Source organism: Loxodonta africana, chromosome 18 (genome assembly GCF_030014295.1).
Source record: "Loxodonta africana isolate mLoxAfr1 chromosome 18, mLoxAfr1.hap2, whole genome shotgun sequence".
Lineage (NCBI taxonomy): Eukaryota > Metazoa > Chordata > Mammalia > Proboscidea > Elephantidae > Loxodonta > Loxodonta africana.
In genome coordinates this window covers 16,837,101-16,938,526 of record NC_087359.1, presented here as the reverse complement: position 1 = coordinate 16,938,526, position 101,426 = coordinate 16,837,101, and the positions used below count along the sequence as shown (strand labels likewise).

At 48.2% G+C, this 101,426-nt stretch overlaps 4 protein-coding genes and 1 long non-coding RNA gene across 11 annotated transcripts; 2 read left to right on the top strand and 3 right to left on the bottom strand.

The window, feature by feature from the left end:
- Positions 1-7,255: 7,255 nt before the first annotated feature.
- Positions 7,256-51,623, bottom strand: SRP68 (signal recognition particle 68). 2 transcript variants are annotated; one of them, XM_003417249.4, is made up of 16 exons: positions 51,446-51,623; positions 49,887-49,953; positions 39,999-40,112; positions 38,024-38,219; positions 37,168-37,250; positions 36,220-36,329; positions 35,721-35,803; positions 31,640-31,780; positions 15,371-15,469; positions 14,238-14,302; positions 12,917-13,073; positions 12,286-12,380; positions 11,279-11,408; positions 9,640-9,715; positions 8,868-8,920; positions 7,256-8,388 (listed from the first exon to the last, which is right to left on the bottom strand). In XM_003417249.4, the coding sequence occupies exons 1-16, from the start codon at positions 51,606-51,608 to the stop codon at positions 8,161-8,163; spliced, it is 1,860 nt and encodes a 619-aa protein (XP_003417297.1). In that variant the 5' UTR covers positions 51,609-51,623; the 3' UTR covers positions 7,256-8,160. The 2 variants fall into 2 exon arrangements, with proteins under 2 accessions (XP_003417297.1, XP_064126784.1); XM_064270714.1 differs by lacking the exon at positions 49,887-49,953 and having other exon boundaries at positions 51,591-51,611.
- Positions 42,886-49,880, bottom strand: LOC135228072 (uncharacterized). Its single transcript, XR_010318294.1, has 2 exons — positions 48,255-49,880; positions 42,886-47,570 (listed from the first exon to the last, which is right to left on the bottom strand). It is a non-coding gene; the product is annotated as an uncharacterized LOC135228072 (long non-coding RNA).
- A 10,704-nt stretch (positions 51,624-62,327) lies between the features above and the next one.
- On the top strand, positions 62,328-64,943 carry GALR2 (galanin receptor 2). The gene is given in 4 exon segments (XM_064270712.1): positions 62,328-62,414; positions 62,416-62,693; position 63,169; positions 64,166-64,943. Coding segments are annotated over 4 exon segments (1,122 nt in total). The 3' UTR covers positions 64,922-64,943.
- A 693-nt stretch (positions 64,944-65,636) lies between these two features.
- On the top strand, positions 65,637-69,791 carry ZACN (zinc activated ion channel). Its single transcript, XM_064270713.1, has 8 exons — positions 65,637-66,503; positions 66,646-66,690; positions 66,828-66,934; positions 67,122-67,291; positions 68,091-68,215; positions 68,311-68,521; positions 68,675-68,831; positions 69,317-69,791. Exons 1-8 carry the CDS (start codon positions 66,207-66,209, stop codon positions 69,570-69,572), a joined length of 1,368 nt encoding a protein of 455 aa, XP_064126783.1. The 5' UTR covers positions 65,637-66,206; the 3' UTR covers positions 69,573-69,791.
- Positions 69,792-70,484: 693 nt separating this feature from the next.
- EXOC7 (exocyst complex component 7) lies at positions 70,485-91,292 on the bottom strand. 6 transcript variants are annotated; one of them, XM_010596941.3, is made up of 20 exons: positions 91,151-91,292; positions 90,875-90,940; positions 87,611-87,795; positions 87,316-87,421; positions 85,121-85,343; positions 82,199-82,366; positions 79,214-79,306; positions 78,266-78,334; positions 77,204-77,415; positions 76,570-76,722; positions 76,164-76,262; positions 75,051-75,113; positions 74,658-74,724; positions 73,107-73,172; positions 72,731-72,851; positions 72,407-72,502; positions 71,358-71,421; positions 71,136-71,177; positions 70,895-71,028; positions 70,485-70,656 (listed from the first exon to the last, which is right to left on the bottom strand). In XM_010596941.3, exons 1-20 carry the CDS (start codon positions 91,208-91,210, stop codon positions 70,554-70,556), a joined length of 2,190 nt encoding a protein of 729 aa, XP_010595243.1. In that variant the 5' UTR covers positions 91,211-91,292; the 3' UTR covers positions 70,485-70,553. The 6 variants fall into 6 exon arrangements, with proteins under 6 accessions (XP_010595243.1, XP_003417296.1, XP_010595239.1 ...); XM_003417248.4 differs by having other exon boundaries at positions 77,204-77,349; positions 91,151-91,291; XM_010596937.3 differs by lacking the exon at positions 79,214-79,306 and having other exon boundaries at positions 91,151-91,291.
- Positions 91,293-101,426: the final 10,134 nt, after the last annotated feature.

Below are 101,426 nucleotides of genomic sequence, written 5' to 3'. Positions count from 1 at the left end.
CTCCCAGCGGATCCACTGCCCACTCTGCTGCCTCCCCATGTCCCAGAGGGGACAAAATGTCCAGGTGAGGCCCTGCTGAGCTAGCAGAGGGCTGAGGGTGGAAGGCAGCGAGGAGGCTGTGACCTGGAACATTCAAGCTTTGCCTCCTGGAAATAAATGAGCACTGTAGGGGCCCTCACACACCCCAGAGATTAGGGCTGATTGATTCACTGGAGGAAAAACAAGAGCTGAATTCCTGGCGTGACTTTCCAATGCTGAGATGAATCAGGCCTGGCTACCCAGACAAGGCTGGCTGGCATGCCTGGATTTCCGGGCAGCTGGTCACTGCGGGCCAGTGGCTACCCCCGTTCACAGAGCAGTGCCCTGGCCTCAAGAATAAAATACAGGAGAAAGGACAGGAACGAAGAAAGAGGCCTGGTTATCTTCTTGCTTCATCTTCGGCCTCTCACTCTTTGGAGAAGCATCTAGGAAGAGGTAGGATATTAAACAAGTGAGGAAAACAGTCATTCAGCTGGAAGGCCAGGATGGGGCTGATGCTGTCCACATGTAGCCATGAGGCCCACATGGCTGCGAGCACTTAAAACGTGGCTAGTCTGAGTCGAGATGGGCCATAACTCATGGAAAACACACCCATTTTGAGGACTTTGGATGAGAAAAAGAATGTAAGCGATCTTACTAATTTTTTTATATTGATTACATGTTGAAATGCTATTTTGGATATGCTGAGTTAAATAAAAACTTTTTTAATTAATTTCATCTTTTTTTTACCTTTTTAATGTGCTTATAGAAAATTGACAGGTTACAGCTTGACTTGCATCTGTGGCTAGCACTGTATTTCTCTGACCTTGAAGCTCTCCAGGGCTCCCCAACTTTTGGCCTTCCCAGGCCTCGGCCCTGCCCTGTCTCCCCCCTTCGATGAGGCAGGTGGCCCAGGACCTGGCTTCTTGTCCTGCCCAAGACCTTGGTGAGCCTTTTCCCCTGCCTGGCCCTTTCTTCCTCATCTGTGGATTGAGAGGTATGAGATTCAGTGGTCCCCAAGGCTCCTTCCAACTCTGTGCCAGCTGTGATGTTAGGTGGCAACTTGGAAAAGGTGTCAGGGCTCAAGTCCCTAGGTGCCCACTCTCTGTTCCTGCTCTGAGGGGTCCTGTGGGCCAGGGGCACCCTCCTTCCTTCCGGAGCAGATGGTGGCAACTGCCGACTTTGCCCTGGGAGCCATAAGCTGCGAGGCTCCCATATGCTCCCTGATTGAGCCTGCCCCGGCAGGAAACTGCTGTTTGTACAAAAGCTCTCCAGCAGACCCTTGGAGCCAAGGCTAATAACCTCTCTGCCTGTGCACTTCCTGCGTCTGAGGGCTGATGGGGAGGGGAACTACAGGGTTCCTCAGGCGTCAGGAAGGCAGGGGCTGCGCCTCAGGAATTCTCTGGCTGCACGTCTGCCCAGCGGCCCTAGTAAGAAGAGAGGTGAAGGCCTACCCAGAGAGAGCTGGAAGGGGCCGCAGCTTGGAAAGAAAAAATGTTCTGGCTTAATCTTTTTGGGCTTTCCACATGGAGGGCTCAGAGGTAGCAACTCAAAAAAAAGAAAGAAAGAAAATCCTGCCTATACCATATGCTAGATAGCAAGAATCTGGCCTAGAAGGGCAGGCCCAAGGTTGTCTGTGGCTCTGTTCCTCCCTAGGCATGAGTGATGAGCGCCTTTCTCGAGCCTTGGGCGCCGGCCAGCCAGCCAGCTGGCCACAGTTCATCATAGGGCAGTACCAGCGCAGTCTGTGCTTCCCAGCCCCAGCAGCTGCCATTGCACCAGCCAGCCATGCTTGCATTCCAGAAGTCTTTAGCCCACTCACTCTCACTGGGAAGTGCTGGGCCTCCAGGCCTCCCCATGTTGCCCAGGGGCTCTGGGCCTCCCTGACACCTTTCAGACAAACGGCCAGAGGCCTAAATGCTTGGTCTGGGAACCTGGGGCCTGTTATGGAGAAATTCAGGTCTGACCAGAGCTGTGATGGAGTGAATCGCAGGGTAAACAGCCCCGGCAGCAGGGGTGGGGTGGGGGGGGTGGTTAGTGGCACTAAGCTGCTCACTCGCCTGACAGAGAAAAAGGCTCATAAAGACAAAGAACAAACTAACAGCAGTCTGTCCCTGAGGGCAGGGCTGCCTAACAGTCGTCATTGCCAGGAAACTGGACAGTGGCAGGACTGCACTGCCAAACACACATGGCAGCTCGTGAGCCTCACTGTCGTCCCGGTGATATCGCCAAGACTGAACAGGGTGCAGCCCAGGGAAGGGGGAGAGGCATTGGGACCTGCGGGGGGAGAGGAGCCCCCCGAAGTCTCTGCTCCGTTTGCCCCAGCTTCTCGCTGTACAGCAGGCCAAACTCGCTGGGTCCTGGGCCAGGCTCTCCCTGGAGAATCTCCTCTGCCAAGGGCTGCAGTAGCCCTGGTGGTGCCGTGGTTAAGAGCTCAGCTGCTAACCAAAAGGTCAGCAGTTCAAATCCAACAGCCACTCCTTTGAAACCCTATTGGCTAGTTCTACTCTGTCATATAGGGTCATTAAGAGTTGGAATCAGCTCGATGGCAACAGGTTTAGTTTAGGGTTGCACTAGAGGGGCCCTTGTGGTGCAGTGATTAAGTGCTCAGCTGCTAACCAAAAGGTTTGTAATTGGAACCCACCCGCTGCTGCACGGGAGAAAGATGTGGCAGTCTGCTTCTGTAAAGACTAAACCAAAACCAAACCCAGTGCGGTCGAGTCGCTCCCGACTCATAGCGACCCTATAGGACAGGGTAGAACTGCCCCATAGAGTTTCCAAGCAGCGCCTCGTGGATTCGAACTACCGACCCTTTGGTTAGCAGCCGTAGCACTTAACCACTATGCCACCAGGGTTTCTTCCGTAAAGATGACAGCCTCGGAAGCCCTATGGGGCAGTTCTACTCTGTCCTATAGGGTCGCTGTACATGTGGATTGACTCCATGGCGGTGGGTTTGGTTTTTCTTTGGTTAGGGCTATGGTGAGGAGGAAGCAACTTCTCGACAGTGGCAGTCCTAGCTCTGCAGGGGCTCCTTCCACAGGGCCCATCAGTGCCAGGCCTGGGCTCCGTGCAGAAGGGGTCCTGGAGCAGGAGTCGGGGGTGTGCTGTTCTAAGGCCAGCTCCCCACCCATCCCACAGGGGAGAACAGACTCTAACATACCAGCTGCTAAGCCTCTGCACTTTCTTCTTTCCAGCAAGTTTGGAAACAGGCATTCCTATTTTACGAGGGATGAAACCTGCTCAGGGGCTGAGCCACTTGCGCAGGTCACATACCAATAAGCAAGGGAGCAGTGATCCAAACGCTCATCAGATGCTGGGCTCCTGCTCTCCCTACCACACAACTCTCTTGGGCAGTGTGGGTGGTTTTGGGGTACCAGTGCCTTCGTCCACCCACAGCCCCGCTCCATTCACAGACAAGCCAGAACTAATGCCACTCAGAGCTCATGGCCAGCTGTGGGCCTGTGTCTTAACTGCCCTGCCTCTTGCCAGAAGACCCCTAGAGCAAGTGGCAGGATGCACTCAACCACCGCTGAGCACGGGAACAGATACTTGGAGCTGACGGATAGAACGAGACCATCTGCTGACAACAGGGCTAGAGAAGCAAAGCCGCCGTGTCCAACACAACTAAGATGGCCAGGGCAAAGGGTGGGCTGAGGGAGGCGAAGCAGGCCCCCAACTGCCTGGAGAACTTCCCTGTGGTCCGACACCAACGCCTCTAATGGAGTCCCTGGGGCAGAACCTGCCCACCAAGCAAAACCAAAACGAAAACAAGAACCCCAGGCTGCCTGCCTTCCATCACAGCCCCTGGAGAGCTGGCAACTCCGGACCACAGGTTCCCACAGGTGTTTCATCAGGGTTTGCCGCTTGAGACAGTATTTTCTTTAACTTGTACAAATAATCACACTGCCAGCTCACACTTGTAAAGCCGTACTCTGCTCCAGATGACGCTAGGACAGGGCAGATCCATGTGGCCAGGGACACGTCACATGTAGCATCGGAAACCATGGCCTCTCCCCCTCCCCCCCGATGCTCCCACACCCACGCCACACGTCTCCAACGGACCAACAGGTTGGGTCCTTCCCCCTGGTGGTGTCAGCATGCAGGCCATTCCCAATTTATTCTTTTTGCTTTGGAAGATCGATACATTTTACAGGTAAATCTGGTTTAAATCTCCTCTATAGCAACAAGTGTCTCAAAAAAAAAAAATAGAACCAACACATATTTTTGCTATCTTTGGATATTTTCTTAGACCTCTGAGTGTTCCAAGTGTTTCAAGGCTGCAGACAACAACGTGCTCTTTAGGATTCTGTGATCATTTAGCTTTTTTGTGTAGCTAATGATGTTCAGTGTGCTAAAAATTAGGAGCGTCACAGCGATGACAGTGAGCAGGAGGGTCGACATCACCCTCGAAGCCAAGCGTCCTCTCCTGGAGGGGGTGAGGCCATTGCCCCAGCTCCTGGGAGGAAAGACCCAGCTATGAGCCAGGGTCACCGTGGGCTGGGGACAGTGCTGCCATCTCAGCTGTCACCTCAGGGTATCCCCCAGGGGACGAAGGGAGCCAAGCCAGGCAGCACTTCATTTCAAACAGAGAAACCAGGAATTCTCACTTGATTTAATACAAAACTGGAAAGGAGACAGTACATCAAAACAATGTATCTGAAAGGATGAAAAAGCAGGGAGACAGGGCGGCCAGAGGGGCTACCCAGACTCCAGCTGCCTGACATTCTAACACTTTTCTAAACAGAACCAACAGGGCTAAAGCCAGACAAACTTGGTCAAATTGTGTCTTTATCCGATGTTCAGCATTATCCCAAAAACCAGTTTCTGTCAATTCCCACTCATGGCAAACGACCCCACGTGTGTCAGAGCAGAACCACGCTCCACAGGGTTTTTCAGTGATTTTTCGGAAGTCGCTCGCCAGGCCTTTCTTCCGAGGCTCCTCTGAGTGGGCTTGAACCAACCTTTGGGTTAGCAGCCGAGTCTGTTAACCGTTTGGCCCATCCAGGGACTCCTTCAGCATTAAAAAACAAAAAACCCAGTGCCGTCAATTCCGACTCATAGTGACCCCATAGGGCAGAGTAGAACTGCCCCACAGAGTTTCTAAGGAGCGCCGGGCAGATTTGAACTGCTGACCCTTTGGTTAGCAGCCATAGCACTTAACCACTACGCCACCAGGGTTTCCCCTTCAGCATCATCACCTGCTAACTAAAAGTTAGCTTTTAGCCTCTAGTGTTTCTTCAGATGAAGGCCATCGCCCAACAGGTAGAAAATAAGAAACATTCTCACAGCAGACCTCAGGCATGTTTTTAAAATATAGGCTGACTTGAGCATCTCCCACTCCTCTCAGTCCTGGGAGATAGGAGACTCTCACAGGCTCAGGGCCCGCTGTCAGGGGCAGGTTTATTCTGCAGGAGAGACCTGAGCCAGAACAACAGAACAGGACCAGTGAAAACAAAGTGCATCTCCATCCGTTAAACCTCAAGGCCCATCTTCACCTCCCACGCAGTGCGAAGGAAGGGCTGTGTGGCTTCTGAGTCTCATCTGTGAAACTCTCAGGAGGCGGAGTGCCAGCCAAGCAGCGGCCCAGGCCTAACCCTGAGCCTGCTCCCGTTGCAGGCGAGAGCCATTTCATGGGCTGAGGGCAGGACAGGCCCCTTGCTCTTGGCTCTCTGTCCCCCATGACATGGCCTGTTTAATGTCCAGTGATGCTATGTGAAGGGGTGTGCAAGTTCTCTGAGACCTTGTCCCTGCCAGGTCTGTCTCCTTCTGTAAATATGTGCTTTAACACTAAACACGGTCACACACGCCACTAGTCAGGGCCTCGTTAGCTGACAACAGCCAGTACTATTCGGGGCACCACCAGAGACACCAGGAAGGAGAGTTTCTAGAGTGAACCTGGGAAGGACAGACGGCATTAAGCAATTTTAAAATGGAAGGTGTGATCGGGACAGAGCTGCTCCCATATTTCTATTGTATAGACTGAGGATAAGGAATCCTGGTGGCGCAGTGGTTAAAGGCTCTGCTGCTAACCGAAAGCTGGCTGTTCAAACGCACCAGGTGCTCCACAGGAGAAGGATGTGGCAGTTTGCTCCCATAAAAATTACAGCCTTGGAAAGCCTATGGGGCAGTTCTACTCTGTCCCACAGGGTTGCTATGAGTCGGAATCGACTCGACAGCAGTGGGTTTGGTTTGGTTCAGGCTGTGGAGTTCCCATGCCAGGGCTCTAAGGTGAGCAAGAGCAGCAGGGGCCGGAGGGGCAGTGAGAAAGGCCAGTGACAGAGGGACACTGTCCAAGGAAGGTGAGGACAAAAGGAGGAGCGGCGTCCTGAAGGCACTTCTGCAGCCCCTTCCTACCCGGCAATGGCACGGATGCTGACAGGCTGCCCTGCCGAGGCTGAGTTGGGGCTCTTGGAGGTGGAGGTCAGCATACAGGTTGAAGCAGAGAGATGAAACCTTAAACCACAGCCCGGTGCTGCTGCCTTCAGATGCACTGGGAAGCTGGGTGAGGGGAGGAAAATAATGAACCCTCCCCACGCCCCCTCAGTCCATCAAGGACACTGACCCAAGTCTTGAGGATCAAAATCCCGGACCTCAACCCAAGATCAGGAGCTGTGCTGTATCTTCTCAGGGAAAAAGAAAAATATAATACCTCTAATTGTATGGATCATAGCCGAGACGTGGGCGGTTCAAACCCACCCAGCAAATTCCACGGAAGAAGAGACCGACCTGGCGATCTGCTTTTGTAAAGGTTACAGCCTCGGAAATCTTTTGGGGCAGTTCTACTCTGTCATACAATGTCGCTATGAGTAGGAATCGACTGGACGGCATACAATAACAGTTGTATGGCACAGACGATAAAACTTTCAATTAAAAAAAAAAAAATCAAGATCCTAAGGCTCTTTGATCCGAAGTGGATCTTGGGAGAGAAGACACTGATCACACCACTGAGCATCTCAAGGCTCCTTGACTATCTACGATCATAACAAAAAAGTCAAGTTTGTAGTCCCACCGTCCTTTTCTAACTCTGGCAAGCCCTTTGTGCGACGTACTCAGAAAACAAGAGGCCCTGTCTTGCCCACACTGGGTTTCCATTTTGGAATAATATCTGCAGATCTTTAGCCATCCAACCACCTCCTTCCAGACACTTGGGTCTGCCTGACGTGTGAACCACGTCTAAACTGCCATGTCCCGTGGTGGGTTTTGGTTTTCAGAGGGATTCAGAGGTTTCACGGACGTCTCAAGTTTAAATCACTTTTATTCCTTGCTTTCTTACATTGCTTTTGTCACTTCTATTGTTGATGATATAAAGGAAATAAAAAAGAATGACTCAGGAAAAAAAATAAAAGAATATGGAAGGAGATTGTTTAAAATATAATGGCATCTAAAAATTAGATTGGGAACTCTCTGTAAAAACAGTGCCTCTAACACAGCCTTACCTGGCCTCAGCAATAACCTGACTGCCTGGAAGCTGGATAAGCTTGACCCCACAGGGTCACACACAGCACCCCAGGAGAGGACTGGGGCTGGAGATGGGGTGAGGTCATGTAAACTGGACAGAGTCTCCATCATCTTTGCCTTTTAATATAAGATTTGGTTTAATCATTTCTGAGTGCAACATAGTTCTTTTAAAAATAGAGCTCTCTTCTCTTCTTTCCCTGGGAGGTGAAGGGGAGTAAGGCCGGCTGTAATTCTGGAGAGACGGGCCAATGCTCATGGCTACAGACAAACTCCTCCAGGGTGCTGGTGCTCGCCAGCTGGCCCACAGCAAGGACAAGCCAATGTCAAATCCACGGTACCGATGAAGCACAGCTTCAGGGCCCACTGGAGATGGTGTGGACTCCCCCTGAATGTGTTACTGACCAAAGGGAGTCACGGCTCACACGGGATCAGATGGCAGTGACCCTCCCCAGGTGGTGCGGGAGACAGAGTGAACCTGCACACATTTACAGGAAGGCGCCCTCCTGCACAGGGGTAAGGATGCAAGTGCACAAACACACGAGATGTAGAACACAGGGCTGAGGACGTCAAGCTCCCGCCCTGGGCCAATGCGGACCTGGATTTAATATCATGGAACTTGCTGGGATTTCCTCACAACACAGATTAAAAGTCAGGCTCTCCCCCCGCCCCCAAGGAAGAGCCTGGTTAGCTCCTGAAACCAAAGATGCCCTTGATATATCCAGTGAGGCCACTCTTGGTCTTCTGCTCCAACTTGTCCTCAAGGGGTGGGAAAGCCACATGGTTGAGGGCCAGGTCAAAAAACAGAGGCTTGCAAGGGATGGGCTGGAATCCCGGCGGGAAGTGCACAAGGTTGGCTTGCTTGGTGACGAGAGAAGGGTCCAGGCAGAATGTCTCAAACCGTTCAACCAGAGGCTGGAAGGCAAACCAAAGGGAGGAGTCTGGGCGTTCAGCACTGAAGATCAGCTGTGGAACACTGACTGTGTGCTGAACCCCTAGTCCAGTGCTTCTCATGCCTCATCTCATTCTATCCTCACCAACCCCTATGAGGAGGTGTCATCACGCCCCCACTTTCTAGATCAGAGCCACTGACACTTAGAGGTGCTGAGGGGGGTGGGCAGGGATTAAAGCACAGGTCTGTTGGACATCCAAGTCAGAGCTCCTAACTGTGGGTGCTACTCTGCACAGCAACAGAGCCTTCCACCTTCCTATTTTGGAGCAATCTAGACATGTAACTAACTTCAGACGGGCAGTTTCCAGAACTTTAAGAGAAGGGAGGAGAGCAGGGTGTTTCCTTAGAAATCAAGGCTCCTCTATTCTACAAAGGCAGAGTACATCCCTAGTGAGTTACTAATCCTGCCCTTCATCCCCCAGAAGCCACAGCTCAGACTCACCTTATTGTCCTTGACTTGGGAGGACGTCTCTGTCTGGTGGGAGTCACTTGTATCTGAAAGTTTCACAGGGATTCAGTAAGAACAGGGACTTAACACCCCGCAGTCCCAAATGGGTGACAACTCAGGGTTCTAAATTCCAAGAGTAAAGGCAGCAGCACGCGGGGAAGTTAGCTCTCTCCCTTCTGGGTCCCGATTCTGCTCCAAGTGGTGCAGATAACAGCCAATAAGTCCCAGAAGCAGTGCTGCCGTCCACCACAGCTAACTCAGTTGTACAGAAGGTGATATTAGGAAAAAGGACGGTATAAGAGTGTTTCTCTAAATCCTTCTACATAGTTCGATTTAATGCTTAATGGGGCAGAAGGTGGGAAAAAATAAAAATCTTACAGATTAACCAAAAATAAAAATCTTAAAGATCAAGAACAATGCGTGGATGTCTGTTCTTGCCACTTCTATTCAACATTGTACTGAAGGTTCTATTCAGGGCAATTAGGCAAGAAAAAGAAATAAAAGGCATTGAAACCAGAAAAGAAGCAAAACTATATTCACAGATAACATGATTCTATATAAGAAAAATCCTAAGAAATCTACTAAAAAACTGTTAAAACTAAGAAAAGAGCTCAGCAAGGTTGCAGGACACAAGACCAATCAATAAACAAAGATGAACCAAACAAGCCCTTCCGGTCTTCAAACTGTAGTGAAGTGTGCGGGAGACAAGAGCAGCGCGAGGAAGGCTATCGGGGCACACACGCTGTGTGAGCAGGCCGAGACTTACCGAGGATGGCCGCCGCCTGCAGAGAGCACTTTTCCGACCTCACCTGAGCAATGAGCTCTTGCACATCCGGCAGGTCCTGAAAGAATTCAGAAAACATGCACTCCCGCCCCGGGCCAGGCAGGAGAGCGCAGCAAATGAACCCCATTTAGCTGAGAGAGCCCACTGGTGTTCAGAGGATTTGAGATTAAACAAACAATTCTTCCTATTAAAAAACAAAAAACTAGCCTGTTTCAAACATGACAGGCTCTGCCAAGGCTGATGTAATAACGCCTGGAAAGAGTAGTCATTAGGATGACTTTTTAACTAATAAATTTATAAATACTAATAAACAACTTTACCATTACTAAATGTGTATTATGTGTTAGGCACTGTTCTAAGCCACTTACATAATTACTAATTTAGTCTTCACAACACCCCTGAGGTAGTTTGTACACCCATTTCACAGATGAGGAAACTGAAGCCAAGAGAGGTGAAGCGAGTTGCTCAGTCACACACCTAGGAGCAGCAGCGCTGGGACTCAGATCCAGGCAGAACTGGCTCAAGGGCCTAAGCGCTTCATCACCACAATCCCCTGCTGCTTCTACCAGGGCGAAGCCATGCTTTGGCCTCAGCCTCTAACTTGGTAATAACAGGAATGATCTGACGAGGTCTGGACGCTACAAAATCAGCGCCTCCATTCTGGGACACACCGCGTCAGAGGGGTATTCGTAAAACACTGCTTTATTCTCTCTTAAGACGAAGGATCCCCACTGGTTTGGTGTGGCACCGCATCCCAAAATTACATCCCACTGTGATGATGCTAAGAAGTCCTGGTGGTGCAGTGGTTAAGTGCTCGGCTGATAACTGAAAGGTCGGCAGTTTGAGCTCGCCAACCACTCTGCGGGAGAAAGATGCGGCAGTCCACTTCCGCAGAAATTACAGCCTTGGAAACCCTATGGGGCCGTTCTACACTGTCCTCTAGGGTTGCTACAAGTTGGAATTGACTTCACCGTGATGGGTCGGGTTGTGATAATGCCGACATGGGTCTCCCTTTTGCCCACACCCATCTATTCCTATCTTCCTGCCCTTGCTCATGGCCTCTGGTACTTCCTTTGTATTCGGAGATGGGTTCCCACATCCAAGTCTCCCCACTGTTCCCTGAAGGCACAGCCAGGTTTACACTTCATTCCCATGGAGCCTATTGCTCCTCAGGGCAACAAGAGCTGTGTCCCCGGCAGCTGCTCTCCCTGGCCTGTAACGAGTTCATTTTCCTAAACAGTCTCTATTTGTAAAATACACATATATTTTTTAATAATCTCAACGTCACTGCAATAGTTCACAAGCTTAAAAAGCTAGTTGTCGTTCGACAGTCAGTAAAATAAACCAAACCAGGGAGTCTTTGCCATGGCTGTACTTCAGAGCAATGCTTCTTCAACTTTAACGTGCACCTGGATCCCCTAGGGATCTTGTTAAAATGCAGATTCTGACCCAGCATGTCTAGAGTGGGGCCTGAGAGCCTGCATTTCTGGTTAGCTCCCAGTGATGCTGGACACACTTTGCGCAGGAAGGTTTCCTCGGTGCTTCTACCCTCTCAGTCCCTACAGAGCCTCTCTGCACAGCTTCTCAGGGCTTTGGGAACAAAGAGAGGCCAACATCTCACCTTTAGGCTGTTCTTGGAGGCCTCAGCATCAGAGTTGACTTCATTTGCATATTTCAGGACTCTGTCGTACAGGACAAGGGCTTCGCTCCACTTCTTCACCAACACGTAGGAATGTGCGATGAAGAAACACCTGAGGGGACAGGGAAGAGAGCCGTAGTACCCTGAAGTGACAATCACTCCAGATCAAGGCGTTCAGCACAGTCTAGACTAACTTTGGAAACAGGTTTCTTAATCTGAGGACCACTGCATGGGAAGCCCCCTATATTCTAAATGTTCAGGTTGGCAAGGCCAACCTGCAACTCTGCCCAGGCCATCACGGACAACAGTGCAAGGCCACAATGACACCCTGTACCTTATGTACTAAGACTCTGTAAAGAAGTCAGTTCCCAAAAGGAGCACGGTGGGAGGAACACTGCCTGGTTGACATGTAAGTCCCACCCTCCACCACCCACACAGCCATACATCATTCACCTCTCTTCTTTGCTTTTTCAAAGACAAAACTGACAGAAGCCTCCTCCTAACTGAGATTATTTCCTGGGATCTACAGCCGGGAGTGCTGCTGGGCCTTCACAGCTCAGAAGGGCCCATGGGAGCCAGGAGGAGAAAGGGCGATGGGAGTGGGACAGAGGGTCCCTGGAGAGCCAGACAGCGCTGGGGTGCGAGGGCCAGAAAAGGAAGGGGAGAGTGCGCAGTGCTCTATTCTGCCATTCTAACCCCCATCTTGCTGCAACGCCTCCTTCCAAGTTACAAACAACACCCGTCGGTTTTCCACGGGAAGGAAGGAGGAATGAGAGGAGGGAGAAGACAAGTTTGAGGTGTGTGCTCTCTGACTCCCCACATCCTATTACACTGGAAGTTACCAGCCACAATCTTCAGTGGCTGGGCTGAACTGTTCTCAGATCCCAGGCAAGTTAACCATCTCGTCAAGGACAGACAGCCCAGTCTCCCCGGGTATGAGACATGCTCCCAAAGCCCATAGAACCACTACCCTTCCCACAGGACCTTACCTGTAAGCCTTGTACACCAGGGTCTTCAGGCCTATCTCTTTATGGAAGGCTCTATCCTCCCCTAAGCCAGGAAGCTGGAGCAATTCCACCAGATTCTGTACAACAGATGCAACAAAAAATCTGTGAAAGCCTCAAACTGAGTTTCTGGCAGAAGACCTTTTAAGAACAGACAAGGGCAAAAGAGCGAGCCTAGGCTTGAAGTAATGGTAACGTCCTTGAAGGCAGATATGGCAGCAGCCCCATCTGGTGTCACCTGTTCCTCTCTGATCCTCTTAACACTCAGCTCACATCTCTCCTCCTTCAAGGACTTCTTAGACCATCTCAGCTAGAAGGGATCGCTCCTGGCTCTAGACTTCTATTGCAGAGTGGCCCACTCTCTTGGCATTTATACAGATGCCTTGTTTGTGTGGATGACTCACAAATCTTACCAACCGACAAACTTCCCGAGGGCCGAGACTGGAAACTCAGGCCTCAGGAGGCTTCAGAGCATCCAGAAGAGTATCCGATGCAGGAGACATGCTCAGTAAATATCTGCAGATTTGCTAGTATCTACGCATCTACAGATGTGAAACATCTGGGCTCAGACTGCTCAGCATAGTGCTGGCTGTTATAGCCCTTCCTCCAGGGTCACCTGTAGAATGATGTCATAGAGTCGGATCAGGTCCTGGGGCCGGGGGGGACGCTTGCTGTCGTCCTCCGGCTGCTGCTGCAGCAGGGCCTTCTGCAGCCCTTTGGCCATGTTCTCATTCCGCTTGATTGCTGTCGACAGCTTGATGTAAGTCAGGTAGCTGAAAAGCACCATATGTCAGCTTGGGTTATGCTCAGGGAAGATGACACTCTGGGGAGAGCACTGGACTAAAAGTGGGGACTGATCTGGGGAAGTGTGGTGTTGAGGTTCCATAATGAACACAGGTGGAATAAGTGAACCTCAAGTTCTAAACACTGACCTCCTAGCCTTCTCCTACTCAGGTTCCAGATTCATGAATTTATCCCAAAGCTGACCTCCCGATCCTATATAAACTCCAAGATCCTGATATTATCTAGATTCAAAAGTGGAAGAACGGATGCAAGACAAGAGGCTTCAAAACGTGAACTTCCTGGGCCTTACTGGAGCTGTCGGAGTCTTTTCAATGTTAGGAAAGAGGACTGGACTCCTGACTCTGGCACTCTGTGGCCGTTATCTACAACCATCATCCTTCACCCTCCTGGAATCTCAGCTTTCTCACTGGGTTGCTGAAATAGAGAACGCTGAAGGTCCATTCTTGACCAGCATTCTATGCATCTGAGCCATCAGGCAGCCAATCTGACATTCACGTAATACCAAATGCCACAAGAATGGAGATTAAGGTTAAGGAAGGGTGTTTTCCTTTATTCCTAAAAAAAAGGAGGGGGCAGGGGAAAGACTGAAGATACTGGCAGGTTCACTATATAGAAGTTACAAGCTGCCACTAAGATTAAAATTTCAAGGCCACATGGAGAAGAGAATCTGATGAGAAGCGGAATTTTCTCAAGTAACAATCTTGGTTCTCTCCAATAAGTTCCAAAAAATGTTACTCTTCCTCCTTTCTTCTGTGAAACAAAATGATCCCGGGTTTTTTTTTTTTAAATGAAACTTGACGGAGTGATTTTAGAATGAGCAGGAGGAAGCAAATTTGGACAAGATAGGTCAAGATATACCTAAGGAAAAATCTGATAAGGGAGCTTGCTCTACCTGCTATCGAGGCTTACTGAAAAGTTACAGTAATGAATTGTATTGGCACAAGTACAAAGAAATCAATAGAACAGAGTCCAGAAAAAGACCATGCAAACAGAAAACCAGATACATGTACACACACGCACTATTATTATTCATTATGTACTAAGAAATTATCGTTAAAATGATATTTTATATATGCTTTTGTTTCAATGAGATATTACACGTTAAAAAGTAAAATAATAAAAACAACCCTTACCTATGCAGGTACTGCAGATTAGACACCTTCCCCGACTCCCCTTCAACAGTGTAATCTCTCTGTTTCTGTAGAAAGTGAAAAAGGTAAAGATAAATCAGCTGGCCTGATCTCTGGCGCTACCACCACACTCAGTGGCATGGTCCCTCAAATGCCCTGGATACAGGCAAGACCCGGGTGAGGCTGGGGTCCTCAAATATTAAACATCTACTTGACATGTTATAGAACGACAGGGCCACTCTGCTGCCGCTGAGTAAGAAGGTTAGCGGCAGTGGCCAGTTAAGGCTTCCTGTATAGTGCTGCCAGTGTCCAGTCCCAAAGCATTCAAGTCAGAGATGCCACAGTCCACCACTTCATTTTAAGGTCTGTGCTTAGATCTTAATCCTACCCCTTGTGCTGGTAGCTTTTGCCTTTTGTCATCAGCTAAATAATGCCCGCGCCCCCCAGGTACACACATTCTTATCTCTGGAACTTGTGAATGTTACCTCACATGGTAAAAGAAACTTTGCAAGTGGTATTACTCAAGGATCTTGAGATGAAGAGATTATCCCGGATTATCCTATGGGCCCAGTGTAATCACAAGGGTCCTCATAAGTGAAAGAGTGAGGTGGGAGGGTCAGAGTTAGAAAGAAGATGCAGGGACTGACGCAGAGGTCAGAGAGGAAAGATGATGCTACACGATTGGCTTAGAAGTTGCGGAAAGGGGCCACGAGCCAAGGAACGCAGGCAGCCTCTAGAAGCTGGAAAAGGCTTTCTTTGGAACACTGGGAACGAATTCTCCCCTAGGCTCCCCTAGACCTTCCATAAGGAGTACAGCCCTCAGACCCATTATAAACTCTGATCTCCAGAACTGTGAAATAATAAATTTGTGTTTCAAGCCACTGAGTTTGTGGGGATATGAATTTAAGACCCCAGGCCTAACAGGTAATGTATGAAACTATTCGGAGGAACAGGGTAAAGGGAAAAGAATTTCTCAGTCTGACTGAACCCAGGGGCTTTGCTGAGATGGGCAGCTGACCCCCGCAGCTCAGAAAAAACTGAGACAGTAAATGCACTCACCACTGGGACCTCACCCAAGAACAGGACACACAGATGAAGGGGGATCCCAGCCTGGAATACTCAGCCGACTGTCCTACCTGATCTGGCTCGAGCTCCTCTCGAACAGCCTGGATGGCGTCCCGGCACTCGCTGAGCATGGACTCGAACAGCCGCTCCTTCGTCTCTTCGCTCTCAGCCTGAACAGAGGCAAGAGGGAGAAAAAGACTGTCTTTTGACTAAGCCACGGTATTCTGACAGGAAGAGGGACAAGAGAGCTTTGATTCCCATCCCCTCCACATACACATCTAACTTAAAAAAAAGTCCCACATCAGAGATCATTTCAACAGTTCCTACTCTCTACCACCGAAGGTTCTCTTACCGTCTTATTCACTATTTGTATGGGATGGGAATTTTATTTTTCAAAAAGTGAACATACTGAAAGAGCTATCTGTATAACTGATTTAAACTTTATCTGCCTACCAACAGAGCATTTAGAACTTTCTAGTACTTTCCTCCAAGGTTTCCATCTCCAACCAAGACCATCATCGGGCACCCCTAGAGGGACTCTTCCAGACTAGACTTGGAATACAGCTTCTTCACACAGAAGTATAGCACACTGGAAGCTCCTTTCCCTGTTTCCCTCTGGAACTGTCTTAATCTCTACTTATGTCAGCAGAATTACCCTTGACAAATGTTAATTCAAAAGACTTGCAGATTCTGAATTTCTCCAAGGTCCAGGCAAGTGATAATGAACACTTCTAACTAGCACCCGATCAGAATTACATTCCCTCTGATATAATACACCACACTCAGTTCCCTTCACCAGACCTTCTGCACTCAGATATTCCATCCGGCCACTCTGAGGGGTTTTTTTTAGCGCAGAAGCAGGATGATAAGCATGAGGTGACAGTCTCCGCACAAGTACAGGGCGTCGCCCCTCTGCTAGGCTGCTGGGTAAGTGAAAACGTGATTCATTACCTGAATACCTGCCAAACCACATTAGCATCCTGAAGAATCTGGCCAAGCAGGTGGGAACGGACAAAAGGAGGTAAAGGAGGGGAACTGGTGTTACTGGCAGACCCACTAGGAAATCAAAGTGCCAACATTCCATCACTATATTTGACTTCCCACAGAAAGTAACATCCAATCTGGGGGAGGAAAAAAAAAAAAAACCTCTTGACATTAAATTGACCTGTAAGAAAGCTCAGAAGAAAATCCAGCACTGACCACTCCTGTAAGAGATGGTTGGGTAGGGTTTTAAGACAAACTTCCCTTCTCTTAAGAACTCTTAAGTTTTTCCTAGTTTCCATTGTGAAAAAAAAATTTTTTTTTTTCTCTTGTAAAGAACGCAATATAAACCAGGCATACTCTTCTACTTAGAAGCTACTTGACTTTCCCATTGTTTACTACCTGAGGAATAAACCAGGGGCACAGTCAATCTATGTTTTGGATTGAATTATGTCCCCCAAAAATGTGTGTCAATTTGGCTAGGCTATGATTCCCAGTATTGTGTGGTTGTCCACCATTTTGTGATCTGATGTGATTTTCCTTGTGTGGTAAATTCTACCGCTATGAGTTAATGAGGCAGGATTACAGGCAGTTATGTTAATAGGGCAGACTCAATCTACAAGATTATGTTGTGTCTTAAGTCAATCTCTTAAGAGAGAAGGGAGCAGAGAGACAGGGGGACCTCATACTACCAAGAAACAAGAGCAAGAGAACTGTCGGTCTTTTGGACCAGGGTTCCTGTGCTGAGAAGGTCATAGACCAGGGGAAGATTGATGACAAGGACCCTCGCCCAGAGCTGACAGAATGTGAAAGCCTTTCGCTGAAGCTGGCACTCTTGAATTGGACTTCGAGCCTCCTAAACTCTGAGAGAATAAAATTTTCTTTGAAAACGCCATCCGCTTGCAGTATTTCTGTTACAGCAGCACTAGATAACTTATACACTCCAGAAATCTATTAGTGCTATTAGGGAGCCACCTGAACTCACGGAACCACCAGCTGTCCCACAAAGCTGCTGCACTGATGAAAATGTTCCCTATCTGCACGGTGCTACCGCGCACTCAACAGCCATGCCTGGCTGAGCACTTGACTTTTTTAATATTAATGCATACATACATACATACATTTTTATCAGAAAAGGAATCACACCTGGCATGCTATGTTATAATCTGTTTAACAATTTCCTGAGTATTTTCCATGCCATTAAATATTCTTTTGCAGTGTGATTTTTAAGGGAAAAACTGATTTTACACATATCAATCTCTATTAAATTCACAATCTTTAAAGACTCCCAGCCAAAAAACTCCTATCAACTCCATCACTTGACATTGTAGTTTAAACTTAAATAGCCATATATGTCAAGTGGCTACTGTATTGAACAGTGCAGCTCTAGAGAAATACACTTAATGAAAAGCAATTGTTAAGCACCTCCAGTCAGTAAGAGTCTTTATAATCATTTACTCAAACACACTGGGCAAATTTCTCAAAGTATGAATCCCATGGACTGGTGCAGCCATTCAGTAGCTTAACAAGTAGGTGAGACATGCAAGTGGCCTGGTGGGCGCTGTTTAAGAAACCAACCAACCACACACTCACACGTAAGCCGCATCACTTGCAGGCAGGATGAGCCGCTGTGTCGGTTTTGATAGCCTGCAACCCAACCAATATGTCAACAACACTCTTTTTACAATGTGTGGGGTTCAGTAGTCCAATCAACGGTGGGTTGGTAAGTCAGAAATGGACAAAGATCTGTCTCCTTTCCTGTAGAGCATAGCTCAAATAAGGAAATTTAAAAGATGCTAACATGCTCACCCTCTTTCCTGCCATGTATCAGCCTTCCTCCCTTTGAATAAGTACACCTCTGCTTCAGGTGCTGAACACAGCAAACCTGGCCACAGGTTCCAAACAATTCTAAGCTCTACTGGGAATTTTACAGAAGTCTGAACAGTGGAGGAAAAGCATACCTGAAGGGTGTGACCCTAATACTCTCCAGCATGAGAGCTTGACATAACTAACGCCATGATGAACTGTAAGTTTTTCTCCTTCTCCCTGCCTTCTCCTTTCCACATACCTTTGTTAATGACTTTGTGTTGATCTGATGCAAATAACTTTGTTCTTTGTTTTGATCTAATGCTAATAACTTTGTTTTGTTCTGACCACCTGTGACCCACAGGGAAATGGTCTGATATGTATATCTTTAGCCTGATAAAGAGATGTCCAGCACTATCTCTTTAGTCTGAAAAAGAGTCTCTTGTCACTATCTTGTAATAAATAACTTCTCTGGCTATGCCATCTGGGGGCTATAAAGACACTTCTAACTAACCCTTGTAAAAATTCTATGTAAGTCTAATGTAAAACTGCTTTTTGGGACTCCAGAGAGACAGTCTGTATTACTGTCGGGTCCCCAGTGGTGTACATCTCCCAGATAAACTTTCTCACGCTTTCTGACTTGGAGTACATTTCACTGGCTCCACTGCTCCAAGGCACGGACCCTAATCTGGCAACAAGAGTAAGATTTAAGTCAGCTGTATTTTTCTCATGACACCCACACTGCACAGTGACTCACGGACTGCTAATCTCTGGAGAGAAGTGCAGATGCCTCTCCCTGGGCAGGGCAAAATGGTTTTCAAAGAGGAGGCCCCACCTTCCTTAGGAATATTTCACTAGTTACACTTTTAGTCCATAAACTTATCTTTGAGGTCAAGACAATTCTGGAAAGGCCAATGGAACATGAAACACCTTTCAATATTAGAGACTTCTCACCATCTGTATTTCCCAGTTGGCCACAGAACCAAAAAGAAGGTGCTCCTAAACACAAGTGGTAAACTCGCCACATAAGACTGTTTTCTCAGCTGTGTCTATGACGCACAAAAATCTCAAACCCAGAGGTAATGTGCTACTTATTAGTCCTAATAAACAGATTCTAGATCCATTTTTATAAAACTCCAAACATTCCAGGATGTGCTTCCCTATGGCTCCGGGCTATCTCCTCAAGACATGGCTCAAAGCTGAATGGTCCAGGGCAAAATAGGCTGCTACTAAAATTATTAGGTTCCCATATGATTTTCATTAATCTACAGAAATTTCTGGAAAGTGGTGGCATGAATAAGAGACATACAAGGCAAGTCTGACCACATTCTCCACCACACCCATAGGAGAACTGGGGAACCGAACAAAACCTCCCCCAGGCCCACTGAAGTCTAGGAAAAAGCACACGGGAACCTGGTAAAGGATACAAACCTCTTACTTGAGAACTGATTTTTTTTTTAAATAAAAGGATAAAGGTCTTCCTTCTACTCAAACACTGACCATAACTTGAAGATAAGAATCTGCAGACATTTTAAACCTGCCCTTTCCCCAAAACTGCTGCCCAGAGTGTTCTCCCAATGCAACCCCAGTGACAATTCAAGTGTGATCAAGTATTAAGCAAAATAGAAATAAAGTACAAAGTAAGACAATATTAAGGGTGTGAAGACGTAGAGCTTCGCTAATGAGACCAAGGATTTTATAACTGGATTTTGGCGGCTGATTAATTCTCAGCTCAAGTATTTCCAGTCTAATATTTTATCTCCCTGAATTATTTCTTCCTTCCTTGCTTTTCAGTAAATTAAAGACCATAAAACCTCTAAAAGCAACCAATTAAGCTGCGGCTACCAAATTCTTGCATTCCAGTTCCTAGAGGGTGGCAAATACCAATACCAGCTAGGTTAAATTGTTGTTAGCTGCTGTCAAGTCGGTTCCAACTCATAACAACCCTACGTACAACAGAACAACACATGGCCTGGTCCTGCACCGTCTTCACAATCCTTGCTATGTTTGAACCCATTGTTGGAGCCACTGTGTCAATCTATCTCATTGAGAGTCTTCCTCTTTTTCACTGACCCTCTACCTTACCAAGCAATGTGTCCTTCACCAGGGGCTGGGACCTCCTGATAATATGTCCAAAGTATGTGAGGTGAAGTCTCACCATCCTCACTTCCAAGGAGCATTCTGGCTGTAATTCTTCCAAGACAGACTTGTTCGTTGTCCTGGCAGTCCATGGTATATTCGACATTCTTCACCAACACCACAATTCAAAGGCATCAATTCTTCTTTGGTTTTCCTTATTCATTGTCCAGTTTTCGCATGCATATGCTGTGATTAAAAATATCATGGCTTGGGTCAGGCCCATCTTAGTCTTCAAAGTGACATCTTTGCTCCTTAAGATTTTAAAGAGCTCTCCTGCAGCAGATCTGTCCAGTGCAAAAGGTCGTTTGATTTCTTGACTACTGATTCCATGGGCGTTGAGTGTGGATCCAAGTAAAATGAAATCCTTGGCAACTTCAATCTTTTCTCCATTTATCATGATATTGCTTACTGGTCCCGCTCTGAGGGTTTTTCTTTATGTTGAGACGTAATCCATACTGAAGGCTGTAGTCTTTGGCCTTCATCAGTAAGTGCTTCAAGTTCTCTTTGCTTTCAGCAAGCAAGGTTGTGTTATCTGCACATCTGATACCCCATTCTTCTTCATATAGTCCAGCTTCTAGTGTTATCTGCTCAGTATACAGACTAAGTATGATGAAAGGATACAACCATGATGCACACCGTTCCTGGATTTAAACCACACAGTATCCCCTTGTTCCATTCAAACAATTCAAACAATTGCCTCTTGGTCTATGTACAGGTTCCTCATGACCACAATTAAGTGTTCTAGAATTCCCATTCTTTGCAACGTTATCCATAATCTGTTCTGATTCAAACAGTTGAATGCCTTTGCATAGTAAATAAAACAAACACAAACATCTTTCTGGTATTCTCTGTTTTGCTTTCAGCCAAAATCCATCTTACATCAGCAGTGGTATCCCTCATTCCACGTCCTCTTCTGAATTTGGCTTGAATTTCTGGCAGTTCCTTGTTGATGCAACTGTTTTTGGATTATCTTCAGCAAAATTTTACTTACATGTGATACTAATGATATTGTTTGATAAGTTATGCATTCTGTTGAATCACCTTTCTTTGAAGTGGGCACAAATATGGATCTCTTCCAGTTGGGTGGCCAGGTAGCTGTCTTCCAAATTTCTTGGCACAAATGAGCAAGCACTTACAGCACTGCAACTGTTTGTTCAAACACCTCAATTGGTATCCCATCAATTCCTGGAGCCTTGTTTTTCACCAAAGCCTGCCATGGGTTCTTGATCATATGCTATCTCCTGAAACGACTGAACATAGATCAATTCTTTTTGGTACAGTGACTCTGTGTATTCCTTCCATCTTCTTTTGACACTTCCTCTGTCATTTTGCCCATAGAATCCTTCAAAATTGCAACTTGAAGCTTGTAAGTTCTTTCAGCTTGAGAAATGCTGGGCCTGCCCTTCCGTTTTGGTTCTCTAACTCCACATTGTTGCACATTTCACTGCACATTTACTTTGTCTTCTAGAACTGCCTTTTGAAATCTCTTGTTCAATTCTTTTACTTCCTCATTTCTTCCATTCACTTTAGCTACTCTACGTTCAAGAGCAAGTTTTAGAGTCCTTTTGACATCCATTTTGATCTTTTCTTTCTTTCCTATCTTTTTAATGACCTTTTGCTTTCTTCATGTATGATGTCCTTGATGTCATCCAACAACTCGTCTGGTCTTTGGTCAATTAGTGTTCAATGTGTAAAGTCTATTTTAGTCTGTCTTAGTCTGTAAGTTCAGCTGAAACCTGTCCTCTATGGGTGACCTGCTGGTATTTAAAATACAGGTGGCATAGCTTCCAATATCACAGCAACATGTCAGCCACCACAGTACGACAAACTGAGAGATGCATGGTGGAGCTAGGTTAAGAGACACTGAAATTAAGGCCCCATATCTTTAAGGCATAGTTCTTGGTTTCCAGAACAGAGAACAACTCAACACAATAAAGAGAACTGACAAGGGTGCCTGTTACATGCAGCCCAATGATCTGACAGTGGTACCAATGGGCAATGTGGCTCTTCTTGAGATTAACTTCAAATGGCCAAAAGGCACTGTCCATATTTACGACACATGGTTCATTCAACAGACATTTAGCCACCTACACTGCTATACATAACATCTAAGGCTTTGGCATATGTGTGGTATAGGACAACAGATAGTTAAACTTTTTTTTTTAATGAGAAAACCCTCAAATTTGTGGTATTGTTCATCATACCAGTGAAGCAAATGTGTAATTCAATAAATATTAAACTGCAGAACAACTTTATAAGTTCCAAGTGTAGGACATCATCCTAGGATGCAGAAGCTACACAAAGGACTCCATTTCCCAGAAATCCCAGACCTCAGTAGTAATTCGTTTGCTGATGGTTCTTGAAGGGCATGTCAGGTCAATCAATAATGTGACAAGAATGCCCGTGACCTATGCAGGAGGCGGCCAATCAAAATGAAGGCGGCCAGATATTTATCTTTTTAATGCTAAAATCTTACTAGGGTTAGCAGACATTTTGTTTCATCTCCTATTATCTTTTATATCATAAACGTAAATGTAAAACGGTAACTTTACTTGTATCAGAAAAGGGCTCAACCCAGTACTGTCACTTTAGGCAATCTATTCTGTAGCAGTAATCCAAAATGTGGAAAATCCATCTAGGCAAAGATTCACTACATCATCATTTATAATGCTTTTTCAAAACTACGGAATGCAAATGTCCAATAACAGACGAGCTTTGATTAAAAAGACATTAAAAACTGTATGTGCCTCCTATTATCTGTGTATGTAAGAGATGGATGTCAAACAGAATATATTTACTCCAACTACACAGACATGCACACTAAAGATGGGAACACAGAATTAGCAGCAGTTGTGCTGAGATGGTTGAGTATGAGTATTTTCTTTTTTACCTATTCAAATTTGAAATAATATCACAGTGTTTTCTTGCCAATATCAAAGTTTTACTCAATCTTTAGCTCCTTTAGAAGGGTGGCTATGACCTGGGATCCAGAAACCAACCCTTCAACTAAAATAAAAATCAAGTTTGAGAGTGATTCACTAGAACAGTGCATAGAGCTCAACTAGTCATCACATGATTGAAGTGATGTGTTTAACTGTAAAAGCGATGGCTTCACAAGCAGCTAGAAAACGGTTTCTTCATGTGGTCTAATCTAGCCCAAGCGGAATGATTTTGGGAATATGGCAAAAAGACCTCCCTCCATACAGCTCTTTATTCCCTAATTATGCATACAAAGCAAGAGAAACATAAGTTCAGTTAAAACATCCCCCCACTCCTTCTCCTCCCACCTGGGAAACAATCCCCCCACCATCACCACCACACCAACTGAATCAGAGATGATTCACCTGGCAAGGACTAAACAGTTGTTTCAATTACAGGTCTGCTTATTTAGTCTTTACTAGGGGCACAGCACTGCGCGTGCGTTTACTCTGAGAAGTGAAATGGCATGTAGTCAGTCCCATGATCCTATTACCAGCCTTTCTGACAACTCTGAGGAGATAATGTGGAAAAATTCAAGGAACATGGACTTTGGAGTCAAAAGGGCTTGGTTTTCAAAAGGAAAGAAGTTTCGAGGCGGGGCCAAGATGACGGAATAGCCAGATGCTTCCTGCGATCCCTCTTTCAACAAAGACCCAGAAAAACAAGTGAAACGATTATATTTATAACAAGCTAGGAGCTCTGAACATCAAAGGCAAAGGTAGAAAATGGGCTGAGTGGCAGGGGGAGGGAGAGATGGTTCAGAAGTGGAGAGGAGTTACTGGAACTGAATCGCCAGGATCCCTCAGGCACCATTACTGGGAGCGGCTGCGGCTGTTAGTAGCGTTCGGCCACAGTTTCCTCAGGGAGAAGCAGCTGGCCACACAGCCTACACACACCTCCGGAACCAGAGAAGAACCACACTCCAGGCAAAGGCTAAATACTTACATATATTTTACCACGCCCCCAGTCCCCAAGCCAGCTTCAGTGGCTGTTGATTTCCCTGGGCATGAGAAAGGCCCTGTTGAGCACCCTGAGCCTTCCTCCCAGCCTTGGAGTAGGAATAAATTCACAATTGGGGGAAAAGATAATTTGCCAGCTCCACTAACTGGGGAAGCTCAGGACAGATGCAGCCCCTGTCCAGGCATAAATGGTCTGTGGACTTCGAATACCTTTCCCCACTGCATGGACCTGTGTGGGCCTATTTCAGGAGAATACGCCCTTGTTGGCAGATTGCAACTGTTTCAGCTATGCGGTGAAGAGGTGGGTGTTTGATATTTGACACCGCTTTGCCTATTAAACAGGATCCTTACCTACCCACATCAGGGGCATAAGTACTGGTGGCTCCACTCAGGTCACCCAGCCACCCGCGACAGGGGTCCAAGGATAACTGGTACCTCCCAGTCCTTACAACCAAAAGCACTGGGTGCCCATCGTCCGTCTGCAGAACCACCCACCCGTATGCTCTAGGCAACAGGGATGCGCTTTCCTCACAAACACTCGGGATGGTTCTCAGCCCCTGCCTTGTTCAAAGCATGACCCCCTGCTGCAACCACATACTGATACCTACACCAATCACCCCTGCCCCTCTAAGACTGTAGGACAGAGCCTGTACCACACACCTGATGATCAGCTACCTGGACTCCTGAGCTGAATTCATACAAGAAAAGTGAATGGACTCCTAGACTGACAGACCTGATAACAGCTCTAGCAATCCAGGGACAGGACGTCAGAGCTCCAAAGGTGTAAATAATCAAGTTAACTCACTCGAGCAACCCATTTGGGCATATCAAAACTAAACAAAGCAAGGTGCTAGAATACAGTAAGCAAACATAAACTAATACAATAACTTACAGATGGCTCAGAGACAACAATCAATATCAAGTCACATAAAGAAACAGGCCATGATAACTTCAACAAGCTCTCGAAACAATCAACGGATCTTCTGGATGAAGGTGCCTTCCTGGAATTACCAGATGCAGAATTCAAAAGATTAATACACAGAACTCTTCAAGACATCAAGAACGAGATTAGGAAGGAGATCAGGCAATATGCAGAACAAGCCAAGGAACACACAAAGTAGTTAAAGAAATTAAAAAGGTTATTCAAGAACATAATGAAAAATTTAATAAGCTGCAAGAATCCATACAAAGACAGCAATCAGAAATTCAGAAGATTAACAATAAAATTACAGAATTAGACAACTCAACAGAAAGTCAGAGGAGCAGAATTGAGCAAGTGGAAAGCAAAATTGGTAAGCTTGAAGATAAAGCACTTGGCACCAATATATTTGAAGAAAAATCAGATAAAAGAATTAAAAAAAAATGAAGAAACCTTAGGAATCATGTGGGACTCTACCAAGAGAAATAACCTACGAGTGACGGGAGTACCAGAAGAGGCACAATAGAAAATACAAAGAGAATTGTTGAAGATTTGTTGGCAAAAAACTCCCCTGATATCGTGAAAGATGAGAAGATACCTATCCAAGATGCTCATCGAACTCCACATAAGGCAGATTTTAAAGGAAAGTCACCCAGACATATTATAATCAACCTTGCCAAAACCAAAGGAAAAGAATTTTAAGAGTAGCAACAAAAGAAACCCTCAGGCACCAGAAGAAAGCAAATAATAAAAATTAGAGCAGAATTAAATGAAACAGAAAACAGGAAAATAATTGAAAGAGTTAACAAGACCAAAAGCTGGTTCTTTGAAAAAATTAACCAAATTGATAAACCATTGGCCAAACTGACCAAAGAAAAACAGGAGAGGAAGCAAATAACCCGAATAAGAAATGAGATGGGCGATATTACAACCCAGACCCAACTGAAATTAAAAGAATCATATCAGGTTACTATGAAAAATTGTCCTCTAACAAATCTGAAAACCTAGAAGAAATGGATCAATTCTTAGAAACACACTACGTACCTAAACTAACACAAACAGAGGTAGAACAACTAAAGAGACCAACTACAAAAGAAGAGATTGAAAAGGTAATCAAAAAACTCCCAACAGAAAAAAGCCCTGGTCCGGATGGCTTCACTACAGAGTTCTATCAAACTACTACTCAAGGTATTTCAGAGCATAGAAAATGACGGAATACTCCCAAACTCATTCTATGACGCCAGCACATCCCAGATGCCAAAACTAGGTAAAGACACCACAAAAAAAGAAAATTACAGACCTATATCCCTCATGAATGTAGATGCAAAAATCCTCAACAAAATTCTAGCCAATAGAATTCAACAACATATCAAAAATGTAACTCACCATGACCAAGTGGGATTTATACCAGGTATGCCGGGATGGTTCCACATTAGAAAAACAATTAATGTAATCCATAATACAAATAAAGCAAAAGACAAGAACCACGTGATTTTATCAATGGATACAGAAAAGGCATTTGACAAAGTCCAACACCCATTCATGATAAAAACTCTCAGAAAAACAGGAATAGAAGGAAAATTCCTCAACATAATAAAGGGCATCTACACAAAGCCAACAGCCAACACCATCCTAAATGGAGAGAGTCTGAAAGCATTGAGATTGGGAGCCAGACAAAGATGCCCTTTATCACCGCTCTTATTCAACATTGTGCTGGAAGTCCTAGTCAGAGCAATTAGGCTAGACAAAGAAATAAAGAGCACCCAGACTGGCAAGGAAGAACTGAAAGTATCTCTATTTGCAGAGGACATGATCTTATACACAGAAAACCCTAAAGAATCCTCAAGAAAACTACTGAAACTAATAGTTCAGCAGAGTATCAGGATACAAGATAAACATAAAAAAATCTGTTGGATTCTTCTACACCAACAAAAAGAACATCGAGGAGGAAATCACCAATTCGATACCATTTACAGTAGCCCCCAAGAAGATAAAATACTTAGGAATAAATCTTACCAGAGTGTAAAAGACCTATACAAAAAAACTACAAGACACTACTGCAAGAAATCAAAAGAGACCTATATAAGTGGAAAAACATACCTTGCTCACGAATAGGAAGACTTAACATTGTAAAATGTCTATCCTAGCAAAAGCGATGTATAGATAAAATGCAATTCCAATTCAAATTCCAACGACACTTTTTAATGAGATGGAGAAACAAATCACCAAATTCATATGGAAGGGAAAGTGACCCCGGATAAGTAAAGGATTACTGAAAAAGAAGAACAAAGTGGGAAGCCTCCCTCTATCTGATTTTAGAATCTATTATACCGTCACAGTAGTCAAAACAGATCGGTACTGGTACAACAACAGATACACAGACCAATGGAACGGAATTGAGAATCCAGACATAAATCCATCCACATATGAGCAGCTGCTATTTGACAAAGGCCCAAAGTCAGTTAACTGGAGAAAAGATAGTCTGTTTAACAAATGGTGCTGCCATAACTGGATATCCATCTGCAAAAAAATGAAACAAGACCCATACCTCACACCATGCACAAAAACTAACTCAAAATGGATCAAAGACCTATATATAGACTCTAAAACGATAAAGAACATGGAAGAAAAAATAGAGACAATGCTAGGAGCCCTAATACATAGCATAAACAGTATACAAAACATTACTAACAATGCAGAAGAGAAACTAGATTACTGGGAGCTCCTAAAAATCAAACACCTATGCTCACCCAAAGACTTCACCAAAAGAGTAAGAAGATTACCTACAGACTGGGAAAAAGTTTTTAGCTATAACATTTTTCCAGTCAGCGTCTGATCTCTAAAATCTACACAATACTGCAAAAACTCAACTACAAAAAGAGAAATAACCCAATTAAAAAACGGGCAAAGGATATGAGAAAGCACTTCACTAAAGAAGACATTCAGGTAGCTAACAGATACATGAGGAAATGCTCATGATCATTAGCCATTAGAGAAATGCAAATCAAAACTACAATGAGATTCCATCTCGCTCCAACAAGGCTGGCATTAATCCAACAACACAAAACAATAAATGTTAGAGAGGTTGTGGAGAGACTGGAAACACTTATACACTGCTGGTGGGAATGTAAAATGGTACAACCACTTTGGAAATCGATTTGGCACTTCCTTAAAAAACTAGAAATAGAACTACCATACTATCCAGCAATTCCACTCCTTGGAATATATCCTAGAGAATTAAGAGCCTTTACACAAACAGATATATGCACACCCATGTTCACTGCAGCACTGTTTAAAACTGCAAAAAGATGGAAGCAACCAAGATGCCCAACAACGGATAAATGGATAAATTATGGTATATGCATACAACAGACTACTATGCATCGAAAAAGAATAATGATGAATCCATGAAACATTTCTTAACGTGGTGGAATCTAGAAGGCATTATGCTGAGTGAAATTAGTCAGTTGCAAAAGGACAAATATTGTATACGATCACTATTATAAGAACTCGAGAAGTAGTTTAAACAGAGAAGAAAATATCTGATGGTTATAAGAGAGGGGAGGGACGGAGGGAGGGAGGGAGGGAGGGAGGGGGCTATCACTAATTACATAGTAGATAAGAATTATTTTAGGTGAAGGGAAAGACAACACACAATACAGGTGGCGTCAGCACAACTGGACTAAACTAAAAGCAAAGAAGTTTCCTAAGTAAACTGAATGCTTCGAAGGCCAGAGCAGCAGGGGCAGGGGTTTGGGGACCATGGTTTCAGGGGACACCCAGGACAACTGACATAATAAAATCTATTAAGAAAACATTCTGCATCCCACTTTGGTGAGTTGCGTCTGGGGTCTTAAACGCTAGCAAGTGCCCATCTAAGATGCTTCAATTGGTCTCAACCCACCTGGAGCAAAGGAGAATGAAGAACACCAAGGACACAAGGTAAATCTGAGCCCAAGAGACAGAAAGGGCCACATAAACCAGAGACTCCCTCAGCCTGAGACCAGAGGAACTAGATGGTGCCTGGCTACAACCGATGACTGTCCTGACAGGGGACACAACAGAGAATTCCTGACGGAGCAGGAGAGCAGCGGGATACAGACCTCAAATTCTTGTGAAAAGAGCAGACTTAATGGTCTGAGACTAGAAGGACCCCAGAGGTCATGGTCCCCAGACCTTCTGTTAGCCCAAGACGGGAACCATTCCCAAAGCCAACTCTTCAGACAGGGATTGCACTGGACTATGGGATTTTTTTTTTTTTTAATTTTTTTTTTTTTTTATGGGCTAGAAAATGATACTGGTTAGGAGTGAGCTTCTTGGCTCAAGCAGACATATGACACTATGTGGGCAGCTCCTGTTTGGAGGTGAGATGAGAGGGCAGAGGGAGACAGAAGCTGGCAGAATGGACATGGGGAATACAGGGTGGAGAAAAGGAGTATGCTGTCTCAGGGTGAGGGCAACTAGGAGCACATAGCAAGGTGTATAAAAATTTTTGTATGAGAGACTGACTTGATTTGTAAACTTTCAGTTAAAGCACAATTAAAAAAAAAACAAAAAACGGGCTTGGTCCTCCATTAGGTGTATGACTGAGCATAAGTTACACGTCACTCTAAGTCCAGTTTCCCCATGTGTAAAATGGGATAGCACTCACCCCATAGGTTTAAAAACATAAAACACAAATCATTAAGCAGTGTATCTGGGACACAGGATAACTACTCTCCTCATTCATCTCTGTGGTATCTCTGTTCAGGTGACTGTTGTTGGTGCCGTCGAGTCGGTTCCAACTCAACGGCAACCCTAAGTACAACAGAACGGAACAGGTGACTAGCAGGTGTTAAAATATTTACGAAATGAATATGTAATAACATGAAAAATCCTTACATGTTAATCAATCATTACAACATGTTAATAAAAACAGGACACAAAACTGTATCAAGTATTAATTCTAACAGGTAAAAAATATTAAAAATACATAAAAACCTCTAATGAATATAAAAAAGACGAAAAGGAATGCATTCTTTTATGCGAAGATATATGAGACTCAAGTAAGAATATAGCTAGATTCTTTAAAAACTTTGTTTTCTAAACTGTAAGCATGAATCACCCTTCAAAATTACTTAATAAATGATAGTTTTTCTTGTCTTTTATCTGGTACAACTCTGCCTCTTATTCCGTAAGGAGCCCCCCACTCACTTTGTCCCCATGGCCCTCTCCCCCAGCCCTGCTCCAACCAGAATTCCTGCTCCGTTGTCACTAATGCCTCACAGGAAACTGTGGTGGTTCTCTCCTCGAAGCACACAGCATTTTAGAACAGAACCAAAATACTGACCCAATCACAAAACCTGAAAGGCTGCTCCGAGAACCCCAGTCCAGGGGAGGTACTGTCACACAGCAGTGCCGATGAGATGCGCTCAGAAAAAGTTACCGAGTCTTTTAGTTTAAGGAACTGATATTGTGGTCTTCTGTTCTTAAAGCAAATCAAAGGGAAATGGGGGGAGGGGGGCATCCAATATGCAACACAAGACTAGGGCACTAATCAATTCTTCAGTTGTTGAAAGCTGTCCCCAACACAGATTAACCATTTTGGAACAAATCACTGAAAAGTACAGACACTTAACACAACTCATCAGCTCAACTGAAAAAGCACACATGTACACACATTACTCAGGGGCCCACAGCTTACTGGGAATTCTATGAAACACCATTGGCCCTTGGGGAGGCAGTGGACACAACTAGCAGTCGAATTTTTTAAGATGTCCTTCACCTCAGATGGAAACCCTGGTGATGTAGTAAATGAGAGCTATGGCTGCCAACCAAAAGGTCGGCAGTTAGCATCCACCAGGGGTTCCTTGGAAACCGTATGCAGCAGTTCTACTCTGTTCTATAAGGTCACTATGAGTCGGAATCGACTCGATGGCAACAGGTTTGGTTTTTTTTTGTTTCACCTCAGATGGAGAAGGAGCTCTAGAAAGTGCCCAATCACTGTCTGTTTCATGTGAACCAACGTCACCAAATCCCCCATCCGTTGGGACTCGTCTGGTTGCCCACATTCACAAATAGGTAGCAATCAGGTTAGTAAGTCACGTCAAGTGGTACAGCTTTGCATGAACATCACATATATCCCATACCTAAAACAAGACATTCTGGTTTAGCTAGGCTCTCCTGAAAGGGCTCAGGTACAAGAGGTGGGTCCTTCAAGGCTAGAAGGCCAGGACAAGAGGTCAGACAAACACCAGAGACCTAATCACTAAGCTGCTGCACCACCTACTGGGCCCAATCTGAGCCCTCACTTCAAACAGCCTTATTGATCTCGTCCTTATGTTGACAACTGTTATTGACAATTTCTTTGCCCTCCAAACGTAAGAACTCCCCTATAAACTCAGTTTTCAAAATAATTTTACTCAAGAGGGTGCATCTTCAGACTGTAATCAAATTCCAAACAGCATTAAGATAATTTTTTGTTTTGTAAGAAATGTGCCCCCACAAACCCCTACATCTTAAGACATGAGGAGAAGCAGCTTCCTGCAGAGGAGACTGCAGTGGGCACTCCGCCTCACCTGGGTGATGGCTGCTTCGTTGTCAGCCAGCCCCAGCAAGAAGATCCGCACTTTGTCGATCTTCACTGGGACCGTTCTCCCTCTCCACGCCACTTCGCTCATGGTAGCTGCCTGTTTGGCTCGAGTCTGAGAGATAAGCGCCTGCAAAGTAGTTTTAAAAAATCAAAGCTTTAACTTTGGGTATAAGTGACAGCAGATGAAAACAACTGGAACCTACTATTTGTCCCTTTCTTTTCTTTTTAATAATATTTTATTGTGACTTTGGTGAAGGTTTACACAGCAGCTTAGGTTCTCATTCAACAATTTCTACACAAGCCGTTCAGTGACATTGGTTACATTCTTGCAATGCATGAGCATTCTCATGACTTGCCTTCTGGCTGTTCCGTTTCCATTAATCTAGTCCCCTGACCCCCGACCCCCCGCCTCCCCACCCCCCCGCCCCACATTCTCATCTTTGTCTTAAAGTCATTGTTGACTGTTTGGTCTCACATAGGTGACTTTTTTTTAAAGGAGTACAGTATTTACGGATAATATTCATTATTTTTTGAGGCAATTTCTTACTTAGCTACAAAGTTTAAAGAGTATCTCAGGGCAATAGTCTTGGGGAGTCCTTCAGTCTCATCCAGTCCAGTAGGCCTGTTTTTTTGTTTTTTTCTTAAGGAATTTGAGGTTCTGTTCCACATTTTTCCCCCATTCTGTCGGGGTCCATCTATTATAGCCCTGACTAGAATGGTTCGTGATAGTACCCAAGCACCATCTAGTTCTCCTAGTCTCAAGGTAGATAAGGCTGTGGTTCGCGTAGACTGTCCTGCAGACTGGTTTCTTCTTTGAGTCTTTGGTTTCCTTCTTTCTCTTTTGCTCCGAGTAAAGACCAATCGTTGGAGCTTAGACAGCTGCTCTCAAGCTTTTAAGACCCCAGATACTACTCACCAAACTAGTATGTAGGACATAACTTTCTGAACTATATTATGCCAATTGACCAAGATGTCCCACGAGACTATGGTCCCAATCTTTCAAACCCAGAAATCCAATCCTGTGAGATGTCTGGTTATGTCTAATAGGTATCCTTCTCTGTGTTCCCTATGCGCTTTATTATATACACGAATATATGTGCACACAATCACATGGATGCATATATACAGATGTACATAGACATATAGTAAAATCTGTGAAAGCCAGAATCTATGTAAGGTGGAAACCTGTCAGAGAAGGAAAACGCAAATATTTTCCCCTAATAGAATGACAGAAAAGTGCTAAGACTGCACCCTGTCAAAGGCAGAAAACTTGTGAGACCCAGAAAAACAAGGCAGTCCCGTCGAGCTCTGGCTCTCACAGGTTTCACTGCACACGTGCATAAACCTATATATACGTACCTTCAAAAAAAAAAAAAACACACTGCCACGGAGTCGATTCCAATTCATAAGAACCCTATAGGACAGAGCAGAACTGCCCTATAGGGTTTCCAAAGCTGTAAATCTTTACAGAAGCAGACTGCCACATCTTTCTCCCATGGAGCAGCTGGTGGATTCGAACTCCTGACCTCTTGGTTAACAGCCAAGTACTTTAATCACTGTGCCGCCAGGGCTCCTGACATACATATACTGAACCTTTATTTTCTATAACCAATGTATCATACATTATAAAGTAGGGTATATGCAAATTTATGTTTACTTTAATTTCCTACTTCATATCATTTACCTTAGTTTTTATGGAAACTCAAATGTCAGAAGTACAGTAGAAGGTTAAAAAGAGCCATGTCATGGCTAGGTAAGACTGTGAGGTGGCACCCACATCTGTGTAGGCTGCAAGTAAATATGTAACATAGAAACTTACTTAAAGACATTTGTCAATATGTATCAGAAGCTTCCAAAACACACTATTCCGCTTATAAGAATTTTCTCTAATGAAGTAAGAATGTGTGCAAAACCTGGGGGCAGGGGGCTCATGGTAACCCTGTTTACTACTTAAACAATCAATAATACTGAAGTGGTTAAATCTAACAAAGACTCCCAAACAAAGGAGTACCGCGCAGCCATGGAAAGACAACGGTGTGGAAATATATTTACCGAAATGGAAAAAATGCAATGATATTAAAATTCAGAAGCAGGTTACTTAACAGTGTAAACTGAGATATTTTAAAAATATGCCTTTTTTCTATCCACAGAAAAGTCTGCAAGATAGTTATCACACTGATTGCGTTACCTCTTAAGTGGCAGGAGAACACATGATTGGATTTTTCTCCCAATTTTCTATATTTCCTATTTTTTCTATAATGAACCTACACTACTTGCTTAGATAAATGTAATGAGGTAAAAAAGTTGAACACGCCACTTGTCTGTCAGTTTGTTATACTGTGGTGGCTTGCGTGTTTTTATGATGCTGGAAGCTATGCCACCAGTATTTCAAATACCAGCAGGGTCAATAATGGTAGACAGATTTCAGCGGAACTTCCAGACTAAGACAGACTAGGAAGAAGGACCTGGTACCTCTGTACTACCAAGAAAGAAGAGCCAGGAATAGAGAATGTCCTTTGGACTCAGGGTCCCTGTGCTGAGAACCTCCTAGACCTAGGGGAAGATTGATGCCAAGACACATGGAGATCTCCAAGGGATGCCAGGCCTACCACAGATGTTGAAAGGAGACAAGGACCGTCCCCTAGGACCGATAAGAGAGAGAAAGCTTTCCCCTAGAGCTGGTGCCCTGAATTCAGACTCCCAGCCTCCCTAAAGTGTAAGGGAATACATTTGTTTGTTAAGTCATCCACCTGTGGTATTTCTATTACAGCAGCACTAGATAACTATGAATTTTGGGATTAGATAGCTTGCTAATAATGTAAATAAGATGCACGGCACCGTTGTGGGGATGGGACCATACAAATAAGGTGTACAGAACCCTAACAAGGGGATTGGTTAGTTTTGCCACTCTGCTAGGCTTAAAAGAGAAGTCAATCCCAGAGCAAAGGGGCGAACTGACTACCACCAAGAAGAGACAGGAGTGGAGCACATCCTTTGAACCTAGGATCCCTGCCCTGAGACCCTCCCAGACCCAGGAGACAGAGAGAGAGCTGTACCACCAAAGACAGCAAGGGACAGCAAGCAGCAGCAGCAGCAGCAGCGGCAGAGTAATGGCAATAGCAGAGGCAGCTGAGCCAGACCAGCAGGAGATGGTAAAGTGAGTTTCCCAGCCCACAAAGCAAGAAAGCTTAGCGTCTTTGGGCCGAGGCTTACTGGCAGAGTAGGGTGCCTCTGGGCACTTATCAGCAGAGCTAAAAGAGCTCTGTAACACTTGCCCAAGCAGGGCAGAGGCTGAAGGGGCCAGAGAGAGGCGTGCCTGTGGGCAAGGCTGAGAAGAGCCTATTCTGATGGAAGAACTGCATCCTGAGCATTCCCGAACCTGAAGTATAAGCTGTTACTTCCCTAATTAACACCATAATCGTGGCTCCATAATCAATGCCCACAGTAACAGCAGTCATGAAATCAAACAACATATTGCATTGAGCAAATCTGTGGCAAAATACCTCTTCAAGTGTTTAAAAAGCAAAGATGTTGCTTTGGGGGCTAAGGTGCGCCTGACCTAAGCCATGGTATTTCCAATCGCTTCACATGCACGCAAAAGCCGGACAACAGAGAAGGAAGACCAAAGAAGAACTGATGCCTTTGAACTATGGTGTTGATGAAGAATATTGAACATAGGATGGACTAGCAGAAGAACGAACAAGTCCGTCTCAGGAGAATTACAGCCAGAATGCCCCTTGGAAGCAGGGATGGTGAGACTTCATCTCCTGTACTTTGGGGATATTATCAGGAGGGACCAGTCCCCAAACAAAGACATCATGCTTGGTAAAGTAGAGGGTCAGCAGAAGATGAAGATCCTCAAGAAGATGGACTGACAACAGTGGCTGAAAAAATGGGCTCAAACATGGCAATGATTGTGAGGATGGCGCAGGACCACGCAGTGTTTTGTCCTGTTGTACATACAGGGTCACTAGGAGTCGGAACCGACTTGATGGCACCTAATGACAACAATAACGTTTTCAAAACCCAGTAAAAGACTTGTCACAAAAATGTACATACTAGATTACCTCCAATTTTTCCGCGAGCAGACCCTCAGTACCTCCGGATCTCAGTCTCATCTGCATTAGTTCACTGATGGCTGACTGGTCCCCTGAGAGACAGAGAGAGAGATCTTCAAGGGTCTGTTCTCTCCAGAAGTACTAGGTTCAACTGAGACTTACAGGAGCTCGTCCCTCTCCACAAATACATTTAAATGAATACAGTGCTATGATTTAGTCTCTGAAAACAAGTACTTTTACAAAGAGTGAACTTGACTGGAGAAAAACAAGACTGCTCTTGGGAAGTACAGGAGATGGCAGGAAGGAATGCAAACAAATCAACTGCCTTCTATAACTTTGAGCAGGGCTGACTTTGATAGTCACATGTTTGCCATAAAAACCCACACCAAACGTGGATACAAGGGAAGGGGAAGAAAGTTAAATAAATTCTCCAGGCTTGCTGAGACTGAGCTACCCCTGAGCCATGTGCCAATCCTCAAGTCAAGTGGGAGCCTGGGTCCCTGCTCACCGATGTTGTAAGCACAGTAGCGGATGTTGGGTGAAATCTCCTCCACACGCTGATTGTACAGCACAGCCTGCTCTTCGGTGAACGCGCTGGCCAGCTTCTCATAGATGGTTCTGTGAGGAGAGAAACCGCAGGTTTCACAGCAGCCTTATTTTGAAAAAAATACACTCACGAGGGACATTGTGGCTAAAAACAAAATTCAGCCCTTTGAAGCTCTTTTACCAACTACCACGACTGGTATGTGTAATGGACTGAGCTGTGCCCCTCCCACAAAAAAAAACGTGTTCTAAATCCCAACCCCTATACCTGTGGTGGAGCCCTGGCAGCACAGTGGTTAAGAGCTCGGCTGCTAACCAAGAGGCTGGCGGTTCGAATCTACTAGCCACTCCTTGGAAACCCTATGGGGCAGTTCTGCTTTGTCCTATAGGGTCACTAGGGGTTGGAATCAACTTGACAGCAATGGTTTTTTATTTTTTTATACCTATTTTTTTTTTTTTTTATGGTTATAATCATATTTGGGCAGGGGTTTTCTTTGCTACATTAATAAGATGGTATTAGCGTAAGGTGTACCTTAACTCAATCTCTTTTGAGATATAAGAGATTAACCAAGCCAGTGAGAGAAGACGGGAAAAGATAGATGCCAGACCACATGAAGATCACTAAGAAAACAAGGAACAAGCATCCTCCCCAAGAGCCAACAGAGAGCCTTCCCCTAGAGCCCTGAATTCAGACTTCTAACCTCCTGAACTGTGAGAAAGTAAATTTCTGTTTGCTAAAGCCCCCCACTTGTGGTATTTCTGTTACAGCCTCACTAGATGACTAAGCAGTATGTTCTAAGAACGAGAGGAACTGTTCTATCTTTCACAGGCATAAGCCATTAGCTTACTAGCATCCTGAATCTGATGATCGATAATCAAAACCAACCAACAGATTTACGACAAGAGAACTTACTTGCATTTGTTAAAAGCCTCAATAGCAGCTTTCCATTCCTGATGTTCAAAACGCAGCATTCCTGCGAGGTAAGCTGTGTAAGCCTGTAAAGTGACGGAGAAGATAGAAACGGCTTCAAAGTTACGGGGCCAGCACTGCGGCTCACTATTCTGCTACTTGCTTCTAACTCTGCTATCAAGGGTATCGACATATCCAGGCTGATTTTTAAAGTTAAAAACTTATCTGACCAATAAGATGCGATACACAGGTAATGTGTTGTAATTCAGTTCACTTTCCAGAAGAGAACTTCAAAATAAACAAAAGTTGTTTTCTTCACTTAAAAACCAGCTTCTTGGCTATAAGAATCTACAGTTGTACATAAAATTGCAATACATCATCATCTCTCTCTTTTTTTGCCCCCTGATGTAAACCTTTTCTTGTTTCTTTCTAACAGTGGTCTCATACGATACTTGTACCTTTGTGACTGACTCACTTTGCTCAGTACAATATCCTCCAATTCCATCCATGTTACAAAACATCTCATGAGTGAACCTGGAGGACATTATCCTCATGTCTTTTTAAAAAATTCAATAAAGTAACTGCTTTCTTTATCTTGTGGACTCGTATAAGATGCAGGTTTCCCATCTACACATTAAAAGATGCACGACCTTTCTTGAAAAGCTACAGCTAATTATGAAAAACCAAGAGCTCAAAGACAAAAGCAAGAGGTATCAACTTCGCCTTTTAAAAATAAGATCTGAAGTTTTTTTTCCTTCTCCTGAATATCAATTTATAATGTAAGAAACTCTGTTCTGTTTAAGTCAGAACAGAGTCTCTAAGCCCCACAGTACAGCAAAGCTGGGTGTAAGACACTAGCCTGAGCCTCCAGCTTGGTCTTGGCATCCACCCGACTGCTCTCACACAAGCGTTCCAGTTCCTCCGCATGCTTCACGGCTTTGCGGAGACGAGACAACAAGTGAAACCGTTTCCGGGGCTCGGTATTGGCTTCCTGTTTGAGCTGCATGGCATAGCCCCAGGCTCTCTCGGCATCCATCAGAACCAACAGCAGGTATCTAGACCACACAGAGAGACAAGAACGGGAGAGCTGAACATCAAAGGCCAGGAATATGAGACTCAAACACATTCTCTGAGGAGCAATCTTCGGCCTCTCAACGTTTCTCTACACTTTCCCTCTCACTCCTCCCTCAGAAACGGCTCTTCTCACAGTCTCAGCCGTGACTGATCCCAACTCACTCTCTACCTGATTTCTCACCACCTACTCATTGAAAAGTCTGCTACCACCTCAAACTCGGCAAACTCAGACTCTTGACATACTCCTTCCAAATTTTATCAGAGGCCTGGAGGGGCGCACATCAACACCTCCATCATCCCAACTCAGTTAGAAACCAAACTCTTAAGAGGGAGTGGTTGCAATGTAAGAGGGAGGGCTCTAGAACAAGAATGCCTGGGTTCTACTCTTCCTACCATCACTTACTGGCTCTGAGACTCCAGGCAAAGTGCTGATCTTTCTGTGCCTTGCTCTCCGCATCTAACGTACATGTAACATCTTAGAACAGAGCCTGGCACTTGCTGAGGGCTCAGTAAGAGTTAGTTACTCTGTTTTTATTATTATCCTGGTGAGTCGTTCTTTAATCTACATATTTAATTTTCCTTAAATTTCAGCTTTACCTTGCCTCTACAAAATAAAATATCTCTCTATCAAAAGAGAGCCCAGATCTTTTAGTTTCTGATGCTTCCTAAGTTCATCTCATCGGAACTTAAGAAGCATCACCTGCTACTTTCCATCAGCATCCCCACGCTTGGCTCCTGGCTGTGCCTCCACGAACCAGGTCAGTTTCCTCAACATCCACCTATCCAGAGTTCTACAGTTCCTGGGCTGCATCCAGAAACCATCGTAAGTGCTTTCCCCTGACACAGAATGTCCTTTCCTCTCACCGATCCACCAAGTCCAGCCTCCTCCAGGCAGGCTTCCGGGCTTCCCAGTCAAGTACACTGAGCTAAGCCCTCCCTTCCAAGACTTCAGAATTCTTAAGAGTAAATGACACACAATGTGGCACTTTCGTTATCTTATAGTGTTTCCTGGTTTTACATGTTGACCAGCAAGACCACAGTCAACATGGTTCAAGAGCTTGGCCTCCTACCTCTTTTATATTCAATATGGAGTCTTGTCAGCCCTGGCCACACACTCGACCAGGGAGCAGCGAATTTTTTCTAAGAGCCCAGTAGTAAATATTTTAGGCTTTGCAGGCTACACAGCTACAACTACTTTGCCACAGTAGCACAAAAGCAGCATGAACACTGCTAAACGAATGGGCGTGGCTGTGTTCCAATAAAACTTTATTTATAAAAATAGATGTTAAGAGAGCCAATTTGGCTTGCAGGCCACAGTTTAAGGAATTAACCTTGAGACTTTCAATACATGCTGCTTGACAGGTTAATCCTTCAGCAAATGTGAAACACTGCTGTAATCTGCACTAAAATACGGAACTCTTAGGAACAGCTAGATTTCACATAGGATTTAAGAGCTTGATTTAAGCACTTAGACCTTGAAATTTACATGCTAGAACCTTACCTTAACTGATTAGGTTCTAATCACTGACTTTAGTATTTACCATATCATTACTGATCTTCAACAAGTTACTAAATCTTTTTGACTCAAAATTTCCTCATCTTATAAGCCAGGAACAATAAAAATGCTCATTCCACAGAGTTCCTAAAAGAATCACATGAGATAGTTAAAGAGTTAGGCACAACGTCTGCTGCCTTGGAAGTGTTCAATAAATGCATTAGTAAATTCAGTTATTAGCACCTCGCATTGAGACGGTCAATACCTGTTATCAGTCAGAAGGTCCTCAGTTACTTTCTTCCCTGTGAATTTGTGTCTATTCCCCATCTTGAAGTTGAGTGTTTTGCGGAGACGTCTTTGTCTACGGGAACAGTAGCCCCTACGAGAAAGCACAAACAAAAATCATTCAACCATGCTGACAGTGTTTTGAATAGTAAATTCTGTAATAAGGCAAGGTCAAAGGTTTGGGGTCTTCCACGTATGGTTACTATACATACCACACATCATCTTGCCAACATTTACTGAACAACTGAAACATGCAGGGCAATGACTGGTATTACAGAAACAAAGAGATGCAGGACACAGTACCCACTCTCAAGCAATTCACACTCTAGCTGGGGAGGATCATGCAGACAAAATGACAACCCGAAAAAACAAGGCCAATGTCAAATTGGATGGGAATGACAGGCGTAGTCAGTCTTTTCTTCTAAAAACCTGTAGCTGGGCCCTGAAAGAGTCAGGTTCTCGTGGAAGTAAAGAAGGCGAAGAGACATCGTAAAGGAGAAAGGACCTACAAGCATATCTGAAGGAAAAGCAATTAGGCTATCACCAGGAAGCCTGCAAACATCACCTCTTGGGAGCTGCCTCCCTGGGCTGTGCTCCTGCAGCTCTATTACAGCACACCGCGTCACGGTTATGTTCACACGTATCTGGCCCCTCAAGAGGATAAACTCTGTAGTGCAGGTATGATGTGGTTTTTAAATTTCCCCCAGAGCTTTAGCAGAGTCAAGCACACGCATGTTCGATAAATGTATTTTGACTAAACGAGAGTAATAAGTACATATAAGATTGTGTGGTCGTTGTTTAAAAAAAACCCTGTTGCCATCGAGTTGATTCCGACTCATAGCGACCCTATAGGACAGAGTAGAACCGCCCCATTGAGTTTCCAAGGAGCATATGGTGGATTTGAACTGCTGACCTTTTGGTCAGCAGCTGTAGCACTTAACCACTACGCCACCATGGTTTCCGATTGTTGTTGTCAGAGCCGTCAAGTCAGTTCTGACTCATAGCAACCCTATGTGCAACGGAATGAAACACGGTCCTGTCCTGCGCCATCCTCACAATCATTACACTTGAGCCCACTGTTGCAGCCACTGTGTCAACTGATCTTGCTGAGGGTCTTCCTCTGTTTCACTGACCCTCTACTTTACCAAGCATGATGTCCTTGTCCAGGGACTGATCCCTCCTGATAACATGTCCAAAATATTTGAGACATAGTCTCACCATCCTTGCTTCCAAGGGGCACTCTGGTTGCACTTTTTCCAAGACAGATTTGTTCGTTCTTTTGGCAGTCCATGGTATACTCAGTATTCTTCGCCAACACTGTAATCCAAAGGCGTCAATTCTTCGGTCCTCCTTATTATCATCCAGCTTTTGCATGCATATGAGCCGACTGAAAACACCATGGCTTGGGCCAGGTGCACCTTAGTCTTCGAGGTGACATCTTTGCTTTTTAACACTTTAAGGAGGTCTTTTGCAGCAGATGTGCCCAATGAAATATGCTGTTTGACTTCTCGACTGCTGCTTCCATGGGTGCTGATGGTGGATCCAAGTAAAATGAAATCCTTGATGAGATTTTACCAACCCTTAAATCAAAATGATACAGTAGACCCTTTACAATCAGAAGATGCTTAAATGATGCTTCAGCATCTCCGTCTTAAAGCTACCAGGGCATAGGTTATTAAAAAGAAGCAACAGTACAATGGGTTGAATTGATGAACCAGATTTTCTCCCTCGATTCCTAGTATGACCTTTAATCATCGCTTACCTTTTTACATAAAAATCAAGCGGGATGTGCATACATGGACACAAGTATAAACTGGCAAACTTTTCTGGCGATATGGATGCATTTATCAAGATCAAGAATAAAAATGTTCATACACCCTGAACCAACAGTCTACTTCTATACTGTTGTTGCTGGGTGCTGTCAAGTCAGTTCCAACTCATAGTGGTTCTACAGGCAGAGTAGAACTGTCCTATAGGGTTTCCTAGGCTGTCATTTTTTTTCTTTTTTAAGCTGTGCTTTAGGTGACACTTTACAGAGCAAATCAGTTTCTCATTAAAAAATAAATACACATATTGTTTTGTGACATTGGTTGCCAACCCGCAACATGTCAACACTCTTCCCTTCTCGGCCCTGGGTTCCCCATTTCCATTCGTCTGGCTTTCCTGTCCTCTCCTGTCTTCTTGTCCTTGACCCTGGGCTGGTGTGCCCATTTAGTCTCATATACGTAGTTGAACTACATATGTTATTCTTTGTTTTATAGGCCTGTCTAATCTTTGGCTGAAGAGTGAACCTCAGGAGTGACTTCAGTGCTGAGTTAAAAGGGAGTATAGAAACCATACTCTTGGGGTTTCTCCGGTCTCTGTGAGACCAGTGAGTCTGGCCTTTTTTTTTTTGAGTTAGAATTTTGTTCTACATTTTTCTTCAGCTCTGTCTAGGACCCTCTATTGTGATCCTCGTCAGGGCAGTCAGTGGTGATAGCCAGGCACCATCTAGTTGTGCTGGATTCAGTCTGGTGAAGGCTGTGGTAGTGGACTAGTCTTTCCCTTGTGTCTTTGGTTTTCTTCATTCTCTCCTGCTCCAGTCGGGGTGGGGACCAGTAGACATATCTTAGATGGATGGTCACAAGCTCTTAAGACCCCAGACGCCACCTAGGCTGTGATCTTTACGGGAGCATGTTGCCAGGTCTTTCCTCCCAAGGAGATACTAGTGGGTTCGAACCACCAACTTTTGGTTACCAGCTGGTTTAACAAGACAAGTTCAGGATGATTTAAATCACCCAACCTAAGGACAGCAATAAATAAGCTTATGTTTACTAGCAGCTGTCGGCCTAGAGAGTAACATTTTCCATGAAGAATCTATTGTGTTAAAAAAAAAAAAAAAAAACTGGAGAATCTCTCTCAACAATCAGCAAGCTAATAGTTCATTCCTATTAAGCAACTTTTGCCCCCAAGGTAATAGTCATTTATCTTACACACAGTAATCAGATGCTAACCTAGGGCAATCAAAAGCAGAGTAAAACAAAACATGACCACAGGCTATTATTCTCCAATGGGGAGAAATTCAACAAATTAAGGAACAGTAAATGTAGCTGGCAGCCGTGTGATACCTAGGTAAAATACAGAAGTTACCAAAGGATCTTATAGTAAATACACACAGAGAGAAAAACCTGTCCTTTGACCTCATGCCTGCACTTCAGCTGCCTCCCCATTCCTCTGCTTCCTTTACAGTCAAACTTCTTCAGCTCATGGTCTATAGCTGCCGTCTCTACGTTCACACCTGTCATTCTCTCCTCAACCTACTCCATTCAGGCTTCCGTCTCCACTAATTCCTTTAAACTGTTCCTAAAATGTCATCAATGATGCTGAAATTAAAAATACAATATCATTTACAATCACTCAAAAAAGAAAGAAAGAAAATATTTCGGTGTAAATCTAACAAAACATGGTCAGGACTTGCATGATGAAAACTACTACAAAACAATGATGTACAAAAATCAAAGACCCAAATAAATGGAGACATATTAGTTCACGGCTTGGAAGACTCAACACAGTAAAGATGTCTATTCTCCTCAAATTGATCAACACATTTTACACAATTGTTATTGAAATGCCAGCAAGATTTTTCATATACAGACAAGATTACTCTAAAATTTACATGGAAAGGCAAATAAAAAACCGTTGCCGTGGAGTAAATTCCGGCTCGTAGTGACCCTACAGGACGAGCAGAACTGTCCCACAGAGTTTCCAAGGAGCAGCTGGTGGATTCAAACTGCCGACCTTTTGGTTAGTAGCCAAACACTTAACCACTGCACCACCAGGGCCCCATGGAAAGGCAAAGGAAGTAGAATAGCTAGAACAATATTGAAGAGGAATAAAATGGAAGAAATCAGTCTATCTGATTTCAAGATCTCTATAAATACAGTAAGGAGCCCTGGTGATGCAGTGGTTAGGCACTCAGCTTCTAACAGAAAGGTCGGTGGTTTGAACCCACCAGTCACTTCACGGGAGAAAGACGTGGCAGTCTGCTCCTGTAAAGATTACAGCCTTGGAAACCCATGGGGCAGTTCTGCTCCATCGTAGAGTTGGATTCGACCCAACAGCAATGAGTATAGCTACAGTAATCAAGACTGCGTGGTACTAGTAGAGAGACAAGACACAGAACAATGGAAAAGAATAGAGAGCCCGGAAATAGACTCATCATGGCTGTAAGCCTGCTTAACTGATTTCTGGCAAAGTGCAATAGTAATTTCATGGAGGAAAGATACGCTTTTCAAAAAATGGTGCTGGAACAGCTGGATAACCATTGGCTAAAAAATCACTCTTGACATAATCTCATACAATATACAATAATTAACTCAAAAGGGATCACAAACAATGGAAAAATATAAAACATTTAGAAAAAACAGAAATAATTTTCATGAGTTAGGACTATGCAAAGAGTTTTCGGATTTGACACCAAAAGCAAGACCCCTAAAAGGATAAATTAGACTTCATCAAAATTAAGAATTTTACCTCTGTGAGATGAAAAGGCAAGCTACAGAGTGGGAGAAAATACTTGCAAACCACGTAACTGACAGAGAATTAGCATCTAGAATATATAAAGAACTCTCAAAACCCAAGATGAAAAAAAAAATCTAAACAATCCAATTAGAAAACAGGTAAAAGGCATGAAGGGACATTTCACCAAAAAGGATTTACAATGGTAAATAAGCACATGAAAAAATGTCCAACATCACTAGCCATTAGGGAAATGCAAATTAATGAGCTATCACTACACACCTATCAGAATGGCTAAAATAAAAAATAGAGATAACACCAAATGCTGACAAGAACGCAGACACACCGGGTCACTCAGACATCGCTGGGGGAATATAAAATGGTACAGCCACTCTAGAAAACAATTTCGCAGTCTCTTAAAAAACCAGACATGCAACTGCACTGTTGGGCGTTTATCCTAGACAAATGAAAACTTATGTCCACACAAAAACCTGTACACGTGTGCTTACAGCAGGTTTATTCACAACACCCAAGTCCTGGAAACAACCCAGAGATGCCCTTCAACGGGTGAGTGGTTAGACAAGCTGTGGTACATCCACACCATGGAATGCTACTCGGAAATAAAAAGGAACAAACTATTCACGCGTGTAACAACTTGGATGACTCTCCGGAAAATTATGCTAAGTGAAACAAAAGCTGACCCTGAAAGCTTATACTGTATGATTCCATACATATGCCATTCTTGAAATGACACAATTATAGAAATAGAGAACAGATTGGTAGTTGCTAGGGATTAAGGAGAGAGTGAGGGTGAGAAAAAGGAGGTGTGGCTATAAAAGGGCAACATGAAGGACCCCTGAAATGAAGAAATTGTTCTGTATCTTTACCGTATAAATGTCCATCCTAGGTTCTGATACCGTATTTAAAAAAAAAAAAAACAACCTATTTTCATCCAGTCAGTTCTGACTCATGACAACCCCATGCGTTACAGAGTAGAACTGTTCCTTAGGGTTCTCTTGGCTATAATCTTTATAGAAGCAGATCACCAGGTCTTTCTTCTGCAGTGCTGCTGGGTGGGTTCGAACCGCCAAACTCCAGGTTAGTAATCAAGGGAGCCATTTCCATTAGCTGGATGAAGCGTGCATGCAATCTTTTTGTATCATTTCTTACAACTGCATGTAAATCTGTAATTCTCAAAATAAAAAAATTAATTAAAAAAATCATTAATGACCTCTCTATTACCAAAACCAACAGTCTTTCCCTAGCCTTCTATTACGAGACCACTCAGAAGTGTCTGAAAACCTACCACTTGATCCTTCTTGGAGCATTTTCTCCTCTCGGCTTCCTCCTCCCTTTCTAGCTTCTGTTTCTCAATCCCCTTTCTTGGCAGCAAGGTGGAGGAAAAAAGACACTTCACTCCCTCCCCAGATAATCTCATTTACCCCATGGTTTAAATACCACTTACATGTCCGTGATGGCCAAAATTTATCTTCACTCCTGACTTCTCCACTGAACTCCAAACTTCTATTTCCAAGTACCTATCTGACATCTCCACTTGGATATCTAACAGGCACCTCAAACATGTCCAAAATAGAAATGATCACCTGCTCCCTCTCCACCAACTTGCTCCTCAGTCTTTTCTCATGTCCATAAATGGCGCTCTCATCCAAGTTCAAGCTAAACTCAAGCTCAAGCCCATCAAGAGAGTGATACATAAACTGTGATTAACTCACATAATGTAATCCTACAAAGCAATCTTCAAGCCCCAAAACCAGAATTTACTGTCACTTCCTTTTTTCCTGACCCCTCACATCCAATCCATAGATACTCCAAACTTATCCTCCAAAATATCCCAAACTCATCCCATCCACTTCTGAACACCTCCACTGCTAAAATCCTAGTCCGAGCTCCCATCGTCTCATTTGGGCTGAATTTGCCTCCTAGTTAAGCTATCCTTATTTTTTTCCCTTATAATCCATCCTCCAAACAGCAGCCAGAATAATCTTTTAAGAAAATGAAGAAACTAGTCTACAGGACAAATAGTCTGCATGAATCATGGCCTCATCTACCCTGAGACCAAGAGAACTAGATGGTGCCCAGCTACCACTACCGACCACTCTAATCAGGGCTACAATAGATGGACCCTGATAAAATGGGAGAAAAATGTGAAACAAAACCTCAAATTCCCTTATAAACACAAACAAACAAAAAAAGACCTACTGGACTGGTTGAGACTAGAGGACTTCCTGAGACCACTGCCCTGAGATAGTCTTTCGATCCCGAACCAAAACTAACCCCTGAAGTCACACTGTAGATAACAAACTGACTCAAAAAAATAATGAATATCATCTGTAAATACTGTGTTCCTTAAAAAAAAATCACCTGTGGTCAACAATTACATTAAAACAAAGATGAGAATGTACAGAAGCAGGAAAACTAGACTAATGAAAACAGTACAACCAGAATGGAAATAATGAGAATGTTCACACATTGTGAAGAATGTAACCAATGTCACTGAACAACTTGTGCAGAAATTGTTGAATGGAAACCTAAAGTGCTGTGTAAACTTTCACCAAAAACACAATATTAAAAAAAAAAAAAAAATCAGATGCTATGAGAAGACCTTGTTCAGATCCTTCTTAAAATAAACTATTAAAAGACATTTTAAAGAAAATCATGAAAAACTGAATAAAGACTAATTTACATAACTGTATAAATGACTTTTATACAACAATATGTATGTATATGTATCATTTACAACATTAGATAAAATGACATAGAACAACTAGTGTTAATATGATTAGGTGGAATGGTAACATTACGGGTGTGCTTTTCAAAGTCCTTGTCTATTGAAGATAAACTGGAGTACTGATGAAAATGTTAATGTTCTATCTCTTAGTCATGGTGCAAGTTTGCAAGGATACACTCGGGTGGCGGGAAGTTCATCACTTTCTACAGCGGGGGAAGCACATGAATCAAGAAGGGCAGAAATTAATCGCTGTAGTGATTCAGTGATGAGTTCAGGAGTTTTACTGCATCTCTGTTTGAAAATTTCCTTAATAATTAAAAAAAAAAAAAAGTCATAGTAGTTCCCTGTTCAAAATTCTCTCATGGCTTCCCACCACACTGGTATTAAAACCAGAGCTCATTAGCCTGCCCTAGTGGGCCCCATACAGTCTGGCCCTGCCCAGTCCAACTTCATCTCATACCACTACCCTCTTCCTCACTCTTGCCTAGCTGTGCTGACCCATTTCACAACATGGCTGACTCTTTAGCACTCAGGTCTCCACCTAAATGTCTCACTCAGAAAGCCTTTCCTGACACCCCCACCACCAACCATCTAAAGTAGCGCCTCTTCCAGGTCACCCCCTTCCATATTACCACCTTTCTCACCCTAAGTAGACATTTTTGTCTTATTTAGCCATCAGAATGTAAATTCCCTGAGAGTAAGAACACTTACAGGTGTTATTTACTGTTCTATGAGTCCCCGGGTGGCATAGTTAAGTACCTGGCTGCTAACTGAAAGGCTGGTGGTTCAAACCTACTCAAAAGCTCCTTGAAAGAAAGGCCTGGTGATTTACTTCCAAAAGGTCAGAGTCTTGAAAACCCTACGGAATTTTCACTTGCTAACTCAGAACTGAAGCCACTCCTAAAGCCCACTTTTCAGACAAAGATTAGACAGGCCTATAAAACAAACAGAAGCCCTGGTGGCACAGAGGTTAAGAGCTCGGCTGCTAACCAAAAGGTCAGCAGTTTGAATCCACCAGCTGCCCCTTGGAAATTCTATGCGGCAATTTCACTGTCCTGTATGGTCGCTATGAATCAGAGTCACCTGGAAGGCAAAGGGTTTTCGGGTTAGAAAACAAACAGGAATATACATGAGGAATGTGCTTCTTAGTCAAATCAATATATGTGACCAAATGGGCGACTCCTGTCCAAAAGCAAGATGAGAAAGCAGGAAGGGACAGGAACACAGGACGAGCGGACACAGGGAACCTAGGATGGAAAGGGGAAAAATGCTGACACATTGCGGGGATTGCAACCAACGTCACAAAACAATTTATGCATAAATTCTTGAATAAGGAAACAAATTTGCACTGTAAACTTTCACCTAAAGCACAATAAAATTAAAAGAAAAAAATCCCTCTGGAGCACTTCTCTGCACACACAGGATCACCATGAGTTGAACTGACTCGACTGCAACTGGTTTGATTTTTTGGTTTTGTGCAAAGAACAGTGTCTGGCACTTAGTAGATACTCATTAAATATTTTCAAATAAATGAATGAACAACAAAAATCTGAGATGTCGAATGTCTTGGTATCACTTTTCTGTTTTCAAAGTACTGAGTTGTACTACACATTAGGCATCTATTCAATTTTTTAGATTCATATTAAATTTGTTTTCCAACTTAAAAGCTGTTATCAAAATTTACCAATATCATAGGAATTCCCTTTATATGTTTAAAATACTGAAAAGCACTGAATTTAACCAAGATGCTACAATATGGTTAAGTTAAAAAATGATTACCAAAACTGCCATTTTCAGCAGAAGCCTATAAATGTTATCTTTGATACTGTAAGGCAAAATGGATAAAAAGATTGGCTCCTTTTAGTCATTATAAAATTTAAAAATTAATTACCTTTTTAATTATAAGCCCAGAAAGGGCCACATAAACCAAAGACTACATCAGCCTGAGACCAGAAGAACCAGATGGTGCCCGGCTACAACCGATGACTGCCCTGATAGGGAACACAACAGAGAACCCCTCAGAGAGCAGGAGAGCAGTGGGATGCAGACCTCAAATTCTCATAAAAAGGCCAGACTTAAAGTCTAACTGAAACCAGAAGGACCCCAGAGGTCATGGTCCCCAGACCTTCTGTTAGCCCAAGACAGGAACCATTTCCAAAGCCAGCACTTCAGATAGGGATTGGACTGGACTATGGGATAGAAAATGATATTGGTGAGAAGCGAGCTTCTTGGGTCAAGTAGACACATGAGACTATGTGGACAGCTCCTGTCTGGAGGGGAGATGAGAAGGCAGAGGGGGACAGAAGCTGGGTGAACGGACACAGGGAATACAGGGTAGAGAAAAGGAGCGTGCTGTCTCATTATGGGGAGAGCAACTACAAGTATACGGCAAGGTGTATATAAATTTTTGCATGAGAGACTGACTTGATTTGTAAACTTTCACTAAAGCACAACAAAAATTAAAGGAAAAACAAACAAACAAAAAATAATTACCTGTTGAGGATTCAACATAAATTCAGAGCTAGGCTCCCAAAGTACACTTTCTGACAAGCAGAGTAACTGGGATATTAACAAGCCCAAACCAAGTGCGAGACTCTCCACACGCCTTGACGGGATACTGACCTGTACCTCTGAAAATCTCCGTGCCGTAAACCATGCTGCTGCTGAGAGTCCTTAATAATCTGGAGAACTAGAGCCAAGATTAAGGAAAAGCTTACAGTGGCAAGAATCCAAATAATTCAAAACTTGTCCCCATTAGTTTCTATTCATATCAACCTACAGCACATTAAACACTTCTGCAATACTTAGTACATCAACTAGTAAAATTTCTTGTAACCGTTTTCAACTGTCAACTTGTCATGGGATTGGGCTAAGCATGGAGAAAATGTGGTTGCCTGAGCTGTCAATATTGTCACACACAAAAAGGAGAACATTATTAGCCATTTTGGACTGCTGAAGCGCAACAGCTGGAATAAAGCTGCTGGGTTCTAAAAGCTGGTGTCACCAAGGTGGATACCATTGATTCCAACCTGGACCCAGCATTCTACCCACTCAAGCCAATTCGGGTTATAAGTGATGTGCACTACACCTCTGTTTGCATAACCTCCGACAACTGCCAAGTGTAACTCCCCTAACTGCAGGAGACCAGGACTACCATATGTCAGCCAAGCTCCAAACTGCATAGTGATATTATGCTAAAGTTTCTCCTTTCGGAAGAACCCCTGAACGCTCTCTCCTTTTTTAAGATTCATCCAACTTAGGAAGTCCAGTGACCTTTATCTACAATTTCAGTTTTCTCAGTGCTTCTCTATAGATGTATTTTTAAATAACAAGCACTAAAAGGCCTATACCAGTAACTAAAAAGGAACAAAGAGATATATGTTTGCTAGTAAAATCAAGGTATTCTGACATCCATTTAGACAGCACCACCAATTCAAAAAGTAAAATCCCACACCTAAAACGCTGTAAACTTTTTTAAAAAGGAAAACCTTAAACCCCTGAAAATTTAACTACATTAAGATGTCAAGCTAAATGTGTTATTTCATATTTTCTCCATTTGTTATTCATTTCAAAAAGCTACAGACTAACATCACAAGCTCTGCTAAGATACACATTAATGAAAACTAGAATCTGATTCCTTCAGCTCATGTGAACAACTCCCAGCTAAATAAAATGCCTAGGGACCATTAGGATCTGCATGATAATTTATATTCAAAATAGACAACAAGCGTTTCCTCAAAGCAGTCAATCTTTGCCTCCACGTACACAGCATCAAGCTGTAATTTTTACTACCCAGTCTAGGACGGCTGTCAGACAAGAGTATTAAGTTGAAACATCAAGACCGCAGTTTCCTCTCCCCAGTTCGGTGGCTCAAGACGCCAAGGCAAGAGCTCAGCAGGGTGGCCAGAGTGTCATCCCCGTCACAAGCCCTCCAACTGGGCAGCCAGAAAACCTGCCCGATATCCTCGTGCCGCGTGAAAGAAAAGGGCATTCCTCAGCCTGGAGTCCGAGGAGGATGCGAGTAAAGGCCAGTTGGAAGGCAGACCCTGAAACTCGGACAGAGAAACTGCACCCTCGGCCTCTCCTGCCCAGGACTTGCCAGGACCCGCAGCCTCTCCCGCCCCCGGCCCGCCAGATCGACACGTAATCATTTCGTGTTAGGCCAGATTCCTCTAGGATACTCTCCAAACTCAGGCTATCCCCGAATTCTTTGTTTGCCTTTGACCCGGCTGAAGGCCGTTCGTTTTCTTTATTTTCCTCTCCACCAGCACCGCGTCCACCGCCGCTCCCGCTGCTGCCGCCACCACCACCGCCGCTCCCAGGTACCTGTTTCTCAGCAGCCATCTTGCCCTGCGCCGCAGAGCATGACGGGATAGAGGAGGCGGGGCAACTGGGGACTCCGGAGAGCAGGACCAGCCCGGACGGGCTGACGGGATAGCGGCGGACTTCGCCTCAGACGGACCGGCCCGCAGGCAGGAGCCATTTGTAGGAGCGCGCCTGCGCTTGGCCTCGGCTCTCCGGGCGCGTAATGTGCGGGGATTTCGCGGGAACCTGCAGACAGTGGCTGCTGGGATTAACTCAAGGGCGTTCCCTACCACCCGTTTAACAAGGGCTGGAGACCCCAGAGATGGACCCCTATGTCCTGCATCTCAGATCAGGGGATTCAATGCACGTCCTGCACTGAGGGGGCGAGGCGGGGGTGGGGGAGTGGACCAGGAGCCTTGGACTTTGGGTGCCGTTAACTCCTCAGGGACTGGAGAGATGGGGTTCCCACTCTTCCGGGACTAAGCACACCCCGCTTGTGAGGGAGCCCCCACTGTCTGTGTGAGAAAGAGGTGGCCAGAGCAATTACTGGCTTCATCATCAGCGTCCGGATGTGGGGACTTTGTTGGACTGCTCCAGACCTGTACCCTTCTCTGAACTTTGGAGCAGACCATCCAAGTACGGAGAAGTGTTGAGGCGAGGAAGAATATGAATCTTTGCTCTGAAAAGGGCACTGAGGGCTCTGATGTCTAGTCCTGGGCTCCAATACCAGCTCTGCCACTACTGGTTGTGAGATACTGGGCAAGTAACTTCATCTTCCTGCAGTTGGGCCCCTCCTCTGTGAAATGTGGATAACCAATTAAAACAGTTCTCATAAACATTAAATTTTTTTAAAAACTCATGTGTAAAGGCCCATTGCCTTTGAGTTGATTTGATTTCTGGGCAACCCTGTCTTAGGCTAGGTTCTCTAGGGGAGCAAAACCAGTGAAGCATATACATAAGTTATAAATACAAAAACAAAAAAACCAAGTCAGTTGCTTTCCAGTCAATTTGGATTCATAGCAAACCTATAGAACAGAGTAGAACTACCACCAGGGCTCCATACATAAATGGATAGAGGTTTACTTCAAGGAAATGGCTCAGGCAGTTGTGGAGGCTGGCAAGTCCCAGATCCATGGGTCAGGCATCAGGCTGGAAGCTTTCTCCTGACTCACTTGGTTACCAGGGCTGACGAACCCAAAATTGGCAGGTCAGGCAGTAGGTTGCTGGTTCACTGGGTTGCAGGAGCTAGTGAATCCAAAAATCTGCATGTCAAGCAGCAGGCTGCTGTCTCATGTCCCAAGAACCAGAGGTCAGGGGTTGATGAGTCAGATACAGGATCCAGAGAGAAGAGCTTTGCCAGAATATCCACATATATTGGATGCAGGCCACACCCCCAAGGAAACTCCCCTTTCAACCGATTGGCTGCTCACATCAGGTGACAAAATGGAGGATGATTACATAATACCAGCCAAACCACTGAGAATCATGCCCTAGCCAAGTTGACACATGACCTTAACCAACACACTCCACCCTTTGTCAACTTGGCAGCTGTACACATTTCCATAAACTGTATATGATCTCTAAATAAAAACAGTGATAAAGTCATACCTGCACCTAACATGATACAACTAACATAGATACAATAAAAAATGCACTAGCCCTGTTTATATCTTATATTTTATAATAAGTAATGGAATGCCCACACCACACCACTGGACCCCTAGAAATGTCACTGAGGTGGAAGGTGCCTGAATTTTTGTCAGATTTATTTCCCACCCTCTAGCATGCAACTGTTTTACCAATAAGTCTAGAGTCATTGATACTGCTTCCTTACTAGGTCCGGGAGACATAATGTCATCAACGTAATGGACCAGTGTGGCATCTTGTGGAAGGGAAGGGTGATCAAGGTCTCTGCAGACTAAATTATGACATAGGACTGGAGAGCTGATATACCTCTGAGGTAGGACATTGAAGGTGTATTGCTGGCCTTGCCAGCTGAAGGCAAACTGCTTCTAGTTATCTTACAAAACTAGAATCAAGAAAAAGGCATTGACCAGGTCAATAGCTGCACACCAGCTACCAGAAAATGTATTAATTTGCTCCAGCAATGAAATCACATCTGGAACAGCAGCTGCACTTGGAGTCACCACCTAGTAAAATTTACAATAATCCACTATCAAATTAGACTGCTATTCACTTGATCTAGAATTCTTCCACTTGTACAGATCAAGTAAACATTTAGTAGATTTCACGTCTCTTTCACTCTTAGGGACACTATGACTAGGTAGCCAATGCCATAAGTCCACACGAGGCAGACTATTCTGATTACTCCTTTGACTCCGCTATCCATTATGGTAACCATGCCCACCTTGTCTTTGTTGATTGAATGGCACCACTTAGCACCTACCACCACAGGGTCCAATCATCCCCATTGTAGTTCGGTGTCTTAATTCAATTAGGCCATCTCCCATTGTCAAATCTGACTTACATGAAATAGCAATCATAGCAATCCTCAAGGACACTGGGGCTCCCTTCACAAATTTGTTCCTCACCGTTGTGGGGAAAGGTATGTCCTCCAGGCATTCCATGGGTGGGTCTGTGGGGCCGACCTGATAAATCCACTGTAACATGCCAATTTCCCTAAGACTTTGGATAGCTTCTTCTACGGTATACCAAAGCAGGCTCGCATTTCAACTTGATTTAGCATAGATTACCACTTAAGTGGCCATTTTGAATCCGACAATCATATAGTTTACTATGCTGGGAATGACAACTCGAAGAGGAATGGTGTTGCATTCATCGTCCAAAAGAGCGTTTCAAGATCTATCCTGAAGTACAATGCTGTCAGTGATAGGATAATGTCCATACGCCTACAAGGAAGACCAGTTAATATGACTATTATTCAAATTTACACACCAACCACTAGGGTCAAAGATGAAGAAATAGAATATTTTTATCAGCTGCTACAGTCTGAAATTGATCGAACATGCATCAAGATGCATTGATAATTACCGGCGATTGGAATGTGAAAGTTGGAAACAAAGAAAGATCAGTAGTTGGAAAATATGGCCTTGGTGATAGAAACAATATCGGAGATCGAATGATAGAATTTTGCAAGACCAACGACATCTTCATTGCAAATACCTTCTTTTACCAACATAAACGGCGACTATACACATGGACCTCACCAGATGGAACACACAGAAATCAAATTGACTACATCTGTGGAAAGAGATGATGGAAAAGCTGAATATCATCAGTCAGAACAAGGCCAGGGGCCAACTGTGGAACAGACCATCAATTGCTCATATGCAAGTTCAAGCTGTAACTGAAGAAAATCAGAGCAAGTCCACGAGAGCCAAAATATGTCCTTGAGTATATCCCACCTGAATTTAGAGACCATCTCAAGAATAGACTTGTCGCATTGAACACTGGTGACCTAAGACCGGATGAGTTGTGGAATGCCATCAAGGACATCATACATGAAGAAAGCAAGAGGTCACTGAAAAGACAGGAATGAAAGAAAAGACCAAGATAGATGTCAGAGGAGACTCTGAAACTTGCTCTTGAGCGTCGAGCAGCTAAAGCAAAAGGAAGAATTGATGAAGTAAAAGAACTGAACGGAAGATTTCAAAGGGCGTCTCAAGAAGACAAAGTAAAGTATTATAATGACATGTGCAAAGAGCTGGAGGTGGAAAACCAAAAGGGAAGAATACACTTGGCATTTCTCAAGCTGAAAGAATTGAAGAAAAAATTCAAGCCTCGAGTTGCAATAATGAAGGATTCCATGGGGAAAATATTAAATGACACAGGAAGCATCAAAAGAAGATGGAAGGAATACACAGAGTCATTATACCAAAAAGAATTAGTCAATATTCAACCATTTCAAGAAGTGGCATATGATCAGGAACCAATGGTACTGAAGGAAAGAAGTCCAAGTTGCTCTGAAGGCATTGGCAAAAAAAAAACAAGGCTCCAGGAATTGACGGAATATCAATTGAGATGTTTCAACAAACAGATGCAATGCTGGAGGTGCCCACTCATCTATGCCAAGAAATGTGGAAGACAGCTTCCCGGCCAACTGACTGGAAGAGATCCATATTTATGCCTATTCCCAAGAAAGGTGATCCAACCGAACGCGGAAATTATAGAACAATATCATTAATATCACACGCAAGCAAAATTTTGCTGAAGATCATTCAAAAATGGCTGCAGCAGTATATTGACAGGGAACTGCCAGAAATTCAGGCTGGTTTCAGAAGAGGACGTGGAACCAGGGATATCATTGCTGATGTCAGATGGATCCTGGCTGAAAGCAGAGAATACCAGAAGGATGTTCACCTATGTTTTATTGACTATGCAAAGGCATTCGACTGTGTGGATCATAACAAACTATGCATAACATTGCAAAGAATGGGAATCCCAGAACACTTAATTGTGCTCATGAGGAACCTTTACACAGATCAAGAGGCAGTTGTTCAGACAGAACAAGAGGATACTGATTGGTTTAAAGTCAGGAAAGGTGTGTGTCAGGGTTGTATTCTTTCACCATACCTATTTAATCTGTATGCTGAACAAATAATCTGAGAAGCTGGACTATATGAAGAAGAATGGGGCATCAGAATTGGAGGAAGACTCATTAACAACCTGCTTTATGCAGATGACACAACCTTGCTTGCTGAAAGTGAAGAGGAGTTGAAGCACTTGCTAGTGAAGATCAAAGACCACAGCCTTCAGTGTGGATTACACCTCAACATAAAGAAAACAAAAATTCTCACAACTGGACCAATGAGCAACATCATGATAAACGGAGAAAAGATTGAAGTTGTCAAGGATTTCCTTTTAGTTGGATCCACAATCAACAGCCATGGAAGCAGCAGTCAAGAAATCAAAAGACGCATTGCATTGGGTAAATGTGCTGCACAGGACCTCTTCAAAGTGTTGAAGGGCAAAGATGTCACCCTGAAGACTAAGGCGCGCCTGACCCAGGCCATGGTATTTTCAATCGCATCATATGCATGTGAAAGCTGGACAATGAATAAGGAAGACCGAGGAAGAGTTCACGCCTTTGAGTTGTGGTGTTGGCAAAGAATATTGAATATACCATGGACTGCCAAAAGAACGAACAAATCTGTCTTGGAGGAAGTGCAGCCAGAATGCTCCTTAGAGGCAAGGATGGCGAGACTGCATCTTACACACTTTGGACATGTTGTCAGGAGGGATCAGTCCCTGGAGAAGGACATCATGCTTGGCAGAGTACAGGGTCAGCGGAAAAGAGGAAAACCCTGAACAAGGTAGATTGACACAGTGGCTGCAACAATGAGCTCAAGCATGACAACGGTTATAAGGATGGCACAGGACCGGGAAGTGTTTCGTTCTGTTGTGCACAGGGTCGCTATGAGTCGGAACAGACTCGATGGCACCTAACAAGAACAACAACAAACCACTTAATCCATTCAGAGAACCACCCAAATAAACTGAGACCCTTTCTTAACCTCTCAAGCTAAAATATTGAATGGATAATCTGTGCTTAGTGGACCTGTATCAATAAACTCAGGCTAACTCAACTTTATGTTCCTTGCACCCTTATCCCACACCCTTAGTAGCCATTTCCAAACATATTCCCCAGGTCTGTTTGTTTATATTAAAAAAGTCAAGCAGTTCTTTTGGAGTGTAACATACCTCCTCATGGGTCACACCGCACTTCACCTTTCAGGGCTCACTGGGACTTAAGTCTAGTTATAGATCTGGAAGCAAAAATGGGTGGTGGCAATGGGTCCTGGTGGCATTCAACAATGCCTTATAAGGCATCTGCCTCAGGCTATACGCCAGGCGATGCCCCAGGTGCCACCCGAGGCAATACCTTGAAGACTCTTCACATACGGCTGGGTTAATCTCATCAGACGGAGGTGGGAAAGATGATGGTTTTATTGGGAAGGGTGGCTTAGGAGACAAAGACAAAGTAATGCCTTCAGATGGGAGTAAGAACGCTGGTCTGGTTCTGTTGGCAGGAGTGATTCAATGGAATTTAGGGCCTCAATGTCCGTACCTTCATGATTATCTAACCATATATCCCCATTTCTAAGTTTTAGGATCCCATTTCTTCCCAATCAACGTCCTCACTTTAACTTCAGACACCATTCGAGGTTGGGAATTCAATTGACATAATTCAGACACTCTTATGCTAAGACTATGGGTTGGTTTTCGGCAATATCAGCTTTGTTACTACAAGAAATAATGCTTTCTTTCAGGGCACAACTGGCAACTTTTGGGTCTTTTATGTGGTGCTTGAGTGGTAACTCTGAAGCCTTGAGCTCATCCATTTCTTTCACCACTTTTTCAAGTGAAAGTAAGACCAACCAACCAGCTTTCTTACACTTCTCAGCCTGACAAAACTGTAGAATAGTATCAAACATGCAATTACCCAGAGCCTGTGTCTCACAAATATTTGATCCAACGGTGGTGATATTTTTCATATTTCTATTGCCACCTCATGCCATGGATTAACAATGCCCTCTTCACTACTGGAAGCAGAGTAGCCATCGGTACCTTTAAGACTAGCCAGACTTGAGAATCAATTAAAAAAAACTCAACCTTACAATTTTGCTCCTCTAGAACCACTCCTGGTACCAAATGTCTTAGGCTGGCTTCTCTAGAGGAACAAAACCAGTGAACTGTATATATAAATATACAGAGATTTATTCAAGGAAATGGCTCATGCAGTCATGGAGGTGGCAAGTCCCAAATCCATGGGTCAAGCATCAGGGTGGGGGCTTCTGCTGATTCATGTGGTTGCAGGGGCTGACAAATCCAAAATCAGCAGGTCAGGTGGCAGGCTGCTGGCTCATGGGGTTGTGGGAGCTGGTAGGTCCCAAAATCTGCAGGTCAGGCAGCAGGTTGCTGGCTCACATTCCAAGAATCGGAGGTCAGAGGATGACGAATCAGATGCAGGATCGAAAGGGGGTGAGCTTTGCCAGAACACCCATATATACTGGATGCAGGTCCACCCTTAAGGAAACTCTCCTTTCAAGTGTTTGGCTGCTCACATCAGATCACAAAATGGAGAATGATTAGAGAATATCTGCCAAACCAATGAGACTCATAGCCTAGCCAAGTTAACACATGACCCTAACCATCACAGGCCCTATAGGACAGAGTGGAACTGCCCCATAGGATTCCCAAGGCTGTCACCTTTACGGAAGCAGGCTACCACATCTTTCTCCCACTTAGTAGCTGTTAGGTTGCAACCACTGACCTTTCGGTTAGCAGTTAAGCTAACCACTTATCCACTGTGCCACGAGGGCTCCTTATTTTTTTTTTTTCTTTTTTAAGTAGATCTCTCAAATGTTCATCACTGATGAATGATGGCATGTAACGACCAGGGGTGGGTTATCTAACAGGCAAAGTAGCACAGGCTTACTTGTGTTTACTTACTAATCTGTAGTGAACAATTTCACATGGGTTTCACTTTGATGTGATGTGGTGAAACCCGTGTGAAATTGTTCACTACAGATTAGTAAGTAAGCACAAGTAAGTCTGTGCTTACTTTGCTTACCTTGTTTACTGAGTCATCTGCACCTGTCAGGGATTGTAAATGTGAAAAGGGGCTTTGATTCTGTAGGAAGGTGCTGTGGGGTTGGGAGACAGATGCCAGCCATACCTAGAAGCAGAATCTTTCATGTGGTAAAAAAAAAATGTGAAATTGCTCACTACATATTAGTAAGTAAGCAGAAGTAAGCCTGTGCTTACCTTGCTTATTGGATAAGCCACCCTTGCTAACAAAAACAACATATCCATACAAAACAAACAAACAAACAAACAAACCCTTTGCCATCTAGTCAATGTTACACATGTTACAGAGTAGAACTGCTCCATAGAGTTTCTTGGCTATAATCTTATGGAAGCAGATTTCCAGGACTTTCTTCCTCAGTGCTGCTGGGTCGGTTCAAACTGTCAACCTTTAGCTTAGTAGTTCAGTGCAAACTGTTTATGCCACCCAGGGACCTATATATGCATGCAATGGAATATTACTCAGTAATGAAAAGGAAGAAACCCTGGTGGCATAGTTGTTAAGAGCTATGGCTGCTAACCAAAAGGTCGGCAGTTCAAATCCACCAGGCACTCCATGGAAAGTCTATGGGGCAGTTCTACTCTGTCCTACAGGGTCACTATGAGTTGGAATCGACTAGATAACAATGGGTTTGTCTGTTTGTTTTTTAACAAAAAGGAGTGAAGTTCTGATATATGCTAAAACTTGGATGAACCCTGAGAACATTATAAGTGAAAGAAACCAGATACACACAAAACATAATTTATGAGTCTGTTATATGAATGTCAAGAATAGGCAAATCTATAAAGACAGAAAGTAGATTAGTCATTGCCTGGGGCTTGGAGGGGGAGCAGGAAGATTGGAGGGTGATAGCTAAGGGTAAGGGTTTTTTTTCGGGGCAAACAAAAACTGATGGTGGTGATGGTCTTACAACCCTGAATATACTAAAAAAATTGTATTGTGCACTTTAAAGGGGTGAACTGTGTAGTATGTGAATTATAAATTATATCTCGATGAAGCTCTTGCCAAAAAAAAGTGAGATCACATAGAGTTTTTTTTTTTTAGTAATATTTCCTTGTGTTTTTGGTGAAAGTTTACACAGCAAATTAGGTTTCCACTTAACAACTTCTATACATTTTGTTCCCTGACATTGGTTACATTTTTCACAATGTGTCAGCATTCTCATTATTTCCATTCTGGTCATTCTGTTTCCATTAATCTAGCTTCCCTTCCCCCCGCCCCTTAAGTTCTCATCTTTGCTTCAGGGTCAATGTGGAAATCTTTGTGGAAGCAGAACACCAGGCTTTTTTTCCACAGTACCGCTGGGTGGGTTCGAACCTCCGACCTTTAGGTTAGTAGCTGAGCACAAATCGTTTGCATCACCCAGGGACCTTTGGCAAGGAACAGGTGTTTAATAAATATTTACTGAAGAAATTAATGGCAAGCACTTCATAAACATAAATGGTCTTTATCTTCGTGGTCAGTGCAGAGGCAGGCAAGGGAGGGGTAAGGTTCCCTACCAAGTGGAGTGGGGAGCAGGGCTCCTGAGGGATTGAGATCCTGGGGAAAAGAGGAAAAAGCATATTCTTGACTGGGACCCATGAAACAGGGCAGGAGGAGGTGAGGCACAGATCGAGCTGCAGTGGCAGAAGGTGGCAATTTTCAGACCCAGTGAACCGTGGGGGGTTAAATTTTATAGAAACAGCAATGATTCAGCATCACAAATATCGTATGTCCTGGTGACGCAATGGCTAAGCGCTCAGCGATTCAAACCGAACCCACCAGCCCTCCAGGGAGGAAAGATCTGGCAATCTTCGGTAAGAAAAAAACCAAACCTATTGCCGTCGAGTCAATTCATAGCGACCCTATAGGACAGTAGAGCTGCCACAGAGGGTTTCCTAGGCTGTAATCTTCAAGGAGCCGTGGTGGTGCAGTGATTAAGGCGATCAACTGCTAAGTGAAGGGTGGGCAGTTCAAAACCAGTAGTGGCTTTGGGAATAAAGATGTGGCAGTCTGATTACTGCCTAGGAAACCCTATGAGGCAGTTCTACTCTGCCCTATAGGGTTGCTATGAGTCCGAAACGACTTGTTTGAACACAGGACACTTCGAGCTCAGAAGCAAATATCTGAGTGTTTTCGCAGCCTGTGCAAGGTACCTGGGCACCCGGGAACACGTGCTGGTGCAGGCCAACTTTGACTCCCTTCTTTCTATTTCGTATTTCCTCCAAGTTCTTTTGAGGTATCTGAACAGGGTACATTAGAGAAAGGAGAGAAGAACTTGTTTCATTCAGATTCACCTAATTGGCTTCAGCTTCTAACGTACATCTCTTTCCACTCTTACCAGAGCCCTCTTAGAAGGGGGTACTATCATCCCTATATTGCAGCTGAGGAAACTGAGGCACAGCACCAGGGACAGAGCCTGACACACAATAGATGCTCAGTAGAAATTTATTACATTGAATTGGAGAGAAAAACGTTCAATGGCAGGAAGAAGAGAAAGAGATGACGCAAATCAAGTTTCCTCAGAACCTCCCTCCCTCCCTCCTCCCCGCCGCTGTTCTCTGGGGTTCCTGCGAAGCCTGGGGCTCAGTCCTGCGTCCCAGGAATTAGAAATGGGAAGAGGCGTGGATCACTCCGCGGGCCCATTCCCGCGCCCCTCGCCCTCGCCTGCCTCTTGTCACCCTCCCCAGCCTTCCGGGGCGATCGGAAACTCTTTCGAGGGCGCCCCTCTTCCCGTGTCCGCAGGTCCTGCCCGCCCGTCAGGCTGCGTGGAAGCGCCGAAGCACGCAGGGACCCGGGCGGGAGCTCGTTCACTGCGGCGCACACACAGTCCCAGAGGTCGGTCCCTCAGCCGCTCGAGCTCAGCCGGGCACAGCTTGGCCCCGGGGCGGGAGCGCGCCGACGAGGCCGGAGGGCAGGGGTGCAGGCAGGAGCGCGGTCCTCGGCCCGGCGGTGCGCTGCCAGCCCTCCGCCCTGACCCCTGCCCCCCGCGCAGCCGGCTGCCGCGGGGACAATCCCACCCCGGGAGGCTCGCTTCTCCCCCTGCCCCAGCGAGCCCTCACCCGAGCCCAGCTGGCCGCGGCCAGGCGCCCTCCGCCGGCAGCTTCGCGGAGTCGCGCTGGGCCCTGCAGTGGCCGAGCCACCCGCGCTGCGCGCTCGCCGAGACCCAGACGGCGGCGGGAGCCGAGAGCCGCGAGCTCGGGGGCATCATGAACGGCTCGGGTGGCCCGGGCGTGGAGGACGCCAGAGAGATAGGCGGTGGCGGCTGGCAGCCAGGGGCGGTCATCGTGCCCACGCGTCTTCGCGCTCTTCTTCCTCGTGGGCACCGTCGGCAACGCGCTAGTGCTGGCCGTGCTGCTGCGCGGGGGCTAGGCGGTCACCACCACCGACTTGTTCGTCCTCAACCTGGGCGTGGCCGACTTGGGCTTCATCGTGTGCTGCGTGCCCTTTCAGGCCACCATCTACACCCTGGACGGCTGGGTGTTTGGCTGGTTGCTTTGCAAGGCTGTGCACTTCCTCCTCTTCCTCACCATGCAGGTCAGCAGCTTCACGCTGGCCGCCGTCTCCCTGGAGAGGTGAGCAGGAGCTCTAGCGGCCCCGGAGGTCGGGAACTCAGGCGGCACCTGGTGAGGGGTGGCGGGCCTGGAGGTCAAGGAGGGACGCTCTGGGAGTCGGAGGGGGCGCTAAGAAAGTAAAGGGACCCGGAGGGAGTGGAAGAAAGGTGGGGACCCAGGAGAAGGAGGAGTAAGAATGGGGGACCGCAGCGTTCCTCGATATGTGCGTCGTTCTCCGGGCCTCGAAGGCTGGAGCGCTCTGCTCCCCGGAGCAGCTGGCGCTTTACAAAGCGCAACGTTTCCCGTTACAAAGCGCTTCTGCATGCTTCCTCAAGCTTAGGCTTAACACCCTACATGTTGGGATGTGAAGGAGCAGCCCATCGAAAAGTCAGCAGTTCGAACCCACGAGCTGCTCCGCGGGAGAAAGATGTGACAGTCTGCTGTAAAGGTTTACAGCCTTAGAAACTCTATAGGGCAGTTCTACTCTGTTCTGTAGGGTCTCTGTGAGACCCAATTGACTCTACAGCAATGGGAATGGGATGTTGGGATGGAGGGGTTACTGTGCCCAATTTATAGAGAAAGTGACTTGCTCAGAGTCGCCAGTAGTTGTGTGACTGAAGCCAAAGGTCGGTCTCTTAACACCAAACTCAGCCATCTCCACCGCGGTCGAACTCGCCTCGAAACCAAAGTCTGGTTGCTCCGCGCAGCCTGCTCAGGTCCAGACTGTGGATCTTGGGGCCTCTAGCTCCGTCCCAGTCCCCTCTGCGCCCGACCTCCTGACCTCGGGACGGGGGAGGGAAGAGGAGCCGAGCTGTCTGAGAGGCACTTTCGGGAAAGAGCGGGGACTGAGGGTGGAGCTTGGAGGGAACCAGGACCCCTCCTGGGAGGAAATTGGAGTCCGCCTCTTTTTTTTTTTCCCCCGGTATACCCCCGCCCACTCCCTTCCCTTGTTCTCCACATCTCTCTAGGAGAAGCAGCGCGGTGAGGTGAGGCCACACTTCCCATACTCCCCTTCCCCCCGCCCCCCCCGCCCCCCGCCCCGTCCAGTTCCCCTTGAGCGCGAAGTGGGTTCCAACTGCGCTGCTGAAACCCCTGGAGCGTCGGCTTGCCTCGGGGATTCCTTCGCTCTACCTTGCCCGACTTGCCTCCAGGCGGCCTGCTAGAGCCGCAGGCTCCAGAGCCTGCCTCCTATGGCACAGTCACGGGTGGGTAGTCACAATTAGGCCCTCAGAGCTCCAAAGCCGGTGCTCCAACCTTTAGCCCCCCGTGGCTTCGGCGTGTCCTCCCGAGTGAAGCCTGTCCTTGTTCGGAATCCTTGGGGAAGTAGGTGAGTGGCCTAGACTCACGCCTTTCCTACAATCGGGGCGCCCAATGTCTCGGCGCCGCTGGGAGTGAGAGAGAGAGAGAGGGTTGGGGCTCAAGGAGCAGGAGTCGCGGCCCCGCCTGCGCCAATGACTAGCTCATCTGAGGTCTCCCCTGGGCTTGACACACAGGTACTGGCCATCCGCTACCCGCTGCACTCCCGCGCGCTGCGCACGCCCCGAAACGCGCTGGTGGCCATCGGGCTCATCAGGGGGCTGTCGCTGCTCTTCTCCGGGCCCTACCTGAGTTACTACCGCCAGTCGCAGCTGGCCAACCTGACCGTGTGCCACCCGGCGTGGAGCGCTCCTCGCCGTCGCGCCATGGACCCCTGCACCTTCGTTTTCAGCTACCTGCTGCCGGTGCTGGTGCTCGGCTTGACCTACGCGCTAACACTGCGCTACCTCTGGCGCGCCGTCGATCCAGTGTCCCCCGGCTGGAGCTCCTGGCGCGCCAAGCGCAAAGTGACACGCATGATCGTCCTCGTGGCCGCGCTCTTCTGCCTGTGCTGGATGCCCCACCGCGCGCTCATCCTCTGCGTCTGGTTCGGCCGCTTCGCGGTAACGCGTGCCACCTACGCGCTGCGCGTTCTCTCGCATCGTGTCTCCTACGCCAATTCGTGCGTCAACCCCATCGTTTACGAGCTCCTCTCCAAGCACTTCCGCAAGGGCTTCCCCAAGACCTGCGCGGGCCTGTTGCGCCGAACCCCTCGCCGCGCCTTGGGCCGCGTGTGTATCGCCGCGCCCGGCACCCACAGCTGCAGCATGCTGGAGCGCGAGTCCACAGACCTGACGCACGTGAGCGAGGCGGCCACGCCCCTCGCCCCGGCCCCGGAGACTCCCGTCTGGCTGGACCAAAAGGCTTCCAAAGCCGTCCTGACAGTCAACTGACCTGAGGGCACTTGGGCGGGGGGTTGGGGGGCTGGAGGGTGGGGGAACTTGGGTACTGAAGGGTTGGAGCTGTAGGTTGTGGGGTAGTGAGGGGGGTTCGTCTGCTAATAAAACGCACAAACCATTTCACATGCAGCGACGCAGTGTGTCCTGAGGCCCTGGTCGTGGGAAGAGCCTCTGGGACTCCACAGGCTGCTCTCAATGGGTGGGTGCGGGGCGTTTTGCTTAACTGTCTAGAGAGGTGCCCCTTCCACCGAAGGCAGCAAAAATCTCTGAGGCTGGGAGTGTGGGATGGCCAGCCAAGGCCTTTTGCGCGTGTTGGTTAAGAAGACGCCAAAGATCGCCAAGCCAGCAGCCATCGCGTGCGACGGAGACAGGCAGAGTATTTAAAACGCATTCGATAAAGTCGGTCGATGGATGACAGACTCAGACACTACCTGTATTCTAGTCGCGTTTGTGAGCTGGCGTGTGGTGGACCCTCGCCGGCTCCCAGCTTCCTGTGACCACTTTGAATCTCGGCAGCCCAATCAGCACCCACCAACTTTCAGCCTTGGGGTTCCATCCCTCCTTGCCCTCGGCCTGGATCAGGTTTCCAGTGACTCCGTCTCTCCGGGCCAGGAAACCCTTCCCCAAGGCCGGTTGCGGTCTGAGGCACACAGCAGGGGCCCCAAGGCATTGCAGGGCTGGGGCTGACTGATCTCCCAGCCCGGCAAGAGTAAAGATCCAGGGCTTTGCTCCTGAGCTGGCCGCTGCCTGCCCCTGGATTTTCCTCACTACCGGAGTTTCTGAGCGAAGAAGCTTTACATGAAATAGGTTCAATGTTTAAGGAAATAGGGAGACTCTGGAATTTGTGCCCATACCTGAGCGCAGGGCACTTTAGGCCAACGGATGGGGTACTTAGCTAGGAGGCTGCCAGCCACTGAACCTGAGGCCTGCAGAATCTTGCCCTGGTTGGAAGGACCCAGTCAGGGAGAGGTGTGTGTGTGGGGCGGGGGGGTCCTGCCCTTGAATGGCAACAGGTCCCAGGTGGTGGAAATGAAGCGGGACAGGGAAACATAGCAGGTGCAGGATGCGTGGGGCGGTTCCTAGGCTTTGTCTTCAGTGTTTGCCAAACGAGGGTGGGGGTAAGGGTGCCAAGTCCAAGGCCCCAAAGTCCCTGCACAGAACAGCTGCCTCCCACAGCTCTGTCCACCCTCTGACCAACTGCCCAGTCCCCAAGTGACTGGGATAAAGGTCATAGCTTAGGCTTCGCTGTCCCAGTGAGCCCGTTGGTGCAGCCCCTACAATGGCCCTGTGGCTGCTGCTCCATCTCACCTTCCTGGGGCTCAGCAGCCATTGGCTCTTGGTTCAGGGGCACAGCCCCTGTGTGCCCACAACCGGTGGGTGGAGGGGCGAGGTCAGATCTTCGGGATTTGGGTTCCTAGGGTACCTGGGTGACTGCTACCTCCATCCCCCAGCCTGGCCAGCCCTCTTCAGCCTCGACTCACTGGAGAAGGCGCAGGAATCCCTCCAGATCCCGAGCAACGGGAGCGCACCGCTGCTGGTGGCCGTGGAGGTGTTCATGTCCAACGTGTTTAATGTGGTGAGCACACAGGTTGGGAGGGTGCGGGCCTAAGGCCGGGCTGGGGTCAGTGCAGGCCTCAGACCCGAGAGTGCTGGGCTCTCCCACCTCCTCTGGCATGCAGCACCCACCCCCAAGGTGACCCACTGCCACCCTCTCCCAGGACATCCTGCGGTACACAGTGTCCTCCATGCTGCTGCTTCGGCTGGTGAGTGCCCATGGGGGAGGGGGTAGGAGAATCCTGCTCTGAGTGCAGCTTTGTAGCAGCGGCCTTCAGCACCCCGCCGGGCTGCACAGGCATGCACCTGCCCGGGGCACAAGCCTCAGGGAGCCTTGTGTCCCCAGTCCTGGCTGGATACCCGACTGGCCTGGAACAAGAGTGCACACCCGTGGCACATGGTCACGCTGCCCTGGGACTCACTCTGGACCCCAGGACTCATCATTCAGGAGTCGTAAGTGAGACAAGGACGCTGGTCCTAAGACCCTGCTGCGCATGCTGTCCCCCATCTACAACCCAAGGCATCTTTGTGAACACCTGGTTCTGGGGCCCCCAGCCTGCCCTCCTCTCCTGAATCAGATGATAGCCAGGCCTGCGGGGCTGGGCCTCCGGCTGTGGGGCTCCCCCCGCTCCCTCCGCAGGCTCTGGGTGGACTGGCGGGATCAGAGCCCACGGGCTCGAGTGGACCCAGACGGCAACGTGGAGCTCTACTTAGCCCTAACCACAGAGACCAACTGCGACTTCGAGCTACTCCGATTCCCCTGGGATCAGAGCGACTGTACCCTCAGCTTCTTCGCACTGAGCAACTCTGGTGCTGCCCTGGGGCTGGAGTAGATGGCAGGACGGGTGGGGGGCTCCCGGGTCTGTGTTCACACCAGTTACCCCAGCCTTAGCGGGGCTGAGGGGATCCTAGAGCAGAACATGCTTCTCACCCTTCACCTCCCATCACTTCCCAGCAGTCCCACATCCTAGTTCTCTGCACTCAGCTGTAGCCCAGGAGCCCTTCTCTAGGGGCTCGGTCCCAAACAGGTTTTGCAGCAGCCCCACAATCCTGTGATCCGTCTTCTCACCTCCCCCTCTGGTACCCCAGCCCATGGCCCTGCACAGCCAGGGCTGAGCAGCACTAGCAGGTGCCAGTGTCAAGCCAGGGGCTCAGGCTGCTGAGCCCTCTCCTAGACACCTCCCAAAGGTGCAGCCACCCTGTAACTAGGCCACAGGCTGGTCAGGTCACCTCCAGCTTGGCAGAGAAGTCTCATCATTCTCTTGTACTCTCTCCTCAGTGAAGAACCACATCCATGCGTGAGATGACGTGCTGGTTGTTAGTCTGTAACCACACACCTCAATGAGGTGGTACACAGTGCATTTATTTGTACAATGAAAATTCATCCATGAATCTCATAAGGCCCCTTCCCCTAAATGGAGACAAAATAAGATTTGGGAAGCCCTCTTGGCTGCAGTTTTATCTTCGAGACCCCCTTGCCTTAAATCCTATCCTTCTGCAGGAATCTCCATCACCCCGGGCTCCAGTCTGTCCCTGCCCCCACTCCCCACAGCCATCTGGGCTGGGGTATCTTTTTCCTAGTTGGCCCCTCTCATCCCCATCCCTCCAGTGACAGAGCTGGAGTTCCAGGCCCACGCGGTCAACGAGATTGTGAGCGTCAAGAGGGAGTACGTGGTTCAGGATTTGAAAGCCCAAGTCTCACCCTGGCAGCCGGTGCCTAACTTCCAGGTGACGGTGAGTTGGGAGGATGCAGAGCAAGGGACAGGACACCACCTCCTGCTGCCTGCCCCCCCGCACCCCCCAGAAAGCCCCCTCTGCATTCCTTCCAGCTGCGCCTACAGAACACAGCGCTAAAGACCATCATTGCTCTGTTGGTCCCTGGGGAGGCGCTGCTGTTGGCCGACCTGTGTGGGGGGCTGCTGCCCCTCCAGGCCACCGAGCGCCTGGGCTACAAGGTGACCCTGCTGCTAAGCTACCTGGTCTTCCACTCGTCCCTGGTGCAGGCACTGCCCAGCTCCTCCTCGTGCAACCCACTGCTCAGTAAGCCTGGCACCCTTGTGGGCCCTGTGCAGCGAGGCTCTGCCTGGCCTGCTCCTCTCCCCCACGCTGCTGTCCCCCGAACCGGGGGGGCTCGCCCAGCCTCCTGGGCCCCAGAGGTGCTGGCCCCTGACCTTCCCTCCTCGTCCCCCCCAGTTTACTACTTCACCGTCCTGCTGTTGCTGCTCTTCCTTAGCACCATAGAGACCGCACTGCTGGCCGCGTTGCTGGCCCGGGACAGGCAGGGGACTGAGGCCAGCCCCAGCCCCACCTCAAGAGGGGAGCAGCAAGTTGGCGGGAATCCAGGTGGGCAGGGCCCAGGGAGGGTGGCTGAGGCCTTTCCTGGGGCTTCAGAATGAGGCCTGGGAGCAGGTTTGACAGGGCAGAGCCGGCAGGCTGCACTCCAGGGGCTGGGGGTGACTAGGCTGAGTTCAGAGGCTCCCAGTAAGCACTCTGCCGGCTCTCCTGTCCTGGGCTCTACTATTCCTCCTCTGGAGGAGGCAGGTCTGGAGCAGGGACCAGCTCAGCCTTCCTGAGGGCCCACAGAGACGTGAGACTCCCCGAGATACGTCTGTACCTGTAGAGCCTCTCTGGGGTGGGGGTATCTCTTCAACACGAGATGGTCTAGAAGGGGCCAGACCATTCAGTCAGCGAACCTAAGACAGCACACACAGGCTGGCTACCCTGGGGCTCTGTGGGTGGAGGCCGCCACTCCTCTGGGCCATTGAGCGCACTGGCTACAAGGTGACCCTCTGATGGGTTACCTCGTCTGGGGAAGCCCTGAAGGTCATCTTCTTTCCCTGCATCTCCCCCCACAGGATCCCCCAGAGGAGGAAAGGGGCCGGGAAGGAGCTGGGCTGAAGCCGTTGACCGCATCTTTTTCCGGGTGTATGCGGCTGGGGTTGTGTGTAGCCAAGTCATCTTTGTTGGCATCTGGATGTGGGCAGTGTGCAAGTCAGACCCAGCCCCTGGCATGGCTGTGCCCCATGGCGGGCAGCCCAGGCCGGATTGGAGCAACACAGGAGGGCCCTTAAGTGCCAGGCTGCCAACCTGAAGATGGGGTTGGCTTCCCTGGGGTGGGGGAGGGCCTGACAGGGTCTCTGGAGAGAAGAGGAGGAGTCGGCTCTCTTTCCAAACCCATGCCCCAGGTCTCCTTTCTGTCAGCATGCCAGCAGAGAGGAAAATAAACCTACTTCCCAAGTGCAAGTGCACCCCAGGGTCTAGTTTTTACCGAACTCAGCTCTTCACTCTCGTCCTAAGCAGGAGGGGCCCCACTTTGCCCCTGACCCCCAGTCCGCCCTGAACTTCCTACCACAGTCCACCAGTCACCCAGCCCCCATCCAGGTAGACTAATGGTTCCTTCTGCCACCACTGTTGCTTGGCCCTGGGCCAGGAGGCACTGACACTGGGGACAGGAGGCAGAGGCCTGAGACTTGGGCCCAGAAAGTGCCTCCCTGTGTGTGCCAGCCCCCAGAGGGCGTGGAGGGAAAGCAGTGCTGCCTCCAGCTACCCAGGGTGCCCCTGGGGGAACATCCCAGCCCTCAGGACTGCACCAAATTTTGGGAGAGTGGGTCTGCCCTGCTTGTTCCTCTGGCTGCTACATGGCCTGCTCCTCTGAGCCCCGCCCAGGTTTCTAGGTAGAAGGGGGAGTCCAGCTCTGACTAGATGGGGGTGGGGCTGTTCTGCCCTCTGCTCCTGGAACACAGGGGAGGCAGCTGTGGGCCCAAGGCCTCTGTCTTCCCTCTCTCTTCCTTCCTGTCTCAAGCCACCACGTGGCTTCTCAGGCTGCAGTCAGGGTCACAAACCCCAAGCTGTGATGGGTCTCCAGTGTCTGGGGAGAGTGCTGGGAACATGGGCTTCAGGAAAGACGTGAAAACCAGAGCTCGAGGGCTGATGGGTGGGGCTCCTGGCTAGGGCAGCAAAGAAAGGTCCCTGTCCCAAATGACTTCAAACTCACCCGGCTGAGGCAAGTTAACAGTGGTTTATCTGTCCAATAACATGGTTAGTGGTGCATCCGGCAGGAATAGCAGCAGGTTCAGGCGGAGGTGTCAAAAAGGCGATCGATCATGTCACCCACTTGCTCCACGCGGTACTTAATGTACTTCTCGGGGTTCTTGGTGAAGGGCACGCTGCCATACCTGAGCAGGCACTGAGGTCAGGGGGGCAGAGGCCCAGCCCCCAGCTCCACCCTCGGCCCAGGCACTCCTGATGATCTCAGAAGTGGACAGCCATGTCCCTGACTGACGTCTTTATCTGGGCCCAAGGCAGACCAGCCACCCACAGCCACTACCCCTCCTCTGTCCTGGGGAAGAGCAGGGCTCTGAGGCCCAGGTGGGGCGTGGGACCCCAGGGCTGGGAGGAGGGTGTTCTGCTCACCTGTGCAGAAAGGCCCCGTAGGTCTCCTTGACAATGTTTTTCTGAGCCTGGCGAATCTTGTCTCTCTGCTCTGTGTCTGGAATCGCCCAGGCCTTCTGGATCTTGCAGAGTTCCTCAAGGCCGTCATTGAAGCCCTGCTCACCAGAAAGGAAGGGATAGAAGGGACCCAGAGACAAACGTTTTGGGTCTGTGTTGCCACAGCAGCAGGAGCAAGGAGTGAAGGAGAGAGGACCCGACTCACCTTAAAGCGCTCTTTGATCACCTGCCGCTCCTTGTCCCGGAGCTGGGGGCAGACGAGACAGGGCAGAGAGCTTTCCTCAGAACCAGGCGCCCTCCCCACCCCCGCTCATCCCCCAAATGTCCCTGTGTCCCCGCCCTCCTCGCTCATCCCAGGATGCTTGCCCATCTTCCCCAGAGACATGACGAAAGCATCACAGCTGCTAAGCAGCCCTTCCTAGCCCACCTTGACTCCAGGCTGGAACACAGGCAGGTTCTTCTCAGTGATGTAGTCGGTCACCTTTAACCAGCTGCCAAAGCAGAAGAGAGGTGAGGGCAGGACGGGCAACCCTGAGGCAGCCATTTCATCCCTTTTTTTCTTTTTTTTAAATCTCATGAATTACTGGGGGAGGGTAGGAATCAGTCTGGGTCATAACTCAGCAAAACACAACAGGGTTTTTTGTTTTCAAATATAAAATGTTTAAGTTGCTAGCTTCTAAAATTAAGGACAGGAAACTGCATTCCATAGGCTGAACAAATTCTATGAACTTCACGTATATATATATAATGGCAGGTCAAGATAGAGGAACAGGTGAAAAAGAAACCAGGGAGCAAAGGACAGACAAATGGGAAGAAGACAGACACACTCAAAGGGAGACAGAGACAAATCAGGGAAATAAGGGGGCTGGAGAAGCCCAGAGAACCCTGCAGAGAAAGACTTAGCAAATTCTAAGTGAATATATTATTATTGTTAGGTGCTTCTAGTCAATTCTGACTCGTAGTGATCCCATGTGACACGAGTAGAGCTGCCCCACAGGGTTTCCTAAACTGTAATCTTTATGGGAGCAGGTCGCCAGGTCTTTTTCTCCTGAGGAACCCCTGGTGGGTTCAGAATGCCAACTTTTTGGCTAGCAGCTGAGTGCTTAGCCATTGTGCCACCAGGGCTCCCTCCATGAATATATATTAGTCAATAACTTGTGCAACCTTGCTGTTCGCTTAGGTTAGATGTTATCCACACCTCTGACAGAAAACTCTTCAATGAGCCTCAATAGGTGATAGACTATCTCCGAAGAGGACAGTTATAATAGTGTCCCCAACAGAGCAGATGGGGAGGGAGAAAGCCTCCCCGCCCCCCGTGAACTTGACAAACCAGTGGCGGTTTGGGCACCCATAGACCAGAAGCCCCCCTCCCCAAGTAGCCCCACTCCAGCTGAGCAGGAAGGGTGGGCAGTGGGCAGGGACAGGGGAGGGACTGAGGCAGCCCAGCGCCTGTGTTGGGGTGGCCCGGCCTCTCACCTGCGCTGGTAGGTCTGGATCTGCTGCTCGATGTGCTCCCGATAGGAGCGCTCTGCAGTTTTCTGGGTCACGGCCACCAGCTGGATCAGCTCAGACCTGGGGTGGGGGAGGGGGATGCGGGCGGGGACAGAACAAAGACCACTGGTTGTGCTGCAGCGCCAGGATGCCAGAGGTCGGGCCTCCCACATGGCGCCCCGAGCTGCAAGAGCTCGCAGAGGGCAGCGCTCACCCCCCACCCCCCACCTGGGCAAGGGCACAGCCAGCACCTGCATGGGCCAGGCCTGGGGAAGGTGAGAGCCGAGACCAGCCCTGCAGGCCACTCACTTCTCCAGAGACTTGAGAATGTAGTGGTAGTTGTTGTGCAGGAAGATGGCACTCAGAGCCGGGTCCTCATACACCTTGGACTTGCTCAGTAAGTTCAACTGCAGGTTGCCCAGGACTTTACCTGCACAGGGAAGGATGTGGCCACGCCCACATGCCAGTCTGACCAAGACAACCCAATCCGACAACCCACACACCGACTCCCATCCATCGTTCCTTGTCCCTGGCTCCACGGGCCTCAGGAGCCCTGAGCCCAACCCCCTTTGGTTCCTGAACTAGAGGTTACATTGCAACTCCAATGGTTGGGAGAGGGCCCCAGCATACAGCGCAAAGAAGGTCGGGAAGGCAGGGAGCAGAGGTCAGTGCTGAGAGCACTCACAAATGTAGGTACTCAGGAGCCGCTTGCTGAACTCGGAGCTGTAGCTGGTGGCTGAAGAACTGGTCTCTGTGAGAAGGGATGCCTTGTTATCTATCGCGGCTGCAGAGCTGACAATCCCTCTCAGCCGTGCCCTCCCCCCGGAGAAATCTGAGGAGACCTTCCTCAGGCAGGTGGGGCACAGAAAGCTCCAGAGGCAGAGCTGGCACCTGCCGAGCCTCAGGGCACACTGCCCATGGGCTGCTTTGGGAACCCCGGGCAAACCCTCTGTGGGATGGCATGGGTGCTTAAGGGCCTGGCTTGCGATTGTCAGGAAGGCTGGCAGGACAGGAGTGGGTGCCAATGCCCTCTGCCGACCCTCAGCCCCAGCCTATGCTCGGTGGTAGCCACAAGGGCCACGCACCCCACTTGTCAAATGGGGAAGTCTCAGGATGTGCTCCCCACTTCCCCCTCACTTCCCCCAAGCCCCTCTTATCAGGCCCTTCCACACAGACAGCCTGCTGCCTGCGTAAAAGCAGAAGACCAAGGGGAAGGCAAAAGTGTGGGGTGGGGAGGCAGAGGACGGGGCTGGGTGAGCCAGAGGTGTACTCATGGTGCTGGACACAGCAGGGTGCTGCCCAGACAGGCTCAGAGATAGAAAGTGGCCGTGAAGGGTGCTGAGAGGGTCAAGAGCACCCTGTAAGAACCAATGTTGCCTGTGACCCCCACTTCCCAGCAGGCCCTGTCCTAAGTCTGTCAAGGCGCCTCTCTCCCAGGGAACCTCACCCGAGGGGCTTCAGAGAAGGGAGGGGATGCAGAGCCCCACTGCTTACCTCGGGGGTCTAAAGGAATATTGTATGTGTCCCCAAGAACTACGGAGTGAGAGGCAGAGCACACAGAGGGGACGGAGGGAGAGACAAGAAGGGAGAAAGATGCAAAGTGCAAAAACAGGTTAGAAACGGCCGCACTAGCCCGACTCACGCAGACCTCACCCCATGACAGCCAGCACACGGACAGGACACACCCAGGCCCAACCCACTGAGGACCACGGGACCCACTAGAATTGGAGAACTGGAGAACCACAGGCCAGAGTTGCCCCTGGGCTCCTTGCTCCCAGACTGGGGGGAGAAAGGGAAAGCCTGGGGGCCTCAGCAGGCTGGGCTGGCCTCAGTGCTCGGAAGGGCCCAGGGACACACTTCTGCTTCCATGTCGACCTTCCAAGCTGCAGTCCTAGAGCAGTGGTCCACGGGAAGACACCAAGCTGGCCCTGAGATGCCACCCACTGAAAGGTCAGCTGAGTCAGACTCATTAGGAAAACAGGAGAATACGAAAGGAAGTGGAGAGATATGGAGGGGGACAGGGTGGGAAGGGCACCTGCAAACGAGTGTGGCCACTCCCAGAAGCGAGGAGGGTAAAAGGAGCAGAGGGTGGGGATAGGGTTACAAAAGGTGCCATCAAACCTTCCTCACCCAGAGGGGTCAGTGCCACCTGGGGGCCTAACCCCATGTCTCCAGACAAGAGGGAGAGTGGGAGCAGGGCAGGGGAGGGCCCGCCACACTGAGGGGTGCCCAGTACCTTGGGAGGCCAGCATGGCACCCGCTGTCTCCTGGAAGTCCAGAAGCTGCTGCAGAAAGAGGATAGCCTGGTGGGGAGAAACGGGTCCAGGGCGAGGTCAATGGCAGGACCTGAAGGTCTGAGTGCCTTCCACAATGCACAACCCAACCACACCAGGGCAAGGCCAGGGCCAGGGCACTTCCCAGGGAGCCCCATGTTTCACCCGTGGGGCTTTAGCCTGCCAGGAAAGGCCCTGTCTGCTGGGGACAGTAAGCACTTCCTGTCCATCCTGTCATCAGCTCAACCTCATGAAGGTAGGGAGCATGCCTGGGCTAGGCAGGGTCCCTCCATGGTGTCCATGCCCAGCTGCTGGCCTGGGACCCTCCCCTCCCGGCTCCCTCAGACAGCACCTACATTGCTCGTGAGCTCGTGCACAGTGCCGTCCTTGGGCATGTTGTACTCCTTGTCTGGGTCATTCTGCAGGGAAAAACCAAAACAAAACAGTTGCTGCTGAGTTTGACTCTGACCCACGGCAACCCCACGTGTATCAGAGCACAGCTGTGCTCCATATGGTGTTTTTCTATACATATAATTTTCTTTTGTCGTTGCTGAGAATATAGACAGCAGGACGTAGAGCAATTCAATGGTTTCTACGTGCATAATTCAGTGACACCGATTACATTCTTTGAGTTGTGCAACCATTCTCACCCTCCTTTTCTAAGCTGTTCCTCTCTCATTAACATAAACTCACTGGTCCCCCTAAGTTTCCTATTCAATCTTTCAAGTTGCTGTTGTCAACTTGACACCATATAAACAGATCTTAGGGGAGCACAATGCTCAAGGCAGATTTTTTTTTTTTTTTTTTAACTAGTTATGCTAAACTTTTGCTGGATTTTAAGAAGACTTTCAGGAGATATTTTTGGTTTAAGGTTTAAGATTATCTCAGGGTAATAGTTTTGGGGGTTCATCCAGCCTCCATGGCTCCAAAGTCTGGATTCCATGAGAATTTGAAATTCTGTTCTACGTTTTCTTCCTTTTGATCGGGATTCCACAGGGTTTTCAATGGCTGGCTTTTAAGAAGTAGATTGCCAGGCCTTTCTTCCAAGGTACTTCTGGGTGGCCTGAATCGCCAAACTTTTGGTTAGCAGCCAAGTGCACTAACCATTTGTGTCACCCAGGGACTCTGAGTAAAAAAAAAAAAAAGCCCCTAATTCCCTGATCACCTCGGGCCCCCTCCACCACACCCCAGGTCTGGCCTGATCATGGCACCACCTCCTGGTGTACAAGTGCCAGGACACCCTCAGGCTGAGGGAGCTTCCAGCCTCAGAGGGCTCAGGAGCCCCCTAGGAAAGAAAGGGGAGCGAGTGGGCATCGATAGGAAACCAGCAGCGTAGCCAGCTTCCCTACTGGCGAAGCTGGCCCTTGTGGAGGCCTACTCTCTGAGGAGCTCCCCAGAGCCAGGTCATGGGTGGTCTGGGCCCACAGTACCCTGGGCTGGGCCTGGGCGGGAACTGGGGAGGGCAGCACCTTGATGTTATCCGCAAAGTCCTCCAGGGCTTTGGCACCAGTGGTCTCCATGGAGGTGATGAGGCTGGGCAGCTTGTTCTTGGTGCTGGCGGCTGTGCCCTGAGGAAGCACGTGGCTCATTGCATGCACACCTCCAGCTCCCCCTGCAGCTCTCTGCTCCCCTTCCCAGCTGCTGCCCTGCCCCTTGCCCTAGGACGTGGCCTCTCTAGCACCAGGGAGCCACCAGGTCTTCTCCCACCAGTGGGCATCTCAACCTGCCCAGGGCCCTGCAGAGGCTGCTGGCTGTCTGTGCTCAGAACAGAGATGCGGAGAACAGCGCCAGCTTCTCCAGGGAACGGTGCTGGGAGCCCACATGGGCAGCAGGGTCCCTCCTTCCCAGGTCCCCAGGGGCTCCCTGCCCACATACCTGGAGCACCTGGTCAAACTCAGGCTTGGTCTGTTTGAGGTGCCGCAGGATGGGGAAGACGGTGAGTACGGCAGAGTAGTCATGCCGGATGATGGCCTTCCGGGCAGCTGACACGATGTTCTCCCCTTCAAGCATCAGCCCGTCCAGCGCGTCCTGAGAGAGAGAGAGGCCGGGGCAGCTTAGGGCAGGGCAGAGCAGTGAGGGCACCTCACAGCGGGGGTGGGAGGGAGTTGGGGGAGCTGGGAGAGCCAGCACACGACGGCAAGGAAGGAGCCACAGGGAAGCATCAACTGGGGCACACTGCCCAGGACAGGCCCCCCAAACCAAAAGCAAACCCGTTGCCATCGAGTTGATTTCGAATCATGGTGTCCCTCCCCACCATGTGTTACAAAGTAGAACTGCTCCATAGAGTTTTCATGGCTGTGAGCTTTATGAAAGCAGGTTGCCAGGCCTTTTTTCCACAGTGCTGCTGGGTGGGTTCGAATGACCAACCTTTAGACTAGTAGTCAAGTACAAACTGTCTGCACCACCCAAGGACCTTGGAGAGACCCCCAGGACTAGGGAAAACAGGCCTGTCCCAAACTGAAGATTCATGGTGCTGAGGGAGCCCTCTGGGCAGGGCAGTGGGCGGGACCTGGATCAGGGAGTCGAAGGTCTTCTTCTGGTGGTGCTCGGGGATGATGTCGGTCAGCAGCTGATACTCGCTCTGGGCCAGCCGCACAAAGGCGCTGACGCAGTGGATGTAGGCATCAGTCTCCACGTCCAGGATGTCGTCTCTCCCTGTGGGCACGGTACGGCCCCTGAGCCTCTCTGTGGGGAGGGATGTGGCTCTCCCCAGCTCCTGACCTGCGGCCCAGACAGGCAGCAGATGGGGAGGAGGCCACAGGCCTGTGGCAGGAAGCCGAGAGGATGCCATTGGCCCGACCAGGTTCAAGGGGAAACGCAGGAGCGGAGCCCAGCCTTGGTCCCGCCCTCATGCTCCGCCTGGACAGTTGTTCAGTCCCCAGAGCATCTGAGCCCAGACAGAGTGGGGAAAGGGGAAAGGATCAGGAGGGAAGATCCCTATGTCAACTTCCTGAACAAGGCATATCTGGCCAGCAGGGCTGAGGAGCCTGAACTGCCCCAGAAAGAGACAGCTGGATGGACAGGCGGCGGGCACCAAGGTCAGCCATCGAGGAAACACTATGCCTCTGAAGGCAATGACCAGCCGGGCCAGGCCTTCTAGAACATAGAAGAGGGAGGTGGGCTATATGCTATGAGCCTGGCTAGCTAGCTTCGAGTCAAAATCTGAGAAGTGGTAATGTGAGCCCCTAAGCGGGAGGCTCCTTGGTTGTCAGTTGCCCCAGAGGAGATCGGGTCCCACTCTTGGAGGCTGACACCAGTGACAGAACAGCCTGGCTCTGTGCGCCAAGGGAACAGCTCCCTGGGTCACAGCTGTGGAGCTGTTCTGGAGTCAAGATGCTGGGATGGCCTGCCCTCGAGTGAGCTGCCTCCTGACCAGCCACAGCGTCTCCCCTGGGCCTGGGCCCTGAGAGTGACTGCACAAGGAAAGGAGACTTGGTGCTCAAAAGAGAGATCAGGGCAGAGAGAGAGTAGCAAGTAGGCCCGGGCGGCCCAGGCAGAGCAGACGCTTGGGGCTGCTGCCAGGGGAGTGGTGGCAGCAGCAGCTGTGCTCGGGCTGGGCCGCGGTACTCACCGGCCAGTGGCCCGTGCTTGTCGTTCAGGGCCTCGGACAGGTGCTTAACTCGGAAATCATGCTCGTGACCTAGCGAGATGTCAGCCGCACAAACACAAGCAGCGGTTTATCCAGGGGCCAGACAGCTGCCCCTCGGGGGTGGGGAAGAAGCCTTTGATCTCCAGGAGGGAGGTGTGAGATGGGGTACAGGGAAGGGGTGGCAGGGGGGGCTCTGAGCCCCTCCGCCGTGCCAAACCACTTTGGGAACAGCCGTTTCAAGCCTGACCTGCAGTGCCCAGGCCTGCCCTGGGAGCTGTCTTCCCCAAGCCTGGTGGCCAGGGCTCTCGGTAGCTGTGGAGAATCTGGTGCTTGGCCCAGGGAGCTTCCTGGCCTCACCATATTGGGCCTCTCCCTGAATACAGTTAGAGAAGCATCACTGTGGTGTGATAGGGGACAGCCTTCTGTCCCCCAGGGCCATTCCTTTGAAGGAGGGTAGACCCACCAGGGCGGTGGCCTGCCTGTTCCTCCTCTGGCAGGCAGTGGGGAGGGACATGGCCTACGAGCTGCCGGGCCCCTGGCTGCACACGCTCCCCTTTCCAAAGCTGGGAGCATTGGGGGTGGCCAGGAGGCCCGAGCCAGCTTGGTCCTGCCACTGCTGGTCTGAGCGTGAAAGGGCTGCCCCAGGACAAAGAACATTCTCTGAGTTCCAACAAGAGACAAGGACAGAGACAGGGAGGCGAGGGTTTGGAGCCTGGAAGGGCAGAGCTGCCGTCAGCCAGACAGAACCAGGCCGAGGGCCAAGACCCCACCCCTGCACCAGCCTGAGCCCTAGCGGAGTCAGGGGGCTTCGTACCCCGCCCTGCCCCCCTTGGGGTTACTCCCCAGGCCTCCTGGATGGCTGGAGGCTCCGCCCTGCCCAGTGACACATGGTGGGGAGGGAAGAGAAAGGAAAGGACACAGGGTGATTACCTTCCAGAGGAATGAGGTTAGAGCCCCCCTTTTTCCCATCTAGACCATGCTGGGAATACTGTTTCAGAAGGTTCTGAGCCTTACGGATCGTCCCTGTCACCAGAGCCACACAGAGAGGAGATAAGAAGACCTAGGAAATGAGTGAGAGAAAACAGCAGCGGCCCTCCACCAACCCCAGGCCCACCCTGGCCCCTAACAGTGAGCACGCCCCTGATCCACCTCTCCCAGCAGGCCCTACCCCAGGACCACTCGGGACCTTGAGTACGGAGACCAAGGAAAGGAAACGCTTGTTCTCCAAATGGAGCTCGAGTCTGCTGCTGGCTCTTAATACTCAGGATGTGAGTTCATTTTGGGAGCGAAGGAGGCAAGGTGGGCAAGTTCCACCAGGAGAAGTAAAAAATAAAAAATACTCCCGAGCGGCATCTTAACCAGAATACCGAGACGCCTGAGATGGAGCTGATGGCAAAGCTCTCAGACCCAGTGGGGGCACCAGGAGCCAGCAGGCCTGCGTTGCAGCCCCAGATGCCAGGCCGAGCTCTTAGAGTGTGCTCAGTGTTGGGACAGAGCCAAACACCAGTCAGAGGGAAGCTGAACCTGGGTGAGAGGAGCTTCCGGAAAGAGCAGCGCCCAAGACAGAGGCTGGAGATAAGCAATCAGGCCCTGCCCATGGTAGAAGCTGCCCAAACCACTCAGAGCCAAGGGAGAAAATGGCAGAAGTCAAGAAGGGGTTACAAGAAGCCACCACACAGAGTGCAGAGGGAGGGCCATAGGGGAGGGGACATGCTCTTGGCACAGGGGAAAAAAACAACAGTTAGTATCACAAGTTAAAACAATAAAAACAAAAATGCAGCACCCATAGCCTCCTGGGTCAGCCATCTCTAGGGGAACGAGGCATCTCATGGCAGAAAGTGGGGGAGGGGAATAAAATGACATTTAAAATAGACAAATACAGCTGCCTTGTTAATACAGTTTGTGCTGAGGACGGGAGGGACATGGGCGTGTGACTCTACTCCACCTTCCCTGGAGACTTTGCACCCACCTCCCGCCCCAGCATAGTGAGGCCGCAGGGCTCTGGATGGCTCCCAGAGGCTGGGGAGGAGGGGACGCGGTCTGGACCTGCCCAGCTCTTTCTGTTTGTATGGCACCACAGTTAGCTTCTAATAACCCAGTTCTGCGGTAACTGCTGCTCGGCATCCGCATCCCGTGTGCTCTGAACCGAGCACCTCACACCCAGCCCGGAGCAGGTGGGCCGACGGCCAACCAGCAGCAGCCTAACTACCACATGGCCATGGATGTGGTTCGGGGATGCTGACCCTGCAGCTGTCAAAGCCTCAGGTGCCCAATTATCAGAGATGATGCCAAGGTTGGCGTTTTGTACTGACCAGGGCTCCCTGTTCTTGTCCCCAGATCCCAGAACTAACATCCAAGGGGCCTGACTCCCCAGCCTCTGATATTGGTCCTGTGCCCACCTGTTCCTGACAACTCTTAAACCCCTGGAATCCTCACAGCCTTGGTTCCCTGGTGTCTAGAAGCCCAGGGCAGATGAGGTCCTCCAGGAGACCCCTGAGACCAGGCCCTACCTCCCTGAAAGGCCTCATCCCTGCATGGGCCACAAGCATGCCTGTGGCAGCACCAATCGGGCCCTGGGGCTCCAGTGGGCCTGCTAGAGAGAGACACAGAGGAGGCACCCACAGCCCCTGAGGCTCAGGCCCCCGGCAGCCTCACAGAGACAGCCCTCAATGCATAGGACAGAACCTTCAGTCACACGGGCAGCTGCGGCCCAGCAGGCTGGGTCGGTAGATTCCTTGTTTGTGGCAGGTCTCCTGGGGCTGTGGCCAGGATATCCACACCGAGGGAAGGCAGCACCTCCTGCGGGGCCGCCAGGCCAGCTCCCCTAACGCTCTGCCCGCCTGGGCCCCAGAGGACAGCTTCCTCTCTGCCAATTCCGACTTCACCCCAGCAAAGGCCTGTGGGCGTGCAGGTACTCTGCTGAGTATGTGTGAGCAGACACCTTGCTCTCTGAAGGACACAGGGAGGGAGAAACGGAGGGAGTGAGCTCTACCCCAAGCCTGCGGTCAGGAGCAGTGGGTCCCACCAGGTCTGGGCAACGTGCCTCCTGAGGAGCCAGTAGGGTCCAGCTGAGTCAGATAAACAAGCCTCAGCCTTATTGCCCTTTCTGTCCCCAATACTGCCTGCAGCGGCCCCTCCCTCAACAAAGCCCAGTCCTTCCCTGAACTGACCGAGGCACCTCTCGGCAGCCAGCCAGCCCCACTGTCACCGCGCCTCAGGGGAGACGGCTGAGGGTGCATCTTTGCCAAGCCGTGGCCCGCACGTGGGGCACATGATGATGTGGGGAAGGACACAGACAGGGCTGTTTACCAGGACACCACAGCCCCACAGTCCAGGCATCTGTGACTTAATGTCCCTCCTGGGCTTTTTCACAACAAAGCACTGACTTCACGGTGAAGCCCCCAAGCTAGAGTCAATTCTGCAGAGAGAATGGTCTGGGGTCTTTTCCCTTCTATCAGAGTGTGAGTTTCCCCGTCTACTTTTCCGCTATGCATCACTTTGACTCAGCCTGGCCTTCTGGAAGGCAGCAGCTGGAGTGCCTTCCCCTCTGCCACTGTCTGCCGCAGCAGCACACCTGGCCTCCTGATAGGGCAATGGAGTGAGGAAGAGGATTCCCAACAAGTGGCTTTGCCCTGGTGCCCCACTGTCACTGCGCCTCAGGACTGAAAACAGAGCACATCTCTGTGACCCTCAAAGCCATCTGTGTAATCTCCAAGCTCTGCTGGGTGGAGGGGAGGGGCCCTCGCTCTCTGGGGTCTTGCTAGGCGGGTAAACACTGGCTTTCTGCCCCGGACACCTACAGTTGAGGGGTATCGAGAAGACAAGCTCTGGAGGGCCTGATGCTGTTAACCGTAGGAGGGACAGAGCCACCAGGCCCAGCCAGCCTTTTGCCTGTCCTTAGATGGGGGGGCTCACCTGGCCGCTTGATGGGCTTCTTCGTGGGTGTGTCCTTCCTCTTGTTGGGGATAGCAGGGGAGTAGGGGACCCCAGAGGAAGAACTGCTCTTCCGGAAGTGTTCCTTCAGGCCCTTGATGGAGCGGTCCAGCTGGCTGGAGCGAATCTGGTAGTAGACGTTCATGAAATCTAAGGAGAGAAGTACAGAGAGCGGCAGCTGGGTCCCTGCCTCTGCCTTCTCCCATGGTCTCTCCCTTCCCACTAGGTGCAGCTCCAGGGGTAGCGGCCAAACCCACCATTACTATGTGTGAGACCCTTCTTGGCACCCGCAACAGGTCTCAGCCACCCGTGTGGCCTCGTCCCCAAACAGGCAAAATCTTCAAATAGAAAACCACTCCCAACAGGACAAATAATTATTTGTAACTTTGGAATCACACTTTTTAAAATAAAAAACATAAAGTTAACCTTTAGGTTGAACTTGGGTCGAAGGGTGTGAGCAATTTACATGAGACAGAAAGACAGCAAACATCAGTGAGTGAGACAACAGGTACCATTATAATTAAATGCAAAGTAAAAAATTAGAGGACCATGACACCCCTGTTGTTGGTGTTAGGTGCTGTCAATTTTGACTCATAACGACCCCATGTGACAGAGTAGAGCTGCCTCACAGGGTTTCCTAAGCTATAATCTTTACAGAAACAGATCACCACATCTTTCTCCCACTGAGCTGCTGGCAGGGTTTGAACCGCCAACGATTGTGCCACCAGGGCTCCTTATGACAGCCCTATCAAGTAGCAAAGATAACTACAACTAACAAAGAGCAATGGCAGTGGGACCACTGGTGAGTCTGACAACGGCCCCCACTGTCTGGAGAGGAACTTGCGACAGGATGGAGGTTACAGATCTGTTTAGACACTTCTATGTGATTATGGTACCTTTGAGGATATACCCCAAAGAAGTCCCTAAATAAAAAAGCAACTAGTGGAAACCCAAGGTGAAAAAAGGGGGGAGTGTTGAAATGTCGTGGGGCTGGAACCAATGTCACAAAACAACATGTGTATCGTTTAATGAAAAACCAATTTGCTCTGTAAATCTTCATCTAACGTACTATAAAAAATATAAAAAAGCAACTTGCTATAGGACAGAGTAGAACTGCCCCCTGGGGTTTCCAAGGAACGCCTGGTAGATTCAAACTGCAGACCTTTTGGTTAGCGGCTGTAGCACTTAACCAGTTTGCCACGGAAAACTGGAAAATCCCAACATGTACGTGAGCAAGCAAACAGCTACAGAAACCATGGTGTTGTGGATTGAATTCACCATGTTCTCCCAAAATATGTGTTGTAAATCCTAACCCTGTAGTGGTTATAATCCCCTTTGGGAACGGGGTTTCTTTGATATGTTAATGAGACAGTACTAGTGCAGGGCGAATCTAAAATCCATCTCTTTTGAGAAGTAAACGATTAAACAAGCAAGCAAGCAAGCAGAGACAGGGAAGAGGCCACGTCACATGAAGATCACTCAGGAACTAAGCACCCTGAACTCAGACTTCTAGCCTCCTAAACTGTGAGAAATTAAATTTGTTTGTTAAAGCCACCCACTTATGGTATTTCTGTTACAGCAGCACTGGTGAACTAAGACACATGGCATATTTCAGCAATTTCTAACAAATATTTTACAAAGAATCCCAATGTAAAAACAGACAAAAGCCGAGCGGCTCTGGTTGAAGGACGCAGAGGGGTCTGAAGCCTGTTCACTTGTCCTCATTTGGGATCCCAAGGGAGCCCCTGACTAACTTCTGCCAAGCCCTGGGCTCCCCTAGACAGCTCATGGGCTGAGGGTGTATTTCCAGGGAAGACATTGTGGCCATAAGAGCTGCCACCACACCGTCCTCACGGGAAGTGGAACAACTCCAGATGAGATCATGCACTCGTCAACGTGGTCTGTGTACTCATCAACAAAGAGAAGACAACATTGCAGGGCTAAAAAGTGTAAAACTCGGTATTCACTGGATTTTTTACTTTCTAAAAATTTTGCTTACCTCAAGATGTTTATTTTTAATTCCTAGAACTGGTTACATGAATGATGGCACCACCATACCACAGAATAGTATGCAGTCGCTAAAATGAGCAAAGCAAAAATGTACTGACACGGAACAATGCTGAGCTATATCACTCACTAGAGAAAAGCCTGTAGGAGAGTTTAGTGTGATCCCATTTCAGGGCAAGGTGAGGATACACAGGCATTTAATCTTTCCCTCACACACACCAAAACCAAACAAACCCATTGCTGTGGGTTCCAATTCATGGCGGCCCCATGTGACAGAGCACAACTGCTCCCTAGGGTCTTCTTGGCTGTAATCTTTATGGAAGTAGATTGCCTGGCCTTTCTTCCACAGCCCTGCTGGGTAGGACTGAACTGCCAATCTTTAGGTTAGCAGCTGAGCACAAGCTGCGCCACCCAGGGACCCTTTCTCTCTCTCTCACACGCACACACACACAGACAGCTATGTAAAGACTTTTTGGAAAGGTATAAAAAACCTTAAGGACACGCATCACTGGGGTCTGATAAAGGCATTGGGGTGAGGGACAGACTTTAACTTTTCCCCGAAGGCGTTCTGTACTACCTGAACGTTTACAACGAGTCAAAAAAAGTTACGAAGCATAAGAGGCATACAAAGAAAAGTATGGACATGTCTAGGTTCACAATTTGATACGTAAGCTGCAGATTCGTTGCTTGTATTATTTCCTATCAAGCCTCTATCAAAAAAAAAAAGATGGATTAAAGAAATAAAGGGGACCAAATCCTACCCTCCGGCCCTGCCGTACAGGCCTGGGCAGCGGCGGGCAGGCGAGGCCAGAGGTGGGCAGGCAAGGCCAGTGGCAGGCAGGTGAGGCCAGCGGCGGGCAGGCAGGTGACATCAGCAGCCAGGCCTGCTGCTCTCACCTTGGTTGCGGCCATATTCCACCAGCCAGCGGGAGATGCGGATCACGTCTTGAAGCACGCCCTCGGGCAGGTGCTCCAGGGGCACCTCCTCCTGGACCTCTAGCTCGTCCTCGCCACTGATGAGATCCAGGATGAGCACAGGAGAGACGACCTTACTGTGCCGCGTCATCAGGCTGCGGAACTCAGACTCCAGCGACTCCTTCCCCCGCTCAAACAGCAGCTTCTACACGGATGGCAGGAGGGAGAGTGTTGCTGTCGCTTGGGAATGCATGTGGCCTGGCCCTAGCTTCTGCCTTCCTGACTCTGGGCCTCTGCCCTTCTCTGCCTTCACCCCCCTTACACCCAGACAAGAATCACCAGGAACCCTTCTTTGATTGTTCCTTTACCCCACATTCTCTCAAAACGTACGCTCACAGGTCAAACCCCAGAGCTCTCCAAGTAGATGCTGATAAATACTGGTTGGATATTTTTTCACCATACTGTTTGTTAAACAGTCTTGTTAGAAAGGGGTTTCAAAACAAAAAACAGAAATAGAACTACATCAAAATTAAAAACATTTGTCCTGCAAATGATACCACCAAGAAAGTGCAAAGAAAGCCCACAGAACGGGAGAAAGTACTTGCGAATCATGTATTTGATAAGAGACTGATATCCAGAATAATATAAAAGATTACTGCAACTCAGTAAAAAAGAGAAATAACCCAACTAAAAAATGGGCAAAGGATTCGAATAGACATTTCTCAAACAAAAGGTACACAAATGGCTAATAAACACATGAAAAGATGCCCAACATTACTACCCATTAAGGAAATGCAAATCAAAACCACGAGATACCACTTCACACCCACGAGGTGGCTTTGATAATTAATTAATTAATAGACAAACGAGACAAAATAGAAAATAACAAATGTTAGCGAGGATGTGGAGAACTTAGAACCCTCACTGCCGGTAGGAGTGTAAAATGGTGCCGCTGTTTTGGAAAAGTCTGGCAGTTCCTCAAATGCTTACCATATGATCCAGCAATTCCATTCCTGGGTATTTATACAAGAGAAATGAAAACGTGTCCACACAAAACTTAGACACAAGTGTTCATAGCCACATTACTCATGATAGCCAAAAAGTAGAAATAACCCAAATGGCCATCAACTGACGAATGGATGAATACAATGTGCTGTATCCATACAATGGAATGCTATTTAGCCAAAGAACAAAATGGAGTGCTGACACACACTGCAACATGGATGAACCTTGAAAACATTATGCTGAGTGATAGAAGCCCATCACAAAAGACTGCATGGTGCATGACGTTGTTTATAAGAGAAGCCCAGAGTAGGAAAATCTATCGAGACAGAAAATAGAACAGTGACTGTCAGGGGCTGCGGTGAGGGAGAATGGCGAGTGACTGCTAACGGGTACGGGACTTCTCTTTGTCGTAATGAGAATGCTCTAGAACTAACTGTGGTGACAGGGCACAACTCTGTCTCCATTAAAATCACTGAGTTTTACACTTTAAATGGGGAGATTTTATGGCGTATGAATTATATCTCGATTAAGACGTTATAAAACAACAACAAAGAGAAAGGAGTTAGAATATTTCCTATTAAGTGAAAAGTAAGTCTCCTAGGGCAAACCAATAGTTTTTCATCTTTTACATTCTCCTTCTCCATCCCATCCTCACACCCAAGTTCTAGCACAAAGCTCTGCATGCTGTGATGAAAACATGGTCGTGACCCTTATGAAAACGTTCTCCAGCCCCTGACATCCCAATCGCTGAGATGCAGGCTCTCAACTCATGGGCTGCAGTAAAACAAACAAAAAAAAAAACCCAAACGCATTGCTATTGGGTCGATTCCGACTTCTAGCGACCTCACAGGACAGAAAACTGCCCCATAGGGTTTCCAAGGAGCAGCTGGTGGATTCGAACTGCTGACGTTTTGGTTAGCCGACGAGCTCTTAACCACCACGCCACCAGGGCTCCAGGCTGCAGTATACACACTGGTTATAGTGGTGTGCGCCCACTGGGTTACAGGTATACCATGGTACTGACCTCATTAGCCCTCAGGCAGGATCTGTATTCTACTACACACTTCTGTTTATTCTACTATATATGCCTTTAAGCTGGTCCAGTCTTCTTGTGAGACTAGCGCAGGGTCTGAGGTCCCTAAACTTCTCATTTTACTCTGCTGGCCCCTTACCACTTTGTTGAGCTCTGGGCTGTCTGGGTTATTGTCCTGGAAATATTCCACAGCCTTCTGAATCTTGGCCATGCTTCCCAGGTATTCCTCCAGCCTACCTGTGGGGCTGAGAAAGAAAAGAGCCAGATCAGCTTGGGGCGGTAAAGAGAAAGGACAAAGGGTGCAGTACTTGGAAAGGTCAAAAGAGAAGTGACACAAGGGACTATGGTTTCCAATACATTCTCGCCTTCCCGTCAAAGGCCTAGAATCGGTGGTCTGGGAGGCACAGAGATGTGGCCCCCTGGGCCTGGCTTACCCCTCCCTGATGATCCTCTCAGTATCACTGGCCACGTGGTAGTAACTGATGACATGGTCCAGGCAGGACAGGGTCTTTTCCACATTCTCCTGAAGTCGCTGCAGATTCTCCGTCTGCTTGTGCACAGGGATGATCGAGTTCTCCAGCTTCATGAGGCGGCTCTCAAAGGATGACAGAATCGACACCTGCAGGGGGAGAGCTTCGGGCTCTCAGGCCTTAGGGTTGTCCCAGCTCTGTTTCTATCCAACCACCAGGCCTCTGACATTTCCTGCCTTTTCTCTGGGTTTCTAGACAATAAGCTTAATGAGGGAAGGGACAGGGTCTACTGGTTCACCGCTGTATCCCCAGCACCTTGCATGTACCAGGCACATGCTAGGTGGTGAAAAAAAGATCAGCTGAAATTTGATTTGAAGGCAAGCCAAGCAAGCATTAAATTAACTTCTGCTAAGACAATCATCCCAGGATGGCTTCCCTTTCACCCTTTGAAGCCAAATCTCAATTTCTGTTCTCTCTGAACCTTTCTTAGACCGATCGGGAAAGCTTTTCATTCAGAGTAATCTCAAATGCATGGCTGGCATCTTCGAAACCCTCACTCTTTGAGAGTAAATCTCATTAAATAAGGACTAAAAACCAAAGAACCAAACCTGCTGCTCTGGAGTTGATTCTGACTCGTTTTATTGTTGAATACAAATGCCGAGTCTACATCTACTCAAATTGCTCCTGTCCAGTCTTACCTAAGAATTCACGGAATACCAATTGAGATGCCTCAACGATTGGATGCAGCACTAGAAGTGTTCAGTTGTCTGTGCTAAGAAATTTGGAAAACAGCTGCCTTGCCAACCAACTGGAAGAGACCCATATTTGTACCCATTCCAAAGAAAGGTGATCCAAAAGAACGCAGAAATTATCGAACAATATCATTAATACCACACGTAAGTAAAATTTTGCTGAAGATCATTCAAAAGCAGTACATCGATAGGGAACTGCCAAAAATTCAAGCTAGATTCAGAAGAGGGTGTGGAATCTCATTGGTGATGGAATATCAAGGGATATCATTGCTGATGTCAGATGGATCCTGTCTGAAAGCAGAGAATACCAAAAAGATGATTACCTGCGTTTTACCGACTATGCAAAGGCATTCGATTGTGTGGATCCTAACATATTATGGATAACATTATGAAGAATGGGAATTCCAGAACACTTATTTGTGCTCATGAGGAGCCTGTACATACATCAAGAGGCAGTCATTCAAACAGAACAAGTAGATACTATGCGGTTTAAAGACAGGAAAGGTGTGCATCAGGGTTGTATCCTTTCACCATACCTATTCAATCTGTTCACTGAGCAAATAATCCGAGAAGCTGGACAATATGAAGAACATGGCATCAGAACTGGAGAAAGATTCATTAACAAACTGTGATACGCAGATGACACAACCTTGCTTGATAAAAGTGAAGAGGACTTGAAGTATTTACTGATGAAAGTCAAAGACCACAGTCTTCGGTATGGATTATGCCTCAACATAAAGAAAACAAAATCCTCACAAGTGGACCAATAAACAACATCATAATAAACAGAGAAAACATTGAAGTTGTAAGAGATTTTATTTTACTTGGATCCACAATCAACGCCCTTGGAAGTAGCAGTCAAGAAATCAAACGATGTATTGCATCGGGCAAATGTGCTGCAAAAGATCTCTTTCAAGTATTAAAAAGCAAAGATGTCACTTTAAGGACTAAGGTGTGCCTGACAGAAGCCATGGTGTTTTCAATTGCCTCATATGCATGTGAAATCTGGACAATTAATAAGGGGGACTAAAAAAGAATTGATGCCTTTAAATTATGGTATTGGTGAAGAATATTAAATATATCTTGGACTGCCAGAAGACCGAACAAATCTGTCTCAGAAGAAGTACAGCCAGAAGGCTCATTAGAAGGAAGGATGGTAAGACTTCATCTTACATACTTCCGACATGTTATCAGGAGGGACCAGTCCCTGGAGAAGGATATCATGCTTGGTAAAGAGTCAGCGAAAAAGAGTAAGACCCTGAACCAGATGGATTGACACAGTGGCTGCAACAATGGGGTCAAGGCAAAAAAACGATTGTGAGGATGGTGCAGGACAGGGCAGTGTTTCATTCTGCTGTACATGGGGTCGCTATGAGTCGGAACCGACTTGATGGTACCTAACAACAGCAGTCTCACCTAGGAATAAAGATGGAAACTAGTATTTATTGAGCACCTGTTGTATACCAGGCACTGCGCAAGATGTGCTCCCATGCATTAGCTCATACACCCTTCACGCCACACTGAGAGGCTGGCACTGTCTCTGCTTTAGCAAACAAGTTGTTAGAAATTGAACTGTGTCCTCCTGATATGTGTTGGAACCCTAACCTCTATACCTATGGGTGTAATCCCATATGGAAATAGGGTTGTCTTTGTTATGTTATCTAAGTCATATCAGTGTAGGGTTTGTCCTAAACCTAATTGCCTGAGTTATAAGCAGGAGCACAGACACAGAGACAAGCAAGCACAAACGGGGAAAGATAGATGCCATGCAAAGATTGCCAAGAAAGAAAAAAGTCTGAGACAAGGATCTTCCCTGAGAGCTCAAAGAGAGCCTTCCCCTATAGCTGGTGCCCTAATTTTGGACTAGCCTCCTAAAGTGTGAGGAAATAATTTTATGCTCTTTAAAGCCACCCACTTGTAGTATTTCTGTCACAACAGCACTAGAAGACTAAGACACAAGTTAACTGAGGTGCAGATTTACCTGTGTAGAATCACACCAGTAAGCGGCAGGGCAGGGGCTAGATCCCAGATCTGTCCAACTTCAAAGCTCCTTCTACCCCTAATGTCCTCTGGAGTGAAAGTTGTGTCTTCTCTGGCCTAAGTAATCTCAAAATGCCATCCCTATAAGGGACTTTCTGTCACTTGAGTTGGAGGTGGCATATGACCAGTGACTAGCCCACCTAGTCCGTCTCACTAAATGTTTGCTGAAGGAGAGAAGGGAAAATGGAAAGCCTGGACAGAGAGCTTTAGAAAGTCCAGACTAGCGGGGACTGCAGGATCCTCCACACGGGTTAGAACATGGGGACGGGGGCTAGGTAAGTTAGATGCCATGTTACTGCCAGAGAACTCCACACGGTCCAACCATCGCCACCCATGCCAAAACCCCAGGCCTTGGGTGCCCAGGGAGCGCAGGGTCGCATCGCTCTCCTGTAGGGTAGGAGCCCCATCTGCCTCTCCCAGCTGAGGAGTAACTCACCATATTCTTGGTGAGCTGGTCGCTTTTCTCCAGGCTGTCTCTGATGAAGGACAGCGTCTCCTCTTCCTGGGGGAAGCGGAGGGAAGGACATGACCAGGAGCCAGAGACTAAAGAAGATCAGCGCGTCTGCGGCCCCTGTCTCGACCCCCGCCCCGACCCCATTTCCTCGCTAGGAGTGCCCCCTCCCACTTGTCTCCTCGGGGAGTAGATGCCCGGGCCCCAATCTCGGCCCCTTTCCCTCACCCCTTCCCCCGCTATGCCCAGCCCCAACCTCACCTGCTTCAACTTGTCCTCGATCTCCCGCCGCCGGGCGGAGGCCTCCTGCGGGGGGATCATCTCTCCAAACCCTGCGGACCCCAAGCCCCAGGATGGGGTCACAGCGGTCCCGCTCGGCTCCCGTCCCTACCACACCCACTTCCGTTTTTGGCCCCGCCCCGGGGAGCGCTGGTTGCCATGTTGGGAGTGGCAGGCGGAAGTGCGCCTCCCGGGGCCCAGCAGAGCAAGTGGCCATCGCGAGTGTGGGTGGAAAGTTTGGCGTGCTTGGCGCACTGCAGTTTCCCGTCGGTGCGGATCCCTGCCTCGGTAGAGAAGGTTCCGGAACTGTGTTACGCTACCTGCGGCTGTCAGGACAGTTACAGGTCACTTGCCGGCCTTGCGAGAAGACCGACCGTTTTGACAGAGACCGTTGGGAAGGCGACGAATTCGCTTCCCCAATTGCATTCAGGGTCGAGGCGCCGACGTTGCGTTCCCTACAGAGCACAGCACAGAGCGTGTCACACAATAGACGCCTGCATGCCCATTTAATGAACCTGGGGGTGTAGTCGTTTCCCCTTGAGCGGGTCCTGAGCACAGTCCTAACTTGTGCACGGCCCAGCCAGGTACCTGGGGTGGCAGAGTCCTTGGGGCATCCATCCTGGGGCCTCGGAGCATGCTCCCCAAGCCGCACCTAGGTGCCTGGTTTGGAGAGAGCTATTTTATTTGCAGGGTGTGTGGACCACCCTGGTGGTAGAGAATTACTTCTGATAGAGCCTACTTCCAAAAAAATAAACCGTACTCATTTCCGCCGAGTTGACTCCAACTCATAGGTCTAGGAGAGCAGCAAGAGGAAGGCTGAAAGGCCCCAAGCCTGCTTGAGGGATTGCAGGGCAAGCGCACTGTTACCAGCTAGGGAGAGAGAGGCCTGCCTGCAGGTGTTTAGACAGGCAGGGAGCATGGCTCACAGGAGCTCTGGGGAAATCAGATGGGCTTGGGAGGATGACAGGACCCCCTCTTCAGAGCTCCAAACAAAAAAAACCAAACCTGTTGCCTTCCAGTCGACTCTGATGACCCATAGTGACCCTATAGAACAGAGTAAAACTGCCCCATAGAGTTTCCAAGGCTGTAAATCTTTCTCCCCTGGAGTGGCTTGTGGGTTTGAACTCCAACCTTTCAGTTAGCACCCTAGCGCTTAACCTCTCTGAGCCTCTGAACAGCACTAACCCATGGTAGATGCTCAAGAAAAAATAACATCTTGCTTTCTAGGTTTGAGGAAGGGTATCCTCTCTGATTGCGAGCAAACATTTTAAAGTTTGTACAATGCTATTGCATTTTTGTAAATAAACTACGTATGTGTGTGATTTTCTGTAGTCTCAATTTCCTTCAAAGTCCAAGTATATAATTTGGTAGCCAACTACCATTTACTGAGAGCCTTCTGTTTGCCCGCCTCTGATACAGATAACTGTCCTAGTGTTATCTAATCCTCATAATAAACCTATGAGTCTGGTGCCACTCTTGTCTTCCTTGTGCAGATGAGGAAGCTCAGGCTTGGAGATGTAAGCTGTACAAAGTCCACCTGGCCAGCCAGAGCAGGTAAAGCCCTGGCTGTGTTCCTCTACCTCACCATGCTGAATAGCTCAAGAGTCTCATTTGTGATCATGAAAAGCCGCCAATCTGATTTTTAAGAAAATCCACTGTGAAAAGCAGGTTTTATTTATGACAACCACATGAACTAAAACGTAGACAAAATGAAAACCAAAACAACCAAACCCGTTGCCATCAAATCGATTCCAACTCATGGTGGCTCCATGTGTTACAGAGTAGAACTGTACTTCATGGAGTTTTCTTGGCTATAACTTTGACAGAAGCAGATCGCCAGGCTTTCTTCCACAACACTGCTGGGTGAGTTCAAACTGCCAACCTTTCAGTTATTAGTCGAGCACAAATTCTGGGCCAACCAAGGACCTGACAGAATGGCAAGATGAGTTTAAATTATTCTCAACCCAATGAAAACGTGTGTTGATAAGCAGACATTGATTCCATAAAAGCTGTAATTCCCCAACTATCTTCAGCACAAGCTGCTTTAGCAAAAGGAGCAAACTGCAGCTGCAGCCTCAGAAGCCTTTGACTTCATCCATAAGCTTGTGCAGAACACATAGGTGCCAATCATAGCCAAGCCCCCCACTGCTAGCTCACAGGTAGGTGGGGAGGTGGAACAGAGAATGGACGGCAGGCCGGCAGGAAAGCAGGAAGGCAGTGTATTCTTTAGGTCCTCAGAGAGGCTGGGATGTCACTTGGGGCACCATGCCCAGTTGAGTGATGGAAGCAGGGAGAGGGGCCTCTGCCAGGAAGAAGGGCCAATTCCTGAATCTCACAGACAAGAGGTGGAGCAGAGGAGTGGTTGGGGGAGCCCCAATGAGGGCAGATCAAAGGCAGCCATAGGGCCACTTGTCACTGCAGTTGAGTGACTGCTCTTGGTTTCCAAGAAAGGACTCATACACAAGCAAGAGACAAGTCAGGTCAGCACAGCTGATGGCGTCACCTTGAGCAAACAGAAGATGTCAGCCCGCCTCCTAAAGCCTGTCTCCCCAGCTCCCTTGGCCCAACCCAGAGCGGGTGTCCGATATGTCTGTGATGAACAAATAAACTGATGAGTGCATGAGGGCCAAGGCCATAAGTGTGAGGGAGGAGCAGGGGCATGGGAGGAGGACCAAAGGGGAGAGGTGAACTCATGGATACACGTCGAGAGTGAGGGCACGACGGGAAGGAGGTTGGGGTGTGCTTTCTGAGGCAATCACCAAGTGGACAAGGGTGAACTCTCTCTAAATTGAGGATCACAGCAACAGCGTCAGGACCAGCAGAAAAACCCATACCAAAAGATGTGGCTGAGAAGACTCTGCGTCCCTTCCTACCCCTCTCTACCAGGGACCAGCATCCCCTGCCTCCCATCCCCACTTCTCATCTTATTCAGGGTAGGTCCCAGGAGAGGTCTGTGAGGCCAACGGGATTCTGGCTTTGAGGTCAGGAACCGTGGATATGTGTTCCCATGGGAGTATGTCATGTGATGCCTAGTTCTAGTGCCATGGAAGGCATAGAGTGAAAGAGAAAGAGTTGAGGTATGAGGTCAGATAGGCCTCCACTGACCAAAGGCCTGCTACCTACTAGTTGTGTGACTTCAGCCAAGGGAGGGCCTCTTTGAATAATAGACCATGTGTTATGGATTGAACTGTGTCCCCCAAAAATGTGTGTCAATTGGCTAGGCCATGATTCCCAGTATTATGTGATTGTCCACCATTTTGTCACCTGATGTGTTTGTCTTATGTGTTGCAAATCCTAACTCTATGATGCTAATGAAGTAGGGTTAGCAGCAGTTATATTGGTGAGGGAGAACTCAATCTACAAGATTAGGTTGTATCTTGGATCAATCTCTTTTGAGATATAAAGGAGAGACTCCACCAAAGAGACAGGGGGACCTCATACCACCAAGAAAGAACCTGGAGAGGAGTGCGTTTTTTGGACCCAGGGTCCCTGCACTGAGAAGCTCCTAGACCAGGGGAAGACTGATGACAAGTACCTTTCCCCAGAGCTGACAGAGGGAAAAAGCCTTCCCCTGGAGCTGGCACCCTGAATTTGGGTTTTTAGCCTCCTGGACTGTGAGAGAATAAATTTCTCTTTGTTAAAGCCACCTACTCGTTGTATGTCTGTTATAGCAGAACCAGATAACTAAAACACCGAGTGTTCCAAAAGACCCCACCTTAAAGGATTTCAGGTAAATTAAGTGACATAACCTACATAAAGGGCCTGGCACATAGTAGGTGCTCAAGAAATGTTATCCAGCACCTGCCTGGCCCTCATGGTCTTTCCAGCTGGAATTCAAGTATATTACGAAGTAAACAGACTGTGCAGTGAATTTGGAAGCCTATTGCTTAGAACTGTGTTTTGATTCCAAACAGTTAACTTATCCAGAACCTTTGCAGTCCTCACCTCACCTGCCCCAAGACAGTCCTGAGCCCCTGATAGCATCCCGAGCTGCCCATGGGATCATTCTTGAAGGTCAAGGAAACCATAATCACCAGGCAGTGCGTGCCCAGCGCTGGATGGCTTATTAAAAGAACACAGGCCATAAGGCACTGGCTGAGGGGACACGGGAGTGACATTCCCCACATTTTACCACTCAGGAGGAAAGCCTGGGGTATGTGTATACAGAGCCAGTGGCATCTGAGTATCAGCACGTACCTGGCACCTCGCTGAGCCTTTACAATGGTTTTCTCCAGTAAACTGCACAACAATCTTATGGGGTAGCATTGTTGTCCTTACAGGGAAACTGAGGCACAGAGACGTGTCTAGAAAGTGCCAGAGCTAAGCCTGGAAAGCAGATGCTCCATTTCCTCAGTCGTGATGTTGCATGCTCTTGCAGGCTGGCTCACACAAAAAAGTCAGAATGGTCCTCCTGGGATCAGCTGGAACATTCCAGGGCCACAGTCTCACCTGGCAAATGGTGTCCCTGGAGTTACAAATCAGGACAGTGAACACCTCAGGCAGACTCATAGGGAGATACTGGAGCCCTTAGTCTGACTTGGGGCCTTTTAGACACTAAGGTGGATGAGAACCCAAGTCAAGGTGGACGGAGAGGTGACCAATTGAGTTGAAGTGACACCCAGCCATTATTCTGCTTCTAGCTGCCCATGTGCCACAGCCCCTTTGCTGTCCCTGGGCCTGGTTAACCTTTGCCTCAGGACACTGGAAAACCCTGGCCACTGACCGCCTGTTCTGACACCAGCCCCCAGGCCAAAAGCTCTCCAATGTCTGGACTTGGAGGGTGACCAACACCTGAGGGAAATTTTTCCATTAACTTTTTAAACTGCTCTCATCGGCCCAGCTTGGAGGAGGACAGGGGCTTGCTTCTGGTTCCTGGGCTGGAGCTGGAATGGTTCAGGCCAGGCAGGAAGCTGGCTGGGAGGCCCAGGTGACACAAAGCAGATGATTCCTCACCACTGTGGGGCATCTCCAAGGGCAGGGAGCCTCTCGGGACCAGGGGGGTCACTGCTTGTCCCCTTTCCCAGCTCTCAGCTTTCAGATCCCCACCTCTAACCCACACACACTCACCCACCCACACCCACACAAATTCTCACACGTTCACTCACACATGCTGACACACACACGCCCCACACACTCACTGTCATATATACACACACATACTCACACGCAATCACTGTCATATACCCTCACACACACACACGCTTTCTCCCACACATACTCTCACACACACACTCACTGTCATATATACACACATACTCACACGCAATCACTGTCATATACCCTCACACACACACACACATGCTTTCTCCCACACATACTCTCACACACACACTCACTGTCATATACCCTCACACACACACACACACACTCGCTGTCATATACTCTCACACGCACACTCACCACCACTCTCACATACTCACTGTCATATACCCTCACACACACACACTCACTGTCATATGCTCACACACACACTCACTGTCCTATACCCTCACACACACACACTCACTGTCCTATACCCTCACACACTCTCACACACACTGTCATATACCCTCACACGCACACACTCACTGTCATATGCTCACACACACACTCTCACATGCACACTCACTGTCATATACCCTCACACGCACACACACTCACTGTCATATGCTCACACACACACTCTCACATGCACACTCACTGTCATATACCCTCACACACTCTCACACACAGACTTCTCAGCCTCTCTCTGCTGGCTCTATGGAAAAATGTGCGAAGGAATTTGGGAGTAGAACGTTCTCTTCTTTCTGAATCTCTTTTAGCACCATCTCCTTTCCCCACTGTCCCCAGCCCTCTCACTTTAAGGCCCCTCCCTGGGACCTGGCTCTGCCTCTGGGGCGCCTCCTTGGCAGGAGTAGAGCCCAGAAGGGATGGGGCCTGGGTAGGCCAGCGGCGCTGGGAGGACAGGCCCACTTTGGGGCGGGCCCCGGCCCCTCCCACGCAGGCAGCCCAGCCACCGGAGCCACGAGGGGGCGCTCGACAGCAGCCCCGGGAGTCAGAACCTCTGCGAACGTCCCGGGGGTGCAGATACCGGCGGAAGGAGACTCAAGGGCAGGTGGAAGGGGGAAGCAGAGAGAGGAGGGCCCTGAGGAGGAAAGGAGCGCGGGGACGGAGAGAGCAACTGGAGAAATCGAGAGGGGACGGCAGGAGGAGCGTGCGGGCGAGGGGCAGGCGGGGACAGTCGATGAGGGGAGCCGGTGTAGGCGCCCGACGGCGCCGCGCGGATGCACAGAGCTTTCCCACTGACGCCGCCCCATTCCTCTCAACGGGCCAAGGCGTGAGGCTGGAGGTCCGCCAGGACGTCACTGCTGCCCCCTCTCTGCCTTGGGCCCGGTCGCTCCGGGCTCACCCGGCAGGCGGACCGGGTGGAACCGGGTCTGCGCGGCCGGGCGGGGTGCTGGGCGGGTGGCCTGGGGTGTGCTGCGCCAGCCGGCTCCCCAGGCGGGCTCCTTGGGGACCTCGTGCCTGGAACGTGACTCAGCGCTTTCCCGGCGTCCTGGTCTCCTGGGACCCCGGGCCCCCACCCAGCCAACTGCAGGTTCGGGGATAGCGGTGTCCCTTCCCTGGGACAGAGCCCAGGAAGTGCCCCCCAAATGCCCTTCCCGGGGAGGGGGCAGTTTCATGCATTTGTTCATTAGCTCAGGACGCAGCTTACTTGGGGAGCCCACTGAGGGCAGCCTGAGGACAGAGGAGAGGGGGCCAAGGGCTGACAGCCTGGACAAGCGTCTCCTGGCCCCTCCCTCAGACTAAGTTTGGAGATAAGAAGATATTCCTCATGGAAATTTGGGTGCACTGTGGCCTCTTGAAACAGGCCACAGGAGGGACAAAGGGCTCCAAGCATTGGGGAGTGGGGTAACATCCCCCCACCTCCACCCTGTAGACCAGACAGGCCTAGGGGCTCACAGGTGCTTGGACTGGATTTTGAAGGATGAAAAGAGGGACCCCAGGAAGCGGGGCCACATTTTGGGATGTAGGGCAGTGGTCGTGGGTGTTCAGAGTAGAGAATTGAGTTTGGCTGGAGTGGTGGGGATTGGGGGAGCGAGGTGGTGGGGACCAGGAATCAAAGGCTAAGGTTTGGATATATTGGGTAAGGCACCTCACAGGGGAGGGTTGTGGGGTGAGGGGGGACTGAGGCTGGGATACAGGTCAGGAGGCCACCCCAGTGTCCAGGGCAATAACTAGAGCCGAGGGCAGGGGTAGGAGAAAAAAAAAGGAAGGATGGAAATGGTGATTCCAGGTAATAACGTTAGTCTGACTGGGTCACAGAGGTGAGGGGAAGGTAAGAAGATGAACGGTGAGCAGGAGTCGGATCTTAACGGGGGCCTGAAGATTCTTCTGAAGGTGAGGGAAGTCGTTGCTATGTCCTCAAGAGATAAGTGGCACTTGAGAAGGGTCCCACTAGTACCTTACCCTCCAGTGTACAGAGCAGCTAGAAGCTCCCTGAGCAAGCCAGGTGGTTTCCCACCTCCACGCCTGTGCCCACTCCGGTACTTCTACCTGTAAATCCTGTCCGTCATTGCACTCCTGCTGAATACTTGTGGCTACTCTTTTAAGAATCAACTAAAAAAAAAAAATCCCTGAAGTCTTCTTAAAACCAAATAATAGTTTAACTTAACTAGTAAAGAACATCTGCCTTGAGCACCGTGCACTTTTAACATCTACTCAAATGGGATCAAATTGACAATAGCAACTTGTGTGAGAATGATTACGTAGGAAACTTAGGGGGCAGAGCGTTTGTGTTAATGAGGGTGGAACACTTTGGAAAATGAGGGTGAGAATGGTTGCACAACTTGAAGAATGTAATCAATGTCACTGAATTGTACACATAGAAACGGTCGAATTGGTGTATGTTCTGCTGTGTATATTCTCAACCATAACAAAAATAAATTGTTTAAAAAAGAAAAAAGGAATCAACTCAGAGGTGTTGTTAGGTGCCGTCGAGTTGGTTCCGACTCATAGCGACCATATGTGCCACAGAATGAAACACTGCCTGGTCCTGTGCCGTCCTCACAATCGTCATGCCTGAGCCCATTGTTGTAGCCACTGTGTCAATCCATCTCATTGAGGGTCTTCCTCTTTTCCGCTGACCCTGTACTTTACCAAGCATGATGTCCTTCTCCAGGGACTGATCCCTTCTGACAACGTGTCCAAAGTATGTAAGATGCAGTCTCGCCATCTTTGCTACAGTGTTCTGCTGCTGTTCATAAGGTTTTCACCAGCTGATTCTTTTCAGAAGTAGACTGCTGGGTCCCTCTTCCTACCCTGTCTTAGTCTGGAAGCTCAGCTGAAACCTGTCCTCCATGGGTGACCTTGCTGGTATCTGAATACCGGTGGTATATCTTCCAGCATCACAGCGACACGGAAGCCCCCACAGAATGACAAACTGACAGACACACGGGCTAGTCCAGTTAAATATGCCAGGTGGGCTATACCTGTTTATGTCTTCTCAAACCCCATCCAAATGAAAAGGAGAGGAAAGAAAAGCTATAGTGCAAAAAGCCTTGTGTAAGAATGTCCCTAGGAGCTTTATCCACAATAGCCCCAAACTGGGAGCAACCGAGATATCCATCAAAAGGAAAATGGTAAACAAACAGCTATAATCACCCGATGGAACACTACTCAGCCATGAAAAGGAACAAACTACTGATGCGTGCAACAACGTGGACACATTTCTAAAATAATATGTTGAGCGAGAAAAGCTAAGTTCAAAGCACATACTGTATGGTTCCACTTAGAGGAAATTCTAGAATAGGTAAAACGAAGCTACTGTGATAGAAATCAGATTAGTGGTTGCTGGGGTAGGGGGAGAGAGAGGAAGGAATTGACTGGAAAGGGGCTCAAAGGAACTTTCTAGGGTTCTCTGTCTTGATATACATTTGTCAAAACTGATTGAGCAGTACATTTAAGATCTGACCATTTTATTGTATGTAGATATTACCTTAATACAAACATATAAATCCACAAGAAAAAATGAAGAGAAAACAACACAGTGAGTGACTTCAATAAACCTGGGCTGAGAACAGATGGGGGTGAAGATGAGAAATGAGGAGGTAGGCTTAGGGGCCTGCAGGAGGGGATCCCGAAAAGAAGCTGGGTGATTTCCTTCCCAGATCCCACAAAAGGTCAGAGCCCAGAGCTAGAAGTTTGTGTAGGAAAGAGTTAGACCCTGATTTTCTACCTTCCCACACCTGGACGATGAGGTTATTACTACCCCTCCACACACACACACACAGAAGGTGGGAGGTTTCTTCTCTGAAGCAGTTGAACGAGCTCTGGACCAGGGGATACCAGCCACTTTTGGGGGGGCAGTGATGAGGCACTGGATGAAACACAGGAAAATAAAGTGAAAGCTTGGTTCCTGGAAAACGAGACCCCAGACTCCTTCTCTGGTCCCGCTACCTTCTTGCCAGGCTCATACTCTCCAGGAAGAGACTCAGAGGTTTTTGTCTGGGGGAATAAAATGGCCTCAGGGAAAAGACCTTTGGATACTGACCATCAGGGCTCCTCAACAAAAACTCCAGGTCATCCATCCTACAAGGAATCTGAAAATGGTCAGAACACAGAGCTGGAAGTTTACACAAGAAACTAGGAAGAGTGTTTGCCTCCAAGAAGGGGAGCTGGGTGGGTGGGGGTCAGGATAGGAGCCACCTCCTGGCCTGGGCTGCCCCATGGTCTACTCTTCCACCTGAGTGGCAGGCAGGAGGTGCCCATCTGCAGATCCTACGCTGGCCTGACCTTCCTCTTTCCCCACTCTCTGAGCCCCAAAAGAAGGGGCTCCCCAAGGCCCTGTCCTTTGGTGTCTCAACATTCCCATCCCACCAGCATCTTCAATCCACCCTTCTCTTGAGCTCTTCCCTTCTTCCCTTCAACCACACTCAGGTCTCCCCATCTTAAAAAGTTTCCCTTTTATGAACACTCTCCTTCCCTTCTCTCTGTTTTGAGCACGGCTGTGTCCTATAGGGTCACTATGAGTCGAAATCGACTGGATGGCACTGGGTACTGGGTGGTGTCCTGCTGACTCTGGGTCAAACGTCCACCAAGAGAATGAAAAGCCCTGTGGGAGGCCAGCAATGACCTCTGGGGCAAATGTTGGCTTCCTTCCCTCCTGTCCTCCCCACTCTGGTACCTCAGCCACACTCACCATTATTGACTCTCTCTCCAGGGCCGGCGGGGTGGGGCATGCTGGGAACAGGTGCAAGATGGGCCCTCTTGCCTCAGT

Coding starts and splice junctions, on each gene's coding strand:
- SRP68 (XM_003417249.4), bottom strand. CDS start 51,608: ATGGCTGCTGAGAAACAGGTACCTGGGAGCGGCGGTGGTGGTGGCGGC. Junction 15,470..31,639: donor ACGAAGCAGCCATCACCCAG/GTGAGGCGGAGT, acceptor GCCTCTGTTCAG/GCTGAGAGCGAAGAGACGAA. Junction 12,381..12,916: donor TCTATGACATCATTCTACAG/GTGACCCTGGAG, acceptor TCTGTTGTACAG/AATCTGGTGGAATTGCTCCA.
- ZACN (XM_064270713.1), top strand. CDS start 66,207: ATGGCCCTGTGGCTGCTGCTCCATCTCACCTTCCTGGGGCTCAGCAGC. Junction 66,504..66,645: donor TGTCCAACGTGTTTAATGTG/GTGAGCACACAG, acceptor ACCCTCTCCCAG/GACATCCTGCGGTACACAGT. Junction 66,691..66,827: donor CCATGCTGCTGCTTCGGCTG/GTGAGTGCCCAT, acceptor TTGTGTCCCCAG/TCCTGGCTGGATACCCGACT.
- EXOC7 (XM_010596941.3), bottom strand. CDS start 91,210: ATGATCCCCCCGCAGGAGGCCTCCGCCCGGCGGCGGGAGATCGAGGAC. Junction 87,422..87,610: donor GAGAGGATCATCAGGGAGGG/GTAAGCCAGGCC, acceptor TTTCTTTCTCAG/CCCCACAGGTAGGCTGGAGG. Junction 70,657..70,894: donor TACGGGGCCTTTCTGCACAG/GTGAGCAGAACA, acceptor GTGCCTGCTCAG/GTATGGCAGCGTGCCCTTCA.